Source organism: Myodes glareolus, chromosome 4 (genome assembly GCF_982192425.1).
Source record: "Myodes glareolus chromosome 4, mMyoGla1.1, whole genome shotgun sequence".
In the NCBI taxonomy this organism is placed as follows: domain Eukaryota; kingdom Metazoa; phylum Chordata; class Mammalia; order Rodentia; family Cricetidae; genus Myodes; species Myodes glareolus.
The window spans coordinates 237604-381782 of NC_142029.1; the positions used below are offsets into that span (position 1 = coordinate 237604).

At 39.4% G+C, this 144179-nt stretch overlaps 4 protein-coding genes and 1 long non-coding RNA gene across 10 annotated transcripts; 2 read left to right on the forward strand and 3 right to left on the reverse strand.

The window, feature by feature from the left end:
- Positions 1–1255: 1255 nt before the first annotated feature.
- LOC146894546 (uncharacterized) lies at positions 1256–7262 on the forward strand. Its single transcript, XR_015001720.2, has 3 exons — positions 1256–1595; positions 5518–5649; positions 7038–7262. It is a non-coding gene; the product is annotated as an uncharacterized LOC146894546 (long non-coding RNA).
- Positions 6331–12710, reverse strand: LOC125393306 (C-C chemokine receptor type 5). Of its 3 annotated transcripts, XM_048423703.3 has the most exons (3): positions 12631–12710; positions 12209–12259; positions 6331–10747 (listed from the first exon to the last, which is right to left on the reverse strand). In XM_048423703.3, the coding sequence occupies exon 3, from the start codon at positions 10734–10736 to the stop codon at positions 9675–9677; it is 1062 nt and encodes a 353-aa protein (XP_048279660.3). In that variant the 5' UTR covers positions 10737–10747; positions 12209–12259; positions 12631–12710; the 3' UTR covers positions 6331–9674. The 3 variants fall into 3 exon arrangements, with proteins under 3 accessions (XP_048279660.3, XP_048279659.3, XP_048279661.3); XM_048423702.3 differs by lacking the exon at positions 12631–12710 and having other exon boundaries at positions 12209–12368; XM_048423704.3 differs by lacking the exons at positions 12209–12259; positions 12631–12710 and adding an exon at positions 12062–12197.
- A 5551-nt stretch (positions 12711–18261) lies between these two features.
- On the reverse strand, positions 18262–50718 carry Ccr2 (C-C motif chemokine receptor 2). 2 transcript variants are annotated; one of them, XM_048423883.3, is made up of 3 exons: positions 50577–50718; positions 25175–25278; positions 18262–21703 (listed from the first exon to the last, which is right to left on the reverse strand). In XM_048423883.3, the coding sequence occupies exons 1-3, from the start codon at positions 50711–50713 to the stop codon at positions 20556–20558; spliced, it is 1389 nt and encodes a 462-aa protein (XP_048279840.3). In that variant the 5' UTR covers positions 50714–50718; the 3' UTR covers positions 18262–20555. The 2 variants fall into 2 exon arrangements, with proteins under 2 accessions (XP_048279840.3, XP_048279841.1); XM_048423884.3 differs by lacking the exon at positions 50577–50718 and having other exon boundaries at positions 18262–21729; positions 25175–25410.
- Positions 50719–82511: 31793 nt separating this feature from the next.
- LOC125393405 (putative C-C chemokine receptor type 3) lies at positions 82512–93476 on the reverse strand. Of its 3 annotated transcripts, none has more exons than XM_048423873.3 (2): positions 93189–93476; positions 82512–85546 (listed from the first exon to the last, which is right to left on the reverse strand). In XM_048423873.3, the coding sequence occupies exon 2, from the start codon at positions 85534–85536 to the stop codon at positions 84457–84459; it is 1080 nt and encodes a 359-aa protein (XP_048279830.1). In that variant the 5' UTR covers positions 85537–85546; positions 93189–93476; the 3' UTR covers positions 82512–84456. The 3 variants fall into 3 exon arrangements, with proteins under 3 accessions (XP_048279830.1, XP_048279831.1, XP_048279832.1); XM_048423874.3 differs by having other exon boundaries at positions 93064–93203; XM_048423875.3 differs by lacking the exon at positions 93189–93476 and adding an exon at positions 93018–93162.
- A 30321-nt stretch (positions 93477–123797) lies between these two features.
- On the forward strand, positions 123798–134127 carry LOC125393380 (C-C chemokine receptor 1-like protein 1). Its single transcript, XM_048423828.3, has 3 exons — positions 123798–124435; positions 126705–126788; positions 131306–134127. The coding sequence occupies exon 3, from the start codon at positions 131373–131375 to the stop codon at positions 132441–132443; it is 1071 nt and encodes a 356-aa protein (XP_048279785.3). The 5' UTR covers positions 123798–124435; positions 126705–126788; positions 131306–131372; the 3' UTR covers positions 132444–134127.
- Positions 134128–144179: the final 10052 nt, after the last annotated feature.

Here is a 144179-nt window from a genome sequence, read left to right on the forward strand (position 1 = left end):
AATTACATGCCATTTCTTCCAAGAAGATAGGTTCTAGATAGAGATAGGTTGCATGTACTAGCTTAAGAGCCTAAGGAAAGAACTGGCATGGTCTCAATCGTACAGCTAGTGTGTAGAGGTTATTTGGTATATTAGACACTTCTGTTCCTGGTTGTGGGAGCTTGATATGGCTTGACCCTACAGATAAAGATCACCAGGATATTAATCACTTCCAATTCCCAATCTTCTGAATGGAAAAACAAATTATATATACTTTTGAAAAGACAATGCTGTGTGCTTAATATTCCTGGTTTTCCTGGTGATCTGAGGGCACAAGGAACTTTGTGCTCCCAACACCCCATACTTTTCATTCTTAATGAGTCCACTTAGCATTCAGAGGTTGATTCCACATTTATACACAATTTCCATGGGAAATCCATTTGTTTTTCTATAGATATACGTTTACTTGCACTTTTTCTGTATAAGAGATTCAACCCACCTCATATACATACACAAACTAAGAAAGATACCTAGAACTACCACGAACTAAGGACACCTTCCCAGTTAATATGCACATCAGATTCACTGATGCCACTGAGGAAGCTGAGAAGAGGAGAAATCCAGGCCCTGGTGGGATTTGTGAAGAAAGGCAATGGATATAGCAGAGTTCCACTTGTGTAGATTAAAAAAGGAATGTTTAGAGAAAGTCTAGAAAGTCAAGTAAAGAATCCAGGACATTCTATGAGCCAAGAGTCAGCTGCAGAAATCAGCCAAAGGTCTGTACAAATCTCTTCTTTTTGGAGAGTCCTCTTTCATGAGGCTAAAGTTTGCTGAAAACACTATAACAGGTTTCTCAACCATGTTTCTATGAATTCTCTGGGTTTAATAAGATTTTATAGTGGGGTACTGTGATTAATCTTGTCTGTCAACTTGATTGGCTCAAGAAGTGCCTAGAAGATCACACTAAAAACCATCCTCTAGGTAAGTCTGTGAGAGATTCATCCAAAGGGGGAAGATTTATCCTAAAAGTAGTTAGCACCATCCTACAGGTTAATAGCCTATAGTAAGCTATCTTTGGGCTACCAACCAGCTCCCAAATAGGGACTTATTAGTTATGAATGTTTGACCTTGTTTCATACTTGTCACACAAGCTCTTATAACTTATTTTAACCTTGATTTGGGATTCCTCTCTGCATGCTGTGAATGTTTTATTGCCATTGGTTAATAAAGAAGCTGCTTTCAGGCAATGGCTTAACAGAGTGAAGCTAGGCAGGAAAATTAAACTGAAAGCTGGGTGAAAGAGGACAGAGTCTGGAAAAGCCATGTGGCCACCACTGGAGACAGATGCCTCCACCAAAGCCTGCTGAAACTTTGCTGTTAGACCACGACCTCATGATGATGAACAGCTTAATGGAGATGGGTTAGTTTAGGATATAAGAGCTAGCTAGCAATACGCTCAAGCTATTGACCAAATAGAATTGCAAATAAAATAGTTTCTGTATGATTATTTCGACTCTGGGAAGCCAGGAATGAACAAACAGCCTCCAACTACATAACCTGTTTCTCTTCATCTACATTTTTCCCGGTGACTATTTTTTTTAACCTCTCTTTCATTGGTAAGTCCTAATTTTCCTGCTTCTTCCTTGTCTGTCTGTCTGGCAGCTGCCTGGCTGTCTGGCCCAGGGAATCTCCCCTTTTTTCCCCTCATTCTTTCTTTTCTCTTAAGCCTAGATTCATCCTCCTACTTATTCCCTCTACCTGCCAGCTCCACCTATCCCTCTACTGCCTAGCTATTGGATATTCAGCTTTTTATTAGACCATTCTGATGTGTTACATAGGCAAAGCTACACATCTTTACTTAGTTAAACATCTAGAACAGATTCAAGATGCTGCCTGAGATGATTAGGCCTCACAGGATACTCCAGTCAGGAAATGATCATAATCCTAAATTTTCTTCAAGTCCCCATAAGATTATCAGCACCCCCAACCAGCAGGAAGTAGCCTGGAAAACTATGCCCACATTCTCAAAAATTGGACTATGGATGTTCTTGTGGGTTTTTTAAATTTTTTATTATTTTTTTAAAGAGGGGGAAGTGGTGTGGAACTATGGTCTGTATTCTGTCAACTTTATTTTAAATAAACGTTGATTGGCCAGTAGCCAGGCAGGAAGTATAGGTAGGACAACCAGAAAGGAAGTAGAGATGGGTCAAGGAAAACAGGAGAATTTTGGGAAGAGGAGGCAGTCCCAGCCCAGACACAGAAGAAGCAAGATGAGACTGCCTCGCTGAAAAAGGTATTGAGCCATGTGACTAACATATACTAGAATAATGGGCTAAAATAGGTTCTAAGAGTTAATAAGAAGCCCAAGCTAATGGGCCAGTTTATAATTAATGTAGTCTGTGTGAATTCTTTGGGATTTAACGACTGTGGGAACGGGGCAGGACAGAAACCCCGACAACACATGGAACATGCATCATTGCATTGTGACTGTGTTTAGCTCTTTAGCTCCTGGATTTAGATGCTTGCATCCTTCCAAAATAGGTATTTGTATATATTATAGCCCTTGCACCAGTATAATAGCTTCTCAATAAGTCTTTTGTTAAAGAATAAATAATTTTAAATGTGAATTCTCTGAATAGTGATGCTTTCCATTGTAATCTTTTATTTATTCCTTAGTAGAAGGAACTTAATTTTCTAAAAAAGAATACTCTTTGATCCTTTGAAGTATGGCAGTTACTTTGTAGGAGGAGGATAATATTTTTTTGTAAGTAATGTAAGTTCCATAAGGAAGCAGGTTCACAAAGTATAGATAAACATCTTGTCATGAACAGTGCTAACAAACAAGTAAATGTTCACTTGTGTTCATTCTATTACAAGAAGCTCTGGGAGAAGAGCCTCTAAAAACTAGATAGAGGTAATTTATGAAAAAAAAATGTGCAAGAAATGGTCACTTTTATCCAAGTGCTAATTAAAGCACTCAAGCTACTGAGACTAGTTTGGGCTTATTTGGCAATAAAGGAAAGACTTGAAGGTTGGAAAAGCAGGTCAGAGCACAGAATGAACAGCTGAGAATCTGGATTTAGAAATACCAGACTCAGGTCAGTTCTGTGTGGGACATCTACCCTGGTGGCCATGGGTCTTTTCTTCAGGAATGTGTCTTTTGGCTGCCTCTGTAGGACCCAGTTATGTTAATCATTTCTAGAAGTTAGACTATAACTGATCCATTTTAGATGGCACAGACTTAAAAATTGTGATAGGAAATCAGTTTCTGTGACTTGTGTAAACTGTAATGTCCCTTAAAAGGTTATTTTTTCTCTCCTATCCTCTTCTCTTCTCATGTTACCCTTCCTTCCATTTTTTCTCCTCCTTTTTCCCTCTCCACCTCTTAATTCTCCTTCCCTTCCCATGCCTATGTCCACACAGTGTCTATCTGTTCATCCACCCACACACCCATCCAGCATCTATCCTTCCATCTACCAATCATCCACGCATGTCTGTCTCTATCTATGTATTTAAATATCTATAATCCATCTATCAATTCATCTAATTTTTTTGCCACTTTAGGTTAACGGACCACATCTTGCTCTATTTTACCTCTGCACATTTGCAGAGAATTTCTACTTGTGAGCCAACTCATTCTGGGTTACAATAGGGCTTTCCCCAGAGCCCCTTTCACTAGGTTTCTGTTCTTAGACTGTGTAGCTCACCTTCCTTTGGCTCAAAGTCTGTCATTCTCAAACACTAAAGTGACTTTGTCTATTTTCCTACATTTTTCCTAAATAGTGAATCTCATAGAGTTGGAGCTATTTTGTGCATAGATTAACAACTTGCATATGGCAGACATCCATAAATATCTGTTGAATGGTTATGAGAATGCTGAATGTTGTTATGAACGGTTATGAACCTCTTACATATTACCTTCTCTTAATGTTTCTGCATCTGCTTCAGGAAGGGTGAAAGTTCTCTCCATGTTCCCTCATCCTCTTGAAGGAAGACTGAAGAAAGCAATGCCCCTCCCTATCCTAGCCATGATACTTTTTATCTTCCATGGGGGAAGGGCAGGCTTAGGGTTGACTAATTAAATTTTCTCCTTACAGGAACATCTGAGAGTGAGGCTCTAGATGTAGATGAAGGAAGAGGTCCTAAGTAAACATATTCCCATATGTTCTTGCCAGGGTTTTTCACTGTGTATTGCTCCCTTAGTTCTTGATAAGTTAATTTTTATGTACTTCTCTTGGTATTGAAATCCATAATGGAGGTAAAAAACTACACCTGCTTTCCTAGTTTTCCCTGAGTTAAAGAATCTATATCTAGTGTAGAAGGTCCTTCTGTTTATGTGTTGCTTTCATTGGTTAATGAATAAAGAAACTGCCTTGGTTTTTTGATAGGGCAGAACTTAGGTAGGCAGGGAAGACAGAACTGAATGCTGGGAGAAAGAAAGCAGAGTCAGAGAGAAGCCATGGATCTGCGGCCAGAGGTAGACGTGATGAAACTTTTCTGATAGGCCACGACCTCATTGTGACATACAGATTGATATAAATGGGTTAAATAAAGATGTAGGAGTTAGCCAATAAAAAGATAAAGCTAATGGGCCAAGCAGTATTTCAATTAATACAGTTTCTGTGTGGCTATTTCGGGGCTTAGCTAGCTGGGCAGCCGGGACAAACAAGCGGGCCCTCCTCCTACGTATATCTGACTAGAATTATTGATGTCCTGCTAGCTCAAAAAAAAAATGTTTCAGAAATAGCAGTATATGAAATATATGGAACACAATGACAAAATTTCCAGGCACATTACACTGATTACTGTAGTGTGGTATTGATTGGTTAATACAAAATGATATTGATTTCACAGGCAAGGAGCACGCATGTAGAATTCAGTTTTCTGGAACTTCTGTCTCATGGCAGAATTTGATTTGAATTTCTGGACATGGGTAAGAGTATTATAAGAGTTCTTCAACCTAAAGAAGAACTAGATATGCTTAGCAAATTTTTATAATAACAAATATCTACAAGAATATCTGTGAGCTGGGTGACACTATTCTAAGGTCTTACCATGCAATATCCTATTTATCCTCTAATCAAAGCTATGATGCAGATATTATTATATTCATTTATAGAGAAGAAAGCTGAGGCTTAAAATGATAAATTTTGCATAGTAACTCGATACCTGATGCCAAAATCCAAGTCATGCTGATACTTATTTATATGCAACTAGACTAGAAATGTTCAATATAATAACCCTGGTCACATTAAAATTAAATAAAATTTACAACCCACATTAGCTATAGAATATAGCCTCCATGAATTGTAGGTACAGCTCCTGAATTTATCCAGGCCTTATTAAAAGGGGTAGCTGAACCACTACCCCGCTGAATGACTTATCACTGACTGCCCTCTGAGATTGGGAAACACTATCATAGCATGCTGATACTAGGTCCTCTGAAGCCCTCTCTAGGACTTGGTATTGACTCCGTTCTTCACCTATGCAGAGAAGCACCTGCACTGAGTGGTTCTCAATGACTTTTCCATTTTCAAGGTATATAGTTTTGTAAGAGAGTTGCATCCAAGAGGAGTGATAACAGTAATGGAGAAAAGAGAAGACAAAAATCAAAGAAAACTACCTGCGTCTCAACTATATTTGATCATTTCAAACCCTTGGAATGTTCAGGTAAGAGGGAAACAAACCCTTGGAATGTGCAGGTTAGAGGGAAATAAAGGAGGAGTTTGGGGCATTTCACATATGTGAAAAATACCTAGTTAGAAATCATTTCCTGACCTTATTCTAGGTCTGGGCTCCAGCATTCTACAGATCCACCTCAAACATTTATTTCATTTAAAGTGTTAACTTGTGTCCTACACTGATGCTCTTCCTGTTCTTCAGAAGTAGTGAGAAAGAACTATGTGTCATCTACCCCGAGCTTCTCTGGATATGCCTTTGTCCACATTGGAATGAAAGAAATAAACAGTAAACAACTGGGTGAAACCATGTTCCTGTTTGTCTGCTGTGTCAAGGCTGGTTGCCAGGCATTCTTGGTAGTTTGCTAGTTGGCCACTGGTGGGCAGTATGGAAGCAATATAGCCCAGGTTATTTGCAGTTTTGATAGCCTTCCTACTGACTCAAGCAGGAAAGGGTTCATATGCTTTTGAGGTGGTGGCAGGCCTTTAATCCCAGCACATGGGAGGCAGAGGCAGTGAGTGAGTTCCAGTACAGGGCTACAAAGAGAACCCCTGTCTCACAAAACAAACAAATGAAAAACTATCTTTTGAAACAAAAATAGACTCCTGAAGTATATTAGAATTATAACACAGAATTTATAATCCAATGAAGTCATAACAACATAAAGCCAAATGAAACATTAAAATATTTATAAAATTGTGAAAGAAATATATACATAGTCATTTGACACTTAAAACATCTTTTTGTCATGGATTCATCTAACATATGGAAAGGTAAGTAAGACTGTATACATCAGCTATAAAAAAAACCTGACTCTTTCTGTGATGGGTGGTATTGATAGCTTGACTGGAATTACCAGAAAACACATTTCTGGTTGTATCTATGAGGATGTTTCTAGAAAGAATTAACTCAGAAGGGAAGACCTACCCTGAATGTGGGCACCACCATTCTATAGACTGGGGACTTGGACTGAATGAAAAGGAGAAAGGGACCTGAAACCAGCATTCAGCTCTCTCCTCCCTGGATGCAAATGTAATGTAACCAACAACCTCACATTCCTCACACACCATGGTAGGCTGCATTCCTTCAAACTATCAACAAAAACAAACCCTTCTTTAAGTTGCCTTTGTCAGATTTTGTCACAGCAACAAGAAAAGCTACTAGCACACATTTCCATATTCCCACAACAGCTGGCTTTATCATAGCAGATAGGGCTCCCGTCCCCGATTCTTTTCTCTTTTAACCCCAGCTGCCTCTCACTCTTCTTTGATACATCCCACCTTTGGATTTAAGGAATGAAAAGCAACCCTTTGAATCTGATAATAGTTACTGTACTAGCCCTGTCTTGCTTACTACTCATTTTGTGTTCCTTCTTTTAGGAGCATGACCAACTCTAACATCTTCACACACCCTGCTTTGGAAACTAAGGCTGTAGCAGACTGAAAACCAGCATGTTCTAAACTCTCCTTGAAGCATCTCTCCTCTCTCTGACCAAGAACTATGTGGACAGAAGTTCCAGTGTTACATAGTTGCCATTACTGAAATTACTAACACACTTTGGAAAAGAATTTTAAATAAAGGAAAAGCAATGCTCATCCTCCCTACCATGTGCCTCCCCTTAGACAACAGACCACGAAGTTGCATGTCTTTATTCTCAAATTCTTGACTTCTGACATCAATTTGTAAATATATTAAAACTCTTTTGGTTGAGGGTAAACACAATTTGAAATTTACGATCTCTCAAGGCAACTCTGCTCAGGAACTACGCGCTTAGAAGTAACACCTTTTTTGTTTTGTTTTGTTTTGAGACAGGGTTTCTCTATGTTGCTCTGGAACCTGTTCTGGAACTATTCTCGTAGAGCAGGCTGACCTTGAACTCACAGAGATCTGCCTGCCTCTGCCTCCCAAGTGCTGGGATTAAAGGTGTGTGCCACCACCGCCCAGCAGAAGTAACACCTTTAACTATAATTATTATAACAGTCTGTCTTAGGAAGAAAGTTGACTGTTAAAAATATTTTAAAGGAAATATAATCACCATCATCATCCATTTAAGCTTAGGACTATATTTAAATAAGTACTATTTGGGGATGTTCTCCAAAATAACTATTTATAAAATACTCTCATAATTTTGTGTACTGTTCACTAAATGTTCACTTGATTGAAAGAACAAAAATGAAATTATTTTTAAAGGCATTTTTTATAAGTCTCATATTATCTTCAAAGAATTTACAACTTTCTATATGCTTAAGAATATAAAAATATGGAGCTGGGTGTGTTCATATACACCTGTAATCTCAGTGCTTGAGATGTAGGAAGGAGGAGTATAAATTTGAGTCTAGTCTCAGCTACATATTGGAGGAGAAAATGTGGATCTCAGGAAAGAAAAAAGCAAATGCTCACTTCCTGCTGACAGCCACAAGCCTCTGGTTTCACACTCAGAGCTTCAGAAAAACAAGTAGCATCTTTTGTTAGCCAGACACTTTAATCCTTTGAATGATTCTCATCCTTTTGTTTCTCCCCTTAGTCTTCACTGTGAAGATCTTAACTGCTCCAAAATTCAAAACAATATCATAAATAACAACTGCAAAAACAACAGAAAAATCCCAAACCTCTCTGCAATGGATAAATTCAGCATTGTGTGGAGAAGCCATCTGTAAAGAGTAACTGAAACCTTCACTCTTAGCCTGGAACACAGAGGGTGGTAATTACACTTTCTTGACTTCTGAAGCTCACCGCAAATTGTTTCTCTCAGTTTTGCTGATTGCTAGGTAAATAGAGAAAACTGATGCTCTCCCCTCATATCTTAGGGCCTCTGCTTAAAGTTGTAAAGCTCTGGGTTCAAATTATATAAGCAATCCTTAGCTGAATCCATAAGGAATCTGTATTATTTCTAGACTTTAGGCTCATGATTCATAAGTCCCCTGGTTACACCCTAAGATTCAAAATTGGTATGGCAAAATTTGGGTCTGAAGGGCAGGTACAAAATACCAGCTGAGGCTACAGGCTTTAAAATGAGACTACCCTCGTAGGCCAGACTCTTTACTGTACTCTCTTATTTGTTGTTTATTCTATGGTTATTCCAAACTGCTTGAGTCTGGAGGTTCTCGTTCACTTCTACCTCCAATTTACCCAAAATTCTGCTGACTCTAGGTCCTATATGCCGAAGTGATGCTTCCCCACTGTTTAGCCAAGGTGTCCAAATCTCACTCTGAACTTATTGCTGCTGATCTACTTTCCCTGAAAGCTCACCAAAGCCATGAAATAACCTTTGTACAAACCTGTCCATGTGCTTCCACTCTACTCATAACTTTGAAAGAGCAATGCTGACATAGTGCGTTGTTGTCCAGCCTTGACTCTCTCTCCATGGCCTTTCCAAATAGCCACAGGTCTACCTTTGTTTTGCTAGTGTAGTTTTGCCACCCAAAGAATGACTTGCCTCTGTCTCATTTATTAACATGATCCAGTTCAAATTCCTTCTTATAAAAAGATTTGTTCGCACCCCTCCCAGGCCACAGAGCATTTATCTGATCATACAAGTCTATGGAACTAATTCATAGAACTTAGTTATTTATTTTCTAACTAATCACACTCTCATCTTTTCTTCTTAGGACAAGACAAAGATCTATTTTAAGTTATACTTATAGCCTGAATTTTTGCCTTGTATAGGAAAAAAACTGTATAAGGCTTTCTTCTTGATTGATGTTATTTCTGTTCAGATAGTCAAGCTTAAAAATCTCCCAATTCATGGGATTTTTTTTATAGTGAATTTTTGTGGCTCAAAAAGAGTTTGCCATATCTGGAGGTGAGTGAAAATGAGGCCAGGGATCACTATCTCACTGATACATTCTCATTTGGCTTTCTAAAACCAATGGGCTTTAAAAGACCCCATCTATCTAAAATAAATATCCAAAACATGCATGCATTTTAGGCCCTCTATGATATTATCTTCTTTCTTAAAAAATATTTCTACTCTCAAGATACATAGAAAATTAAAAATATACAAAACTCAGCCCAGATCATAAACCAGTAGAAACTTCCTGCTCCCCTGTGGACCGGGTATGGACTGAATTTATACGATCAAAATTGTCTTGCTGGAAGATTGGACAGTGCTTGCAAAAACGTTTGACAATGTGTTTTTGAAAGAGCACCGAGAGATAATTCCGGAACTTCTCTCCAACAAAGGCATAGATGACAGGATTGATGCAGCAGTGTGTCATCCCAAGAGTCTCTGTCACCTGCATGGCCTGGTCTAGTCTATTAGAACTACTGCAATTATTCAGTCCAAAGAATTCCTGGAAGGTGTGCAGAAGAAGGACAATGTTGTAGGGTGTCCAGAAAATAAAGTAGATAATCATAATGGCAAAGATGAGCCTCACAGCCTTGTGCCTCTTCTTCTCATTTCTACAGTGAAACAGGGTTTGGAGGATTCCTGAGTAGCAGATGACCATGACAAGTAGGGGCAGGACCAGACTCAAGATGACCATCTTTAATGTTTGGAAACTCTTCCAGAAATGATATCGGCTGTGTGGAAAATGAGGACTACATGTATAATGAAGACCTTCTTTTTGAGATTTGATAAAGATGATTTCTGGGAGTGAAGTAAGCACAGCCAGCACCCAAGTGATTCCACTTGTCATCACCCCAAAGGTGACTGTCCTGGCTTTCAGAGCAAACACAGCATGGACAATAGCCAAGTACCGATCAATTGTCAGGAGGATAATGAAGAAGATTCCACCAAAATAACCAATGTGATAGAGTCCTGTGAGGAATTTACACATTATATTCCCAAAGACCCACTCATTTGCAGCATAGTGAGCCCAGAATGGGAGAGTGAGCAGGAAGAGCAGGTCAGAGATGGCCAGGTTGAACAGGTAGATGTCAGTCATGCTCTTCAGCTTTTTGAAGTTTATCAGGATGAGGAAGACCAACATGTTCCCCACAAAACCAAAGATGAATACCAGAGAGTAGAGTGGGGGCAGGAGCTGGGCTGCAACTTGTTTCACATTTGTTTTTTGGCAGGGTGCTGATCCACCATAATCATCATAGAGATCGCTTGGAGTTGATACTTGCAAATCCATTCTGCAAGAATCTATGAACACAGAAAAGACAATGCTTAATAAAGTTAAAAGCTGTTATTGGTCTACCACAATTACAAATGGTTTTATAACTTAGTAGGTCTTTGAGGCATAGATTTCTACATTTAATTTTACCCTTGTTGTATGAGATAAAATTCATAAAACATGCATTTCATCAAATAAAATATTGCTTTATCTATCAGTGTGGGGCGAATTAATCTGTGAAACTGAGCCAGGCACTGTGCACAGGTTTAAGACCTCTATTGAAGATTCTGTTTCTAGGCATTTGCCCACAAACAGTAGGTGCCACATAAATTCCAGCAAGAATGAACACTGAGTACTAATCACTATTCTAAGTGTCTTACCTATTCATTCATTAAATACTTAAGGTAACTGTTTGAGGCAGGTAATATTGCTCAAATTTTTCTAGATAAAATGGCCCCGAGTACAGAGAGAATTAATAAGTCAACACAAAGCCACACTACACTGATTTTGAATTCAGGGATTATGAATCCTTAACTGACATGTTGCCTGTTGCTTCTTGGTAATTAACACACGTTTAGTAACATGTTGCCTCTCTGTAGTCAGGATAAAATGGGCTGATGTACTCCAACAGTACTCCAACAGTGTCACAGAATCTTTCATTAGTTATTAAAGTGGGCCATCTTCATCTCTTCTATGAAGTTATTTCTGCTTCCTAAGTTGCTGCCACCAAAAGTTCTCATATAAGCAGAAGAAATGGTCAGGTATAAAATGTTCCATCCATCTCCATGCATGAATATCTTACAGGCTAAAGAGTCCTGTGTTCAGCCTCTATAACTAACTGACTTGTCCTGTCTGAGTTCTGCTGCTTCACTTGAGAATTCTCTCTACTTGATCCTCAGACCTCCAAAGCTCTTCATACCCCCTACTTAGACAGTTGAGAGAAACACCCAGAAAATCTCACCTTTAAGTGCTGAGCCAGAACAAAAATCCTCTGTAAGTAACTTAGATATTTGTAATTTGATATGAACTTAGACAATTTTTAGTTTCCCCCTCTTTTCTGAGAGACAGGTGGGTAGGGGGAGAAAGAGAGCACAAGAGACTTAGAGCTTCTGACACACCCATGCTCCAGAAGACCACAGAGAGGTTTCATCTCTTCTCAGCTGAAGATAATGATTATCAAACCAGTTTTCAGCCAGTATCGTTGCTGTCAAAGCTATTTTAAAAGGTAAAAACTCTGCTTTTTTTTTTTTTTTAAAAAAAACTATTGTCTCTTTTAAATACTTCACAATTATGTTTTATATACTGGATGACATCACATACGGAAACATATCCTAAATTCTTACCCTTTCTGTGTCTTAAAGATTATATTTTCAGATAATCCAGTGAGCACCTGGTGTTGACAGATGTCCGCTCAGGATTTCCTGTTGAAGTTTTTACTCATCATAGAGGCTGAGCTAAACTAACCTCCCAGGGGTTAAGAGTTGACTTACCAGAGTTTCTTGTCGGGGGAACGGATGTCTCAGCTCCTCTGGCTATGAGTGCTGTACAAATCAAACATATAGACAGTATAAAGTAAGAAACAAGAATTCTTTCAAGGGGGGGTGGAGTTTTATGAGAACGGGTATTACGTAGTGTCTCAGGGTGGAGGAGTGTTGGATCAGTTCTTCTTTTTTTTTCATTAAAGTTGCATTTAAAGCAGAAAATAGAAGGCAGCTCTGGTCTGAAATTTTATTGAGTAGTTTCCCTCTTCACATTATTTTATTTATGTTCTCTGTTCAATCGACTCCACCCCACAGCCTATTAGAAATTAGAAAGAAATTTTAAAGATAGGAGAATACTTGTATCCATTACTCAAAGCCCACATTTGAATCAAGAGAATCACTGTTTAAGAGACAAATAATGTACACAATACCTCAGTGTCTCACTGGTAAAGCCAAAGGGCAAGAAGATGTGCTCTCCTCACAGTTGCTCTTGGTTAAAGTAAACTCCAGCCAATCAGATTAAAATTAAAATCAGATAGAAGGTTCATTACAGAACAGAACTTTGTTCCTCCTTTTACCCATCCTCCACTCGCTTTCCTACATTTACCATCCAGTATGACTCTTCTGTGTAAACTTAAGCAACTGGCAAAAGAGGGTTTGCATTTTCCTGGGAACCAAGCATATTTCCTGGTTCTCTCCTATATCTGGTAACTGGTGAGACACATAATTACATATTTTAAGTAGAAATTTGTGAGTACTTACTCTACATCAGATTTAAAGGTAACAAAGTGCTTCACTCCAAGAACATAATTTATCTGGAGACATGGAGGGTTTTTCATGCAGCAGTGAAAAAAAGTGCATGATAAAATTCAGGACAACATGATAATGCTATATGTGGCCATATCAGGTCTCCTCGGTGGTGGATGAATTTTTAAAAACATCAAGGAATGACAGCAGAGATGAAAACACAGCAAAGAGCTACCAATGAGACACAAGGACCCCTCAGCTGTAGAAACAGCAGCTTTGACTTATGACCTATAGGAAGGTAAGAAAACTTCAAACAGCAAAATCACTTGTTCCTATATCAGCAAGAGGCAGCCTAGTCCATGCACCCTAGCAAGGCTTCCGCAGCTAGACTGCCACACTTGACTCCCATCAACTGCCTCATATGTATGTTAGGCTGAAAAACAGTAGTCATGTCATGAGCTGTTATAACAGGCTGTTGCCTTCAGTGACTCCATTTTGCTTTATTCTTATTCCTCATTTCCAAGATTATCTAACTCAAGTTCCTGGGGATGCTGACTCTACACATAAATTTTAATCTTGTTCTAACATAAATATTCCCACTTCCCCCATAGACTTGGAACAGGGGAGTGTTCTTTCCTCCAAGTGACTGGCATCCTCAATAAATTCAGCTTTATTTTTTTTCCAATTATTGTTTCCTGGGGACTAATTTTCTATGTGGTAAGTGCCCAGATCTAAGTTTGGTAGCAATAAGAAAAACTAACAACAAATATATGGACAAACTACACACAAAGTAAACAGCAATCTCTTAGTTACTCAGTAGCCTTTTCAAAATAAACACAATTTAAAATCTGCATTTCTTCAGCATTCTCTGAGGTAGGCCTCTCCAGGGCTGCTGGACAAATTTTATAATTCTGTTTGTGAATACTATTGATTAATATTGTTAGGGCTTAGGCTGTGTTGAGATAGTTTCTGGGTAGTGGAAGATAGGACAGCTCACCTCCAGAGGGCAGTGTGGAGAAGCTATGTGGCTCAAAAGTCACTCAGACAGTGTGGTCTTGGCAAGCTACTTTACCTCTGAAATTTCATTGTCTCTCCTGCTAGTGATGTGCTAGATGTGTGAAAGAATGAATGTTATCAGAGACCATGCAGTTTAAGAAGTATGCCTTGGAACAGAGGCAGGGCCAAGATCACAGTTTGCAACAAGAAGCCCAGCTGAGCAAGGTTTTTACCATTTATTGAATGCCAGGTCCAGAGATGCATTCCAGTCAATTCCCAGGTAGAAGTTTATCTCAAGGACACACAAGGAAATGAGGACCTATGAACTCATAGAGAAGTCTTTACTCACAAGTAAACTTTGTTCTGGACATTACAACAATATTGAGCTACAACTTGGATTTTGGTCTCTTCTTCACGTAATGCTTTGCCCATCCCAGTTTGCGTTACTTTGTTCTCATATAAGTTGTACTTAGACTACCACACAGAAACAATCTTATGATTAGTTTGTCCCTCTAGACTCCATGTCCATGTGGAGTATCTCAAGCCAGCTCTTCTTCTGGGACACCAGTAAGTCTTTAAGCAACTCCTCCATCACTAGTCATTGTATCAGTTTCCCTCTCCTGGCTTTGCTCTCATTGCCCACAACATCCCAGAACCAATATTTAGGGCATCCTCAATAAATAGGGAGATACTGACCTTTCCTTTTGAGTTTGAGGGACCACTTACATGAACACAAGAACGCAGCAACTTCCTCTCAAATCCAAATGAATCTTTTAAGAAAACAAATATCTAGGACTCAGGAGATTGCTCAGTGGATAATGTGCTTGCTGTGATAGTATGAGGACTTGTGTTTAGATCCCCAGTACCCAGATTAAAAAAAATAAGTCAGATGCAGCAGTACTACCTTTAATTCCAGTCCTGAGGGACAGAGGCAAGTGGACTTCTTTGAGTATGAGGTTAGTCTGGTCTACGTTGAGTCCCAGGTCAGCTAGAACTAAATAGTGAGACCTTGTCTAAAAAAGTTTTTCTTATTATGAGTATATTTCTTTAACTGCAGTTTTAATTGAGGTCTTATATATTAGTTGTATAACTTTGCCAGTTTTGAATTACATAGTTACAAAACTCCATTGAGATCTGGTAATAAGGAATATATCTTCCCTGTGGCCTAGGAAGGTGTCTTTGGGTCATTGACCTTATTTATATAGATCAGATAGTTTTTAACTTCATAAAAAGGAAATTCCAGATACTGCCTTCCTCTGGCCTGGTGTCTTTGCTCCACATCACAGCATTAGATATGTTTTACAGAGGAGATAGGATCCCTTCTGTAATTTACCAACAGGAACAATGTTATACTAATTGTCATTGTCAATTTTTTTGTCCTGTCAAGGAGGAAGTCTACCTTTATCAGGGTAGCCAGAGACTCCTTCCAGGTTTTACAGAAACAAGAAGCCTCTGCTCACCACTTCTCAATGTCACACATTCGTCTCTGTGCCTCAGCAATGATGCTTGGGTTCAATGACTCCCAGATTCTTTACTTCCTGCTTCATACTCCTGTCATGAAAACTGGAAATGGGAGACACTATTCTATTTTTCCATTTTTTGTCTTTGTCCTCTAGACATTAGTAATGACAGCATAACCCCCTCCTCAGCCTAACCATTTTGTAAACTCCATGAAAAATATCAAATCATGTAAATCTCAGAGGCTGTCTGTTATATACTTTTATTAGATATGTCTGGGACATGACATAAACCACTTAGCTCAATTTGGAATTCTGCCGTATGTATTTGGAATCTTTACTTTAGAACAGTGCCAAGACATGGATCTAAGGCAATCTTGGGAATGGTAACAGAATCTATGTACCAATTAAGGCTTATAACACACCACTGTCATCTCTAGTGGGTCAGATCACATCTACAGCTCTGTGTGTAACAGGATATTATGTAAGGTTATTCTGATCACTCTGGAACCGACAACTACAATCTAAGGCTGAGGGCAAGAAGTGTTAAGTGCTTCGCCATTATAGAGGAAACCACTGACACTTGGGGTTAGACACCTTTCCTGGGCTTACTAAGAAGTGACAGAACCATCCCTGTGCTGTCTCATCAACTCTTTCTAATGTCCGTAGAAGCAGTCAATTAGTGGGAGGGCAAGATTAATTCATGTTCTTCCTCTCAGAGCCAGGTGGGACTCCAAGAGAGTCACATTAGAAATTGGGGTTTATAAGAGGAAAGGGCAGCCAGTCGGGTGAAAAGGGGTCTAAGGGGTGGAATTTGAAGTGTGTGTGTGTGTGAAGGGGTAGAGACAGGGTATGTATGAGGAAACAAAGAAATCTCAATACTTCATGTATACTAGGTTGCATGGCTACCAAACAAGGTGGCCAGGCTACAGTTGTATTATGGAGTCCACTATCAGAGACAGACAATATCATCACCCAAGAAATGGTGAGTTGGAAAAAGCCCAGTTTGAAGGAGATTTTGTGTATCTAATAGGTAGTCATGGGTGTCCTTACTAGCTCTGGGTCCTCTGAAGGAAGAACACAACAGTGTTCATCTTTCTGGGCATCTTTGCTAATACAGAAGGGCCTGTGGTAGGAACCAGCTCTGTAAAGAAATGTGTGTCCTTCTGGCCATATCCGCTTTCCTCATGGCTAGCCTATCCCTAGAAAGGATATGCACTGGAGGTCATCTTGAGGCAGACCTCAAACAGGGCTGAGGGTGGGGCTGGAGTTGGGACAGGAAAGGCAGAGCCCATACCTGCTTTAAGCACAGCCTTTCAGAATCTAATTGACTCTGAGGACCAATTGAACTTTATTCTAGAGAAAGAAAATAATTTCATATTGCAAATATTTTGTATTAGGAGGTTTAATAGTCACTGTCAATGAGCCAAAACTTTACTCAGTTACCCGATGTGTGCTTATGAATTGCTGAGCTGATGTGGCACAAACTTTATGCTGGGGACAACAGCAGGGATACAACTCTTGATTTATATATCCCCAACACACACACACACACACACACACACACACACACATTCACCACACACATTCACCACACACCACACCACACCAGAACCTTCTCAAAGTTACAGATATTATGTGTGGTGGTTTGAATAAGGATAGGCTCATATATTTGAATGCTTGATCACCAAGGAGTTGCACTATTTGAAAGAATTAGAAGGTGTGACCTTGTTGGAGTAGGTGTGGCCTAGTGACACACCTAGTGGTGTTGTGTGTGCTGAATGTGTGTGGTGAATGTGTGTGTGTGTGTGCTGTTTCTGTAGAGGTACCTGCGTAGTCAACCTTGCTGGATAACCTCATTTGAGGTAATTTCATTTATCAGAGAAGTTTAAATAATGGGTAAAAGCAAATGTAAAAGTTTACTGGAGTCCTTTCAGGCAGCTGCAGAGTCCTCTGCACATACGCAGCCTCCCCAGCTGCTTTGACAGCACAGACAAAAGGCCATTTAGGAACAGTGTCAAGCCCACTAATCCACCAAAACTGTTCAAATGCCCATCCCTTGGTATGGTAGTCTTTCCTCTCCCTCATTCTCCCTTTCCTCCGACTTTGCACTCAAAAGTTCTCCCTAGATGACTTTAGAGCTCACTTCTGGAAACTCTTAACAGACAACCCCTACAAGGTAGTTTCTTCTGTGGCTACCAAATCCTACTGTGTGTGTCTATACCATGCTGCATGACCACCACTGAGTTAGTCCCTGCCCTCTGGATTCTCAAAAGAGTCCTATATATGCCTTTTCCCCTGTGTTCACGTGATCATATATGAGCCCTCTGCAGCTCATGCCACTCTCCGGGGCCCTGGTCTGCAAGGTCTAAAGGACGTAAGGACATGACAATGGATATTCGTTTTCACCTTACCCACCCAATCTGTGGACACTCAGGTTGCTTTTCACACTGCACCTCACAGTAAAAAATATTATAAAAAAAACTCTCCCATATGTATTAGTCAGCGTTGTCTGTAACAAATAACCCCCTGATCCAGTGGCTTGTCACAATGGATATGGACCTCTTGTTCCTTTTCTTCATGGCTGTGATCCTGGCTTCATTTCTCTTATCTTCTCACTCACTGAGATGCTTGGCTTTAGTTTGCTAAAAAGAGGCTCACACCACCCATGCTGAGACCATAACTGGAAAAGACAGAGATCCTCGGTGTTTGTCTTCTAGTGGAATAGCTGCAGGATTGTGTATAGCCTGGAAGGCAGGCTGTAAGTCATTCCCCTCTATGAGGTACCAGGTATGTGTAAGTGCAGAGTGGTACAGAGGAAGATGTGCGTAGTTGTGAACAAAACAGTCAACCACACTGGTGTAACAAAACATATGCTTGTTTCTTTTTAATATTTCTAGCAATATAGACAGAACATTTTTATTTATTTCTCAAATCATAGGATTTTAAAAATATTTACATATCATCACTAAAAGGAAACTATTAAGATATCTGAAGGTGATACTCGAATCCTCCCCTTCTTCCAGAAACCTTTTTTCATCATGCGATAACAAAGCCAAACCACAAAGACTTCCGGTTCCCAGGTTGTCTGTTTCTTTCTTTGCTTCTTCTGTCGGCTGAGAAAAACAATATGGGATAGGGAAAAGCATTCTTGGTTCATTCAAGGGAGATATTTTTTCATATGAGAAGGAGTTTGTCTAACTCTTCTCCTTTGTAAATTAAATTGTTAAAGCTTTGATTAGAAGCTGACTTCACTTGGGGGCTCCTACTCACCAGAAGGACAATCTATCATCATTAGCACATCCAGGAAGAACAATACAAAGGAGTTTGGGGAAAACAAGGCTGAGAAAACAAGTGCCCTGCTGACAGCCTCTGTGTAGTATGTGCTGGGTTCCCGATGGCTTAGACTCTGTATGACCGTAACTGGGTAAGCCCACAGATCACAGACTCAAGGCCCTGCCAATCTAGAATTTTTATGTCAGCTCTTATACTCAGAGCCAGAATTTTCTCTGTAACTAATGCAATACATTCAAGGCTAGCAAGGTAAGAATAGAGGTATTTTGCCACATTTAAAAGTTAAAGTTTTCGGTCTTGATTTTATTTTTTCTATTTTTGATTTTTTTTAAATCTCTGAATTATATTTGTATCCAAAAATAAGGCAGTAGAAGTTAGTCTGTGACACCCTTCTTCTCACTCCATCTGTAATCTCTTTTTATATAGGCTTATCCTGCCTGTAATTAAGATATGTTCCTAGGGTAGGAATATAAATACAAAATAAGTACTTCTGTTCCATCCCTTTCTTTACCCACAAAACATACCCAGTGCTTTTTCTCTCCTGGGACTATGCAGGAGCTCACGCTTGGCTGTTTCAAACACACTTTTCTCTGGCCCACTGATGTTTGAAGTATGGAAGTTAGAAAATAAACACCATGGGGAAAGAAGGCAGGTGCAAAGGTTACGGGGCAGCAGGAAATAAGAGCAATGAAATAACACCAATTTACAACCAGACAGCAACCTTTCCTCAGTACTGAGGTTCTATGTGGTTCTAAACATATCCTCGCTGCTGACCCACATCTCCCCTGCCTTTCTGCTGCAGCCCCCTGTGTCTGATGGAGGGATTGGCTTTTCTCCACACTCTTGGTCACTCACTACCTCCAATCTTTGTTCTTCCTGAAAATATCAAACAAGAGTCTTTATTATTTTGGGATTAACCAGTGATGAGGCATATTTTATAACCTATAATTTTATAAATATTATGTAAAGAGTTGTGGCTTGAGAAACATGTAAACAATTGAGTGTGATATTGAAAAGATTTTCCATGTTGTCATCATAAAAATAACAAAGTAAAAATGTGCAAGGCAGTTATGTATAAAAGGATCAGGGGGCTCAAATAAAGTTCCCAATAAACTATTACAGTTCCCAGATTTTCCTAACCTAATAACGCCTTCATCATTAAATACAGGTGGGAGATGGAGCCAAAGACCAGGACATTTCTTTCCAAATGAAAAGGGCTCCTGCTCTCTTTCATCTTCATCTTCATCCAGAATCAACAATGCTTGTCTCATCCCCTTTCTCACTCAGTCCTGAAATCCTCACACCCTTCTTCATATTCATTCCAAGCTCATCTTGTTAGAAACAGGGAGAAACAGAGTGACGCTTGGCAAAATAGTATTACCACAAGAAAATAAGGCTCTTCCTAGAGGCAGAGAAGAGTTCACTGGAAAGCTGAAGAGTCTACCAGCATTTATTCTAGATGTTTCCTGAGCAAGTATTGTATGTACAAGAAGTGATGTAGTTCTGTCTTGGCATAATCGTAAGGTTCCTGGACACCTATTCGTCAATGTATCTTTGAGCAGTGGTTCTCAACTTTGGTAATCCTGGGACTCTTTAATACAGTTCCTCATGTTGTGGTGATCCCCAACCATAATTTCTTTTTGCTACTTCATAACTGTCATTTTGTTAGTTATAAATTGTAATATAAATATCTGCATTTTTTGATGGTCTTAGGCAACCCCTCTGAAAGGGCCTTCCAGGCCCCCAAGGGATTGAGACCCAAAGGTGTGAAATTCACTGGCTTTGAAGCTTGTTACCATATACAAACTGTTCCTTGTACCCTGATTAGAAAAAAAAAAAAATAAAGCAAACCACCCTTTGCTTTACAACCCAACTGAGACTTCTTGTTCCCCAGTGGAAGGGGTGTATGTTGAGCTCACTCGATCCGCTGTCTCTCTGTAGAAAACTGGGCACTGTTTGCAGAGACGTTTAGCAATGTGCTTTCTGAAGAATATGGAGAGATACCTTCGGAACTTCTCCCCAACAAAGGCATAGATGACAGGGTTGATGCAGCAGTGTGTCATTCCAAGAGTCTCTGTCACCTGCATGGCCTGGTCTAAGTGATTGGTAATCATACAGGTACTCAGTCCCAAGAATTCCTGGAAGGTATTCAGGAAGACAACAATGTTGTAGGGTGTCCAGAAGATAAAGTAGACAATCATGATGGCAAAGATGAGCCTCACAGCCCTGTGCCTCTTCTTCTCATTTCTACAACGAAACAGGGTGTGGAGGATTCCTGAGTAGCAGATGACCATGACAAGTAGGGGCAAGACCAGACTCAAGATATTCCTCATTATTGCATGAAAATTCTTCCATATTAATGGAAAATGAGGACCACAGGTGTAATGATCTTGACCTTGATGATCTTGATCTATTCTGAATTTAGTAAATATGATTCCTGGGAGAGAGGCCAGCATAGCCACCACCCAAGTAACTCCACTTGTCATCACCCCAAAGGTGACTGTCCTGGCTTTCAGAGCAAACACAGCATGGACAATAGCCAAGTACCGATCAATTGTCAAGAGGATAATGAAGAAGATTCCACCAAAATAACCAATGTGATAGAGGCCCGTGAGGAATTTACACATTATATTCCCAAAGACCCACTCATTTGCAGCATAGTGAGCCCAGAATGGGAGAGTGAGCAGGAAGAGCAGGTCAGAGATGGCCAGGTTGAACAGGTAGATGTCAGTCATGCTCTTCAGTTTCTTGCAGCTTATCAGAATGAGAATGACCAACATGTTCCCCACAAAACCAAAGATGAATACCAGAGAGTAGAGTGGGGGCAGGATCCTGGCACCCATCTGCTTCACGTTGTATTTATTACATGGCTCACCATTATCATAGTCATAAGGTGTGGTGACATCTTCATCAAGTCCTTGGAGACTTCTTGTAAACCGAGAATGAGATGTTGATAGTATGCTATGGATGATCTGAGGTAACATATCACTGTCTTCCATTTCCCTTGTTTCTGGAGACAGAGAACAAAATGATTACCTGTAACACAAATGTCAAATTCCATAATCCAAATAGGCTTGCCCTACTCAAAAAGCATCCCAGTCTTTAGTTTCTCCCTTATAGTCATCTCCTTGACACCATGTGCATATCACTTTCCTATTATTCCTCATAGCAGACACACCTTGTCAACTCTGCAACCATTTGCTTAATACCCTTGATATCCCCTAGAGAGCATGTTACTCATTGTAAGGCTACAAATGATGAATGTCTGCATTCACTACCTCCTCTGCATGTGGCAAACAGGAGTATGACGCATCACTGAGTGATAAGATGCAATTAGAGTCTGCTAGGAGGTTTCTATGGAGATTCTTACCCAAAAAAAGAGACACAAAAGAAACACTGCTGACTTTAACTTGTCTAGCAAAAGTGTGGTGCTTAGGTCTATAAACAAAAGACCTAGATATTGTACAGAAACCTTAAAGGGGGCTCACTTTCTGAATTCTTATTTGAGAAAGAAAATAACCCATTGTAAATTGCATCATCTATTCCTTGCAGCAGAAAGCATTCTAACAACTCTCTCAGCTCCTGCCTCCACATCCTCCCACACTTCATTTGACAAGGTGCAATGGCAGCCCAATGCTCAAATGCTTTATCTAATTCTCATTGAGCATTAATTTCTCTATTCAAAACCCCTTTGAAGTCTGGAGATGACTTAGCACTCCCTGCTCTTGTAGAGAACTCAATTTGGTTTCCTGCACCCTCAACAGAGAGTTGATAAAAACCTGTGATTCCAGTTCTAGGAGATCTATCACCTTCTGACATCCATGGGTACCTCTACATACTTAATTCACATAAACTGAAGTACACTCACATGCTTACACAAAATAAATAGACAGATAAATCTTTAAAAAAGGAAAAGAAAAGAAAAATTTCTTTTTAAGCTTCTAGGACGATATTCCTAACTGACTACTCATTAACATTTTTTGGGACATCTCATTGCCTACTCCATGAAAGTTCTCAGGACACTATATTTACTTGGCTTTTGCTCCCTTTTACCATTTGTCTCTTTATTCTTGCTCAAAAATTCTTCAATTCATATTGGCTAAATTAAGTCAGCTAATCTCAGGATTTTGATTTTCCTTCATGCTAAAGTTTTTCAAGGCTCTGTGTTTAAGTTCCACCTTTTCCAAAACTTCAGTTTAATTTTTCACTATCTATGGTATCTTTTGATGAATTTGTCCACACATTTGTTTAGCATCTACTATAACTTATACATGAGGGGACACACACATACACTGCTATACATGTTTGGAGGCCAGAGGACATTCTGTACTTTCCCTCCTGTAAGAACTGCAGGGATTTGAATTCAGGTTATTAGGTTTGTACAGCAAGTACTTTGACACAATAAATATCTAGCTGACTAAATTGTGAGGTCTTTATCTTAGTTATTATCATTTATTACATCGTGTAAGAAGCAAACTCTGGTATTACTCCAAATCATTCCTCTTAAGAAAATTAAGAGTTGTCCTTCAGAACCAAATAGATTGGGTTCAGATCTGATAGATGACTCAGCAGGTAAGAGCACCTACTGTTCTTGCAGATGATTTGAGTTCAGTCCCTAACACCCATGACAGATCCAATGCCCTCCTCTGGTCACGGCAGGTTGCTGAATTCATATAGCTCTCACGAACACACACACACACACACACACACACACACACACAAATTGATCTCAAAAATTAAAAAAATCCTGCCTCTAACATAAAAGCTGTATAATTTAAAGTCAAGTATCTGTTTTCCTGTATAGAAACTAAGTGGATGTGAAGTCCACTAGAGATGAGGACTTGGCACAGCTTGTGCTACAGACAAATGTTCCATGTTAGTATTATAGCATATGAATTCTATCCTATATACTTGTCAAATTCATCCTCTCTGCCCTTTATAAACTGTGGGTTTCTTGTATCATCCACCACTCACTTCATATTGACCTTTCCTTCACTTGTATATAGGTCACCACTCTCATTCTGTGTGCACCACAATTAACATTGCATATGCACCCCTCAGCCTGAAACCCCAGTAGCCACATGACTTGGATGTGGTGGGACTTCATAGTTGTGGATCTGCTCACTAGGGAAACTTGTGTCTCAGTTTCATCTCCAGTCATTTGTCACATTCCCAGTCCTGTGAACAGCTACAATCAACTTCTCTCAATGTCCTCCAAACTCACCATTTCCTTCATGCCTTGGTGAGTCATATATGTGTCCCTAAAATGGCTTCTTTTCATCCTACCTCCTACTCAAATGCCCCTTCTCTTGTGAAGCCTAATTTGCACCTACTGACAAATCACTCTAGTCTTGTGAAATCTAAGTAAGCACTTATGCTGTCTCTTGTATACTGTGCATCCTTCTGGGGTTAAGGAGTGGCAATGTTTTTAATCTTCAACTCTTATAATCTCATCTGGCTAAAAGAGTTACCAGTAAATGCTCAATGAATGAGTGCACAAAGGTCTATGATAGTTATAAAATTAAAAGATGTAATACCATTAAATCTTGATTGTTAAGAATACATTTTCCTGATATTGATAATAAATATGTTTTTACCTACCTATATAGCACAGCATTTTCCCATCCCTTCATTGATTGCCACATTTTACAAGCTTGCATTTCACATCACCGAGCCATATCACTAGACTACAAAAACTAAATGAGATCTCTGATGAAAGTCAAGAAAAAAATGTGCGTGCCTGAATAATCACAGTGCAGTAAGTCCTGGTCTGTTCCTGAAGTTCCAGCTGTTATGGAAAATTCTAGGCAGTTCATATAACCCCATGACATGTAGCCAGCACCTAGTTCCTACTTTATCAAACAACCAACAAAGTAACTGAAAGGTGCTCCTGTTTATCACTTTGGGCCTCAAAACCTAGCACCCAGGGCTGTAGGGAAGCTGCCTCTCAGAAGAGAGAGAGAGAGGGAGGGAGGGAGGAAGGGAGAGAGAGAAATATAGAGAGAAATTTACTTTTCAGCCTGTGTGACCCTCATGAGATGAGATAAAAGGCATATTTAAAAGTTTAAAAGGAATATTTTGGTTCTGAACTTGAACTATTCCATATATGGGCTAGAGGAAAAAGATTTCATGATAGAAAGTTCTAGAAGTGCAACCTTCCGCATGCTAAGAGGGACAGAGTATGCCCGTGGGTGCCTAGAAGATGACCAGGCAGAGTGCTTTTCCTCCCTGTGTCTCCTTTTCATCACCTGATCCCAAAAGGATGGTCTCATCCAGCAACACCCTCATTTCCTCACTACTACCAGGATCATTCTAGCATTTCTTAACGTATGTTACAGCCTCTCTTCTACCTGAATCTTGGTCATTGTCTCCACATGCATAGGCTGTACAGCCTCTCAGGCTTCTCTCTGGCACCCAGCACCTCAAGCTTGCAGGTGCCTGAGCTTAACATTCATAAAGTCATGGAAAAATAACAACTCACCAGGGATGACTTCTTGGTAGTACTGGTATCTCAGGCTTCTCAGCAACGAAAACCTCAGATCTAGAGGTAGAAACTTGGTGTGCAGAAGTAGGAAATAAAGTTTCCTGCAGAGAGAGAAGGCGGAGATAGAAGGGAAAGTGATGGTGAAGATTTAAAGAAAAAAACATCAAAGATTCACAGTTCTTCTTTTCCAGCTAGGAGCATTGTATACTGGGCTGAGGTCTCCACAGGATTAATTTTGAAATCTTGCTTATGCAATTTTGAGTGTGAGTCAGCCACTCCCTGTCCCCCTGCTTCAGTGTGTTTCAACTCTAGGCTTCTTTGTCTCACACACCTTTCATAACTTATTCACTCTTCGTTCTCCTCTCTCTGAAAACTAGCATGACCCAATAGCAATAAAACCTTTTACTCCCAGGGAATAAATGTTAATGAGGCCATTGATCATAATGGAGGGAATGCAATGAGATTTCACTGAGACTTGTGTGTTGCTTTCAGAGTATTTTGAATTAGAATCTGGTTATAAATTTTACTTAAATGAATCTTTTTAATAAAGGAGATTGCTTATTAATCTTTTGTGTTAAGGATCTTCTTAGCAAGAGGATTGCTAATTATTATTGTAGGTCATCTTCCTCTGAAAGAGGCTTTGTCTAAAACAAAATCTGCATTGGAAGCACCTACTTAGAATGTTCCTAATGTTCTGCAAGCATGGACAGTTACCTGAGCTGGCCACTGGAATTCTGCAGAATCAACAGACGTGGCAATCAGGATCTCCTAAGCATTGATTTCCCTAACAGTCAAACTTGAATTATAAGAGATCTGAGGTTTTGGATGGGTAAATGAATCCAAAATAGTTCATGGATCATCTGGTTACAGTGGATGTTCAGCAAGTGACAAGCAAAAGCACCAATGCCCTATTGAGAGTAGTGTATTGATGGGTGCCACCACTGTAAGAGGGAAGCTTTGTGCAGACCAAGAGTCCTCTCCAGATTTCAGGAAGTTGGCAATCATGTGCATAAGATATAGGGTTTTTTTTTTTTAAACAAAAAAGTCTTCAGTTTTTCTTAGAAAACTTTCTTTTCTTGTTCTACAATCAAGACCCTTGTTTAGGACCATTTTTTACTTCCTTCATCATACTATATAGATCAATGATTCTAGTCATGGCATTTTGAAAACAAGGAAAACCACAGTGTTAGATAGACAAAAATGATCTGACTGTAGTGACTAGAAAGACAAGTAGGATCAGAAGAACCAAAACCCAAAAAGGCCACAATGAAAGCTACTACCCCTGTGTTTTTCAGAAGGCTCATGTTTACCCCAGGTCATGATTCTGCCATATTTGTTGGCACATTGTGGGTGGTGAATAGCAGCAGATTCAGAAAGCTCTCTGCCCTACCTCTATTTGTCTTAAAGCAGAACGTACAATTTTTAAAGGCAAAAGGTACCCACCTACTCTAGAGAGAAATGGCTAACCACTGAAGACAACTTTAGATCTTTATCAACCTGGAAATTATACTAGCAGAATCAACACTCACAGACTTTACTGACTAGTCTTTTGCTACCATTTTCAACTGTCCCACGGGTTTCCATCCACAGAGATGCAAATTCCTCTTTTCTTTGTTTTACTACTTCTTTAAACTTTTACTATACATTGTTGAAGATTCTATATAAGTAGAAATCCAAAGCCACAAGTTTGAGAAGTACTCATTCCCTCCAAATATTACATATATTTCTTTTTTCACCGTTGTTAATTTGTCATTTGATACACAAGTATATTCCTACTTAGAAATTTCCAGGGTTGAGGAAAGAATTCTGCTTTCCTCCTTAGAGCGTGGAGAATCAAAAACAAAGCAAAATAAAACCACGACCTGAGCTCTAACATTCAGAGCTAAAAACCAGTGCTAGAATTTGGTAAAATAGGATAGAAGAAAGACCTCAACTGCCTGCTCCCACTTTTTGATCCTCTACCTGCCTCCCACTGCGTAGATTCTACAAGACAAAAGAGTAGTGGGAAGTAAATATGTCCACTGAAAGACCAAAGTGGAACTTGGGGAACCACAAAACTGTTCTTGCCACCTTTACCTTATTTATGCCATGTAAATAATTAGAAATTTGAAAATCTGTATTTTAAAATCTTTATGTGGATAAGAAAAACAGAAAGGATGTTTTTGTGTGAGTTTGAGAACTCTATAACTATCTGCCAGCAATGAGTTCCTGTTTTTCAGGATTTTCAGTGAGGAAAATGAATGTTGTGTGACCTTTGAGGTACATCACCAGCTGCATAGCTGTGGTGTACCTGCTAGCTAAGCAGGATCCCAGTGAAGACAGTGTGCTGCTTCAGACTGCCTGGAGAAGGATGGGAGTCATCTCAACTCTTCTGCAAACCAATAAAATGAAAATCATTTGTGTTCCCCAAATGCTGTAAGAAGACTAACACTGGATATGAGATGCTTAAAATCATTTCATCACTCTGAAGTTTATGCTCTCTCAAGAGATTTTACAAGATTCATTTGAACAGCAGTGGGGATTAAACAACTCAAACTGCAAGTTAAGTTGATATCAAAACCTATCTCTGTGCCATTTATGTATAACAAGACACAACCAAATGAAAATGTGGGAATAGCATGTCTGAAGTGGTGATGGCAGAACAAGAAAGGTTTATTAATGGTCTGAAGACATTCTGATGGTGTGTCCTTTGTAACTTCCTAACTCTTCTGTGATGGGTTTGTTCAGTTGCTACTTTAAAAGTACACTCTTGCCTCTTCTCATCACAGATGCTTTGGGTTCACTGTGGTTTCTATGGTTTATATACTTCCTCTGTTCTACTAAAATAAACTAGTGAGTTTTAGGATTTTACACCTTCACTTTAGTCACACATGATCTGAACAAATACAATACATACAAATAAAGCAGTCACATTGCCATTTTCTTTGGTCTTATCTTCATAACAAAATACCCATGATTTCCACTGCTTCTGTGCCAAATAATAATGTAAGACAACAAGGCTTAGAATGTCACAACAAGAAAGACCAGCAATTCCTGATTTGTGTAAAGGATATATCAAGGATTAGAGATCAGGTATGAATTTCTCTCCCCTTTTCTAAGATCATGAAAAGTATTCAGATGATTAAAGAACAGACAAAACTATAGAATCAAAAATAGAAATAAGGGGTTGGGAAGATTGTTCAGCAGGTGAGAACATATGCTAAGTAAGTGTAAGGCTCTGGATTTGAATTTCCAGCCCATAAGCCAGTCATAGTCATGCAAGCCTAGCACAATGGGGCTTGGTGACTAAAGGATTGCTAGGGATTGCTGGCTGCCATCCTAGCTCCAGGTTCAGTGCAAGACCCTGTCCCAAGGGAATAATGTAGATGGGGGAGACACCTTATATCTTCCTTTGGCTTCCATGTGCAGACACACACACACACAGTAATAAACATCCACATCCACATGCATGCATGTACCAAACATGCACACACACACACACACACACACACACAGCAGAAAAAATAAAAAGATCATCCAAGTAATAATTAAATTTTAATAAAAGGTAGCAAATTGGATGTTTCTATTTCTTTTTTTTTTTTGGATGTTTCTATTTCTTTCATTCAAATAAACTTTGAGAAAAAAAGATGTAAAGTCAGAAACTTTACTTTTTACTTTCAAATGAAAACACAACTCAGTCAAGTTACTTAAGAAGACTTGAGCACACCAGTGTTAAGGAGTTAATCCCTTGTCCCTCTGTAGATCAGATGCTCTATGCTGTCTGGAGCTCAGTATAGATATGTTAGTGGTAACCTGCCATTAGGAAAAAGACCTGGTGGTAATATGGCATAGCATACTCTTTGGTAGACATTTATCAAAATAACTCTAACCTGGCAACAGCCGGTTGGAAGGGAAAGGATAACATTTATATATCCTGATGAGTAGAAGTGTCATGAAAGTGAATACCATTAGGGTCTGGTTTTATGCTCCAAACTGTAGCTTATGGCATGCCGTGGAAGGGCCATGATAGCAAGCATCAAAAAATCCAGAATGCATTCTTTGTGGGCACAGTTGCACAAGAAAAAAAAAAAAAAACCCTCAGACCTGGATGTGGCAGAGATTCTGATTCAGGGTAGGCAGCAGGTAATGGAAATAAGAAATAGACTCTGGCTAACCACAGCTAGTTGAAGTCCTACCCAAATAATATTGGTTTTGCAGGAACCATAAACATGTGGTAGGGAGAGGAACAAGAATGTGGACTACAACTCATTTGTAGTGCAGCTCGGGCATGTATCACTATTTCAGAAGCAATACATTTTGAAAACAAAAGTTTATCTTAAAACATCAACGAAATGAAAAACCTTTATCTGTATCACTAAGAGAGAAGAGAAGATAGAGAAGATGCACATAAGTAAAATCAGATGAAGGTGGAGTCAACTTTAAGAATGAAAAAACTGTGGCTCATGCCTTTAATACTAGCACTTGAGAGGCAAAGGAAGGCAGATCTCTGTGATTTCAAGCCCAGCCTGGGTACAGGATAGCCAGGGCTGCTACAGAGACAACCCTGTCTCAGAGAGAGAGACAGAAAGAGAGAGAGAGAGAGAGAGAGAGAGAGAGAGAGAGAGAGAGAGAAGGGGTGGGGAGCAAAACAACAAAACCAGAAGGATATAAAAATGCATTCAAATAATGTTAGTATTTTGGGCTACTTCCATCTGCCCTATTTCCTCTCAGCTCAAAGGCTTTATTTTGCTAGTATTGTTTAGATGGTAAGACTGTGTGTGTGTGTGTGTGTGTGTGTGTGTGTGTGTGTGTGTGCATGCATACATACTTTAGTACTCTCTGTCTTTTCTACTAAGAGAGCTAACGTTTTTCCTATGTTATAAATTATTCAAAAACATAATTTTGGTGGCTATCTATTGGTCATTATCCTCAGAATATTGTGGCAGACAGACACAAAAGCATCTCAGACTTTTTTTTTTTTTGTCAGATCTGGCTTCACTGTCAAGAAATTTTTTCTATTCATAGAATATTGCCACCAGTTCTCACTTTATTACCCAAGACATTGGGAAATGTGGCAGTACCTGAGAGCTTTTTATAAAAAATTATTTTCTTCTTTGGTCAGCAACTTGGTCAATATCTATTTACCTGATTTTAAAGTCTGGTTGATTAAGATTTTTCATTAAATTACCTCTCCTGTTTGTAGTAGCTTTGTGCTTACCTTTGCTATCTGATAATATGATGAAAGATTTACAGTTCACTGAAATTATTAACAAATATTCCTGGGAACAGCATGTGTGAATTCATTCATCAAACACAGGGAAAACCTAAAGTGTTTCGAGACTCTGCCAATGAAATACAAAGATGCATGACATGATATATATGTCCTGAAGGGAATGACATGGTGAATGTCTGGAGAAGTGTTAACATAAAGCAACGTAAGACAATGTCCACAAATGTAGACACCTGTGCTTTGTGCTCAGAGGAAGGAGAACTCCTAATGATGTTTTTTATTAAATCCTTGATAAAAGAAAGAAGATTTGATGTGAGCTTTGATAGATTTAAATCTGAGGAGATGATCAAGGAAAAGAAATGGCCAACACAAAAGTAAAGAGGGAAACGGAGGGAGGAGATAATTCATGAGTTCACCCAAGCCTCCAGAGCCAGAGACTCTTGGGATGAAGCAATCTGTGTCTTAACAAAACACAAATTCTTCTCAGGTGATTCTGATGTACGCTGAGACTTGAAAACCACTGGTCTGGAAAAGCAAAGCTTCTCAAAAAAAAAAAAAAAAAAAGATGTCCTGTGTAGTCAAAAGCATCAGGTAGTTCAGAACTGCCTCCTGTTGCCATGGATGACCAAATGTAATGTATGTGGGCTTGGTAGGCAGAGCCTCAAACCAAACAGGACACATTATGATTCAGCTCTGTTAGATCCAGTTGATTATGGTCCTAGGAAAAAAACACCATCTCTTTGAGATTCAGTTTCCTAACCAACACGATCATATATAAATACCTAAACAGTAGGAATACTTAATATTATTTCTTCATCTGTACAATTAATTATACATTTGACTTAGCATCATGTGCTTCTAAAAATTACTCTGGGAAGATACACTAGTTGCACTGTTTTATAGGGGAGGTTAGTTTGTTTGCTTTTTTCCTAGAAATTATGTGCCTTGGGGTAATTATGACAGAAGCAGTTGCAATTCTGGTCCTGTTGTCTTTAGTTCTGCCTTCCCAGTAATGTTACTTTCCTGGAACCTCATTTTGGAGCCCTTAAAAAGCATACCAAAGCCTAATTTTTTATTCTGAAAGATTTTGTGTGGGCTATTTGCCAAAATTATATATAATTTTTGTAAATTGTGAAATACATTTATCATACATGCTATATGTAATGAATAAAATATCACAGTGCACAAAAATCCTCAAGTGAGCTTTTTAAGACTGACCAATAACTTCAGAGTTTCTGATTTCAAAGGTTTGGAATGTGGCTGAAAATGAGCAATCTTGATAAGCTGTCAGTCAAGTCTTCTGCTTTGGTACCTTCTCTGAGAATCACAGGCTTAGATGTAAACCTGATACTAAGCACAGTTCGCAGTGTGCCGGGAACTTAACCAGGTCCTCTGGAGGAGCAGCAAGTTCAATATAAATAATCAATCATCTCGATAGAAGACTCCATCAAAAAGTGCATAAGACAGTTATTAGACAAGGATATTTCCAGTCTTATCTCTAACCCAGGGAAGGCTTCAGAGGTCATCAAACCCAATGTCAGTCTCTGAGATGGAAGGCAGGGAGGCAAAAACAAAGATTCATTTCTGCTCTTATACAAAATTTCTACTTTTAAAAGTTCTTTTAATAGAGAAATTATACTACTCTCCCATGAAGGATACTTGAATTCTCTTTTGGAAAATTGTAGAGAATTATTTTTCTCTGAGCTGCTACTCGTGGACCTTTTCCACCTTGTTTCTTGGTGGGATACTCAGGGAAGAGGGATAGACATTTGTAAAACAATTCAATTTCTATTCCTCTTTTTCTATAACATTGTCTTCCTCTTTTGGTTTCTCACTCTTGAGCCCTGTGTTCTGTGAAATGTTTCAGTTCCCTCTCTGTATTTTTGGACCAATTTTCTCTCTTTCAACAGATGTGTCTTGGGCCCTTTTTACTTGACTCCTTAAGATCAAGACTCCAGGGGAAGATTTTATGAGAAGATACACAAAATAGGGCCTTTATTTTAAAACCTCTGATTTAAGGTGCTACTTTATGCTTTATATATTTGTTTGGAGTTTTTGTTTAACTTATAATCAAGGCTGGGGTTTGTTGGGAAGTTATTCATTGGCATAAAGACAAAGTCATTTCCTTTTGTTTTGCTCAATTTTGATTATTTTTTGCCTATTCTATACCACTGTTCATTTTGATTCATTATTTTGTCATTTTAATAGCTATCAAAATTTTAAACTATGTGCTGCATGCATATCTACACAATGTACCTGCCACAATTTTTATCCTCCTTTTTTTTCTTTCTGTTCTCTTAACAGTGTTTCTAGTTAATAAAAAATCTTGTTTTTTTCCAAACTTCTGAAATTCTTCTACTTTAATAATGTAAAAAACATAGCTAAATGTGGTGGTTCATCTGTATAAAATGTAGAATCCCACCTTTAATTCTAGCATGCAGGAGGCAGATGCAGGTGGATCTCTGTGAGTTCCAGGTTAGCTTCCTCTACCTAGCAGTTTCAGACCAGTCATGGTTATAAAGTGAAATTCTATCTTAAAAAAATGTAAATATTTAAAAAATTCTTTTCAGACGACAGAAAAGACTGGGAATAAGGTAAGAATGTACATTTTTACCAACACTACTTAATATAGTACTGAAAGTTCCCATCAGAGAAATAAGACTAGAAAAATTTACTTAAAGAGGTCTGAATAAATTGTTCCATTAAGTGCTTGCAACACAATCACGAGGACCTAAGTTTAGTCCCCAGAGCCAACAGAAGAGGAAAATGGCTAGGCATGATCGTCTTTGCTTATAATCCCAGTTCTAGGTAGGTAGATATCAGCAGATTCTTGCAACTCACTGGCCAACCAACCTAGCCAAATTGGTGACTTCTAGACCAGTGAGATACCCTGATTGTAAAACCAGGGTGCACATTGTCTATGAAGTAACAACTGAAGTTGACCTCTGGCCTCCGTATGCACTGTATACCTATGCATTTGAATTGATACCCACACACATGTACATACACATAAAAAAGAAATGCATAAAAGGCACTGAAGTTAGAAGAAAGTAAGATAATCTCTGCTTATGGATTGTATGATCTTTCATGTAGAGTCCATAGCAAAAAGAAAAGTCTCTTAGAGATGATAAATTAATTTGACAGTGTTACAAAACACACAGTCATGCAAAATGACTTGCAATATATGTATAAACAATACAAAGTCAAAAAAGAAAACTTAAATATAATACAACTTATAATCATACCACAAAGAGTAAAATACTTAGAAATAAATGTAATCAAGGAAGATAAAAAGTCATATACTACATACTCCCAAAGTTGTTGAAAGAAATTAAAAGACACTATCCAAAATGAAAATATCCTGTTTGTGGATTGCAAGACTTAATACTATTAATACTATTTATGAGATGTTGCTCTGGCCTTGCCTCAGCTCTCCAGTCCTTGTGATTGGCTTTAAGAGGAAATGATTTCTTAGATATGATACCAAGAGAACAAGTAACAAATAAAAAAGACAAACTGACTAACTCTCAATTTAAGCCTTTTTGCATCATATTACACTATCACATACAATTGGTAAGGAAGTAAAATATAAAATATATTTAAGAATTCCTACAACTCAACAAGAACAATAAGTATTGTTGAAAATAAATATTATACAGTATATTGTATTCACAATTTCCCTTCCTTCATCCCTAGGTCCTTCATATATCCACACCCATCAAACACCATGACTTCTTTCTCTCTATTTAGAAAACAAATAGGCAAAAAATAAAAAAACAAAAAGCAACAATAAAACAGACTTTTTAAAAAGAAAGGAAAATATTTTTAAATTAAATAATGAAAAGCATATGTGAGCACACACGTGTGTGTGTGTGTGTGATACGTGCACACACACACTGTAAAAACATAATAACACAAAATGAAATCATAATATATGAGCAAAAACCAGTAAGATAAAAAAAAATACATAAGCAAGGCAACACGAGACAAAAAGTCTACAATGCTACCTATTTTTGATTTGGTCACTACTACTGGCCTTACATGTGACTTATATACCCTGGGAGACTCCATTGGAGATGACTAATTTCTTCTTTGCAAGTGGTTGCAAATTAAAGTTAGCTTCTTGGTTAAGGAGGTGAACTTGTGTCTACTTCATTCTCTCAGTGCTGGCTTAGACTTGTCCATGCTGTCAGTCTCTGTGAGTTCACATGGGCATCAGTCCTACTATGTCTTGAAGACTCTGTTTACTGGTGTCTCCATCCCGCTGGCTCTTAGAATCTTTCTGCTTCCCCTTCTGCGTAGTTTCCTAAACCCTGGTATCTTTGTCAAAAATCAGATGTCGATAGATGTGTGAACTCATGTCTAGGTCTTCAATTATTTCCATTCATCAATTTGTCTATTTTTGTGCTTGTACTATAATGTTTTACTACTATAAGTCTGTAGTACAACTTGAAATCAGGGGTAGTGATATCTTCAGCAGTTCTTTTATTATTAAGGATTGTTTTAACTATCCAGTTTTTTCAAGTGTGTGTGTTACCATAAACAGTCTTTCAATTTATGTGAGGAATTTTGTTATCATTTTGATGGGCGTTTCATTGAATCTGTAGATTGATGTCTTAGTCACTGTTCTCCAAAGTACCAAAACTTATAGAATGAGTCTCTATATGTAAGTATAGAAAGGGGAATTATTAGAATGATTATAGGCTGTGGTTCAGTTAGTCCAAAAATGACTGCCTATATATGGAAGGTCCAAGAATCCAGTAACTGTTCAGTCCTTGAGGCTGGATGTCTTCAGTATATACCAAAATCCCAAGGTAAATTCTAACATCAGTGCAGGAATGTTGCTGGAGAGGTAAGAGCAAGAGCAAAAGTGTCCTTCTTTCTTGTACTATATAGTGGAATAATCACACAGAAACTAGAGCAGTCTGGAAACTAGAGAGCAGTCTCCGGCTACAATATTCTCTTGGTGATGTTTTTCTCTTTAATGGATATGTAGTGTTCTGTCCATCTCTTCTGATAGATTTGGTTTGAAGTTTATTTTGTCAGGTATTAAAACATCTACACCTGTTTTCATCTTTGGGCCATTTGGTTGAAATACCTTTTCTATGCTTTTACCCTCAAATTATATCTATCTATTCTTCAGGGTAAGGTGTGTTTTTTGCATGCAGCAGAAAGATGGATCCTGTCTTCTGTACATAATCTGTGTCTTCTTATTGGAGAAGCGAGACCATTAATATTAAGAGTTATCAATGTTAGTATTTAATGAATCTTGTTATTTTGCTCTTATATTATGGGCTTTCTCCCACTCTTTTGGTTTACTATTCTGAGATTACTTATTCCTTGTGCTTTTTTTTTTTGGGTGTGTCTAACCTCTTCAGACTGCTGCTTATTTTTTCTAGCGCCTTCTGTAAAGCTGGATTTGGAGATAAATAATGCTTACATTTGGCTTTATCATGGCATATTTTTCTTTCTCCATATATTGTGATAGTTGTGCTGGGTATAGTAGCCTGGGCTGGCATCAGTGGTCTTTTAGGGTTTATAGAACATTTGTCCAGGCCCTTCCGGCTTTTATAATTTCCATTGAGAAGCCAGGTGTTATTCCAACAGGTCTGCATATATGTGGTACTTGATCTGTCCCCTTTGCAGCTCTTAATGATTTTTCTCATGTTCTGCGCCTTTAATGTTTTGATTATAGGTCATGAGAAATAAGAATAAAATAAGAATAGTACTTTAAAAACTCGTATATAAAATGGGTAAAGACCATTGCCTTTTCTATTTCTCTGAACGAGAAAATGACCAAGAAGCACATGACAAAATGTCCCCTATTGGGGCTGGAGAGATGACTCAACAGTTAAGAGCATTGACTGTTCTTCCAAAGGACCTGGATTCAATTCCCAGCACCCAAATGAAAGTTCATAATTGCCTGTAGCTCCAGTTTCAGGGGATTCAACACTTTCACATAGACATGCATGCAAACAAAACACAAACACACATAAAATAAAAATATGCAAATAATAAATTAAAAGATGTGTTTTAAAAAATGTCCCATATTACTTACTTCATTAGTGAAATGTAAATAAAAATCACAAGATACTTCGCATTCACCAGGATATATATATATCCTATAAAGACTATATATATATGCTGGTAGAGATATAGAAAAACTATAACATTTGTTCATCACTGGTAGGAATGCAAATGCTGTATAAAATTTTCTTTTACAAAAAAAAACTTTTACAAAGGTTTCTAAAAAAAATCAAAATTAAGATGCAATCTCCTTGATCAATGAATTGAAAGCAGCACTCAAGCAGATATCTTATATCTGAACTCATAGCAGTTTTAAACAATAGTCCAAATGTTGAAGAAATCTGAACATTAATCAATGGACAGATAAAAAAGAAGATATTCTTTTATAGATGGTTCTCGGTATAAAATGGTTTATTATTTTTCACCTTATAATGTGGTGGCTATAATATGGATTCAGTAGAAGTCATACTTGAAATTTTGAGTTCTGATAATTTCCTAAGCTAGTGACATGTAGTAAGTACTATACTCTCTTATGGTATTGGGCAATGTTGGGGAGTCATATCTTCCTGTCAACCATAGGGTTACAACGGGAAGAAACTGTGATTCTGTGACAATTTTCAGTTGGAAAAGTATAACTAATATATTTTTGACATGATAGTTTCAACTTAAAGCAATTTTTGCACGTAGCCCATCATAAGTCAAGTAGCATCTGTGCACACGATGGAGGACTAGCCAGCCTTTAAAATGAAGGTTATGGGCTGGAGAGATGTCTCAGTGGTTAAGAGCACTGATTGCTCTCTTCCAGAGGTCCTGAGTTCAATTCCCAGCAACCACCATGGTGGCTCACAACCATCTGCAATGAGACCTGGCGCCCTCTTCTGGCATGCAAACATGGAGGCAGAATGTTGTATACATAATAAATAAATAAATCTTAAAAAAATAAAAACATTAAAATAAATAAATAAATAAAATGAAAGTTATTCAGTGTTACCACATGGATCAACCTTGATGACATCAGGTTAAACAAGATAATTCGTCACAAAGGGGCAAATTTTCTATAATTACATTCATATCAAATATGTAATCAGATTCATAGGAACCAAAAGTAGAATGGTGATTGTCAGGGTCATGAGCTTGAAGGAAGGATGAGGACCTAGCATCATTGTTTAACTCCTACAGTTTCAGTTTTCAGTATGCCGAGTTCTGGAGATAAATGGTAGAGTGGTTAGTGAATGTACTTTAAATATCATGTAATTGTTCACTTTAAAATGAATAAAACCGTAAATTTTATATCACATATATTTTACCACATTTCACTGCTTCATGGGAACATACAGCTAAAAGAGGTCTTTCTGACTAGATATTTGAACTCCCTACATTTGGAAGACTAAAGTCCAAAGAAATGTCATATCTTGAGTGAGATGAGGTTTATAATAATTAGTAGAGGAGCCAAGACACACATACAAAACCTCAAGTGTAAACAGGAGTGGGGATAGCTGAGCTCAGCAGATTTCAGCCTCACTTCCCTTGCTTCTCTGAGTCAACTGCATTAAAGTCAAGCTTTATCCTGTATGCACAAAAGTTATGGTAATATCAGAGAGGATATATAGAGTTTTAAGGTTGGGATTGTTAAAGCCAAAGCTTCTCAGTCTTCATCTGCATAAGGATTCCCAAGACATCGCCATAGAAAGTTAATTAGTTCATTTATTTTGCAGTGTCAGAGATCAAACCCATTGTCTTACACATAGTAGGCAAATTATCTGCCACTGAGTTCTATTTCCAGCCTGAGATTTGCATTTTTTTTTTAAATGAGCTCTTGACTAATGCTGGAACTGCTGGTTTTGAATACAACACTGAGCTTTTACAGGACCATCTTGTCTTCCCAGGGAGTAGAGGCTTTTATCCTACAAGTAACTTTGTGTTATTTATATCGGTATACTTAGAAGTACTATTTTTTTCATGACGGAATGACATGAAAAAGGCTGAGATCCACACCAAAGAGTTCTTTAATTTGGGTGGCTATAAGAATCACCTGAGGAATCCAGAGGCCAAGGCCCTGTCTATTTCAAAGGGCGTGAATACATAGTCCTCCATTGTAATCAGCTTGGAAGGAACAAATAGATTTTGAAAAGACACTTGTGCCCATTATTTGACTGTCAGACTTTTAAAACAAAGGACTGCCTGGTGGTGGTGGCACATGCCTTTAATCCGAGCACTCGGGAGGCAGAGGTAAGTGAATCTCTGTGAGTCTGAGGCCAACCTGGTCTACAGAGCAAGTTCCAGGACAGCCAACAGTCAAGGTTGCACTTAAAACCCTGTCTCAAAACAAAGCAAAACAAAACAACCCTCCCACAAAAAAAAAAAAACCAAAAAAGGAGCATGCGCTCACACACAAATACACACACACACACACACACACACACACACGCACAAACAACAACAACAAAAATACCCCAAATGCTTAAAACTTGGTGTCAGGCAGATGCAGGATGCACTTGCCTTTCAAAAAAGAGATTACACAGGGTTATAATCTCGTAAATTTGTCAGACCACATTGCTAGAGATTGGAGGTCAGCACTGGTGAGCAGGACTGCTTAGATATGAACATCCCTGGCCCTCAATTTAAACTTTAATCTTTCTTTAGGACCTTGACAATGAATTTCATTGGAGGTCACTGAATCTCTTTGTCCTGCTTCTCAGTATGGCCATATATCTTTTTCTGGTTTTGCTATTAATTGGGTTGTTGTGATGGATTTATTGAAGATTGGTGGTCTTCCTGGCTTCTTGGAGAACAGACCATGACTTCAAATTCAATAAAACCATTACTCTGATCCATATTAAAGTCTGAGAACCACTGCACAAATTGGGTGATTTTAAATGCCTTCGCAATTAGGCAGTAGCCTTCAAGAATGTGGCAAAGCCCTTTATCAACTGTGAAAGGTAATGAGGGTGATTTTCCTCCACTCACTTAGAAAACAGGATTTACCACGTGTGATGTGTGGTTTTGAAAACTAGTGACATGAGTTCACAGAGCGAAGTCAACCATGGATTCTGCTCAAGAAAAACTCATGACTTTATGCAAGAGATAACAAGTGGATAATTGGAATAAATTACCTAAAGTGCACACTCTCACGGAAACAATAAAGTAATATTTTTATAATCTTGTGCTCCGGGAATAGTTGCTGTGAGTCAGGTGCTGAGGTTTCAATAATGACTAAGATAGTTTCTATCCCTCTGAAACTTGTGGATAAAAAAATAGTGTGAATGAGTAGGTTAGCAAGCCAATGTTGCTGGGAGTCTACTCTTGAATGTCCACTCAAAAAAAACATGGACTTTTGTCACTAAACGAACGATTCATATAAAAGATTCATTCAGATCAATATCCGTTAAATCACCATAGAAAATAGGATAGGTCTTCATTCAAAATAGTTTTCATAAAATACTTTGAAGTCCATGGTAGATATTTTCCCCCATCCGTCTTTTATGCTCTATGATGATAATTCACAGCTCAACAAAAGGTTTAAGTTTTTATATATAATCTTTCTTTAATTTTTTGCCTTTGAGACAGGGTCTAACTATGTAGCCTAGATTGGTCTCAAACTCATGATCTTCCTGCCTTATCCTCAAAAGTAGTAAGATTGCAGGTATGCAAACCACACCCATGTGATGTTTAATCTAAAGAGAATTTCATCTTCCTTTGATCTTCCATCAGTAGAATTACCAACTGTTGAGGTAAAAACAAACATTTAGAAGAAGTTTTTTTCCATTGCTGCTCAGCTCAGTCTGCCTTCCACTCTGGGAGTGTGCTTTGTTTTTGCTTTCTTAGTTGCCAAAATAACTTTGATTACCTTCTTGCTCTACTAGTGGCCCTTGGGAATTCTTCAGGGGCACAAAAACCAAGGCTGCTGTTGCAATTGGTATGGGAGGGTGTTTTGGTAGGAGCCATAGCTTTCCCTATTCATTGCCGGAAGCAAAGACCTGTATTTTGAGATCTGCATTTTGTTTACAGACATCTTAAGCTCACAGGTTAAGAAAAATATTTACCATCTCCCTCTGCAGGGTCTAGGAAATCAACCTGGCATCTAATCTCCTAGCAGAGACCTGCAGGAACCAGGCTCTGGGAATTCATTAGCATTTTCCTTTGTTAGTCAATAATCACAGACCCTCAGTATTTACCTATCAGCTGGGGACGTCTCCGGACCTGAATTCCAGCAGACCTGAGCTTCCTGACACCTTTCCCTTCCCTGCTTAGCCCGTTTGCTATATAACAGCTTCTGAGGAAATAATAAACTAGACGGCTTGATCAGAAATCCTGTCTTGCCATCATTTCTCGTGTCTCTTGTCTCCTTTCATTCCTCTCCACTTAGGTATATCAGGAACTCCTGTTCATATCCCGCTGGCTGGGATAATTCATAACACAAACCTTTCCCTCTTTAGTTCCATTGTATTCCAACGTTTGTGAGTTCTATGTCCTCAAATCCATACTTCTTATATACCACAGAAGGGAGGTGTCCATTCTGCCCTTCCTTACTAGAAGCCACAACTTGCTTTGAGCAGAAATGACTCATTTCCTCTGACCTCTAACTCCTTTCATGTCAAGATCTGAAACTATACTGTCAGAATCAGGGTTATGAGAACATTTTGCTGTAGGATTCTGGTATTTTGAGCTATAAACACTCTTGTGTTAAGGCTTGTAGTAAAGTCACCCACCTGAAGCAGAATATTTAGATATCAGTCTTTGATTTCTTTCACCAAGAATAGTCAAACAAAAAAGGAAGTTGCTACTCCAATGCCAAGAATAAGGAACTAGTTTGTAACATACATTTAGCAATACTCCCACCATGTATTGGAAATTTGCCATTTCAAGTTTTTGAAAGTGTAATAGAGTTTGTGAGCACCAAACATATTATATCTCGTTCTTTGATTTCCAAAATTTTACAAATTCAAAAATCTGTGGCTTTTTACTATGTTCTATAAAACCTCCAATCCAACATCCATTTTTTTTCTTGTTCTAAAAATCATAAAATGACTCAGTTTGTATCTCTTTCAGTAATGGATTAGTACACAATGGGAACTGAGAGAAACACTGCCATAAAAGAGTAGTTAAGTCTACCTATTTCAAAAAATATGCTTTTCAGTGAAAAAGAGTAGGCTTACCATGTGAAGGGACAGACAACGGTGCTACATTACATTCCTTGTAAAATAATGAAGTTGCAATTTATGCACATTACACACAGTTGCATTCAGAAAGGCTATCGATCCTCTGTTTTTCTATACCATGCTTATGTGATTTTTATCTATCAGGTAAATCACATAGTCTCATAGAATGAGGTAGAAGTACTATATACTACTGAATTGTATGAAGACTTTGTGAAACCTAGTGCTTTCTTTTAAAAAAATTTGCCAATATATCTTGTTCACAGAAGGGTTTTAAATAATATTTCAAGAGGCTGCAGAGATGGCTGAGTGGTTAAGAGCACTGACTGCTCTTCCAGAGGACCTGGGCTCAATTCCCAGCACCCATATGGCAGCTTTCAACTCTCTGTAACTCTGGTTCCATAGGACAGGACTCCTATGGTAAAACACAAATGCACACAAAATAAATATATATTTAAAAAGTTACGTTAATAACATTTTGATTTCTTTTATAGATATGGAACTATTTAGTGCATTTATTTGATTCTTTTTTGTGAGCTTTGGGTTTTGTGTCTTTCAAGAACTTACCTTATCACTAAGATATCTAATTTGTTCTGAAGTTACTCACAGCAATTTACTAGTAAGCCTTTATATTGAAGGATCTAAAGTGATGCTTATTCTTAATTCTTGTACTTTCTGTTTTTATGTAGTTTCTTGATCAATCTGGAAAATATACTGTCAGTTTCATTGATTATCTCAGAAAATCAACCTTTTGTTTAACCAGCTTCTGTTTTGGAGTTCGTTTTCCAGCACATTGATTTCAGATCTTTATCATTTCCTTTCTTCTGCTTATATTGGGTTTGGTTTGACTTAATTCTGTAATTTGAGGTGGAAGCTGGAATAATTTGGGACCATTTTCTTTCATAATATAGAATTTGATACTATTAATTTCCCTCTAAATACTGTTTTACATTGTCCACAAAAGAGATTTCAGTTTGAAGTAAAGTAAAACAAAAGAAAAGAATACTACTCTAGGAAATCTTTAGAATGACAAACATCTGTCAACTAATACATACCCTTACAGGACCTTTGAGAGTAGTTGTGTGGCAGGAGTGCCAGAAGAGACTGGGTACAGTCCTAACTCTGGCTGCCAAGTACAGAGCCAACTGTGGCTTTCTAGAGAGGGCACATTACATAATTTGCTGAAAGCATTCTATAATTGTTTTCTCTTCAATGTTAGGAAAAGATTTTTAAGCTCAAGAAGAGTGAGCTTCTGTTGAAAAATTGTGTGAAACAAAAGAAATATTTTTGTTTTGAAGGTATTTGTAAGACTTAATAATGGTAAATATTTATTTCACGTTTTTCTTATTGTCACTTTACCATGTCTGATTGTTCCCATTTATTACATTTGTGTTTTGCTTGATAGGGTCTTTCTTATCTCATAGTAATAAAAATATCATTCTGGAACTGGATAGAGAGCTTAGTTGATAAAGTGTTTGTTGCACGAGCAAGAAAACTTAAGTTTTGATCCTCAACACTCATGTAAAATGGAACATGGCTGTATAGGCCTTTGTCCCAGCTCTGGTGGGTTCAGGGAGAGGAGGAATACTCAGGCTTGCTGGCTAGTCAGTGTAGACAAAGCAATGGTTCTAGATTTGGTGAGAGAACTTGTTAAAAGTAAAATAGAGAGATCTAAAAGAAAACACCTCTGTATGCATCTGGCCTCTGTACACACCTACCAGAGGGGACACAGACACAGACACACACACACAAACACACACACACACACACACACACACCCCACTGATGTGGGATTCCCCTCTGTATGCTGTGATTACCATTGATTAATAAAGAACTGCTTTGAGCCTATAGCAGGACAGAACAGAACTAGGCAGGGAAAACTAAACTGAATGCTGGGAGAAAGAAAGCAGGGTCAGGGAGAAGTCATGTAGCCCTGTTGGAGACAGATGCTGGAAATTTACCCGGTAAGCCACAGCCTCCTAGCGATACACAGATTAATGGAGATGGTTTAATTTAAGATATGAGTTAACCAAAAATATGGCTAAGCTATTGGCAAAACAATATTGCAAATAAGCCTTCCAGAAGGGTGAGTGAGTGCCCGACCAGTGGCCGGCCTGATGCTCTGGAAAGGGGAGCTCAGGCATCCCCCACCCCCCTAAACTTTCTGGCCATTCAGCAGGGGCTTCCCCACCAGCTGCTGCCTTACTCTTCTTTCCCTATCCCAGCTTCCCCTCCCAAGCACCCCTCTCCATCTGCAGGGTCATAGAATTCCCCAACTCAGCCTGTTTTGGGGATATTAACCCACAAATCTATGAACACCTGATTTTTGACAAGGGAGCTAAAAGTATACAATGGAAGAAAAAAAGCATCTTCAACAAATGGTGCTGGCATAACTGGATGTCAACTTGTAGAAGAATGAAAATAGATCTGTATTTATCACCATCTACAAAACTCAAGTCCAAATGGATTAAAGACCTCAATATAAATCCAACCACACTGAACCTGATAGTAAAGAAAGTGGGAAGAAGACTGCAACACTTGAGCACAGGAGACCACTTCCTACATATAACCCCAGTAGCACAGACAACAAGAGCAACAGTGAATAAATGGGACCTCCTGAAACTGAGAAGCTTCTGTAAAGCAAAGGATACTGTCATTAAGACAAAAAGGCATTCTACTGAATGGGAGAAGATCTTCACCAACCCTGCATCAGACAAAGGTCTGATCTCCAAAATATATAAAGAACTCAAGAAACTGGACATGAAAATTCTAATTAACCCAATTAAAAAATGGGGTACTCAACTGAAAAGAGAATTCTCAGCAGACGAAGTTCAAATGGCCAAAAAACACTTAAGGTCATGTTCAACCTCCTTAGCCATCAGGGAAATGCAAATCAAAACAACTTTGAGATACCATCTTACACCTGTCAGAAGGCTAAAATCAAAAACACCAATGGTAGCCTATGCTGAAAAGGATGTGGAGTAACGGGAACACTCATCCATTGCTGGTGGGAATGCAAACTTGTGCAACCACTTTGGAAATCAGTGTGGTGGTTTCTCAGAAAATTGGGAATCAATCTACCTCAGGATCCAGCAATACCACTCTTGGAAATATACCCAAGAGATGCCCAATCATACTACAAAAGCATTTGTTCAGCTATGTTCATAGCAGCATTATTTGTAATTGTCAGATCCTGGAAACAACCTAGATGTTTGTTGTTCCTCAATTGTCTTCCTCAATGGAAGAATGGATAAAGAAATTGTGGAATATATACACATTAGAGTACTTTTCAGTGGTAAAAAATAATGACATTTTGAATTTTGCATGCAAATGGATGGAAATAGAAAACACTATCCTGAGTGAGGTAACCCAGACCCAAAAAGATGAATATGGTATGTACTCACTCGTTAGTGGACTCAAGCCATAAACAAAGGACATTAAGCCTAGAGAAGCCAAATAATAAGGTGAACCCAAAGAAAAACATATATAGATCCTCTTGGGAATTGGAAGCAAACAAGATTGCCAGGCAAAAGTTGTGAGTATGGGGATGGGGGTAGGGGTGGGTGTGGGCTTGGAGGAAGGGGAGAGGGGGAGAGAGAAGGAAGAAGGGAAAGACTGGAGAGAGCTTGGGGGAGTGGGAGGGTGGAGATGAAGGAAGAGCAGATATAGGAGCAGGGAAGAAGTTATCTACATTAAGGGAGTCATTTTAGGGTTAGCAAGAGACTTGGCTCTAGAGAGGATCCCAGGTGTCCATGGGGATGTCCCCAGCTAGGTCCTTGAGCAGCAGAATAGAGGAACTATCTCTTGTAGACCAGGCTGGCCTCATACAGAGATCCACCTGCCTCTGTCTCATGAGTGCTGGGATTAAAGGCATTTACCAACATACCTTTGAAAGACCTGGATAAATCCAGATCCCCCTAGCAGGAAAACAGAGCCAAAAATCTAGCAGGAAGAGAAGAATCAGAAATCTAGGATTAGCCAGTTCCAGGGTTTCAGGAACTAGCTGAAGATAAAGGTAGATTGTAATCTTGAGAGTAATCTTGAGAGACAAAGAGATTCCCCCTAGTAATTATCACACCCTAGTAATTATCACTGGAACAGGAACTAGCTGATTAATGATCTTGAGAGGCAGGGAGTTGCCCCTTTGTAATCATCACTGGACACCCTCCCTGCCCCCCTTTTCGGATTACTGGGCTGTGTGGTTTCTTCCTATAAAAACTACTTCTCCCCGGCACTCGAGGTCGAACTCTTCCCCTGTGTGGGTTATGAGTCTTGGCCCCAGTGCACTGGTCCCCATCTTGTCGTCTTGCCATTAAACCTCGTGTGATTGCAGCAAGGATGGTCTCTGTGAGTTACTGGGGGGGGTTCGCGTCATCCCGAGGCTCGAGTGAGAGTCTCCCCAAATCGGGGGTCTTTCACCTTGTTCAATTTTTTTAACAAAAAAAGAAAAACCATAAAAATTAAAAACACATCCTAGAATTGGTAAGAAAAAAATCAGATATTAGTTGACTTTCTGCTGCTATGACAAAATGCCTAGGATGATCTGCTTAAAAAGAAGAAAGATTTATTTTGGTTAATAGTATCTTGGTTTTATTCTGGTTTCTTGGCCTCATATTAAGCTATAGTTTTAGTCTAGAAGTGGCAAGGACAAACATCCCATAAAACAAACTCACATGGAGATTTTATTAGGGAAGAGGAAAGGTATAGAGACTAACCACCAGAGAGGATTGACAGGAAGACAGCAAGGAAAGGGCGGAGCTCACTTTTTAAAAAAAATTGATTATTAAATTTGTTTTTTTTTTTAACATCTTTTCGCATTTTACATACCTATCCCAGTTCCCACTCCCTTCCCTCCTCTGGCTCCCCTACCTTTCCCAATCCCAGCTCTCTGAGCTTCCCAATGGGAGCCAATAAGTCTGACATACCACTATGAGGTAAGATTGAGGCCCTCCCTGCTATATCTAGGCTGAGCAAGATATCCCTCCAGAAAGAATGGGCTTCAAAATGTCAATTCAAGCACTAGGGATAAATACCAAATAATCCAACCAAAAAATGGAACACAGATCTAAAGTGAGAATTCTCTAAAGAATTGCAAATGGTTAAAAGACACTTAGGAAATACTCAACATCCTTAGCCATTAGGGAAATGCAAATAAAAACGACTCTGAGATACCATCTTACATCTGTCAGAATGACTAATATCAAAAACACCGATGATAGCTTATGCTGGAGATGATGCAGAATAAGGGGAACTCTTCTTCATTGTTGGTGGGAGTACAAAATTTGTGTAGCCACTTTGGAAATCAGTATGGAGGTTTCTCAGAAAATTGGGAATCACTCTACCTTAAGATCCAGTAATACCACTCTTGGATGTATACCCAAAAGATGCACTCATACAACAAGAACATTTGCTCAACTGTGCTCATAGCAATATTATTTGTACTAGCCAGAACCTGGAAACAACCTAGGTGACCCTCAACTGAAGAATGGATAAAGAAAATGTGGTACATTTACACAATACTACTCAGTAGTTTAAAAAAAAAATGACATCTTGAAATTTGCATGCAAGTAGCTGGCACTTGAAAAAAACATCCTGAGTGAGGTAACCCAGACCCAGAAAGACATACATGATATGTACTCACTCATTAGTGGATATTAGACATAAAGCAAAGGACAACCAACCTATAAGTGCACGACTCCAGAAAAGGTAGGTAACAAGAAGAACCCTAAGAGAGACATACATGGATCCTGCTGGGAAGGGGAATTAGACAAGATCTCCGGATCTACTTAGCAACAAAAAGAAAAATGTTGACCACAATATAGACGAATTTCAAAAGAATTATACTGAGTAAAAATGCAATTTCAAGGGATTATATGCTATGTGATTTCATTCATGTATTCTTGAAACTATAACATTTTAGGAATGGAAATTAAACTAGCAGGTGGTAAAGATGAGTACTGTGGGAAAGGTGGGATCATAGAGGAAGTGGGTGTGCACACATGACTCTGTTATGTGTCCCAATTTTATCGAGCTTGTGTCCTCGATACTGTACACTTTGTCAGTAGGTTACTGTGAAAGAAATTAAGTCAAAGGTATTTATGATCTCTAGATTTATTTGTATCATTCCTTACAACTGTAAGTGAACTAAAATTATATCAAAATAAAAGTTAAACGAATAAACTAGACATGGGTCTAGGGAAATGTCTCAGTTAATAACATGTTTGTCATGAAAGCATGAAGACTTGAGTTCAATCCTCCAGACCCAGATAAAAATTCTTACGATCCCACAGTCGAGGAGAAAGAGATAGGAAGATCCCTGAAACTTGCTTACCAGCCAGTCTAGCCAAATAGACAAACTCTAGCTTTAATGATATACCTTGTCTCAAAAAACTAAAGTGAAGATCAATTAAGAAAGACACCTGACATCAACCGCTGGCCTTTACATGTATGTGTGTATACATATACAGTCACACACATCCCCTAAAAGAAAAGAAACATTTAAGTTGAGTGTGTTGACTCACACTTATAATCACAACATTCAGGAGGCTACATAAGCTCCAGACCAGCCTGGCCTGAAGAAAAAAAAATGAAGGAAACAAGAGAAGGAGGGAAGGGAGGGAGGGGATAAAAAAACCCATAATTAAAGCATGTGATTCAAGTTATGAACATTAAAATTTGTGCTTTATTATAATAACAATTGAACAAAGTTGGAAGAAATGACTGATAATTTCATGACAGGATCAGAATTCACAACTATATTACTATCTGGAATAATAAAGATAAGATACAATAATTTTCATGTAATTTTCATTTTTATATACATAGTAACTTTCTACTTAAAAATTTAAGTAGTGAAATTTCTGTTCTTCAACATAAATTAGATCATTTAAGTTATCAATTCTAATGAAAATGTCTTCTGAGATTAATACCCAGGGAAGTTCCACAATGTCCGCACTATCACTTTCAATTTTCCCAGTATGTGGACCTTTAAAGACAGACTACCTATATCCTACCCACAGTGATAAGATATAACACTCACTATAGTAAAAAATATTAAATACTGACCTTTTAGAAACTTTATACATAAAATAGTTTCCAATTTTTAAACTGGAGAAGTTTCTCCCATAGACATAAACCTTTATCCTATTTTATACCTTAATTGTTATGCACAATCCCCATCAAGATTTTTAATGACAATTTTAATTTCTTGATAATCATGATCAATGAGGAATTTTATTTGCATAAGTAGTAAAATTAAAATTTAATATTTATAAACACTCAAAAATTTCTAACTTTTAAAATATATAAAATATTTACTGTTTCTTTATCTTTAATTAACAAATGTAATACTTTTGTAACATGAAAATACAAATTAGTATCAAAAAGCAAAATGCTTTAAATTATGATGTTCAACCTAATACAACACTGACAAATTACACACAAATTCTTAGAATGGTCACCTGCAGCTGGCTTAAAAACTGCAGAAAGGGCAAATCAGACACAAATTGATAGAAAAATCCTAAATATATAAAAGCAAAATTTGTGTTGCTGTCTGTCTGTTCACAGACTCTCAACTAAGCTGGAGGCCTTTGGCATACCCCATGTTCTTGGGCACAGGGAACAAGAGCACAGTCCCCTAAGAGTCCACTGGGCCTTGTCCTTTGTGAGCAGCTGGAAATCTACAGCCAGCTAGGTAGACAGCGTCTATCTCCACCTAGAGAGCCTATGGACCTAACATGCCACCATGGAACAGCAATGGTTGAGTAAGCACTTGTGCTTACTGCTCAGGGCTTTTGACAAGCTTCCCAAGCACACAATGTGGTGCTTGTGTTGAGTTACTCATTGCAAGATGCCAACTAGATGTTCTTAGGACAGAGGACAATGACATGTCACAACATGCCACAATCCACTTATGTATTCCCAGCTGAGAAGTTCTAACATAGAGAATATAATTGGAACTCTTGTAATAGTTGACTGTGTATGAGTTCATCATAGAATTACAGTCTAATTTGAAAAAAAAATGTTACCATATAGATCATAGTCTCTGACTACAGTTTATTAAGTTACAAAACAAAAGAACCTGTTTGGAAACTAAAAACTAAATTTCTAAATGTTTCATGAGTTAAAATGAAAGCAGAACAAAAACTACAAAATATTTAGAATAGAATAAACATAAAAGCATAGATCTATAAAACAGTCCTGAATTCTAAAGTATTTTGAATATTTTTGTTTTTTACTACAATTCATTTGGTGAATTTTAATAATGTGACTTCTATCAAAGATGACAAAGAAAAACTGAGAAAATGCACACATGAGCAATATTGCCTTAGAAGCAAAAACAATAAAACAACACATGATTAAATAGAATAGAATACATAAAAACCAAGAGAACACCACAGCATCTCTGTGCCAATGCATGTGCAAATAAGGACAATAGGTAGCTTTCTGTATTTACCTTCTAATTGGTAGAAAAGTAAAATCAACTTGTTAAGAAATTTACTTATCTGTATCTTCCAGAAGATTTCCAACAAAAGAAATACACACGACCAATAAAGAATGAAAATATACTAAACTTCCCTTAAAATCAAGAAAATGTTCTGGACAGATGGCAGGTATAATTCAGGGCTAACAGATGTGAGCATGTACAATAAAGTTGTGAAAAATTCACCTTGTTCTGTCATAGGGGTTGGACATTAGTTTGGAAAGCTCCTTTGCAGAAATGTAGCAATATCTAAAAAAAAAAAAAAAAAAAAAAAAAAAAAGCCACAGAGCTGCCCTGATCCAACACTTTGTATTTAAATCAGCCTAGAGAAATTTGAACACCTGTGCCCAAACAATCAACAAAAGACCAATAAAACTGGTGCAGGAGGAGTGTGCTGAGACTCACAGCAGACAAAAGAATGGACGACAGGTATTTTCAGCAGCATCCCTCAGGTCTTTCTCTGAGCATGGGCTGTTAAGAGAAGAGCAGAAACAGAGAGACCAGTTGACCCAAAAGGCCACCTACCATGGTGGTTTGGTAAAGGCAGGAGTGTCCACAGAGTATGTGGCCAGATGGAGGACACAGCTCCAGGCACGCTCTGATACTAAGCACAGGTGTTTCCAGCCACATTGATATGCACCATTCACACAGGTGGGTTTCATGGTTCCAAATAGCAGCCAAGTAGTCTCCATCAATGTGAACTTGCTTAAAGCTAGCCTCTTTCCTAGTCAGCAGCCAGTCTTTCCTGCTCCGTGTCAATAAGAGGAAGCTACAGAGATTGTGTTTACTGGCTCAATTTTGTTTGGTTTTGTTTTTTGAGACAAGGTCTCACACTGTGGCATAGCTGGCCTTTAAGTCATGATTCTCTGGACTCATCTTTCTGAGTACTGGGGTTACATGTGTATACCTTCACGTCTGACTGTGTTTTCATTATTTTGAGCATTTGAAGCATGGATATTGGAGAAGGACTCTAGAGCAAAAGGGTCTGACCAATGCTTTATATCAAGTACAAAGATAACAGGGAATGGAGTAAGCAAGGCATGCCACTGAACTCTCTGATGCTTTTAAGACAAGTAGTTTCAAAACCAAACAAGTAGATCTGAGTATGATAGTGCACATCTCTACTCCAAGAACTTGGAAAGCTGAGGCAGAACAGCCACAAGTTTGAGGGCACCTTGGCACCACATGGTGAGGGTATAAACTGTAAGATTACAGTAATAATATTGGGGGTTTATTTATAAGACTGGCTCCAGAAGTAGCATAGCTGCTACCTGTTTGAGGGGGATACCTGCCTCTGTGTCCTTCTGTGAAGGCAGATTCCCACTGTGTCCTAGTTGAGTATAGACGCATTGACATTGACTGACTGGATCTCCACAACTTGAGACTTTATTAAGAATATAAATACTTATATTTAAGTATATATATATAGTATATATATAATATATATATATATAAATATAAATAACAACTTGAGGGGGCTGGAGAGATGGCTCAGTGGTTAAGAGCATTGCTTGCTCTTCCAAAGGTCCTGAGTTCAATTCCCAGCAACCACATGGTGGCTCACAACCATCTGTAATGAGGTCTGGTGCCCTCTTCTGGCCTGCAGACATACACACAGACAGAATATTGTATGCATAATAAATAAATAAATTAATTAAAAAAAATAACAACTTGAAAAAAAATCAAATCATTCTGCAAAAAGTACTGGCTGTCAACTGATGTGGGATGTCCTTCTGTATATGTGTTGCTCTTAGTGGTTAATGAATAAAGCTGCTTTGGCCTGTGGCAGGGCAGAATAGAGCCAGGCTGGAAGAGATATATAGAGAGAGTAGGCTGAGTCAGGGAGATGCCATGTAGCTGCCAAAGGAGAAGGACACACTGGAAATTTACTGGTAGGTCACAGCCTCGGGACAATACACAGATTAATAGAAATGGGTTAATTTAAGGTGCAAGAATTAGTTAATAAGAAGCCTGAGCTAATAGGCCAAATAGCGCTGTAATTAATAAAATTAATAAAATTTGGGTCTGGCCATCTGGGAAATGAACAAGCAATTTGTTTACAGACAATAGTTAGTATGAATGTATGTGTACTCATTCATCCCAGTAGTATGACTGGTATTCAGAGTCCTGCTAGGGTCCTGTTAGGTGGAGAACATTCACAACTCTTGCCAGGTAGCAATGGCCCATTGACAGGGGTAGTGTTGCCTCATTTAAGGCTTAATCTGTTCAACTGTTCTTAGCAATTCACCCCTCTGCTCCACATCTTGGCAAAATTCGGAGCGGAAAACAATCAGACAAATCTATATTTTGGTTTAGACTTGTTCCTCTTTTGGATCCTTGTTGACTGCTAACCTCTCTACTTCCCACACTTACCCAGGCTGACCCAACCCATCACTTCCCTTTATCAAAGCACACACATTCCCTGTCCAGAGCATCTCTTTGTTTGCAGTTTACAGAGCTGACACTTGAGAGTAGATCATTTTCACTTCTAAGTGTCATGTCTAAGGTTTTAGCTGGTTTTACCCTGCTAAACACTTCATAAATCTCCTGTAACTTAAGAACTAATGAGCTAACATTTTCTAGTGCAGCATTTCTACAAAATGTCTGCTTCCTCTCTGCCTCCTTCCCTTTCTTGTTAAAGTCTGCAATACTCCAGTATTGACGTGGCTGTGGTTTTAGAGCTACCTTGTTTGTGGTAAGTGAAGCACTCTCTATAATGGTGGAATTTGAGGCTTGATCATGGTTCTTCAAGTAGGCAATTTTGGTTTGTGATTCCAAAAAAAGACACTGGAGAGGCAATTAATGTGGCTGGCTCATATCACTGGTTCTTAAATTTTCACACTGGTCTCATCTGACTACAGGTTAATCTACTCTCTTCATTACTTTTTTCTTTGACCTAAAAAGTTCTACTTTTTTTTTTTATCATGATGGATTGGAGCATGAGCTTTGTGCTAGTGTTTCTATGTTAAAGAGACATTGCCTCCAGAACCTGAATTTCCCTAAGAAGAAGAGAAAGGGGGGCTATATTCTATCTTAGAAGATCTGTGGATGTCAGGAAGTTGCTTCTAACTCTGCACACTGTGATATATATATATATAGATAGATAGATAGATAGATAGATAGATAGATAGATAGATAGATAGATAGATAAACAAAGGTAGCCACCACCCAGATGCTTGTAGTTTTGGTATCTCTTTCACATATCTCATTATGATTCTAAGGAAGTAGTAATAAAGATAAGTGAGAATACAGAAATTATCTATCTCAAACCCAGAGAAATTTTTACGTTCTACCTGGTTTTTGAGTTCTACCTGGCTCCTCAGACTTGCTCTGACATTCAGAGAGTTTCTGTATCAGAAGGTATGGAGGAAGGGCAAGACTACTTTTCTAACAGTATATTGGTTTAGGGAATCTAATTTTGACTAGCACTGTATCTTGGACCTGAACCTAAAGCCAGCAAACTCCTTAATGCCAAGCTTTGTACTTGATGTCTTTCCCAAGCTCCTGACTGATGTTACACATGAGAAAAGTCTCACTTCCATACCCATGATTCAGGAAAGGGCATCTAGGTTGGAACAACTGTCTCAGCCTTCACAAGCATCAGCCCAACCGTGGATCCCTGACTACAGCCAGTAGATGAGCAGTTTCCAGGGTAACAAAGAGAAGACACAGGATTTTAGACTCCTTGTCTGGTATCCTTCAGATGTTTGAAGTAGGTGACAGAAAGCTACATGCAGTCATTGAGAGAGACTCAAACTAATAGAGAAGTCAGGAGGAGAAAGGGGCCTCCTGATTCCCAAGGGTTCCTCCCATCTGTCCTTGACACTTCTGTCACAAAGTATCTTTGTATCCTTCAAATACACTCTTCTTAATTTGTTGTCCTAAGTTGTCTCTCAAGTCTCAAGGCCCCTCATGGACCTTGGTGTAAGAGTCTGCGCTTTCCAATGGATACCCATGCCCGACCCAGGCTGCGCGCTTCCTGAACTCAGGCCCACGAGAAGGGACGATTGTCCTGAGGGTTGAAAAAGAGACACAGACAAAAGAGACTTGGCTCATCTACAAGAGTAAATGGCAACTTTATTAAACTCAAGACAGGTATTTATATCAGTGGGCAAGAAGTATCAAAAATGCAAGGCCTCCTCCCATCCAGGAGCAGGAGGAAGATTAAAGCCTTCCCGGCCTCTCGGACAGGGTCAGCTAGGGGAGGCAGGCTATCGGCCCACTGCTAAGACCTTGAATACAAGTGGAATCACCATAACAAAGAGAACCAGGTTCTAGCTAGGTTATCCCCTCAAGCCAGAGCTAATGCAGAGACTCCAGAAAGCCAAAAGTCACACGGCCCTGCGAATCGCCAGAGAGATTCAGAGAAGGAAAAAAACTTTGGTAGCTTCACCTTGGTACATCCAGCCTATGTTTTTGTTCATATTGGTCATCCCTGACTGCCTCTCTGCCAATACACTTTGCCCAAGCTTTCAGAGGCCACACCCAGATTTGCCTTTCCTGTGAAGCCCACAGATTTCCTAAGCTCTCCGTAATTTTTTGTCCAAACTTTACAACAGCTTTCTCCTTTGAGCAGCTATAACACTTTGTATTTGTCTTACTGTATTTTATATTTTGGGATCACTTGCCTTCATCGTTTCATTGCAAAAGTTACCAGGTCCCTAAAGTTGGAGACTGATGTTTGCCTGTGGTAGTTTTTTTTTCACTTGGCTCCTTTACTCCCAGAATTTAGTACAGTGCCTCAGACACAGCTGGCACTATGCAGATGCTTGTGCAGTTACAAAATTTCAAAATTAGGGGTTACAAAACAAGGAGGTAGAAAGTGGCTCATATTTTAGACAGGCAGTGGTGGCTCTTGCCTTTAATCCCAGGCAGAGGCAGGCTGATGTCTGTGAATTCGAGGCCAGCCTGGTTTACAAGAGCTAATTCCAGGACAAGCACCAAAGCTACAGAGAAACCCTGTCTCAAAAAACAAAACAAAACAAAAAAAAAACCCCAAACAAACAAAAAACAAAAAAAAAAAAAAGGAAAGAAGGAAAGAGAAAGAGAAAGAAAGAGAACGAGGTTCATATCTTGACATTTGGAGGGATACCCTGCAGATGGGGGGCAGGGTCAGTCCTCCTGCTCTCATGCTCTCCCTGCCCACTCACCTACACCCTGCCAACAGGGTCAGCTCTATTGTGCGGCCCAGATGAAATGCAAGGCCTACTCTCCCTAGCTCTGCTGCAGGTGGGGGACACTGCCAATTCTCCCATTCTCATGGTCTTGGGACTAGTTCTCCCACCCACCACAGGTAGCAAGGGCTGGGGTAGAGGATATGGGGTACATTATCTCTCCCTTACTCGCTCCACCATGTGGCAGATGAAGGGTGGGGCCAGATCTCTCTTGCACATTCAGGGCACTGGATTACCTGCACCTCCATCAGTGGGGTCAACTCTACTATGCTGCCTGGGTTAGGTGCAGGGTCCATTCTCCTGAGTGCTGTAGCCTGTGAGGAGCAGGATCAGCTCTCCCACTCTTGTGACCCAAGGGCTAGTTTTTCCGGTCTGAAGTAGGTAGCAAGGGGCAAGGAGCAAAGGGGTTGTCTCTCCTATTGTGGGATATTTGTACACAGTGAAGAGGTATTCTTTGATTAGTGTAATAAAAAGCTAACTGGCCAATAGTGAGGCAGGAGAGATAGGTAGGACTTCCAGACACACAGAGAGAGAGGATAATCGAGGCTTGTGGGAGATGCCATGGAGACACTAAATTGAGTTGAACACACAGAATGGGGGAGGGGTAAAAGCCATGTGGTATAACATAGATTTTAAAATATGGGTTGATTTAAGTTATAAAAGCTAGTGGGATAAACCTAAGCTAAGGGCAAACTTTTATAATTAATAATAACTCTCCATGTTGTTATTTGAGAACTGCCAGCCCAAAGAAAAGTCCTATTTCATTCTTCATTGCCCATACTACCACATGACAGGTCATGGGGTTTGCTGTCCCACTCTTGTGTATTCAAGGCTGCACACCAGCACTCTAACCAGAAGGGACAGCTCTACCATGACGCCCTAGGGAGGTACAGGGTCTGCTTTCCAGAATGGAGCAGCTGTTGAGGGGCAGGGCCAACTCTGTGTAGCTCTATCCTCACTGATTTTGGTGATAACAGGTGCCACGGACATCAACACAGACTGTGGTTGAGGCAGGGCCATGGACCCAGACATGTGCCCTGACAGCAGCCCAGGCACAGATGAAACCATAGCCCTGAGTAGGAGCGCAGGTCACTTTGATGTGGGATTCTCCACTGTATGCTGTGAATACCATCGGTTAATAAAGGAACTGCTTTTGGCCTATAGCAGAGCTATAGGGGAACAGAGCTAGGTGGATAAAACTAAGCTAAATGCTGGGAGAAAGGAGTTGGAGTCCGGGAGAAACCATGGAGCTGATGCTGGAGACAACTGTGCTGAAACTTTTCTGGTAAGCCATGACCTCGTGGTGATGCACAGATTAATGGAGATGTGTTATATTAATATGTAAGAGTTAGCCAAGAAGAAGCCAGAACTAATGGGCCAAGCAGTGTTTTAAATAATATTGTTTCTGTGTGATTACTTCAGGGCTAAGCAGTCGGGAACCAATAAGCAGCCTCCCCCAACATCACTTAGATTGGCATTGACCCAATGTTAGTGTGCACCTTGAACCCCCACGTGTGGGTGTCGGCCCAGATCCCAGACACCCGCACTGCTTTTGACAGGGACAGAAGTCTCGAACATCAGTGCAAATCCTGTGTGTGACAAAGACACGGACTCAGACATGGCCCCAGCTGCAGCTCAGGCCCATACCATGCCTGGCACCAGGTGGCAGCACATGTTACTCAGATCTGTATGGGCCCATCAGCAGCACAGCCCTAGGGCACTAAGAAATCTGCGTGTGGAGGCCCAGATCCTGGGAATCGCTGTGGCCTTTGGTGGCAACACAGGTTGTAGAAATCAGCCCAGAAACTGTGGTAGGACCACAGGCCCAGACATGTCCTTGGCAACAGTCTAGGCCTGGATGTCATCATGGCCCTAGCAGGCATTGTAGATCTCCCAGATCAGCATGGCCCAAGTGGCAGCATGTCCCCAAACACAAACATGCCCCCAGGTGGCAGCCCAGACCCCAGGAATCCACTCAGCCTTATATGGTAACAGGAGCCAACTATACCGACACGGACCCTGGCTATGGTAGGGTCACAGATTCTCTGCTGTTTTTAAAGGGAGTGTTACAAATCTCTTGGCAACAACAAAGACAAATTAATGACAGTCTTTCACAAGTCTTATGAAGTATAAACAGCAGTGTACTTAATGGACAGTTCTGAAATAAAATAGTCCTAAATGTAAATTAATGGTGATCAGTCACATCATAGATGTTCTATAGAGTGCTTGTGTTTGAAGAGAGGTAGCTGAGACGGCATATGGTGCAATTTAGGTATTCTATAAATGCACATAAGGGAATCTCCTCTTATGGATGCAAAGACCATCTCCTTGCTGAGAGTACAAGCCCATTTTTAACTTGTGAGGTCTTCCTTTATTTCCTGATTATATGACTTGAAATTGTTCTTTTATGGTGTTTCTGAGACAAAAGTAATTTCTCTGAACCCTATAGGAAGCAGATGATTTGCAACTGAACATATAAATTTCTTGTCCCACAGAAAGGTCGTGTGTAGAAAAAGGAAAAGCTCAGAATTCTGTCCTAGATCTAACTTCTCCATGAAGCCTTCTGTAGCAATCTCAGCTCCAGCCTCTTCACTCTGTCACACTACCCACAGGAACAGTCCTCAGATTTCAACCACCTACCATCTGCCGAGGTCTTATGCCAGCCTGGACCATAAATTATTTCTCTGTACCAGAGGGGAGACATGGGATAATTGAGACAACTCACATCATTTCATTAGGAGGGAGCTTTTCAGTGATCCCTCATGAAATCCTGAGTTCACATCCTGAAAATTTCCCCCATGTGTATTCTCCATACAACTTTTATACCAAAACTTAAACTGAGGGGGAAATTCATTAGCATTCTGCTTCCTAGGTAACCAGGAGAATGAATGTGTTCACGTCCAACTTTCTATCTATGCCCATTTTGTCATGTCTTCCTATCTTCCTGCTCTGTATGCCAGCTCTGTCATGTAGGCTGAATTAACATCTCTATTCCAAGCATCCTCTAAATTACAAAGAAGGAGCAGAACAACATAGCATATCCTGACCCATTTGTCTGGAAAGGCTAGGTGACAGCCTTTTGTGAGGCCGGATGCAAACTATGGCCTGAGAGTCTGGCTGCCATATAGTCTAAAGATATGAGCCGGTATGATATATGGTCCTACAACCATCCTCTGCAGAATTCAGTGAAGACGCCGAGTCTAATTCAGTAGGTCTGGATGAGGTTGGAGGTTGAATCTTAATAATAGGCACAAGATGATATTGCCCTGGTTAGTCCATAAGACCTCAGTGCAAGTACTGAAGTTCCACAGAATCCCCTTGGCACAGTGTTGCAAGAAAGCCACTTGTTGGTTCCCAGCTGCTCAGCCCTGAAATAATCACACAGAAGCTGTATTAATTAAGTCACTGCTTGGCCCATTAGCTCTAGTTTCTTATTGGCTAACTCTTACTTATTAATTTAACCCATTTCAATTAATCTGTGCATCACCTTAAGGTCGTGGCCTACCAGTAAAGTTTCAGCATGTCTGTACCAAAGGGTACTCAAAGGAATAAAATCTGCCAGATGAATGTGTTACATTTTGCAGAATTTGGAAAATTAAAATATGTAGACCACACCATTGACACTTATTCTGGTTTTCGATGGGCAATGGCTTTGAGTTCAGAAAAGGCTTATTCAGTAATCACACATCTATTAGAAGTTATGGCCCTCATGGATATACCTGCACAAATAAAGACAGATAATGGTCCAGCATATGTCTCTAAGAAAATGAAACAGTTTTTTGCTTATTATAATATAAAGCATATTACAGGTATAGCACATAATCCTACAAGTCAGACAGTTATAGAAAGATCAAATCAAACTATAAAGGACACATTCAACAGACAGAAAGGGATGGAAAATACCCCCAGAAATAGATTACATGATGCTTTATTAATCTTAACTTGTCTTAAGACTAATGAGAAAGGGACAACAGCAGCAGAGAGACATTGGATAATAAAAACGCCTTCTGAATTAAATCAGCTGATGTATTTTAAGGATGTGTTGACCTCACAATGGAAAACAGGAGAGGTTCTATGTTGGGGAAGGGGTTTTGATCTTGTTTCCACAGGAGAAGAAAAGTTATGGATACTATCAAAATTAATAAAGATTCAGTTTGAAAAAGAGAAATCTCTTGAGAAATGATGGTTCCATACACAGAGGTGATAACCAATCAGGTGATAAGGAAACCTCATAAGGGTTGGGACAAGGTTCTGTTATTGTCTTTGCAGGAAAATACTCATCTTCAGAAAGTCAAAAAACCCTGGATATCTAGATGCCTAAGGAGGAAAAGATAATTATCCAGATAGGATCACCAAGCAAAGAGAATTATCACTTGTGAGGACATGCAATCTGATGGTAAGAATCTCTGAATACCAAATAAAATAGTAATCATGACTCAGTTAAAAATCTAAGCTGGCTTTGGAGTTGAACACTGGCTCTGTCCTTCTGTAAATCCAAGCATATTGTTAAAATAAAAATTTGGAGTTTCTGTCTCATGTCAGGAGCCATGATATGGGACAGAAAGAAAAAGGAATTTAGAAAAAAAAATTTACTCTTCTTGATACCTATTTTTGTCTCTATTGTACCTTTCATTGTATATATATGTCTGTATAAATAGTGTTTAAGTTTTCCACAATGAACAATGAACTTTCCTGCAGTAATCTTTGAAGTTTCCAGGAAGAAGATGGGGCCCCACAACAACAACTCCACTACGTTAATATAACATCATGATTCTGATAACATTACTACAAGACATATTTTGGGTACTAGCTACCCAAGATGGTTCAAACTTGGTTAGATGAAATGGTGTAGTTTTTTACAACATTCTGGCCAGAACTCCAAATAGAACCTCAGAAAAACCCTACCAAATACTCAAAAACTATTTGCAATTATACCAGACAGTAATTTTGAAACTTAACCATCATTTTAATTTCATAATCCCATAGAAAGAACATTGCACCCATGACAGTTGGAAGTAATTCTAGAATATGATGTCCATCTCCCAACAAAATTTGTCCTCAGGGTTAGGGACACCATTTAGGGGCTGATTATAACTGTTATAGGGTTGGGGGTTGGGGAAAAATTATGAAAGTTCAGGGATCTCTTTGAAAAAAAAAGAGAAAATTAGATGGTCTAATAGATTAGTGTGAGCTTACTCAATAATAGTGATTTATAAGCAATTTACATTGGTATAGATTTTTGTATATTGATACAAACTTAAATTATATGAATATGTTCCTATCTTCATCTACAATATTTGTATACCTAGGCAAAGTTATTTTGTCATATTGTATGCATGCATGCTTCTATGTCAGCTTAAGACATTTTGTATAGTATACATTTCTACCTCTGATCAAGATACTTATACATTGTTTACATTTTGAGATCATTGTCCTCATTTGTTTCACAATTGTTTAAAGATTATTTAATATTCTAATATGAAGTCCTAGTCTTAAAGTTATGTAGGTCTTAAGATTCATAGGTCAATAGTAATTCATGTTTGTCATACTTATAGTTAGATTAATCAGGTTCTTTAGATACATAGAGATTATATTCTGCATATATAAGTAATCTTCAACCATTTCAAAGAGCTATTGAATATGGCATTTAAATAACTTAGGGTTCTGTTGACATGACACATGATTGCTCCTGGCAGCACCAATCTATTCCTGAGAGAATGTTGAGCACCAAAGACACTCCTCTTGGAACTTGTTTTCTTCCTGTCAAAACGGGCCTTTGGGCAAGAAACTGCCCACACATCAACCACTAACAAAATGCAGGATGTCCGGATAGAACAAGCAGAATACAAGAAAAAAGACTGTCAAATCTTACCAAGACAGGGTAAGATAGTTTTAAAAATTTTCCTGCCTCTGAAAATGGTCTGTCAGATACTCTAGGCCTTAGCCAAAGTTGGTTGCTTCAATGGTACAGAAGAACTTTGGGTGACTATCCAGACAGTGAGATGTCTCTTTCAATTCTAGAGTTTTGGAAGTTGCTTACAATGCACCTCTTGTTTACTTAAGCAATATTATATCCTTCTGGAATCTTTGATGGAGTTGAAGAATAGATAGAAAGTAAATATAAATATTGAAACTGTAATTCTTGCATAATATTTGTTTTGTTACATCTCATTTTATTATGTTAAAGTTAAAACCTTCTTTTTTATTTAAACAGAAAAGGGGAGGTGATGTGGGATTCCCCTCTGTATGCTATGAATACCATTGGTTATTAAAGAAACTGTCTTGGGCCTGCATAGGGAATAGAGGTAGGCAGAGAAAACTAAACAGAATGCTAGGAGAAGAAAGGCAGAGTCAGAGAGAAGCCATGTAGTCCCTCCAGAGCCAGACAGAACTTTAGCCAGTAAGTCACAGCCTCGTGGCTGGCTGCTCAGCCCTGAAGTAATCACACAGAAACTGTGTTAATTATATCACTGCTTGACCCATTAGTTCTAGCTTCTTATTGGCTAACTCTTACATTTTAATTTTTTTTTGTCTTTTTGTTTTTTTGTTTTTGTTTTTGTTTTTCGAGACAGAGTTTTTCTATAGTTTTGGAGTCTGTCCTGGAACTAGCTCTTGTAGCCCAGACTGGCCTGAACTCACAGAGATCCACCTACCTCTGCCTCCTTCGTACTGGGATTAAAGGTGTGCACCACCACTTCCCAGCCTTACATCTTAATTTAACCCATCTTCTTTAGTCTGTGCATCACCACAAGGTCATAGCCTACCAGCAAAGTTTCAGTGTGTCTGTCTCCAACAGAGGCTCCATGGCTTCTCCTGACTCTGCTTCCTTTCTCCCAGAATTCAGTTTAGTTTTTCCTGCCTACCTAAGTTCTGCCCTATCAATAGGCCAAGGCAGTTTTCTTTATTAGTTAACCAATTGTATTCACAGCATACAGAGGGGAATTCCACATCATCATAGCTGTTCATTGCCTTCCAATTGCTTCATGATAGAACAAATGGTAACACCATTTGTTACAGGTTCTTTATTTATCCATACTTGATCCTTGAACTGCTTTCTTAAAAACTCTCAGAAAAATCACAAATCCAGCTTGCTTCCTCAGAGCTTCATGGGTTGAATCCATAGTTGTGTATTTTGGGAGGGATAGAGAATGAGGAGGCAGGAGAGAGGAAGAGAGAGAGAGAAGGAAGAAGTGGAAGAAGAGAAAGAAACTGCCCTCTTGATCTCAGGCTGCACCAGTTTCAATTTCTGAGCTAAACTCCTCTTCTCACCTATTATGTTCACACCTTCATCTTGGCATATTTAGAAAGGTTGAAACTAACACCTTTGAGTTTAAATTCTGAGAGTAATTTCCTTCTATTAGGTCATTATTACTTGTTCATCTCTCAGGCTTTTGAAAGTCTCTCTCTCTCTGTTTTCAGTGGACTGCCAAGCCTACTTCCTAGTAAGATGTCTCAAGTTGATTTATCAGTCTCCCCAGGAGACTCTCCTCCTTGTTAGTACATCAGCCTTCTCTCTGAGGCAGAGAAACTGTGGGTGCTATCTCATTCACACACCACTTACTCTCTTATAATTTCTGCACACCACCTTGGTGGTTGCTCTGTCACTGTGCCTTCTGAAATATACCCATTCAGGTTCAAAGGAACAGACTGTTTAATGATTTATTGAAGATATGAACATGGGGTAGGATGTACCCTGATGTGGGATTTCCCTCTGTATGCTGTGAATACTATTGGTTAATAAAGAAGCTGCTTTGGACCTATTGCAGCACAGAATAGGGCAAGGCAGGAATTCCAAGCAGATAAAGGAGGAGAGATGAGGCAGAGCCAAAGAGAAGCCATGTAGGTGCCACAGAAGACAGGTACTGTACCTTACCAGTAGGCCACAATCATATGGTGATACACAGATGAATAGAAATGGGTTAATTTGATATGTAAGAGCTAGCTAGAAATACAATTAAGATATTGGCCAAATGGTATTGCAAATAATATAGTTTCTGTGTGATTATTTTGGGTCTGGGCAGCAGGGAAAGAACAAGAAGCCTCTGCCTACAAAATGGTGTCCAACACTGTCTGGGGAATGGATTCACAAAAGACCTAAAAATGCTTTTAAAAAAAGAGGGCTTCCAAACCCACAAAAATGGGAGCCAAGTGCAACTTCTTGGTAGCCACATTTTTTTTTTTCAGATAGACTCTGTTTGCTGGCAGCAAGCAGAGCCACTGCTCCTTTAAGAGAGGTATGGTGGCTTCCTAGTTCCTGATGGAAGCATGTTATTTGGCTCTTTCAGGAGGCTGAGCACTTGAAAGGGGTTGGTGGGAAGCTTACTGCAAGTTACTTGGTGATAGCATGGGCCAACTGCTCACCACAAGTGAGGTGAGCCAGTATCCATGGCTGCGGCAACCGTACTGTTTACCATTTTTTGCATTCTGTCAGAAAAGGATTTCAGATACACAATAGGACAAATTCAGACATAAAAGTCCTCTAAACAAAACACAGTGTGTTTTAAAATGTACATAGGCTTGAGAGAGAGAAGGAAAAGAACATAGAAGAAATAAAACAAAGTCTTTAAAGAGACAGAGTACAGACAGTCATAGATAAAAGGAGTAAATAAAAATAAACCATGTAAAGATGAATTATACATAGAGAGTCTGGATTATGTATATTATTGTGTTTTCTTTGAATTTTTTGACTGTTTCTGAGCTAAGTACAGAGAGACATTTTATTGTACAGGCTACTAAGCTAAACCAATATAAATGGTATCTTGACTTCAAAGTTTGGGTCTAAAGATATGTTGCTTTGAAAAAGAGATTCTGCTTTTGTTACATTTTTTTTCTTTCTTTCGTTCTTTCTTTCTTTCTTTACTAAAAATTTATACCTCCTCCTCACCTCCCTTTTCCCTCCCCCTCCCCACCTCCCCCTCCCTCTCTAGTCCTAAGAGCAGTCAGGGTTCCCTGCACTGTGGGAAGTTCAAGGTCCTCTCCCCTGCATCCAGGTCTATAGACTGACTGAGAAGCCAAGGACAATGGCACTGGGTTTTGATTCTACTGCATGGACTGACTGTGGGAGCCTGGTTTGTTTGGATGCTCACCTTTATATCTCTGCTTTTGTTTCCACAGAGGATGAGAACCTTTGGCTTCCTTCCAGACTAATGTGGTTTGATGAAACAAAATCCCCAGAAGGGTCACCGTTAACACCCCCAAAATTACTTTACCCAACAAAAATCAGGAAACAGTTTAGAGAGAACTATGCCCAAATTCCCAAATGTTGTTTATAAATGTTTGTTTACATTTAAAGGGGGATATGCTATAGAGATGAATACTCTGTGTTGGTATGGATCTCGGTTTGTTGATACAAATTTAAGATCAATTTTGTTATAGGTTTATTTCTGCTCTTGATTAAGGTATTGTGTTTATGCAGCTCATTTAAAAATATAATGTCTAATTAAAACATACAGATTAATATATAGTCATCTATAATATGCAAGCTTTTAGTCATGTTAGTTAGGTTTTCTAGATGTATAGAGACATATTTCAGATGGATAGTTATTCTTTAAATCTTTCAAAGACTAACATAATATGGCATTTAGAATGTTTAAGAACTTAATACTTTTCATGACAATGAGACACATCTGCTCCTGGCAGCACTAATCTACTTCAAGAGGATTATGAGCATCAAAGAGGCCCTTTATGGAGTTTGCTGGCCATTTGGGCAGGGGACTGCTCTTACCTCAACTACTTGATGTTATGTTGTATGAAGTGGACATGCAGGACCCACAGAAAAATGACTGCTGAATTTGGCTAAAAATGAAACAATCCTTAGGGGTTCCTGCTTCATGAAAGAGTCTGCCAGATATTCTTTAGGACACAAGAGAAAGTGACTGACAAACTGCCAATATAGGTGTAACTGTATTTGAAATTTCCTGATTCATGAAAAAGTCTGCCAGATACTATGGGCCTATAGGCAGAAGATTGGATGCCCCAATGTTAGAGAAGAACTTTGAATTACTGTCCAGGCAACAAGATATCTCTGTTGATTTTAGAGTTTTGAAATTTGCTTGCAATGTACTTCCTGTTAACTTAGGTAATATTATATCCTTCTGGGGCTGTTGATGGAGTTGAAGAAGTGATAGTTATAATTATATTTTTCCTTAGTTATAATAAAAGGTAAAATAGATATAAATATTGTAATTATAATTCTTACTTGATACCTGTTTTCTTATATGTAATCTTGCTATGTTAAAGTTAAAACCTTCCTTTTCATTGAGATAGAAAAGGGGAGATGATGTGGGATTCCCTTTTGTATGCTGTGAATACCATTGGTTAATAAAGAATCTGTTTTGGGCAGAATAGAGCAAGGTGGGAATTGCAAGCAGATAGAGGAGGGTAGGGTGGGTGGAGTCAAAGAAAAGCCATGAAACTGCTGCAGGAGACAGATGCTGAATGCTGGGTGGAACCTTACCAGTAGGCCACAACCATTGACAATACATTGAGTAATATAAATGGGTTAATTTAAGATGTAAGAGTTAGCTAGAAAGATGCGTAAGCTATTGGCCAAACAGTATTGCAAATAATATAGTTTCTGTGTGGTTATTTAAGGTCAGGGCAACTGGGAATGAACGCGCCATCTCCAACTACAGTACCCCATGTTTTCATTACAACTCTCCTTACTCAAGCCACTGGGTAATGTTCAAATTGTAAATATGGGAAGATAAGGAAACAAGGACTAGGCCAGACCAAGGTAGCCGAAGTGGTACCTCAAAAACTAGCTTTCAGCATGATTGAGCATCCTTTGGATAGATACTCAAAAGTGGTATTGCTGGATCTTGAGGAAGGTTGTTTCCTAACTTTCTGAGAAATCATCATACTGATATCCAAAGGAGCTGTACCAGCTTGCACTCCCACCAACAATGTAGGAGTATTCTCTTTACCCCACAACCTCTCCGGCATAAGTTATCATCAGTGTTTTTGATCTTGGCCATTCTTACAGGTGTAAAATAGAATCTCAGAGTTGTTTTGATTTACATTTCTCTGATGACTAAAGATGTTGATCATTTCCTTAAGTGACTTTCAGCCAGCATTTCCTTAAGTGTCTTTCAGCCATTTTAGATTCCTCTGTTGAGAGTTCTCTGTTTAGGTCTGTACTCCATTTTTTATTGGATTATTTATTCTTTTGATGACCAATTTCTTGGGTTCTTTGAATATTTTGGAGATCAGACCTCTGTCTGATGTGGGGTTGGTAAAGATCTTTTCCCATTCTGCAGGAAGTGCTCAACTGTGTTCATAGCAGCATTGTTTGTCATAACCAGAACCTGAAAACAACCTAAATGCCCTTCAACTGAAGAATGGATAAAGAAAATGTGGTACATTTACACAGTGGAGTACTACACAGTAGAAAAAAACCGACATCTTGAAATTTGCAGGCAAATAGATGGAGCTAGAAAACATCTTTTTGAGTGAGGTAACCCAGACCTAGAAAGACAATTATCACATGTACTCACTCATAAGTGGTTTTTAAACATAAAGCAAAGAAAACCAGCCTACAAATCACAATCCTAGAAAACCTAGACAACAATGAGTACCCTAAGAGAGACATACATGGATCTAAACTACATAAGAAGTAGAAAAAGGCAAGATCTCCTTAGTAAACTGGGAGCATGTGGATCATGGGAGAGGGTTGAAGGAGAGGGGAGAGACAGGGAGGGGAGCAAAGAAAAATATATAGCTCAATAAAATCAATTTAAAAAATACAAAAAAAGAACTAGCTTTCATGTAAAACAATCTTGCACAGGACTCAGTGGAGTGTCATGACCTTGGTTCTTGATTCGACCCAAGCAGTTTAGTCCAGTGAGTTTGACTTAGTGGCAAAAGTACAGATATCATCTAAATCTGCATACAAATTTTAAGTAACCTGTCCATTAAGACCACACTACAAACAAAGAGTCTCAAGGAAGCAGAGGCAATCTAGAACCAAGAAAGAATACTCTCCACAGTGAGGAGGCTTTAGCTCTCCTTTCAAACCTTCTCTTACTTGTAGAGAGCTAATCATTACAGTTTCTCTTTCCTCTGCCACAAAGACAGCCATGCAAGTATAATACTGAAATAGGTTGCCTATCAGTGTAGATATTGATGGGCTTTAAAAGAAAGCACGTTTTTTTTGATATTTTAAAAAGTGTGCTGGAGCTAAGTTATAACCTAATTTTTAATCGCTTGCAGTTTTCCTTACAAAAGGTTCCTTTCTAAAGGATGCCAGCAGGAAACCTGGTTTTTTATTGCACAAGTGTGATTTTCAGTAACAACCCATGGGCTACTTTTCTCCAAAATTGTAAGAACTCTATAATGTTATGGGATAACCTTTTTGTACACTGTGAAGTGTGTTTGCCCAGGCATCTTCTAGTTTGTTGAATGATCAATTGCTAGTCAGGAGAAAATAGATAGTATTTCCATGGAGAAAGAGGAAGAGTAGACGAATCTAGGCATACAGAGATATGGATCAAGTCAGACATACAGAATGGAGGAGAGGTTAAAAAGCCACATGGCAGAATATGGATTAATAAAGGCAGGTTAATTTATGCTGCCAAATGTGAGGATTTGAGTTCCAACTTCAGGATCCACATGGAAGTTAAAGAGGATCTTCTACCATTCTCTGACCCACACATGTGCATTTCAAATGGTTAAATAGCTAGAAATAAGTTGAACGTTCATGTAGAGAATACATAGTAGAGTCCTTGCCTGGCATATTTAAGCCCCAGCTTGATCGCCAGAAAAATAAATGTGTAGGAATATAAAAACTCAGTATAATAATAATAATAGTATTTATAAAGAATAAAAGTGTCAAAGAAAAGGAAACTCTCAAATATATTTTATGTCCAGACACAGTCCTTGCTTTCAGAAGAGAACTGAGAACATAGATGCGAAAATTCCAGTGAAAATTGTGCCAAAAGCATTGACAGAGTTGTCAATAACTTCTGGAAGTTTGATTCTGAGATGTGTCCATGCTATGAATTATAGGTTCAAAGATCCATATAGAAAACATCTGATTCTGAGTCCTGATGCACACTGTGATTACTAGAAATGTTGAGTGTGCCAGCTTTTTGTCATGTGCCTGACATTTAGATATTCAAAGACAACTGGGCATCTCCTTGTGCTTTTTGTATAACAGTGTGCTGGAATAACACCAGTTCTACCATGCTCTGGCTTCTCTGATGGTGGAAAGATATATGGGTCTCAAATATAGAGCAATCGCCACAGTGGGCCTACAGAAGAAATTGTCACTAAAGAAAAACAACCAAAGAAAATATTCTGCAGCCCTGATCTCTATTAGCAAACCCACGGTGAAACTGTGAGTAACCCAGCGGTCTCAAAGGTGCAATGCTTTGTTCTCATCTTTCTTCTGTGTTGTCAGAAGTTGGGAACAATCTGGCAGAATGTGGCAGAATCTTTAGTTGTAAGCAACAAAGTGGGCTTTGTGTTCTTGATTATTCTTTCTTTCTAACTTCTATTGTAACATTTTCAAAGCTTATTGTTTCACATGGATATTTAAAATTTTTATCAATCTACTTCATGAATTTTTATTTGAAACCATCATAAATAATCTATGAACTATGGTTTGTTTTTGTAAATACAGCACTTAGGAGGTTGAAGCAGGAAGACCGAGAGTTTGAGGCCACCCTGGTCAAGAGCTAGTTCCAGGACAGCCAGGGCTAACACAGGAAAACTCTGTCCCAAAAAAACAGACAAAAAACAATTTTTCTGTTTATGAAAAAGCATTCTTATATATGATAAGTGATATATTTCTTATTTATACTTTATATTATATAAAACATATTCTAGTATATAATATATATTCTTATATGTAATAAATATATTTCCTCACCCTTTTTTCCTGGTTAATATATTAATTGTACATCTCATATACCTCATTGTTTTATAGCCCAAAGTAAATGATATATGTGGCATGAGGAAAATAGTAAAACCTCTTAATGTACATTTATTCAGAACACTCAGAAACTATTATAGCATCTATGATGTTAGGAAGGTCATTAAATCAAAACAAATAATGAAATGGTACTGGCTCTCCCTGTATAGCTGAAGAGAGTCACAGGCCTACCTGGGTCCTCACAGCCCCATGCTGGCTGAAGACACCCACAGGCCTGCCTGGTGCCTTGTGGCACTAAGTGGGTAAGCACCATTATAATGAACACATATATGGTGGAGAAATGAGAGAGAAAGAGAAGCAAACTAGGTCATGTGTTGTAGGAAGGAGAGGAACTGAAGAAGTGTAGGTGGTGAGGAACAGGCTGATGTGGGTGGCCTGCTCACCATCCAGGGCCACAGTGACATTTGGGTCTGGGCTGCAGCCAAGGGTCAGGTCCGGGTCCATGGTCCTGTCCCAGCCAGGGTCTAGTGTTGATGTCCATGCCCCATTTTTCCACCAAAGGCACGTGAATGCTCGGGGTCTGGGTCACCGCCTGTAGCCATGTTGATGTCCAAGGGCTGTGCTACTGCAGGAGCCAGGCTAATCTGAATGACCTGTGCTGCCATCTGGTACCATGCAACCCTATTGTTGATGTCTGTGTTGATGCCCGTTGCTCCTGTTACCACCAAAGGCCATGCAGATACCCAGAGTCTGACCCACTACATGAGGCCATGTGGTGTCTGACAGTCAGGATACAGCTATGCCAAACTGATTTGAATGGCCTATGCTGCATTCTGGGGCCATAATGATGCCTGGGGTTGGGCTGCTGCCAAAGGCTATGTCTGGCTCTGTGGTCCTACCGCAGCTGGGGTCTGTGTTGATGTCCATGGTCCATGTTACCACCAAAGACCACCATACCCGTCTGAATCTGGGCTGCCACCTGTGGCCATGTTGATTTCTAAGGGTAGTGCCGCCACCAGGGCCATGCTGAACTGAGTGGCCTAAGCTGCTGCCCAGGGCAGTGATGGTATCCAAGCCTGAACTGCTGCAAATGGCCATCTCTAGGTCTGTGACCCTACTGCAGTCAGGGTCTGTGTTGGTGTCCATGGCTCCTATTACTACCGAAGGCTGTGCAGATGCCAGGAGTCTAGACTGCCACCTGAGGCAGGCCATGTTGGTATCTTAGGGCCATGCTGCCACCTGGGCCATACTGACATAGGTGGCATGTGCTGACATGGGGACCATGGTGACATCCAGGCCTGAGTTGCTGCAGAGGACCACATCTAGGTTCATATTCCTGCTGCAGCTGGGGATGTTTTGATATCCATGGCCCTTGCTACCACGGGGGGAGGGGGAAATATGAACCATCTGTGTTGAAATTCAGGGATTGTGTTGAGCTGGCACTGCCCTTTGCCAGTCCTAGAAGAGATGACCCTGCCCCTACCACTGTACACTGTAGCCAAAGAACTGGTCCCGCCCCTCACCACAGGCATGGGAGAACTGGCCCTGATGGCTTGGGTAGAAGAGCTGGCTCTGACCCTCACTTGAGGAGTGTCATCCCCAGTGGCCTAGACTGATCAAATCAGCTACCACCCAGACCCACATCCAGAGTTTTGAGTTGGCCCACCCCAACATCTACCCCATTTATGACCTGCCAAATCATATGAAGGGACTGGTCCTACAGAAACATAGCCACAGGATCTCCATGACTCTGGGCAACAGTGGGGTATCTGGGAGGAGTTTCAGAGAGGGTCCAGCACTGATGGTGTCCCAGAAGTCAGAGGCCTTGAACCAGACCAACAATGCATTTCAATGAACATTTGCAAAAAAACGAAAACCAAAAAATGAACATCAAGCCTAAGAGGACAAAAAGGTATCCTTTATGACACACTGCCCCTCCAAATGCCACTAAGGAGAGGTGGGAAAGATGGGGGAGCAAAGTGACTTTGTTTGTTTGTTTGTTTTGTTTTTAATTAATATTTTTTGAAAATTTCATTTGGGTAGGACACTACTGGTGATAAGGGCAGATATGGAGGGAGTGGGAAATGAGCAGGATTAGGTACATGAAGTGAAATTCCCAAAGAATAAATTAAAAATTATTTTAATAAAAAAGAAGGAAATAAAATGGTCTGGCATAAGATCATTTTGACAGTCTATGGAGACTCCACCATTTTCCCTGTGCAGACACATACATGAAAGGAAAGTTTAAAAGGCACATAGAATTTGAGATCTTTTGCTAAAAATAATAGTAGTAATAATAATGTCAACCACATTGCTGCCTGATCCATTATTAGATTCAAGGTTTGAGTACAAACTTTACTCAGAGATGTCTTTGGAATCTCAAGTACATGGAAATGTATTAGAAACAACTTGGATTCCTAAGAAGGCATAGACCCAGTAGAGTTTTATGCCCCAAATCCATCAGGATGTACGATATCAGGTAGCAAAGGTGAAGGTCAGCAAAAGAAATCAAGAAAGGAGAAAAGGAACATTGTGAGATCTCTCCAGACTTGCTAACAAGTATTTCATAAAGTACTTCTCCATATCCAGAGAGTGGATGGTCGGGGAACTCATTTTTCCATCATCTCTTGTCCCTCCCAGGAAAGCTTTGCCCCTCTGAGCAGCAAGACCCCTTCAAAGTCATCTCTGTGGGTGAGAAGTGTTGTGGAGGGGTCCTGGTACAGGCAGTGAGGGGCAGGAACCAGGCCTAGCATGGGAACTTCTGGGCCTCATCTGTGTTGCCAACAGTTGGACATGGTGCCACAACATGTCTAGAAAGCTTCGAAAAAATACTCTGAAATGTTCTTCAAACAGTACCCAATGAGGTTATCTCATCACAAGTGATGCTATCTCTAATTCCAGGAGCTGAAGAACAGAGACGCTGCTACCTTAGCTGATTATCACGAGAGATAAAGTGCAATAACTTGGTGACAACATTGCTATATCCCTGAGATGAAATAGCAAACACCAAACCTAACTCCCAACCAACCTCAGTGGGAAACAAAAAATTCCTTAACACATTTTACTTGCCAAAAAAGTGGCCACAGGAACTGTTGAACATTGACAGAGAAGAGCAGTGATTGTATTTTAACTGTGACATGAAATGTAAAACTCAGAGCAGTCGTTGTCAGTGATATATTTGCAACTTAACAGCTCATTTTAAAATAAAACCTCAGAGTATCCTTATATCCAGGCAATTTTTCTCTGTAATGAGGGCAACTCTATGCTGTGACTAGGTGATTTGTTTGAGTTTTTAGCTAACATTGGACCATTCAGCATTTGTCTAACCCATGTAGTAAACTGTCCTCTAATTTAATATTGTTTTAATAACCTAATAGTACTTTGGTGACTGCAATGAATGGGGCTTGTTCTTTGCTCTGGTTTGCCCATCTCTTTTAACTTCCAGGGTGTTCTATGCAGTAAAGAATTTTACTTGTAATACCATCATTCTCTCCTACTTTTATTTTCCTTTTGCTTTTACTCCCTGACCTGGTAACATAACATTTTAAAGTTATTGTTTATAAAAATGATAATACTGCTTAAGAAAGAAATTAGAAACAGCTATTCTCCACCTGCCCACTCCCCCAGGCAGCCTCTCTGCTATCTGTCCACTGCTAGTCTGGTGCTTGCCTTCATGTGGTAAGTGATAGGTGAGTCTCACTTTAACCAGCACGTATTGACTTCCTGTCCTTATAGTGTTAAGCTCATCACACTTCCTACCCATCCCCACATCCTCTCAACACCGTTATTTGACAGTTTCTGGTTAATCACTAAGTTTTGTTCACGCTATTGCAACCGTGTAAGTATCAAGCTCCTTGACTTGCTGTTTCATGTTCTTAAAGTTAATGGGGGACTCCCCCCCACACACACAATTTAATTAGCTTCTATATTCATATTTGCCAAAACTTTTCTACATTTCTCCAGTTTAATCTGTTATGGACTCAACAATAGTCTTCCAAAATCCTCAAAATTCCCAGTTCCTTGTTTCCTCTGACTGGCTGCTCAGGGTCCTTGGATCTCTCTTTTCCATGCTTCTGTGCAGAAAAACAGAACAATAACAACAGCAACAAAAAGCGTGACTTTTGTTTTGCTGAACAGTGTATTTTGTCTCTTCCTGAGAAAATATAAATTGGAGGTAAAAATTTTTAAATCCTTCCATCTCTAAGAAAGTTCATATTCCGCCTGTAACATATCTAATAATTTGGCTCTCACAGTAACACTACCCAGCCATCATCCTTTATCATCCAAAGTGCTGCTGAGAACTCAACATTACGTTTCTATGTCTCCTATTGTCTGACTTTTTTTTTTTTTAATAACTCATCAGTCCCAAGGGATCTGGCTGTATGCTCCTTTATCTTACCAGGAATCTGGAGCCTGTTCTTTACAAAGACCCTTGACTCTGTCCTGTTCTGGAACTTCCCTGAATCACTCCTTCTACTGCCTTGTGATAACATCCTTGCCAAAAAAAAATTTTTCAATATTTTTAAATTTCCTAGTCAAAAATTTTAAACTATCTAATTTTATGACCACTAAGTTTTCTCTTATTTTCCCATGGACATTCTTCTAAAAGTAACAATATTAAACAATGGTTAAAGCATGAGCTCTTATGCCAGATGCTAGCTTCAAATCCCATTTCATGCCCACAGATGGAATAATGTTATGCTCTCTTCTACAAGAAAGAATTCGGAGGCTGTTATGGACTCCAGGGGAGACGGTTTGACTATGTATGGGCCACCAGGTTGCCATAACACTCAGTTGTTTACTCTGAACTGACAACCTTCTGACCTACTTTACAAAAAAAAAAAAAAAAATGGAGCAGTCAAATAAATCCATGTCTATCCCCAGGCAAAAAACTCAAGTCCAAATGGATCAATGACCTCAATATAAATTCAGCTACACTGAACTTGATAGAAGAGAAAGTGGGAAATAACCTAGAACACATGGGCACAGGAGACCACTTCCTCATTGTATCACCAGGAGTATAGACACTGAGAGTAACAAGGAATAAATGGGACCTCCTGAAACTGAGAAGCTTCTGTAAGGCAAAAGACACAGTCAATAAGATTACACAGCAGACTACAGAATGGGAAAAGATCTTAACCAACCCCACATTGGACAAAGGATTGATCTCCAAAATATATAAAGAACTCAAGAAATTAGACATCAAAATACTAAATAATCTAATTTAAAAATGGAGTACAGATTTAAACAGAGAAGTCTCAATAGAATTTCCTCTAACTTTCCAAAATCTAAGAAAATAAAAATTTATTCCTCGTTGACGAGGAAGAGCTGTGCATATTTTAAAGGTGGGTACTGACACCCCAGGAACAAGTAAAAGAACAAGGGACCTTGCGGGATAATCTTGAGGGATATAGCGTCCTTATGGATTCCTCCCCCAAAACCCTCACAAAGAGATTTTGACAAAGTAATCACCTCAGTGGATGTGTGACAGTAACAGCACTTTAGAGGGTTACCATGCTCAGTCTAGATATAGATAGGGAGGGAGGGCTTGGTCCTGCTCAAAGTGATGTGCCAGTCTTTGCTTTTACTCCCCACTGGAAGCCTTACCCTCTCTGAGGAGAGGATGTGGATAGGGTAGGGGGAAGGCGGGAGGAGAAGTGGGAAGAACTGGGATCGGTATATAAAATGAGAAAAGATTTGTTTGTTTGTTTTTAAAAAATGACTTATACCTGGCATCCAGTCAGTCCCCAAATTTGTGGTATATCATTTTTAATGTTAATTTTTAGTTAAAATACAAAATAATAGGTTTCATTGTTAGACTATCATACATTTATAACAATTCATCTTGATCTTGTCCCTCTTCAACTGTCCTTTTCTGTCCCTCCTCACCTCTTCTTTCTTTTCCTAGTTTCTGCCCTCCTTTTTTCTCCCTCCAGTCAATAATACTTCTGTTAAACACACACACACACACACACACACACACAGTATGTATATGTGTGCTAAATCAAGATTTTGTATAAGAGAAAACATGCAATAGTTTGTCTTTCTTTATCTCATTACCTTCTCTTGTTCCCCCTTCCTCCGTCCTCTAGAGCCCCTTCTTCCCTGTCATAGTTTCCAAACTACTTTCATGTCCTATGTTTGTAAATATTTATATAATATATTATATTGGAATCTGGATTCTTCAGAGAGAAAACATGGAATTTTTGTCTACCTTAACCATATTTTCCTTAGCATGGTGACCCATCCATTTTCCTGCATATAATAAAACTCTGTTCTACTTTATATCTGAATAAAACTCCATTGTGCACTTAAACTACATTTTCTTTATCTGTTCAACGGTCAAAATATATCTAAGTTGGTTCCATGTTTTGGCTATAATATACAGCACAACAGGAATCATGGATACACAGTTATGTCTGTTGTATACTGATTAAATTCCTTTGAGTATATACCCAAGAGTGGTATACCTGGATCATATGGTAGTTCTAATTTTAGGGTTTTTTTTAAACCTCTGTACTTATTTTCATAGTAAATAAAACTGTTCGTTCACTTTCCAACCATATCCTAACTAGTATTTGCTGTTATTCATTGCCAGTAGCCAAGGCAGAGGAGCATCAGGAGGCAACTGATGTCTTCCTGGGTTTGTCCCTGCAGGATACAAGGCACTGATGAGTAAATCGCAAACAGGCAAAGCCCCAGGAGCCTAAGCCCCAGATTGTCTCTTGTTATTGCTGTGCATTTACATGTTTGCCACTGCCATTTTCCTCTGGTATCTAGCATGGTGTGAACTAACTGGTATGGGGAGATCCCCATTGACTCTAATATGGTATGATTATCTCATGGAAATATCTTGTTCTAGTGGGCATTTTACCTGTGGATTATTATAAAGATGATTTCCTTCTAAGCTGTACTGTTTAATTAAAGCAATGATTTTATATACTAATAGTGTTAGTTTAAATAGAACTTTGATGATTGAGGGTCTTTAGTAACCATAGTAAGGGTTTATGATAGAGGTTACCTTAGTGGGAAAATTAATATAGGTAGAAGCAAGATATGGTGTTGTCCCCACCTCTGATAAAGCAGGGGCTGCAGAAAATAGAAAATAAGAATGAGAAAATGTTACACAGGTAGTTTCTCTTTGAGGAACCACATAGATTGTGGCTTAGGTTAATGATTAAGAAAAACAGTTGAGAACAGTTTCTGCAAAGCAAAGGACACAGTCAAGATAAAACGGCAGCCTACAGAATGGGAAAAGATCTTCACCAACCCCATATCAGGCAGAGGACTGACCTCCAAAATATACAAAGAACTCAAGGAATTGGTTGTCAAAAGAACAAATAATCCAATAAAAATGGAGTACAGATATTTGCATTATAATTCATAACAGTAGCAAAATTACAGTTATGAAGTAGCAAGGAAAATAAGTTTTGGTTGGGAGTCACCACAACATGAGGAATTATATTAAGGGGTCGCAGAATTAGGAAACTTGAGAATCATTGTTCTGTAGTATCCCCAAAATGTTCTACTAGCTGGAGAAGCCTTTAAATATATGAAGGATTTTTAACATGCAAACTATAATACATGGTCACAGAAAGGTTCCAGCTGCTAGATGCCTTCAAGGGAAGCCATTACGCTCTCTGGTTCTGATGGTCTGTATCTTCCTTAGATTGGAAAACTTCTTTCTCTACTCATCATCATTCCTAAATAGGGAAACAAAGTTGAAGGTGAAACCTGACACTTTGTTTCATCTGTTGGTTTTATGCCTTGTCATTTTCCCATCCTGGAATTAAAAGAAAAATCTCACTTTTTACCAACTAATTCACATACTTGTCCATTCTCTAGAAGTTCAATGTCAACAATCTGCTTTCTGGCACTCATTCACATATCCCTTCCTCTCCTTTTAAACTTTAACCTAACTTTAACCAAGAATGGCTATAAAGAAAGACGTGGATGTGTCTTTACAGAATGGAAGAATGAAGAAGCACCGATTCTCAGATGATTTTCAGCTCCAACGGTTCGCACAGTTCCCCTCTAAGCCACAGACTGCCATCCTACCTCTCTCTTCATTTTCTATGCCAATTGGCCTAGCTCAGAGCAAGGTGGGATCACGACTCTTGGATCAAACAAATCCAGGAAATCTAGGAGGCCTAGTGATATCACAGCATTCATGATGAGCCAATGCCATGCCCCATGGGCCATAGGGTGTTTACACTCTTCCCTCTTATGATTCTTTTTTTTTTTCCTCAAAGTTTATTAAAATACAAAAGTCTCCATTTCCGCCCCTCCTCCCAACACCCTCCCACTCCCCTCACTCCCTCCCCTCCTCCCTCTCCATCCTCAATAGCAGTCAGGGTCTCCCGCCCTGCAGGCAGTCCAAGCTCCTCCCCCCCTCCCTCCAGGTCCAGGAAGGTGAGCATCCAAACAGACTGGATCCCAAAAATCCCGTATATGCAGAGGAAACAAGTCCCCGTGTCATTGTCGATGGCTTTTCAGAAAGACTCCGGGCCAGCCACATTCAGAGAATCCGACCTCAATCAGAGAATCTGGCTGGATTACGTGCTCGCTCAGTCCCAGACAACTGGCCTTGGTGAACTCTCATTAGATCAGTTCCCTTGTATCAGTGGGTGATCGCACCCCTCGCGGTCCTGATCTCCTTCCCCATGTTCTTCCTCCTTCTGCTCCTCGTTTGGACCTTGGGGGACTCCGTCCGGTGCTCCAATGTGGGTCTCCGTCTGTATCGCCATCCATCGTCGGATGAAGGTTCCCTCTGATCTTGCCTTTCTTGCTCACGTTCTCTTTCCTTCTGCTTCTCCTTTGGACCGCCCGTCCTGGCCGCGGTGCCCACCCAGGCTGAGTTGGAGGACCCTCTTATGATTCTTAATTCAGACAGTCAGAAAGTGTCCTTGCCTCTAGACCTCTTCCACAACTACTAGCTCATCTGCTCTGTTCCATGCTTACCATCCCTCTCTAAATATCCTCTATCTGCTCCTATCTGTGCCTCTGTTTAATCCACACCTCTGCTCTTCACAAAGGTATAGCATCTTGCCTTTAAGATCTTTCTCTCCCTCTAGCAGTGGGACAAGGACCTGTCCCTGATGCATGAGCAGTTCTTTGGAACCTATTCCCTATGGTGGGATGCCTTGTTCAGCCTTGATGCAAGGATGAGAAGAGGAGCTTAGTCCTGCCTCAACTTGATATGCCATGCCTTATTAATTCCCATGGGGAGCCTTACCCCATCTGAATGGAGACAGAGGAGTGGATGAAGGGAGTAGAAGGGAGGTGGGGAGAGGGCACAGGAGGAGAGGAGGTAGGAGAAACTGTGGTTGGTATGTAAAATAAATTTTAAAAATAATAAATAAATTAAGTAAAAACTTAAAAAGAAAAGAAGACTTCCCTTCAGGAAGTCTTCTCTGAACATTTCACATCTACCATATTTTCTCTTTTATGACCAATTTCCTTCCTATGCTGAATGTTGTCTCCTTGAGCCACTCAGTTTTTCAGCAAGAAACAAATGACATGCTCAAATCAGGCAATTTAAGGAACATTTACAAGAAGATAGCAGGAAATGGGAGAATATATTTCTTTTAGATACTGGATTGAATGTCAGTTCTGAGTCAAAAGGAGCTCTGAACCCAGGAAGTACGAAATATAGGGTTGACTAATAAACAGAATCTTCTTTACCTCCGTATCCACTTTCAGTTCTTCCAGTCCAAGAAGCTGTTGGTTGCAGTGTCAGATTTCAGAGTATGAATTGAACCATGCTTCTTAAAGGCTACAGCCCATGCATATTAAAACTTCCCATGCATATGCTGGCAAGTCTAGGCTCCATCCACCCTCAAACAGCAGAATGAGGGTGGGCTTCATAGATACCAGTGTCTTTTTCTTTGATATACTTTATTCACACATTTTCTGCATATTTATTATTTTGACCTCCCATAAGACTTCTTCAAAGAAAATACAAATTTAGGTTTAAGTTGAGGTAGTAGACTTTCATAAGTCTTTAGTATAACCAGCCTTACCAAAGTCCTTAGAGGAGGGTAGAAACTGGCCCAGATAATAAACAAGAATTTCCTTTCTTCTTTCACTCTTTCCTGCTGTCACTGCATCACCCAATTCCTGGGGATACTAATAGCACCTCCTAGAGTTTTGCAGAGCAGGTGGACAAGACAGATAGAGGTATTCTAAAGTTTCTTGTAATACCATCAAAAGCCCACCTTTCCTGGCACATGAGCACACTCTCTGCATGGGGTTGGGTGTGGCCGATGTACTGTCGTTGGTTGGTGCCCTCTAGTGTTATATTCTATTTCAACTGTAGTAAAAAGGGATGCTGGCAAGGAAAGAACTTGATCTGAGGAAGGTTGAAGACCATTTGTCAGCACCTTTAATTGAGCTTCTGAATTGCTGTGTCTTTTCCATATGAGACCCCAGACCATCTGGCCCCAGCTTTTCTGTACTGATATCTATCTACCTATCTATCTATCTATCTATCTATCTATCTATCTATCTATCTATCTATCTATCTATCATCTATCTATCTATCTTTTGTTTGTTCCCTTGCCACCCCAGTAAGGTCAGTTCCTGGAACCGTGCTGGACATAGCACTCAAGTCTGTGTTTTATATGCATATTTAAATCATGGAATTTTTTTCTTTGTCCCATTTCTCAACCAGGTCTTGGGTCTCTACTACCTATTTACATCCAACTGATTGTTTTATCTGGACTTCGGAGAGCTGGAGTTTGGAGTCTATAATTTGAATCAATAGAACTCAGAGTATAAACTTTACATTGATGTTTCACTCTCCCTTTAACTTCAACGAGAGGCTGTCATTCTTCTAGACTTAAAGAAAACTTAGGCTGTGTAGTGGTGGATGCCCTTAATCCCAGTACTTGGGAGGCAGAGACAGGTGGGCCTCTGTGAATTCAAGTCCACTGCTGTCTAAAAGAGCTAGTTCCAGGACACAGAGAAACCTTGTCTCAGAGGAGGGGGGGAGAGAGAGAGAGAGAGAGAGAGAGAGAGAGAGAGAGAGAGAGAGAGAGAGAGAGAACACTTAGCCAATTCTATAACTTTTTGTCATCACACTGAGGTACAAAAGTACCAGCTTCTGAGAAAGGGTCCAGGGTGTGCAATTTTGTCTCCTTGGGATTTGGCTGAGAATGTGATAAGAATTAAGTTAATATCTGCCGAACAATAGATGGTAAGTGAATAAATGAATGTAAAGGCAATGGCACCCTCAATGCACCTTACCAAACAATGAGGATCACACCTGGCCCACTGCTGATTAATGTGATACAACTCTACCATTTCTTTTTCTCTTTCTGTGGTCTAGTTTGCAGAACTTGAACTTTCAGTTCTTCCTTCTCTCTAATTATTTAACAAAGTCCGAGTCTACTTGGGATATAAGGAGCCTAAAGATGATCTCCCCAATTTCTACATTATCCAGCAAAGGATTAAAAGAAGTGAAATAACTGTTCCAGGTCAGAGGGTGAATTTATGCCAGGAAACCTCTAATGTCCTTAAGGCTGCTAGGATAGAAGTTTGCATCACAATATTCAAACCAATGCATAACTTTTTATCTCTTAATGCAATTCTTTTTGAAAAATTATTAGATTTTTTTAAATACTAATTCAAGTTCTCACTCCCTCCCCTCCTCCCATTCCCTCCACAAACCCTCCCACCCCACCCCCATTTAATCCTCAGAGAGGGTAAGACACATTGCTTTGTGGAAGGTCCAAGGCCCTTCCTACTATATCTAGGCTGAGAAAGGTATACATCCAAAAAGAATAGGATCCCCAAAAGTTACTACATGCAATAGGAATAAATCCTGGTGTCACTGCCAGTGGCCTTCCAATCTGCCCCAGCAATGCAACTGTCAACCACATTCATAAGGACTAGTTTGGTCCTATGTTTGTTCCTTCCCAGTCCGGTTACAGTTGGTGAGCTCCCATTAGCTCAGGCAAACTGTTTCAGTGGGTGAACCCATCATGGTCTTGACCTCTTTGCTCATATTCTCATTTCTTTCACTTTTCAACTGAAATTTGGGAGCTCAGTACAGTGCTCTGATGTGGGTCAAGACTTTATTTTTAATAAGAAACAGGTTCTCATGACTCAAAAATCCAAATATACAAAAGGCCACCTCACTCTTCCTATCTTTAGACAACTATATTCCTCTTAAACACAGTCAGTGGCAATGATTTCATAAGTCTCCTATAGGAGATGGCATGGCATGTACATCTAAAAGTAATTGTGTGCGTGTGTGTGTGTGTGTGTGTGTATGTGTGTGTGTGTGTGTGTGTGTGTGTCCAGAACATCACTATTGAAATCAGACCTGTAGGAAGTTAGGTCTAGTAGGATACTTTTTTTGTCTTTCTAAGTGTACCACCAAAAGAAATTGTGGGACCCAGTAATCTTCTTGGCTTATAGTACAGTACAAGTAATTCTCTCCAACACATGCTCTCCACTCTTACCAAAGATCTGAAATTTAGAGATCATACATCTGGAGATCCCAGGCATGAGCTCAATTTTCCTCTTATGTTTATAAATTACTGCAGATATTTCACTGTAGCAATGCAAAGTTGAACAGTATAGTGTTTTTTTTCTCACATAGATTTCACCTAATATTTTGATTCTTCATTCTATCTGTTGGTCAGATTCTCCTCAGGGCGTTTCTCACACTTATTACCATGTGGTATTCTTACCTTTCCTCCGTATTTGACTCACTTCCTAACATCTCTTTGGGTAGTTTTGGGGCTTCTGACCCATCTTTTATGTATTGTCATATCTTCTTAACAAAGAATTAAGTGTTTTATCCCCATCAGACACACTATTGGCCTTTTTTACCTTCTTAATAAAGCTTGAGATCCTTTGACTAAAATTAATGGCCCATCCTGATCTCCTCATTCCATATTTCTGTCCATTTATAATGTGTCCTTACCCTCTTCCCATTGAATTGAGTGAGCATTCTACAAATCCTTGTTTAAATCTTTCCAAATCCTTTTTGCTCTGCAAGACATGTTCAGAAGTTCCTTCTTCCATGAAGTTATTCTTTACTCAAGTTACAATCAAAAGTGACTGTCCCTTTCTCACCTAGGCATAGCACCAAGTGTCTACCCCTTTTCATAGATTACTTTGTTCCTATCTTATTTATCCTACTTGACTGAGGTCTGCTGAGGTCCGGGTTGATGCTTTTTCATACACACTGGATCCCTTACTTAATCCAAAGCATTTTTTAAAAAACATCCCATCCCTGTAACTTAATATAGAGGTGCTACATGAACAACTAACAGGTTTAAGTCATATTGTATACATCTTCTTTAGAAAATAACATACTGTTGCACTAATTTTCCTTGACTAAACATGTAGTTACCCCAGATAGGGAACAAACTATAGAGCAAAGAAATGATTCCACCAAACTTCAAATTTGCAAACCAATGAGTTTATTGAGCATACTTATAGAGCATTATTGAGAGTACACTTTAAAGAGTGAGGGTTATTCCAAACAGCTGCATCACCACAAAGTTTCCTCTCATCATGAATGATGACCTCATGGAACTCCATAATTATATATATATATATATATATATATATATATATCATCTCCCAAGACCATGTGCAAGTTGGAGCAAGAGAGAGTAATGGTTGAAATCCAAGAGGAGTGCCTTGTGACTGTAGATACCTTCCTACTATGGAGTATCAGTAGCTCCAATAGCATTACTATTGAGCAATCTACTTCAAAATAATTTTGAAATTACACCCAGTAGAAAAGTGTCATATTACAAGTACAAGTTAAGAAAAACCATAAAACTTACTTTCCCAAAATGCTATAAACAGGGGGAAAAGGAATGAGAGAAAGGAACTTGAGGCATATCCACTCTGTTTTTTTTTCCTCACTCATTTTTGTGTCTCTAACTGTTTCTAGTTCAGGGTGCTAAATACAGACACTTAAGCAAAGCTCAACTGAATAAAACTAATAGGCTAGAAGTTCCTACTACACTAACGGGTTTTAGATGGACTAGCGTATTATATAGGCTGATCATTACGGCAGATAACCATGTAAAGGGCCCATATATCCCTCCCACAGCACTTGTGAAATCCTCAGGAAAGTTGTCACATCTCTGAAAGCATCATAGTTACAATAATTCTAAAAATGTAGTCATGTGACAAGTATCATGACCATCACCTGGGAACCTGTTGTTGATGCTCAGGTCTCTCTTCAAACATGAATCATAAGCTCTGGGGTGGTGTTATGAGTGCACATATGAATCCAGAGAGCACCTCCTGAGATTTCTAGTGTCTTTTGTGTAGAATACTGAATCTGTCCAGGAACATATAGATAATGATAGTAATAGAGGCAGTTTATTAAGAAAGATAAAAAGATATTCCTGATATCTGTAGAAGAGGACTAATGATCTGGAAAGAGACAGACATTCAAAAGCACTGTACCATTTGAATTCTGATCATCCATAGGTTATTTGCATAGCACCAACTTTCCCCTGTGTAATATCATGAACTTTTCTGTATTTGATCTTTTTGGTATGTGAGGCCAGGTGAAAAAGGATTTTTCTTCCAACTTAATTTATCTGTTATTCTTGATGCCTATCTCCAAATCTCTACTCTTCTTCTACAGTTAGAATTATCTATCCATGGGTTAATATACCCTCTGGGTACTTATGATGTCAAGTTTAGAGGAATTGAACTAGAGTACCACACCTGGACTCCTCAATACATATGGCACCAATGTGAAATTGGCATTTAGGAGGACAAGGTGTTCCTTCCAGAATGCTCTCAGTCATTAATGGAAAATATGATCACTTGACATGAATAAGAATTCATTTGACTTTTAAGAATAATTAAACAAGATATGACATCCAGTATCCTGCAAAAGTAATTGTCCACACACAAATAATAATAATAATAATAATAACTAAGAGGAAAATCAATCAAGAGATAAAGGAACTACTTACATCAGGGAATTAAGTAAATGCATTTTGTGAAACATTTCACTGATGTCAAAAGATGGGTGAAGTAGAAGTTTAAATTTTTTAAAAACCTTCCTACTGGTGCTGAATAGAGTATTAACACTTATGTGAATCAGGATATAGGCAAATCTTCAAAGACTCAAGAATAGCTATTGTTTTCATGTTTGATGAATTGTCAACTGGCTAGCACATGACCTCTGGTAATGACCACAGGGTACATGAAGATATACTGAAGTCACTATGTGTGTTTTAAGGTCTTTGAGATCATCAGGGCTACATGGACAATACAAATGACTGAATTAGAGATCATTATGATTGACTTCATATGTGTTTGCTTCATTCCCCAGTTCATATAATCTGGGCAAGTTTTCTCTGCCCAACTAAAACACCACAGAGACTTCTTGCTCCCCAGTTGATGGGGAGACAGAACTGGTTCTTTCCAGTTTCTCACCAGGAAGGAATGGAATATATTTCCCCAGGTAGATTGTCACGTGTCGGTGGAAAAAAAGCCGAAGGTGTTTCCGGAACCTCTCACCAACAAAGGCATAGATGATTGGGTTGATACAGCAGTGGGTGTAGGCAATCACCTCAGTCACCTGCCTGGCCAGGTCCAGGTGTTTGCTCTGTTGACAGCTGTTCTCCAAAAATGTGCTGTGAAAAGCAGAGAGAAGAAGAACCAGGTTGTACGGGGTCCAAAAAATAAAAAAGACTATCATGACAACAAAAATAAGCCGGATGGCCTTGTGCTTTTTTTTATTGGGGCATTTCAGCAGAGTTTTAATGATTCCTGAGTAGCAGATAACCATAATGAGGAGAGGGAGAGCTAGACCAAAGATATTCATTCTCAGAGCATGGAAACGCTTCCAGCTGTCTTCTTCACCTTCTGGGTAATGAGGACCGCAGAAATGCTCTTCAATGTTGTCTTGGGACTCATAGAAGATAAATTCAGGGAATGCGGCCAGCCCTGCCAGAGCCCAGGTGATGATGCTGGTGATGGTAGCAAAAGTCACAGTCCGGGTTCTAAGGGCAAACACAGCATGGACAATGGCCAGGTACCTATCAATTGTCAGTAGGATGATGAAAAAGATCTCACTGTACAAGGCAAGGTAATAAAACCCAGAGATCACTTTACACATGTGATGGCCAAAACCCCATTCATTCCACATAACATAGTGAATCCAGAATGGAACGGTGAAGAGAAAGAGCAGGTCAGAAATTGCCAAGTTGAGCAGGTAGATATTAGCCATAATTTGGAGCTTCCTGTACTTTATGAGGATCAGCACAACCACCATGTTGCCCAGGAGGCCAATGATGAATACCAGGGAGTACAGTGGAGGTAGGAGCCATGACCCCAGCTCTTTGATGCTGACTTTTTCACAGGGCGTTGCCCACTCATATTCATAGGTTGTGGTCTCAACGCTTTCAGCCATGTTCTTGCTTTCATTTATGTGGAATGCCATTCACTGGTCTCTGTAATAGAAAAAAATGTAAAAAATAACTGTGTGAAACATACCAGTTGATTATTCAATGAAGAAACTCATGTTAAAACTTGTTTAGTATGTATTTTAAAAGATATATCTGAAATGCTCTGAGTAAGTATCAAGAGGAGAAATTCTGCAGTTCCCAAAGTCATCATGATTCATGATAGAAAAGGAAACAGAGATACTGTGGCTGGTGGTAAAGAATGGGAATACTAATTTCTGAAAGTAATTGAAGAAGGAGATTCAAAGTTTTGAACTAAGGAATGAAAAGAATATTAATGATATGACCCATTCATACATGTAATTATTATTACTACTAAATATTTTAACACATATTAGAATTTTTATTTTAAATATTATGACTTTCAAAATCACTATCTTCATATAAATTATAAAATGTTTATGGTATTACTAATGATAACCACTTTTCTTGGGTCCTTTGATTAACATGCCCAAAACACTTAATGGGGAAACTGATGCTTACTGAAACAGTTGTTATTTATCTGAAATTTTCTAATGAGAAAGTATAAAAGTTTGATAGAGTTTTAGTTTCTATCCATATTACATAATATATATTACATATGCAATCCTCTTGTCAGTAATTTAATATAGTCATTTTAAATTTAGCTATTGATGATTTAGCTATTCTTATTATGGTTATTTGAGTATTGAAATAAGTATAATTTTAAGCAGCATTTTCCTCAGTGGCTCTCTTTTCTCTGTCTCCTGGTGGTATTAAGGTAAGCAATGACATTCCAAGTTCTTCCCCTTCACTAAAGAGATGGCTAGCTCGTGAGTATAGGAAAGGGATTGTCTAAAACAACTTATCTCCATCCGTCGCCAGACGAAGATCCTATGGTGATAGTCAAGGTAGTCATCAGTCTGACTATGGGACAAGGCCAGTTCAGGCACCTTCTCCTCCACTGTCCAGGGTCATCCTTGTGGACTCCTGGGAACCCCTCCAGAGCCAAGCCTCTTGCCAACCCTAAAATGTCTCCCTTAATTAAGATATCTTCTTCCCTGCTCCCATACCCGCCCTTCCTTCATATCAACCATCCCACTCCCCCAAGCTCTCCCCTATCTTCCCTTTTCCCTTCTCTCTCCCCCTCTTCCTTTCCCCACCCTACCCCCACCCCAGGCTCCCAACTTTTTCTTGTCTGCTTCCAATTTCCAGGAGGATCTATATATATTTTCCTTTGGATTCACTTTATTACTTAGCTTCTCTGGGATAACGAACTATAGGCTCAATGTCCTTTGTTTATGGCTAGAATCCACTAATGAGTGAATACATACCATATTCATATTTTGGGGTCTGAGTTATCTCACTCAGAATAATGTTTTCTATTTCCATCTATTTGCATGCAAAATTTAAGATGTCAATTTTTTTTTTAACCGCTAAGTAGTACTCTAATGTGTAGATGTGCCACACTTTCTACAGAGACCCACATCAGAGCACAGGACTGAGCTCCCAAAGTCCAAGGGGATGTTCCCAGCTAGGTCCTTGGGCAGCAGAGGAGAGAGTGCCTGAACTGTCCTTCTCCCATAGCCACACTGATGAATATCTTGCATATCACCATAGAACCTTCATCTGGCGATGGATGGAGAAAGAGACAGAGACCCACACTGAGTCCAGAGACTCAGAGCACTGGACTGAGCTCCCAAGGTCCTGTTGACGAGCAGAAGGAGGGAGAACATGAGCAAGGAAGTCAGGACCACGAGGGGTGTGTCCACCCACTGAGACAGTATGCCTGAGCTAATGGGAGTTCACTAAATCCAGTTGACTGGGACTGAACGAGCATGGGATCAAACTGGACCATCTAAATGTGGCTGATAATGGGGGCAGACTGAGAACAATGGGGGCAGACTGAGAAGCCAATGATAATGGCACTGGGATTTGTCTCTACTGCATTTACTGACTTTTTGGGACCCTAGACTATTTGGATGCACACCTTCCTAGACCTGGATGTAGGGGGGAGGGCCTTGGACTTCCCAAAGGGCAGGGTACCCTGCCCTCTTTTAGGACTGGAGGGGGAGGGGGAGAGCTGGAGGGAAGTGGGAGGAGGGGAGGAAGTGGAAATTTTGAATGATATTATTTATAAAGTAATAAAAAATTATTAAAAATAAAAAAACTAAAAAAGTTTTTTTAAGACCAGGAGCTGGAGGACCAGTGCTTGCCTTCCTATAGACTCCAGCAGAAAAGAAAAAAAAAAGCAGACAAGCAGAAATCTCATGAATGACAATAAATCCATGCTGCGTTTACTCCCAAAGAGTCCCACTAACCTTCTCCTGGCTAAGAGGAAGGAAAAACTGTGAAGGCATGAATAAGTTGGGATGGTCACCTAACTTACTTCTCTGAGGATGGTTTGGACGGTTGTCTTCCAATAAACCTGCTTGCTAGGTGAACAATGATATGGCCCCAGATTTACTGATAACTAATGGGTCTCACACTGGGAAACAAAAACTCTCACTAGGAAAGGCCTCTTCCTTATTTAAGTATTACCTGGAAACCGCCGCAAAATCAACTTGCTTTTTTATTTTTCCCTGTCCAATCATATCTGCGTCGAAAGCCTCAAAGATGGGTTCTTTTAGTTGAGAAGTGACAATATCTGAACAAAGTAAGTTTGGAATATCTCCAGACACCAGGGACACAACGAGAAATTCTAGGGCCTACAAATTACAATCTTTTGAAGACACTGCTTAGTTTTTTGAACCCATGGTTTTGTCATAAGTTCTTTTAAATTATTTTTTAGAGCAAACTATTATCTTAAAATTAATTTATGTAATTTTTGTACTTTGCAAAGAAATATTCTCATCTAAAATATATTCTCTCTCTCGTGCATTAATTTTTGTATTTTCTTATTTATTGATTCTTCTCTGAATTGTTTTCTTTCCCTAATTTTAAGTTTTGAAGTAATGCTTTAATAGACAAAATTAACTCTCAATAAAAGAACATATTTCATAACCATTAAAAACTGCTTTTCCATTAAAGTCACATTTTTTAATTTTTGCATGTGGAAATGCTTATATTAAGATGAATTTTAAGTTTTTAATAATCCCAATTTATAATAAAGGTACAGGAAGAAAGTAATTTTAAATTGTGTGCCATATATCAATAATTTATAAACATCCATATTTATTAATAGACACATATATATATGTTCTTTTGGTAGAATTTATAATTCATATTTAGGAATGATGACTTTGTATCTTAACTTACTTAAAAATAACTCATGTTTCATAACTTTTTATCTTAAATTACATGAAAACTACATTTAAAAACCTTTACATTTAAATTTATCTAGTTTATTTATTTTTAACAACTATTTTAGACTTTTCATGTAAATAAAGTATGCAAATATAGCCAGTACTTTAACTTATTTCTTCAGCAAAGGAGAACTCCAAAAGTTGATATACTTGATATATGGAAAATAATACACATTTTAAGTTAAATATCTAATAGGTAAATTCATTCAATCCAGACTGTCCTATTAGCCTAGGCAAAATATATGCTAATAATTTAAGAATATCTTTAGTTTTTTTCTTACCTGCAAATTTATTGTTCAAATGTATTTTTTTATTTAAGTCACATGAATTATAAAGTGTTTGAGCTCATTTGCCAGCTTTAGTTTATGTGCACATCACTCACCTACGTCTGCCACATAAACAACATGAAGTGTAAACATGCCTCAGGTGTAACAATCATGTGCACATGCATATGAAAATTCACAAGATACATTTTTATTTTTCATACAAACTTATGTGTTATCATTTTATGTATGTGTGTGCACTTTCATGAGTTTATGTGTACTGTTTATGTACAAGAACCTGAGGAGGTCAGAAAAGGACATGAGGTTCCCAGGAACTACAGTTACAGGTAGTGGTGACCTGCCACAAGGATGCTGGAAACCAAACACAGATCTTCTGCAAGAGCAACAAGCACTATTAAATGCTGAGCCATATCTCCAGTCACATAAAATATGCTGGAACCTCAAAGATTTTAAGGATTTTAATGGATTTATCATCTGTCAGTTCTTTTGACTATTTATCTGATTATTTGCTCCATAGATCTAAGCAAATCTTTAATTGTGTTCTTCTAAAGGTCTGGTTTTCAGCTGAAACAAAGTATAAAATGTATCTCACAAGTTGAGCTTACAATCTAAGGATAATTTTTAAATGCCTACTCTAAAATAACAATTAAAACATAGTACAGAAACTATATAAACTACTCACCTAGAGATCTACTTCATTATCAAATACTGTGGATTTCAACGTGATTGTTATATTTTTTTAAAAAATAAGCTTGTAATTTGTTTGCTTACTTATGTAGTTCTGGAGACTGAATCCAAGACATTCAGTTTTAGGCAAATACCAAGACACAGAGCTACATCCTTAGCCTTATGCTAGGCTTCTACAGGACTGGCAACACAATAGGCTTCTTTGCACAGCATCTCTGTCCATACTGGCAGTACACTGTGCTATGGTGTTGTAAAAGCTATGGAATCACTAAATGAAAGGAATTTTTGGGTCCCTCATGATCCTATGGGACCACAGTTGTACATTCTGTCATCACCGATTAAAAAAAAAATCAACGTGCCAGGCATGACTACATAGTGTGTGAGGTTTTAAAAAATATTTTGATTATTTGCTTATTTTATTGGTATTTTGCCTGCATGTATGTCTGTGTGAGATTGACAGATCCCCTGGAACTGGAGTTACAGACAGTTGTGAACTGCTATATGGTTGCCAGGAATTGAACCCAGGTCCTCTAGAAAAGCAGCTGATGCTGTCAAGTGCTGAGCCACCTCTCTAGCCCCGACTACATAGTTTCTTAAAGATCCTTGAAAACCATCCACTCCAAACAAACTTATCTTCCTCCAAGAAAAGAGTAACTCTTCCGTCCCTCTTATTTCTTAAAAACAAGATGTAAACCATCCATGTGGAAAGAATATTATATACCTAAAGACTTTTTAATATTTTTGTATTCAAGAATGTAATGTTAAGGAGCGCTACACAAATTTTTGAGCTCTGTGATCATTTAAAAAAGTGTGATCAGTTAGAGATAAAATTTTGTTCCCATACAGATAGATGTTTGTATATATCTACAAACATGCTGCGTGTCATATTAAGAATTAGAATCATAAGAACTATATGCAGTAGTGAGTTTCCTCATTTTTCTGGAAATTAAAGTTACTAAGGGTCAAGAATTTTTGTTCAGTGTTGGGAATGGAATTCAGGGCATAGAACATGATAAGAACTCTACCACTGAGCTATATCCTTTGCCGAGATGAAGAATTATAGTTCATATTTCTAACTAAAACTTCAAAAAAGTAATGGAAACAGGTTTGTACATGTGTCAGGAAGATAAGTTACATTGTGGGTAAGGTAAATGGTGCAGTTTGAGGATGTGGAGAAAATGAACCATTTTGTTCTGTCTTGGGGATTATTTTGAAAATTATTTCAAAATAATGAGTAAAGAAGAATAAAAACTATAAATGGGTGTGGGGAGGGAATGGGAGAGTGAGAAAGAGACAAGATGAAGACACCTGCCAAGGACTTTTACCAACCTCATTCCTTAAAGATTAAAGTTGGCCATTGTCTTTTAATAGCAGGGGTTTTAAATATAGCTGATAGCTTTGATACAGACTGATGTTATTTAGGTGAACAAGATGGTTGTAAAGAATTTATTCTTATAGGAAAAAGATATCTGTGCTGCCAAAGTAATGAGATCAGTATGACCAAACATTGCCAGTATATTTTGCTTGCTAAGCCCAGGTGTTTCTAGTAAGCATACTAAGAAACACTCTATGTGCCATGCACATTATAATTGACAGCACAATTATATTGCCTTGTGCAATTATATTGTACAAGATATTGTCTTCTGTTACTTTAATTCAACATGCTGATCTCTTGTGGTTTAAAATGTTTTAAAATATAATTTTTAGTGGTGTCAACATAGTGGGTAAATATTCATGATTAATTAATCAAAATCTCTTTTTCTTTTTTTTTGTTTGTTTGTTTTTGTTTTTCTCAAGACAGGGTTTTGTAACTTTGGAGCCTGTCCTGGAACTAGCTCTATTGCTGAAAGAAGTTGTTTCCAGTTTGCCCTTTTATAAACAATACAGCAACAAACATCTCTGTTTTAAAACTTATTTTCCTAAGCTATATATCCGAGGCACATTTTCAAACTCTAATATTAATGTTTCCAAAACTCTTGATGTATTTTGCCAAATTGCTTCCAGGAAACATAGCAATTATAAATTCATAGCAGTGTAGATGGTGGTTCCAGTTTTAAAAAGCATCTACTAACATGGAAAAGAACTAAAATAAATTACTGAGCCAACTAAGTAGATATAGAGTTGCTTAGTGTTGTAGTTACCATTTCATTAATTACTGAGGGATTTTTAAACTGTAATTATTAATAACTATATTTCCTTTTTCTGTGCATTGACTGTTCTTAATATATTCTACTGAGCATATTTTCTCCTTTCTTATTGAGTCATAGAGTACCCACATTTCTTATGCCAGGAGAAATTACTCAGTGACAGGTTTCAGTGTAACCATTATCATCTTCTGAAAGGGGTGAGATGATCCGCTAGCCCAGTGGTTCTCAACCTTGCTATTTGCTGTCACCCTTTAATACACTCCCTCATGTTGAGACTCTAACCATAAGATTATTTTGTTGCTACTTCATAACTGTAATTTTCTACTATTATGAACATAAATATCTTTAAATATCTACAACTACTGTTGTAATATAAATATGTGATACACAATTCCCAAAGGGGTCGCGACCTACAGGTTGAGAACCACTGCTCTAGTCCCACTCTACTTGTGTACTGAAAGTCATTACCCTCTCTCAAAGCACTCACCAAAGCCATTTAACTTCTAACCTCAGCCAAATTAGGGTTTTTCAGAAGGTTAAATGAGATTGTTTTTTGTCTCTATCCTCTTACAAACATCTACAAACAACAGCCAGTCAACCTGATCCACACAGCAAGAAGACACTGAGGCAATCATCAACCAGTCCATCTAGCAGCCTGACTTAGAGTGAATTTTCAATGAAAACTTTAACTATGAATTTAAATATAAAATTACTTTCTATGCACACAAATACATGAATATATTACATGCTAATACACATGCATGCACACAATAGATTACATTCTTATGATGATCTTATAAGTCAGTATCAATAAACACCAACTACTAGGTGTAACACTTTGGGAATGAGGCCATTCTCCATGGTTTATAATTTATAAAAAGTACAGGCTGGTAACAAAGAATGTAGCATGAGTGGTCAGAAAGTTCATGTTCAGATGAACACGACGGATAAGGATGTCATAGTATAGGTGGGAGATTGAAGGATAGGAAAGGAGGAAGCAAGAAGAAAATGGAAATATATTACAAAATCATTTTTCACTCTACCTCACATTACCTTTAAACTACTTTACACCACCCACCTTCTTGAAAGCAAGAGAACTTCTGGAACCCATTTCTTCCACCTACCTGGACTAATACATTCGTTTTTCCTTCTAGAGCTCTGACAACCTACATGAAAACATCTTCTAATGAAACGGTTATTGAATTTCAGTATTTCTTGTTCAGAAGAGAACAAAGAGCAGAAGCGATACCTGATGATTTTTGCTAAGCCTTTTATGAGTCCAGTAGCAGCTTAGGTCTCACTGATGATAAAACGGAGATAACGTTCGATCACATACACCAGTCAGGTAGTAAACAACACAGCTTCCTGTTTTAAACAGGCTAGCTTCTCAGGTTTTGCAAGTTTTCAGAAAGATATCAACTTGTTACAGTTCTTCCCTTTTGTTATTTACTACGCATACTCAGTTCTCAGTCGAGTTATCTGGGGATGGATACTGCTGACATTCAGCAGCTATCCTGCAGGCTCTTTACCCATTTGGCATTGCTCATTTTTGATGTGAGGTGGGGGTGACAACTTCCCATTAATTATTGCGTTGACCCATGGTCAGGCTGGCAGAAAAATGATATGGGAATTTCCCCTTAAGGAAAAGATGAGAACAGCAAATTTGCCCAACTGAAGATGGTGAACACAAGCACATCAGCAAAGGTTTCGACAATTCATGAAGACAGGAGCTTACATTTCAGCTGTGGTTGCATAGTTGCATGATCTCAGGGCAATCACTGAGTCAGCCTCGCTGGACCCTAGTTTTCTCCTCTACAATTGCAACAGACATTTCTTTCCTAAAACTGCCATGAAGTCAATTAAGAAAAACCTGGGTAGTTTCTATGTAAAGTGCAGAGTTCAACCAATGTAAAGTTTAGGTTGAATTCCACTCTGACATAGTTTCCCAGGACTGGGAATATATCTTCCCTATGTTTTGACATCCCTAGGGACCTAGTGTGATGCTAGACACTAGACACACTCATCTAATATTGATGGAAATAGTTCCAACTGTATGGTACAATTTCTGATACTGACTGATTGGACAGGTCAATGATTCGCCAAGGGATTATTAGATATGCATAAGGGGAGGGTAAAGAAGGATGAACAAAGAGGAAGAAAGAGACTAGAAATAAGAGAAGAAATTAATTTTTACTATAAGGTACCTATTGAGTTGTTGGGTGTTTTAGACTTTTCTTATCTGTGTGATAAAATACCTGATAGAAACCTCTTAAGAGATGAAGGATTTCTCCTGTCTCATAGCGGAGAAGGCATGGCAGAATTTACATTACCAATCAGGAGACAAAGCTGGACCTGGAGCGAGAGGGAGATGTGACCTTCCAGATCTACCCCTCGCCATCCACTGGTGCCACCTAGTCCCAAAAGGCTCCACAACCTCCTAAATCAGCACCACTAACTAAAGACCAAGTGCTCAGGGAAATAAGCCTGTGAGGGACATTTCAGATTTAAACCATAACTCGGGTACCAACATCTAATAAAATACCAAGAGTATACAAGTAGTATCAAATAATAGCTAGACAGATATTTAACTATTTGTGATAGTTTCTTTTAACATAAACTTTCCAGAAACTAGAATCACAGAGTAGGGTGCATCAGTTGAAAAAAGTGTTCTTATTTCCTTAATTGGTGTGGAAAGACCAACCCGAAGTGTGCTGAAACCTCCTTGTAGCAGCTCAGATATGTTAAAAGACCATGGAAGAAACCATATCATTTGCCTTTGTTTTTTTGGCTTTCCTTTCTTCCTGCTGAAGTAATTTACCCTGTTGCTGCTGCTCATATGACGACCAGTTTTTCCAGGCTTCCCTCATGGACCAAGGTCCAGTGGCTCTCCAGGAACCTTCCAGGTTTTGGTGCCAGAGTGAGACTTGTGGACTGAGCAGCTAACGGGTTGATGACCTCTCCAGCATTGAGACAGCACTGTTGAACTACTCTAACCGCTGTGGATTCTTTCACTGATATCAGAATCAGCATCCCCAGGCTTCCATTGTTGACTAAGGACCAACAGCTCTCCAGGACCTGCTTAAAGCCTCACAGACTGAGAAGCTACAAGGTTCAAAGCACTCTCAGTTGGGACAACTGTTACTATCTTAACATAGGCTGATTCAATCCTAAGAGTCTGCTTCTCTAAAGAACTCTGACTAATAATACACTGTTTTCATCTGTAGTGTATTTGATACAGCTTATTCACACTGGCTAAATGACTTTCCCTTTGTGACTACTTCAATGTAAAGCACAATTCTCATCTCTAAGGGACTTGTCTATAATTTATTCTGCAGACAAATATGAGTGACCATGGCACAGGTTCGTGGGTTCAGATCTTCATAAATAACGTGTTTCCAGAGAGCAAATGATTTAATGAGGCTTTTATAGTTAGAGAACAAAATTAAGTCACAAGTGGAATATATTGATGGGAATGTCACAGAGGCAGCTTAGAGTAAAGTGGGGAAAACTCCACTATAGGTCTCAGGTGTTTATAGGCTGGTGGATCTAGTGATCTGTTAATAAAGTCCAAAATGTTTCTCACCCGATAGTCACAAGAATATTATGTCAGACACAGAGATGGGCAGTTAATTAATATTAAAGGTACTAAAGATGTGTCAAGGTGATATGACTCTAGATCTGGAACATTCTAACTCTCTACAATTATGAAATTCTAATCAATCAGTCTTGTAGAAAGAACCTTTAACATAAGTATGGCTTCTTTTCTGGGAACTTCAGTTTATAGCAATAAGAGCTTATACTTTATTACTGGATGACTGGACTCAGAACCCAACATCTTTGTGTGTGTGTGTGTGTGTGTGTGTGTGTGTGTGTGTGTGGTGTGTACGCACACATGATGTAGGGGGTGATTATGCACGTGTGTGTATATGTATGAAGGGCAGAGACTGATGCCGCATGTCTTCTTCAATTGCTCTCCACCTCACTTTTTCCGACAGGGCTTTTGCTGGGCCTGGAGTTCACATGTTTGACTAGATTGACTGTCCAGTGAGCTCAAGGGCTCTGCCTATTTCTTCCTCCTTGATGCTGGGGTTATAGGTTTATGCCACCATGCTTGGCTTTTTATGTTAGTGATGAAGATCCAAACTCAGGTCTTTGCATTTACATGACAAACACTTTTCCAGCTGAGCCATCTCACCAGCTGCTGTGGGAATTCCTTCAGCCAATAGCCTTCAAGATACTGGCCCACTTTGGGCATGGTCACATGTACTATAACTGCAGATGCCAAGGGTGCGTGGACCTCTTGGCTGCTGGATTCAGTTCCAGTTACCAGAACACACAGAGGACTGTGGGTTGTTACTCTTTTTGTGAGTTTATCCCCCAAGTAAATAAACCTTTGCTATACTCCATTCTGGGATATTGTGGAACTCTTTTGTATGCCAACACCCAGCCTCTCAGTCTCTCACTCCACCACTGAATAATGGCATGGACTTAGAACTATGAAACCTCTTTGTTAGAATGAAATGTATGTTTTGTAGCCATGATTTATATTTCTCATTATTCATGAGAAATAAATGAGTTGGTACTATATGCTAACCTGTGTGTATCAAGTGACTCATGCCATATGTTTAAATACTAGTATAATGTACTATATTCTGAATGAACGTATGGAATACCAAATGCAAGCTCTGAGGAATTCAGACAACATGCCCATCTGGGCCAATAGAATGAAAAGTTTTCACAGCAAAGCAAGGGCCTCTAACACACATAGAACTTCATGTAGTAGAAAGAGGGAGAGTTTCCAGAAAAGGGTTAATAGATTCCCAGTCAGGAGCTAATAGCATTTATTCTTGTATAAGGTAATCATGCAAATTACATTAGGGGACAGGTAAACATGGGTCCTGGGACAGGTACTCAAAAATCAAACACAATGTATTCATATGTCTATCTGTCTATACATCATTAATCTATCCACTCATTTGTAAGATGTGTATTCAGAAGCTCTATCTATCCAACAAATTCAGAACCACCAGAAGGTCTGTTCTGTGGCAGATGGAATTATGTGGTACAACAGTTACTACTTCACTCCTCACACTTCAGAGAAGGTTTTATCCCTAGATTCAGTGAGACGTAAACAAATGGTTGATGATGTCTCAAAATAGCCCTGCCAGAAGTAGAAGGCCTTGAGATGGGGTACAGAGAGATAAAATTGAACATCGACCTTAACTGGATTATAAAGAGCTAAAGCAAATGCAATACCTTCATAGTGACTGGGAAGCTACTTGTTTGGTTGTGTCACCCCAGTCCCAGGCATACCCCCAAAGAGCCTGGAATGTTTGAGTGGAAGTTCCATCCCAAGCCCCCTCCCCTGAGAGTTGCCTCAGTCCAGACTCCACCTCTGAGAAAATCCACCAGAGAATGACCCAATGTCCCCAGAGATGCTTAAGACCATTCCCACAGGGAATTTAAATTGTTATCCCAGAGAACAAACACGTAGTTTTCTAGTCTTTCTTCCCCATCTCCTCTCTTGGGGGATGGAGGGCGACCCATAAGCACTGGTATACAGTAAACCTGTTGGTTTGTTTTTTCTAATTTGGTTTGATTTGGTCTGATTTGGATTATTGCATCAGTGGAGAGGCTTATTGGGTTGTTGCAGAAACTTTTCACTACTACAGGTTTTGAGAAACATAATTTCCATGTTACTTTAGTCACTTGATACACACAGGTTGGCCTATAGTCCCAACTCATTTATTTCTCATGAATAGCGAGAAATATGAATTATGGCTGCAAAGCACACAGGTATCATTCTAACAAAGAGAGCTGAAGCACACAGAGGTTTCATAGTTCTGAGTGCATGCGATTCTTGAGTGAGAGGCTGGGGAGATGACTCAGCTGGCATCTTATCTAGATCTGTGTAGAGAATTTTCAAAGCATTTCTGCAGATGTTTTATGACTACAAAACCATACCAACTTTTGTCATACTGAGGTTATTATCTGCCCATGGGTGCCTCCATGGACCGCACTATAGTGTACACAAACATTTCTTCCTAGAACTGTGCAAAACACCAAAAGGAGAAGTAAAGTCTGGTATTCTAACTGCAAGTAAGGGAACCCACTACCATACATCACTAAATAGTGAGGACGAAATTCAGACTGCTTTCTCACTGTTGATGTGACAAGATGTGACAGGCTTAAGACTAGTCAAACTAGACATGTGTGTTCACCTCAGCCTCACCAAAGTCCCAGCATGAGATACTCAGTGCAGTGGAAATTGGAGTTGAAACGAAACACAGGGCAGAGACTTAACAAGGAACTCCAGCTACCAAATGACCACTCTGCAGAGAAGAAACTAAGAAAGTGAAATCATCAAACTGTAGTATCTCCTAGGAAGTTGTGAAGATTTTAGAAATATTGGGAGATTTCTGTAGAGACACTACTGAACAAGATTTTTGAAAGGTAATTTTAAAAACTGCTTTAAAAAGTGTCTCCACTTAGATTTCTAGACCCTGTAGAAAAACAAAGGGAGAAAAGGGAAGCATTTTCTGGCCCTTGAAAACAAAGTTGTTTTTAATACCCCTACTTCCCAACAGTTCTTCAGTTAGCCATGTTTCAATGTTTTTATTTTTTTATTTGTACCCATTTTGGTGTATAAATCAATAAATGTGATGACAACTTCATAGTCCCTTGCAACACTGCTATAATTAAATATAGCACTCCCAGTCCTCTGTGCTCTTGGATTCCGCCATCCTCACTGGAGCTCTCATGCCAGGTTAGCAAGAGTGCAAACTGGTGGAACTGATTTAAAAATAAGGCAGGTCCCTTCCTTCCCAGCCCACTTTTTTTTTTTTTTTTAGTTTTAAATGGTCTTTACTTTTTTTTTTTCATTTGTTTTTAATTGATTCTTAGTTTCTTCTCCCTGGCTCTTCCCAGACTTTTACCACCTTTCTCTTTCTTTAGAAAACAAGCAAACAGGCAAACAAAACAGATTTTTTTTAAAATTAAAAACACAAGAAACACACATGGACAACAAAACCCATAAAAACATGAGATTGGAAGCAATAATACATAGACAAAAGACCAATAAAACTAAAAATGCCCAAACAAAGCAATATGAAATTTTTTAAAAAATCTACAAAAATACCATTGAATTCATTTTGTGTTGGCCATCTTCTGATGAATTCTGACTCTGCCCTAAAATGTGACTAATATACTTAGTGAAAGTTCTTTGGATAACACTAGGTTTTCCTTTGCAAACAGGTGTCAATTGCAGATAACTTCTTGGTTAGGGTTGGGAGACTGTGTCTACATTTCCTTCTCAGTGGTAGAACCCCAATCTGGCTTGAACCTGTGAAGTCCTGAGGATACTACCACAGACTATAAGCTAATATCTGCATCAATCCTGTTGTGTGAAAGACATTGTTTCCTTGGAGTCATCTACCCCCTCTGGCTCTTAAAATCTTTCCCTTTCCTCTCCCAAATAGCTCCCTGGGCCCTGAGGAAAGGGGTTTGATGAAGAAATTCCATTTAGGGCTAAATATTTTAAGATCTTTCCGTGCATTGCCTAGTTGGATCTTTTCCTTAGTTCTTATCTACTGTAAGAAGCAGAGTCTCTGATGGCTGAGTGAGGCACTGATCTATGGGTACAGCAGAATGTCATTAGTCGTTTTATTGCTATGTTCCTTAGGCAGAACAATACTTTGTTTTACCTTAGGTAGGCCTATGGCATATCCAGTCTAAGGCTTATTGCCACCTGAGCAGTATCAGGTATGGGTTCCATCTCATGAAATGTGCCTTAAATCCAATCAGAGAGAGGTTAATTACTCACATAATGTCTATGCCACCATTGCACCAGTATAACGAGAGATTTTTAAAATGTAATATCTTGAGGCAGGAAAATAGTTCAGTAAGTAAAGTGCCTGCTGCAAAACACAAGGACCTGTATTTAATCCCCTGAACCCACATAAAAAGTCACACATGGCAGCATACACTTATAATCCAAGTGCTAGCGATGTAGAGAAAGGAGGATCCCTGAGATTTGGTGAGTCAGCCAGCATAGCAAAATTGGTAAGCTTCAGGTCAATGAGAAATCTGGTCTCAAAGAAAGTGCACAGTGTTACTGATGATTACACCCAAGGTTGTCCTTTAGCCTCTACATGCATGCACACATGCCATAAAAAATAATAAACATACACAGGAGTGAAAACAATAAAAAATACATTACGTAAATGTGTGAAAGTGTTAAAATGAAACTCATTATGTGTAATTAACACATATGTCTTAGTTACTGCTCTAATGCTGTGAAGAAACACCATGACCAAGGCAGTTTATAAAAGAAAAACGGGAGCTTGCTAATCCTTCTCAAGTAGTGAGTGCTATCCCTGATGTCTAAGCATTCAAATATATAGGCCTATGGGCGCGCTTTCTTATGCAAGATCTCTTTCTCTATCTCTTTCTTTCTTATTTTCTCTCTTCTGTCCTTTCTTTCCTTCCTTTCATTCTTCTTTTAATTTTTTGTGATTTCTTTTCAAACTGGGTCTCTTTACAAATGCTAGGCTATCCTTGAGCTCCTGATCCTCTTTTATTTTTATTTAAGATTTTTATTTTAGAAATAAAAATAGAGGAAGAATGGAATCAGCAGTAATCCAGGAGTAGACCTACTGCACGTATCGCATATAAAACAAGGAAAATTCAAATAAAACCCGGTTGTTAAGCACAGTAAAGGCAATGGTTGACCATCAGCTGAAAGATTAAGTCTCTGAGAAAGTGGAAGTTGGGGTTAGTTTGTATGAGGATAAGCATCTACACATGGTTCTTGATGAAAATGTGTCAATGCTGGAGCCAGAATGTAATTCTGAGTAGTAGGTCATAGCCCTGGGAGATCTTGCGTCAGTCCCACAGATGACAAGAAGTCTCTACATCTTTGAGAATGTAGCGTCTCCAATGATTAAGCCAAGGATCCATTCTCATGTTTACTCATTTAAAATACAAACATTACCTTCAAAGCCGGCACCAAATCAAATAGTTGTGTCCTCCATCCAAGAACCACAATATTGTCTAAGATGGTCTTTCTAAAAGTGTATGCCACGGACCCATAGAAGAGGAGATTCGTTTATATACTGTTGAGGGAGATTAACCTTGTGGAGATACATGATGCACCTAAAGTTCTTAAGGAGGCTTGTAGTGATAAACCTGTTTAAAACTTGGAGGGAAAATACATTCATCTCAAACAGCTTCTAACACCCCTCAAGACCAGGCTCCCTAGGAGCCCTTGAGTGGTAATGGTTTGGTAATTAGTTGGATAGTTCCCATAGCCCATACAAATTGCTTTGGTCTTATAACTTCACTTGGTTAGAAATCTCCCTAGAAGTTCCTGGGTTAATAGCAAAGATCTTGCTGATTCTATCAGGATGAGGGAAATGTGATCCAGAGACTCAGAGTAACTGTCATGGAAAAAGAAGGACTGTTTCTCTTTTCTGTGTTGTTTTATTATAGTCAGGTGGTGTCTGCCATCCTTCAGCTAAAGATAGCACCAAACACAAAGGGAAGTAGAACCCAACATTTTTGAAACTGAGAGTGGTTTGTACTCTCTATGCTCTTTCTAAACTGGGCAAAGTATTTGGGGCATTTATTTTGGAGTTGTATGCTTAAGCTTAGATCACAAGGAAAAGTGACGAAAATGGGAAATCCTGAACAAAATCTTTCTACTCTCCAACCTTCCAATTGTCTGTGTCACTTTACACTAAAGCAGAAACATCTCTGGAGAAAAAGAAATCCCAAATCACAACACCATAAAAGGCAGATTACATTTATAGGGGAATATAAAGAGAAAGCAAACCTTTACATCGGTTCTAGTGGTGTATACATGTACCTGCAGCATTCATGATGGGTTTGAGGCTAACCTAGGCTATATTGAGACCCTGTCTCTAAACACCCTTCAGAACTATGGAAAAGTCAGAACTCTCTTGCAGGAGAACCCAGTCCAAGCTGCAAACTTGAGCATGTGAAAGGAAATAATTGCTAAGGCAGCAGGAAGAGAAATAGAGGAGAGAGAAGTACAGAGCTTCCTTTGCTTACATCCGTTTCTGTCACACAGCCCCACAGTGGGGTGTCTTGTTCCACTTGAGACAGAAATGTTAGACTCCAGTTAAGATTTCTGCTTATTATCATATCCCCAAGATAAACAGTGGAAACTTTATGCAGATACTCATGCTTCCCCAAGTGATCGAATATATTTCTGTGTTACCCCCCGTGCAAAGCTCTTCAGTCTCTATGAAGCCTGAACAACAACATTAAGTCTAAAACAAACAAACAAGAAACCCAAAACTTTCCCACAGTAGGCCACTCTGAAAGGAAGACTAAGAATGCGGAAGTTACGCTATTATTTAGGGAAGCTGTGAACTGCTTATGAGCTTATGCTTTAGTGATAGCCTTATACCTGTGCCTCCCAATACCATAGCATGGAGGGGACACTCAGTAGTACTGTTTGGACAGACAGTATTCATCAAATAAGTTACATGTTAAAAGCTGGATCTACAATACAACGTTTAGAGGTAGGGCTTTATAAGGAGGTAGAGAGATGATTAGATCATGGGGGCACTGACATAATCAATGGTTTAATCTATTAATAGGAGGATCACAGCGTAGGGAGTTCAGGGAGTTCATTTCATTTGGAGTGATGTTTTGCACCCACCCCCAAGACTAGGAGCTTCAGAAACACATCAGAGCTTCTGCTCTGAGCAAATAGTGCATGGATTTTAAAAGGTACTAAGGTGACTTCTTTGAAAAGACAAAAGAAAAGAGCCACTGTGAAAGCTGATGGATAGGGGTATCAGTTTTGAACCCCAGGGGTGTTAATGGATTCAAGCTAAGGAACTACACAGTGACCAGAATAATGAGGGCCTGAAGAAGGGGCAAATTTACTACTGTTTTATAAGATATGCTATTCAGTAAGCCTGTGAGGTAAGTGCATTTGTTTTTTACAACTTATCAGAAGAGGAACTGAGGCAAGCTGTTAAGTAATAAGCCAGCAATGACACACCAAGAAAGGACTGGGGCTCAACTTGAAACAGTTCTAACTATCAGCTTTTAACTGCCATATCTGCCCCCTCAATGCAGCATGTGCCAGGTGGAGGGTTGAATATGCAAGTGGCATGTGGTTGTGTATGAGAGAGTGTTCTCCCAGATTTCCAGTGTTCCAAGACCAAGTCCCAGATAACTGCTTTTAAGTCAGAGCATCTTGTCTTAATTCTGCACTTGTCTTTTTAAAAATAAAATTTTCATGTGGTGACTATTATAACAAAGTCCTCTTCAGAGGAGTATGAGCATTGGCAATTCTCTCCTGCATTCTCTCATCTTTCTGTTGATTTCTGGTTGCTTTGGTCTCTGGATTACTGGGATTCTAGCTAAAATATGGAGCCTGCTATGTTATTTTTAAAGTTATTAAAATACAATGAATGCATACTAAATCATATCATTTAATCTCTATGATTCAAAAAGTCTTGACAGCTTCTCTTAGTTTAAGTTTCTACTGCTCTAACAAAATTCTTTGACCAAAAGCAACTTGGGGACAGAAAGGTTTATTTCATCAGGGCAAAAATGTAAGGCAGGATCTAATTCAAATGTCGTGGAAAAGTGGTGCTTGCTACTGGCTTGTTCTTTATCACTTGCTCAGCCTGTTTTTTGTTTTATGATTTGGTTTTGTTTTGTCTTTGTTTGTTTGTTTTGTTTTTAAGACAGGATCTTTTTGTGTGGAGCTGGCTGTCCTGAAACTCATTAGGTAGACCAGGCTGGCCTTGAACTCGTGAGATCCCCTTGCCTCTGGCTCCTAAATGCTAAGATTAAAGAAGATACGTACTACCATGCCAAGCCAAGCTCAGCTTGTTTTCTAATAATATCTAGAACCACTCAGTGTTGCCATGAGGAGCAGCCTTCAGCAGCTCAGGGACTGGCAAGGATCCACGGAGCTGGTGAAGTAAACACTCAACTTGACTTTTCTATCTGAAGGAGTAAAACTTAATTCTCTGGGGCCAGCAAGGGAGCCAGAACTTAACTCTCTGAGGCTAATGGTATAAAAGAGAACCGCAAGCGCACACACGCGCGCGCGCGCGCACACACACACACACACACACACACACACACACACACACACCTCCAATATGTCAGGATTTTAACCTAAGATGCTGATAAATGGCAAGCCTCACTAGGTCAGAGAAACTGAAGAGGAGATGTAGAACAGGCAAATTACTGGACAGAAAAGCAGACACATGAGGAATTTCTGAGGGCCAAAACTTAGTTCTTTATTTTATTTTTTTTTCTGTTGCTTGTTCTGCTCTATCCTTTTTCTGTTCTGTTCTCTACCCTGATGTTTCCCTTTTCTCTTTTTAATTTTTTATTCTAATTAACTTTATTTTTTCCCTTACAACTTATATACCCTGGAACAATCTTCCAAGCATATAAAAATTACAGTGTGGTCACAGTCCTATGTTTTAAGTGAATACAAGTAAAAAGCAACATGTTTTTCATATCTCTTCCATGCTTAAACATTTTATATATTACAGGTGAAAAATAGATTTTCCCAAGAATCCACATATGTTCATGTCCAAGTAACTTCTTATAGATTAACGGAGAGTAAACAAGCAAGCAAGATAGTTTTTTCAGCAAGTTCTTTTACTGAAAGACTGCATTTTGCTGTTACAAAGAAAGGACCAATTATTTTATCGTCTTAAAGAAATCACAAAGTTAAACTTTTATATATGAAGAACAATCAGTTTGCTCTACTTTAAATCCTCAGGGTACATATCTACTTATCAACAGTTTTTATGTCAAGAAGCCTGGGACAGAAATGGGTATAAAGATGTAATCATCACCCTTGAACATCAACCACCTTAGCAGGAAAGGTACATCAAGAAGCCTGGGACAGAAATGGGTATAAGGATGTAATCATCACCCTTGAACACCAACCCACCTTAGCAAGAAAGGTACATCACTCAACAGTAGCCAGGTTACCATGGTCCTGCTCTCTGAACTCAAGAAGTCCTTCACTCAACTATTAAAAGCGTGTCCTCCTAAATTTTAAATTTTTCAAAATTTTTCTACCTCAAAGCCATTAACAAAAACACCTAACCTAATCTTAAGTCATTGTTTAAAGCTTTATTTTAGTTGTGATTCACACCAAAACCTGGGAATGTACCTCCCAACATTAAGATAAAAAGAACTTGAGCTAATTGGGCTTCTGGGACTCAATTCTTTTTTCTTTATCATTAACATAAGCCACATTCTACATAGCTCCTCAAGTGAAATTAGCTCTGTGACATGCCCTTGTTCTTATTTTCTATTCCTCTGCAGCCCCTGCTTTACCAAGGGAGGAAGCAACACTATATCCCACTTTCCCCTGCATTAATGTTCTCACTAAACTAACCTCTATTGATAATCCTTTACTATACTTGTTAGAAACCCTTAATCATTGAAATTTTATTTAAACTAACACTATTATTATACAAAATCATTGCTTCAATTAAACAGTGTACAGCTTAAGAAGAAATCATCTTCATACTATTCCACAGGCAAAAATGCCCAGTAGAAAGAGATCTATCCATGAGATAATCACACCACATTAAAGGCAGTGGAAGCTCCCTGCACACCTAGTCACAGCATGCCAGACACCAGAGGAAAAACAGCAGTGACACAGCAATAGCAAGGGACATTCTGGAGCCAAAGCCCTTGGGGCCTTGTCTATCCAAGATTGCTTCTTGGTGGGCTGACCTCCTGAACTTCAGTTGCCAGCTGCTGCTTTTCTGACATGGCCTCTGGCAGCCCACCTAGTATCAGGACTGCCATCTGTGGGATTGAGCCTACCCACATTAGTTAGCAATCAAGAAAATGTTTCACAAATGATGTGGGATGTCCTTGTAAACTGCCAATATATGTTACTTTTATTAGTTGATGAATAAAACTGCTTTGACTTATGGTAGGTCAGAATATAGTTAAGTGGAAAAGCCAAACTAAATGCAGGGAGAAAGAAGGAAGGGTTGAGAGAGATACCAGCAGCCTGTATGCCACAGGCCATGTGGTGATACACAGATTAACAGAAATGGGTAAATTTATATGTAAGAGCTAGGTAGTAATAAGCCCGAGCCATCATTCATCCAGGCAATTACAATTAATATTAAGCTTCTGAGTGGTTATTTTAAAAGCAATTATGCTCCTTCTATCCCCAGCTCCCACGATCCCAATTTTGTCTGGTGATCTTATCTGTTTCCAATTTCCAGGTGGGTCTATATATGTTTTTCTTTGGGTTCACCTTATTACTTAGCTTCTCTAGGATCATAAACTACAGGCTCTATGTCCCTTGTTTATGGCTAGTATACACTTATGAGTATTCATATACCATATTCATTTTTTGGGTCTGGGTTACCTCATTCAGGATAGTGATTTTTTAATTCCATCCATTTGCATGCAAAATTCAAGTTGTCATTGTTTTTTACCACTGAGTAGTACTCTAATGCGTAAATGTGCCACACTTTCTTTATCCATTCTTCCATTTTGAGAGGAATCTAGGTTGCTTCCAGGTTCTGGCTATTACAAATAATGCTGCTATGAATATAGTTGAACAAATGCTTTTGTAGTATGATTGAGCATCTTTTGGGTATATTCCCAAGAGTGGTATTGCTGGATCCTGAGGTAGCTTGATTCCCAATTTTCTGAGAAACCACCATACTGATTTCCAAAGTGGTTGCACAAGTTTGCATTCACACCAGCAATGGATGAGTGTTCCCTTACTCTACATCCTCTCCAGCATAAGCTATCATTAGTCATTCTGACAGGTATAAGATGGTACCTCAGAGTTGTTTTGATTTGCATTTCCCTGATAGCTAAGGAAGTTGAACTTATCCTTAAGTATCTTTTGGTCATTTGGAGGGTTGAGGAGAACTTGGGGGAATGGGATAGTTGAGATGGAGGAAGGACAGGTATGAGAGCAAGGAAAGAGATATCTTGATTTAGGGAGCCATTATGGGGTTAGCAAGAAATCTAGCTCTAGAAAAATTCCCAGGAATCCACAAGGATGACCCCAGCTAAAACCTTAAGCAGTAGAGGAGAGGGTGCCTGAACTGGCCTTGCCCTGTAGTCAGACTGATGATTATCTTAAATATCACCATAGAACCTTCGTCCAACAACAGATAGAAACAGAGGCAAAGACCCATATCAGAGCTCTAGATTGAGCTCCCAAGGTCCAGTTGAAGAGTGGGAGGAGTGAGAGTATGAGCAAGGAAGTGAAGACCATGAGGGGTTCACCCACTGAGACAGTTTGCTGAGCTAATGGGAGCTCACCATCTCCAACTGGACTGGGAGCATGGGATCAAACTAGTCCCTCTGAATGTGGTTGACAGTCAGGGCAGACTGAGGGGCCACTCACAGTGGCACTGGGATTTGTCTCTACTGCATGTACTGGCTTTTTGGGATCCTATTCTCTTTAGATGTATACCTTGTTCAACCTAGATGTAGTAGTGAAGGCCTTGGACTTTCCACAGGGCAGGGTGCCTTGCCCTCTCTTAAGATTGAAGGGGGTGGAGTAGGAGGGTGTGTGGAGGGAGTAGGAGGCGGGAAGAGAGTGGGAATTAGGATTGGTATTTTTTAAAGTAATAAAATAAAATAAAACGATAAATAAAAATAAATAAATAAAAGCAACTATGTGACTGGGCATGATGAAGAGCCTCTGTTTGCATACAGGTTTGCCCACAGGCCAATCTAATGGGGGCATTTTCTCAGTTGTGGCTCCATTTCCCCAAATGACTCTCTCGTATCAAGTTAACACAAAAACTAGCAAGCACACAGCTATTTATAACTGTAATGATCCCTACTATAAATAAATAATCTGTTCATCACACTAGGATATCCCTTATGTTTCTTCGTAAAATATTCTCTTTTCCACCTCAAACTCTAGATTAAACTACTGCTTTCAGTACTGAATATAAGATTCCTTAACATCTAGTGAATGTTGCTTGTTTCAGTTTTACATGGCAACCTCCACCTTCAAAGTTCTAGTTTTTGTATTAGTCAAGAAAATTCTAGGCACTATAGCAAATAAATTCCAAAATGTAAAATAGATTCAATGCATGAGTTTATATATTGCTCATGTAACACTAATGAGGGTTTCTAATTGGTCAGCAATTTCCTCTAAACATTAATTCAGAGATCAAAACACCTTTCATGCTGCTATTCTGTTATCATATAAGTCAGCATGCAAGACCACGTTTTACATAGCTACCCTAGGAGAAGAGGAAGATGTAAAAGAATGTTAATGATAATATTAATCAAAGAACTAATAAAATATATATTTAAAAAATAATGTTCTTGGAAGGGTTTTACAGACCACTTTATGTTATGGAACAATCCTTCTGTACACTGTGAAAATGTATTGCTCTCATTGTTAATAACAAGCTGATTGGCCAATAGCTAGGCAGGATTTTGGGTTCAGAGAGAATGCTGGGAAGAATAAGGATGGAGTCTCGGGAGTTTCAAGTAGACACAGAGGGAAGTAAGATGAGCATGCTGTGCTGAATAAAGATACCACCATGTGGTAGAGCATAGATAAGAAATAATGGATTAACTTAAGTAAGAGCTAGTTAGTAATAAACCTAAGCTATTGGCCAAGCATTTATAATTAATAATAGAATTCTGTGTGATTATTTGTGAGTGACTGCTAGGACACAGAGAAACTCCACCTAAAATTCTAGAAATTGCTCATTAATTTTTATGTGTTCCATTGGCTCATTCAGTGAAACAGTTACATACCAAGGTTAGACAAGCTAGAAATGTAGCCACCTACAAGTCTAGGCACCATGCACACATGCTCTCATTTAGCATATAGCTATATGACCAACAAAGATAAAGGTAGAAAAGAAAAGAAGAAAGATTCTAACATCACCATCATTGATAACACATCACAACAAGAAAACAATCAGACATAAATAAGAATAACTATATTCAGTGCAAGTGTGGTGGCACACACTTGTAATCCTAGTGCCCAGAAGACAAAGACAGGGATGTGAGTTAGATTTCAGCTTGAGTTACATAGCCAGACCCTGTCATAGAACAGCAATAATAAAAGCCAACAAAAAGAAGAAATACTGTCTGTTGAAAGTTATGTGTCAATTTTTTTATCATGCAATATAATATTTATGTTTCAAACTCTATGACTTTCCTACTTGTAGATGAGGATTGAAACAGTATGGAATCATAAGGCTGCAATCTACCATGCGTGTAAAGCTATCAGCTGAGCAAGAATAGATTTGTGCCTTGGTCTTTACCCCTTCCTCATTCTGTGATGATAACATCAAGCAAAACAAGTCCGTTGCAGAGAGAATAAAACACCAAAAACAGAGGTCAACAGAATGTCAAGATTATGCCATGTTGTTCAAAAACTCGAGAGAGACTAGAGAAAATACTTCCCATGACTTAATCCTCAGAACAGATGGCCAAGCAGACACTCATACCACAGATAAAAGAGAGGGTTTTCATGTGTCACAAATAAAGTCTTTTTTAAGTGGTAGACGAAAACGCAAGTTTTAAAATCAGGAAAAAAAATCTATATGGAACAAAAGGAATAGAGAGGTGGGATTAGGGTATGAACATTGTGTAAGTCCTGAGGAGAAAGACAAGACTGAAGCCAGCGATACTTGAAAAGCTGGGGGCACTAAAAAAACGAGACTCAGAAACTGGGCAGCAAGTGAGAAAACATTTGGTCATCAGTGATACAAATGATAGGGGGAAAAAGAGACTTTCAGGAAGTTTGGTCCATGTCACCTCCCTATTGATCAGAGTTTAGTCATGAAATTTTTTCTCTGGATATGTTAAGCAGGAAAGGATCTCTATATATAACTCAAGTCATATATGACTTCACAGTCAGTAAGTTGCTTTTAAATATCCTTGGTATTCACCAAAATAAATAAAATTAAATCATACAGAGGGTATTCTCAAGTAAAATTTAACAGCAGAAAAATGATAAATGCTCCATGAATGGGTGTGTCCTTGCATCTATATGTGTGTATTGTGTTTTTTCTTTGTCTCTTTTTCTTTGTTTGTTTTGTCCTATTTCAATTTGTTTGTTTTTGTTTTATCCCATTTTATTATTGTTTTTAGATGCCCATTTGTTTTCTAACTAAAGGGGAGCAACTCAGAGGAGTTGTTGGAAGAGGAACCACTGTAGCACAAATTCTAATGGTATTAACAAAAACCCAGAGTGAGATATAGGGGTTAACGCTGAAGATCAGAGAAGCAATGCAGTTACTAGAGAGTTCTTTTACCTCTACCGATGCTCAGACTGAAGGGGCAATCCTGTCCTCAAACTACAGTGCTCCTCAGACTGCTTCAGATTGCATCTGTCTCCAGCAAACCTCAGAGGGCACTGTTTCTGTCTTCTCCTGCCTTATATTCCTTTCTCTGCCCAGCTGTTATCACTCCTGTCTCCACCTTCCTGGGATTAAAGGAGTGGGATTCCAAGTGTTGGGACCACCTTTGTGTGAGCTCTGTTTCTCTTTTAGATAGATTCAATCTTGTGTGACCCAGGGTGGCCTTGAGCTAACAACAGAGATCCTCTGCCTCTCCCGAGTCTTGGGATTAAAGGTGTGTGCCACCACTCCCTGGCCTCTAGTGACTTAGCTCTGAACTCTGATCTTCAGGTAGAAATCACATCACAGTATATTGCATGAAAAAAAATCTATTAACAATGGAAAAATTTTCTGGAAACTTCAAAAATGTCTTTCTAAGTAACCTATGAGTCAAAAAGAAACTCCTGGTGCTTGCCTTTAGTCACAACACTCAGGAAGCAGAGGCAAGTGGATCCCTGAGTTTGAGGCCAGCCTGGTCTACAGAATGAGTTCCAGGACAACCAGAGCTACACAGAGAAATCCTGTCTCAGAAAACAAACAAACAAACAAGACCCCAACAACAATAAAGGAAAGCCTCTAAGAAAATAAACATACATAGAACTAGGGGGTTAGAGAGAGGGCTCAGTGGTTTAAAGCACTCACTGCTCTTCCACAGGACCTGGTTTCAAGTCCCAGCACCCACATGGAGGCAGATCACAGATGCCTGAAACTTCAGTTCCAGGGGATCTGACACTCTTCTGGCCTCCACAGGTATGGAACATGCATGCACTTGGTGCATAGTCATAATATGCAGACAAAACACTCATATACATAAAATAAGATAATTATAAGTACATAGTACTCTATTAAAATAAAACTGACAATGTTTTCAAGATATGTTAGGTATAGCTAAAACAGAGGGGAGTATGCAGACTTATTTAATTCTTATGCTGAAGAAGAGCAGCTTAGTCAAAAGCTCACTCGTAAGCAGATATTAGACATAAAGCAAAGGATAACCAGCCTATAGCCCACAATCCCAGAGAAGGAAGGTAGCAAGGAGAACCCTACGAGAGACATATATGGATCCCCCTGGGAAGGGGAAACAGACAAGACCTCCTGAAAAAAATAGGAAAAAGAAGAAGGGAGGGTGGAAAGGAGGGTGAGGGGAGAAGGGGAGGGAGAATGAGAACATGAGGGAATGGGATGTTCAAGAAGGGGGAAGGACAGTGAAGGAGAAAAAGGAAAGAGATATCTTGATTAAGGGAGCCATTAAAGGACTAGTGAGAAACATGGCACTAGGGAAACTCCCAGGAATCCACAGGGATGACCCCAGCTAAGACTCTAAGTAACAGTGGAGAAAGGGCACCTAAACTGGCTTTCCTCTGTAATCAGAATGATGACTATCTTAATTGTCATTAAAGAACCTTCAACCAGCAACTGATTGAAGTAGATACAGAGATCTACAGTAAATCACTGGACTGAGCCACCTAAGACCAGTCCAAGAGAGGGAGGAGCAATAGCCTGAGCAAAGACCATGATAGTGATACCCACAGAAACAGCTGACCTGAGCCAGTGGGAGCTCACTACTCTGGACTGATAGCAAAGGAACCTGCATAGGACCAAACTAGGCCCACTGAATGTGAGGGACAGTTGTGAGGCTTGGGCAGTCTGTGGGGCCACTGGCAGGGGGACCAGGATTTATCCCTAGTGCTTGAACTGATATCTAGGAGCACATTCTCTTTAAAAGGATACCTTGCTCCGCCTAGATATAAAGGGAAGTGCCTTGGTCTTGCCTCAAAGTGAAGTGTCAGACATTTTTGACTCCCCATGGGAATCCTTACTCTTTCTGAGGAATGAATGGGGGGATGGGGTGGAGGGAAGGATAGAGTAGGAGGAGGGAAGGGAGTGTGAACAGGGATAGCTATGTAAAATGAGAAAAGATTGTATTTAACAAGAAAAAAAACCACTCTTAATAAAAAAAGAAAAGCAGGAAAAATCAACCCAAAGTCAGCAGAAAGAGCAGGGGGAGAAAGAGGAAAATAAAAGCAATCATCTTTTTTTAATTATTAAATTATATATTGACTCTAATTTGTGCTGGCCATATACTACTTGATATAAGGTCAAATAGTGGCACATGGTCAGTCTACCAGAAGACACACTGTTAAAGAAAACTGACTATTCCACCCCACAAAAGCTATCAACTGACCATAGCTGTTGAGTTAGGGATAGAGATTCACGAACCCCTTTCACTCCATGACATAATGCTTTCTTGATCTTGTGCAGGTTATATGTAAGTAACCATACCTGATATGAGCCCATGAAGACAGTGACCCTGTTATGTCTAGAAGGTACAGTCTTGCTCCAGCCCTCCCCACTTCTGACTCCTACAATCTTTCACCTCCCCTTCTGTGACGCTTCCTGAGCCATGTGGAAAGGGACTGTGATACAGATGTCCCGTTTGTGACTGAGCACTTCCCTGACATCTACTTCCTCAACTTGACCAGCTTGAGTGTCTGTGTTCACTATTATTCACTATACAAAACATTTTTCTAATGAGGTCTGAGAGATGTAATAATCTGTGGATAAAGATGTGCAAATTTGCCACGGACCGGCTCAGGTGAGCCACTCAGACCATGGGAGAACAGGGCGAAGGCTCAGGAGAATTCAGAAATCTGGCGAGGAATTGACAGACAGTCATTCTCAACATAGTTGAAAATGCTGCAGCAATTTTACTTCAATCAGTGCAAGATTTATATATTTTTTCAAACAAAGAACTTGGCAAAGGCATACATCATCAGATTATAAAATAGAAAAGATCAGCATAAAACAGTTTTATAAAGAGAATCTTTGAAGATGCTTTGGCATGGGTACAAGGACTTTTGCTCTTTCATATTTTGTTAATTAAAGTCCTTTTTCTTGCCTTCAGAGAGGCCACTGCCCTTGAGCCAGGCCATCTTTATCAGCTTGCACCAGGTGACTGGCTGGTTTGAGCTAAGTGACCTTGTGCTCCTGGGTGGGAAAGAAGAAGGCTACTATCTCCCTGGGAAAACTTTCTGCTAGGAAATTTCAAAGACATAGTCTCGAACCTCTCTGAAACTCACTCCATATCACTGACCTCAACTCTCCTCCCTTCACAATTCTCAGGCTCAGATGTTGTCAGCTTAGGTTAGGTCTTTTTCTGCCCATAAGAAAGGTTTCATAGGCCTTCTGTTTGCAAGTGCACATACTTCCCAGGCAAATGCCTAATACTGTTTTCCTGCAGAAGGCTTCTAAGGTTTTTCCTAGTAAAATTAACTCTTTTGTTCCACATCATCAAGGAATTATCCTAATGATGACCCTGCCAATTCCCAGAACTGACTACTTCTTTTCAGGCTTTAATGAATGGTGGGGCAGAGCTCAAAATGTCCTCAGCAGTCTTGTTTGTATCCGCAACTGCCTGGAATAGTCTGATCTGTTAGCAATATGCAAGAATTACAAAGAACACAAAGACAAGGAAAAAGACAGATATATGGCACCAAGGACAGGAGGTCGAGTCAGTGCAGGTAGCAACTTCAGGTGGCATCATGACCACAGCTGATTGCCAAGGGACAGCCAGGGACGTAGCTCCGTGAAGCGCAAATCCCAATCCTACGGCAACAGTCCGTCCAGTCAGCATTTCTGCTACACTGGCGTGACAGCCATGGATGTAGCACAAATTCAGAGGCCGGTTTGACACAATGTCCTTTCAGTTGAATAATAAATAGTATTTGGTTCACCTTTGGAACCTGTGAGCTCTCCAACCTTGAGGTTTGGGCCAGATATACAGTACCAGAAAACCAGAAATGTGCTTCTTCTGTTGAGCAGCTCTGAAATCCAATCACGTTATTCCCATAATATTAATACTTCTTTTGGAACAAATGGGCATATCTTGCCACGCTGGTCATTATTGCACTTCACAAAGTTCGCAGCTAGCCGGGCAGTGGTGGCGCACGCCTTTAATCCCAGCGCTCAGTAGGCAGAGGCAGGTGAATCTCTGTGAGTTCGAGACCAGCCTGGTCTACAAGAGCTAGTTCCAGGATAGGCCTCAAAGCCACAGAGAAACCCTGTCTTGAAAAAAACAAACAAACAAACAAAAAAACAAAACAAAAAAATAGTTCGCAGCTGGGTAAGACTGTTGCTGGCTTTTTTCTCTTGTCAGTTATGCATAGTACCTTCCAGGAGTATGAAAGTTACCCAGCAGGGAAGAAACTTCCTGATCAGAACCAGTTTAATTTCTCTATTCCTGTGACAAATGTGCATGATGTCTTTCACAATAGGGTCATATAGTAAAGTTCTGGTGAACAACAATGAGAAAAAGAAAAGTTTCACAATCAACTTAAAACAAAATGAATACAGGAAATCAAAAAGCTGTTTTTAAAAAATTATAAAAATAATAGCCCTCTAGACTATTGAGAGTGAAAACAGAGAGGGGAGGGGAAGGTATAGAGAAATATAAAGAGGAAAAGGAGAAGGTAGAAAAGAAAGAAGAAGGAGGAGGGAGAGGAAACTAGAATCCCCAATGTCAATGTGATTGTTAACTTCAATTGTGAACTTGATGAGACATACAGTTACTTGAGAGAAGGGCTTTGAGTCTTTCTCACTGTGCGTGGAACTATTTCCTGGACTGGGATTCTGATCTGTGTATAAAAGAACTGAGCAGATATTCATTGTTCTCTGCTCCTGCTTCCTTGACTTCCATATCTTCATGGACTGGACCCTGAAACTGTGCACCATAACAAACCCTTCCTTCCTTAAGTTGCTTCTGTTAGGATATGTTATCACAGGCACTAAGACAGTAGCTAAGATAGTCAAGGATAAAACAAGAAATATCACTACAGAAAGAGAATCCTATGAACAAGTTAATGCCCATAAATTCAATACATATTTGTTTAGAATGAACACATGGCTTCAGCAAAGTTGTATGGATAAAACTGACAAATGTAAATGCTATCCCTCGGTCAGCAGGATTGCTCAATGAGTAGGGAAGCATTGGGCATGGGCATAACCACCTAAGTTTTCTCCCCAGATCCTGTGAAGGGGCAGGAGAGAACTGATTCTGACATGCTTGTACATGTCTGTGATCTGAGTAAAAGCAGAAAGAGTGTTGAAAGTTTGAAGTCAGTGAGTTCCAAAACTCCCAGAGTTACTAACTAAGACTATTTCAAAAAACATTCTCTGTTTTTGCTTCTTAAAAAGCTTTACTTAAAGCAGATAAAAATAGTGGTAGACCCAGAGAAAATACTTGAAAATAGTATTTCTAACAAAATGTTTAGCTTAGGACATAAAGCACTTTTAAGCCTTAAAAACGGAAGTAATAAAATCCATTTTAAAATGAGTTATAAAAATGCTTGCCACCAGGTTAGAGACCTGAATTTGATCTCCAGGACCCACATGGTAAAAGTAGAAACCAGACTCCCACAGGTTGTCCTCTGACCTCCATGAGTACACCATGACACCATGGCTTTTGTATGTAGAGATATTCACTATCATTAGCCATTTTTAAAATATCAATTAAAGCTACCATGACATAGTACCACATCATCAAAGCTATTAAGATGACCAACCTAAAAAAAATAGGAAAAATAATATTCTGGCAAAGATGCTGTGAAACTAATTTGTACAGAACTAAGAACATGCTTGCAGTGTGCATGGATGAGCTTTCATTGTCACCTTGACACAACCGACAATCACCTGAGAAGAAGAAACCTCAGTTGAAGAACTGCACAGATCAGATTGACCTATGACCAATAAGGAATTGTCTTGATTGTTGGTTGATTTGGGGGAGCACACTGTGGGCTATGCCATTGCTGAGCAGGTGGCCGCAAGTTGTATAAGGAAGCAGACTGAGCATGAGCCAGTGAGTGAGCCAGTAAGCAGTGTTCCTCTGTTATTTCTGCTTCAAACATTTGCCTTAGCGCCTGCTCGTCTTTCAATGATGGATTGTGATCTGAAAGCATAAGCTGAAATAAATCTTTTTCTTCCCTAAATTGCTTTGGGTAATGGTTTTATCACAACAACAGAACGAAAACTAGGGCACAATGTAGCCCAGAAATTTTATTCCTGGGAAATTGATTTTTTTATATGTATGTATGTGTGTATCATAGGTGGATGGCATTTGACAGTCAGAGGTAGACATCAGATAACTTCCTTGGTAGCTCTCTGTTAGTTTTGTTTTGTCTTTTTTGCTTCTTTATTTTATTTTTTAACACAATTCTTTAATTCTTTGGGAATTCCACATCATGCACCCTAATCCTACTCACCTCCCAGTCCCTCCTCACCCTTGCAGGATCCCTCCAAAATTAATTAAAAACAAAATAAAACAAATAAACAAATAAAAAACACACCACACTCCTCCATCTTTCCAACACCTCTGTTTTCATCCTAGTGGCTTTGGGAGCTACAGTGTGTCAAGCAGTATGCCCTTTTGTCCAACCAGTCCCACCTGCAAAATGTTCATTGCACTGAGTCATTGGTCTCTTGACAGAGACAAGGCCTCTGTCACATCATCATCACGGAGCCTTCATCCAAACTCCTCTTAGATATTCTGTTGGTGCCCTGAGTAATGGAGATCCTGCAGTTATTGTTCAGTAGAACCAGTTCCTTTGCACATTTCCATAGATCATAGATGGGCACACATTAGGGTGGGTCAACCCAAGGTCCAGGATGTGGGTCTAGGTGTAGCTGAACTGGTCAGTCTGAGCCACTGGGACCACCCCCTCAGGCAAGTGGCAGAGCCAACTCTCCTAGGCCCATCCCATTCATGGGCAAGCTCTTCCAAGCCTGTGGTGAGCAGTGGGGCCAAATCTCCTGAGTGCCGGGGGAGGTCAGCTCTCCCATGGGGCTGGGGGCAGGACCAGTTCTCCTGCTGCAGTGTCAGGGCCAGCTATCCCAGGGACAGTGAGAGCAGAGCTGGCTCAGCATGGCCCTTGGATTTCAACACACATAGTTCCTATGACCCCCTGTAGCAACATGAGCCATGGACATCATCTCATACTCTGTCTGCTGTTGAATCACAGACACAGACATTACTCATGGTAACAGCTCAGGCCTTCCTTCGTGAGGCTACACAGGTCACTCATATTGGCAAGGACCCTGTAGCAGCAAGGCCCTCGGACACCAAAATGGCCCCAGATGGCAGCCCAGACCCCTAGTATCGGCATTGCCTTCAATGGTACCAAGAGCCAAGGACATCAACACAGACCCTGAGTTAGGGCCACGGACCGAGACATGGCTCTTGGCAGCATCCCTGACCCAGACAACACTTACTTTGTTTTTTGAAACAGCATCTCTAAATGAACATGGAGCTCACCAACTGAGCGAGGCCAGTGAGGTCCAGGAACCCTCCTATCTCAAACTCCCCAGCACTGGAACTACAGACACATGCTACTGTGCCCCCCAAATTTTTATGTGGGTGATGGGGGTCTGAACTCAGGTACTGATGCTTGCTTGGCAAGTACTTACCCAAATGAACCATCTCCCCAGTCCTAAGATTTTTATATTGTAATGTAGCATTCCTATAATAAAAGAACTAATTTTACTAATGCACTTTACTAATTTTAAAATTTTACATATGCTTATACCTATATAAGCACCAGTCAGGATATTGCTGGAACCTCATAGCATCCCTTAGTGTTTCTTCTCTACCAGTACATATAGTACACTGCTATTCTATTTCTATCACCATAGATAAGCTTTGGAAAATATAAAGAAGTTCATAGAATGTATGTGATTGCAGTGTTTCTTTTTCCTACACAGTATTCCATCACATAAATAAAGCACAATCTGTTTTATTATTAATAATCTTTTCTTGCTCAGGAAGTGCAAAGATGGTACAAGGCCCCACATTGCAAGAAGTTGAGAGCACTTTCGCATCTTTGTCTCTTCTGGACTTTCTTCCTCTTACTAAGCCACTAGGATTCAATTATTAGGTCTTCTTAATTTTTTTAAACTATTCTTAATAACCACTCAATGACCCCCTACCATAAGACTGACTTGTAGGCAAGTCTGTGGGGCATAGTCTTGATTAATGATTGATGTGGGAAGGCCCAGCTCACTGTGGGCTCTTGTGCTTCTGGGCAGATAATCTTGTGTTGTATAAGAAAACAGACTGAGTAAGACATAGGAAATAAACTAGTTAGCAGAATTCCCTCTTGACTTCTACCTCAGAGATAGACGTTTCTGCCCTCTTCTCTCTCTCTCTCTCTCTCTCTCTCTCTCTCTCTCTCTCTATCTATCTATCTCTATCTCTCTTATCCTCTCTCTACCCCTCTCTCCTGCTTTATCTTCCTTTCTCTCTCTCTCTCATACACACATGTAGCTTCATGCTAGGAATTACAGAAAACATATTATTGGTATATGATATTTTGTTTGAGTTCTGACAAATAAAACTTGCCTGGAGATTAGAGGGTGGAGCTAACCACTAGTTAACCAGAGAAGCAGGATGGTGGTGGCTCGTGCTTTTAATCCAAGCACTCAGTGGGTGGAGACAGGAAGCGATAAGGTGGGATGGAGACAGGATCTTGGCCCTTTGGGGCAAAGGAAGGAAACAGGTAGGAAGCAACTGGTGACTGCGCCCAGTTTTCTGATCTTCCGGCTTTTTACCCTGATATCTGACTCCAGGGCAGATTCATTGATTAAGGTTAATTAGATTAACGCTTCACATATAAAGAATTAGAAACGGACCCAGCTGGAATCAAGAGTTTGAATGCTTGACATGCAGCACCAATAAGTGTTAAATTGAGCTGAGCCAAGAGGAGAAGTTTCTAGAACACTTCCTTGAGATACTGTCCTTCCTCTTTTCAGCATGGGGGGGGGTTTCTTGGCAGCTTTCTTGAACATAGAAGGCGTTTAACATACCTACAGGTTTGACTGAGACTTGCGGTGAGGAAACAAACAGATGCATAGTTTCCATTCAATGAGCACCTTTTGACTGTAAGACATACATATTAAACCACGTTTAACTCCTGCAACAACTCTGAGGAGGAACTATTTTGGGGCCCTGAGGGTCAAAAAATGTGGTAAAGGAGACTGCCCACAATCATATGACTGGCAGCTGGGGAAACCATGTGTAAGCCACAGGCTTGGACACTGAGTGCATGCAAACTGCTGCAAGATACCACCTTTGCTCTCTGCTTTCACAAAGGGCCATGGAAGAGGCATGGATACTCACGGTATAAGGTGATAGACAGCTAGTGCAAGACCCAAAAGGAGTAGGGGTCTTGAAGACTTTTTCCTGAACTCCCTGGAAGCTTCATGACACTCGTCATGAGTCAATCTAAATCTGCCTGGTTTGCTTCAAAAGTCAAGGTGGCAATAATAAGGAGGCAAATCTAAGGAGATGGAGTGATATACCCAGGTTTTTGGTCAGCCCCAAGGTATAATACAGAATTTATCATATGCCCAGTGCGGCTGAATATTCATCTATTTAGAAAATTCTCATCTGTCTATTTCCACAGTGCCCCCAGAAATGCTCTCAGCAAGCCTAACTTTGAGCCCTGGCAGAGAAGAGGTTACATGTTTATGTAAACTAGCAGTATTAGCATGGCCCCTTGTCCTTCTATTTCACTGACCCTTCAACTTGGAGAGTTCTAATCTCCATTATTCTTGGGAGTCTACAGACTAGGAAGCCTGCTAATGTGACTGAGAAGTCAAAGGGAATTTTTGATATTACACTATGTGTAGAAAGCCATTACTTTCTCTGGGTTGAGGAGAAGGGTTGTCATGATGGGCACTGGTAATCATAGTCTTTTCAATATTCCTCTCATTTTTGTATCACAAGAGGACTGTCCACTGGCTCTATTTCTCCTACAATCTGTGGTCATTATTTCAGTGGTCAGAGTCTCAGTGAGCTATTCTAGCAGCTCTCCCACCCTATGCCCCTGGATGAAAGACTTGTTCTCTTTGTCCCTTTTCCACTGCTCAAAAAGGAAATACCCAGAGCAAGAATGTCCCAGCAATCTCAGAGCTACCCAACTTGAAAAACACTTCTCCAACCAAAACCTTTGTAAAGACTCTGAGACCCTGTACAGAACACACAAAAGATGTGTACCTTAAAGCTCCTGGATGCAGGAAGGAACAAACCATGGGAATTAGTATAATAAAAAGAGGGGCATGAAAGAGATGTCTTGTTGCCGAATATTTGTTTACACTGTGTGAAAGTGAGTCACTATGATTAGTTTAATAAAGAGCTGAACGGCAAAAGTTAGGCAGGAGAGATTAGGTGGGACTTCCAAGAAGAGAGAGGAACTTGGGATGAATTTAGGTACACAAGAGACACCAGTGAGTCACTGAAGGAGTTGGACATATGTCCTCTGTAGAGGAGAGGTAACTGAGCCATGTAACAGAACAGAGATTTTAAAATATGGGTTAATTTAAGTTATAAGAGCTAACCGAGAAAAAGCCTAAGCTAAGGCCAAGCTTTCATAATTAATAGTAAATGTCTGTGTTGTTACTTGTGAGCTGGTAGAACAAAGGAAAGTCAGACCATGAATGGTGTCCAACGTGGTACATGTAAATCCACATAGGACCTGAGAAAGCTAGGGGGAAAATTCTGAACACAGAGGATACAGCTTCCTGGTGCTATGGTCTCTTAAACGAGCTCTATGATGACCACATACAGAGGAACTGTGGGACAATGGTCTATACCCTGTCACTTGTATTCTAAATAAATACTGATTGGTCAGTAGCCAGGCAGGAAGTATAGGTGGGGTTACCAGGCAGGAAGTAGAGGCAGGGCAAGGAGAACAGGAGAATTCAGGGAAGAGAAAAAAGCTCAGTCTGCAGTCATCACCCAGACACTGAGGAAGCCAGACACAGAGCAAGCAAGGTACCAAGCCATGAAGCTAACATTGTCAAAAATAATGGGCTAATATAAGATGTAAGAAAGAACTAATAAGAAGCCTGAGCTAATAGGTCATTCCGTTTATAATTAATGTAGACCTTTGTGTGATTCTTTGGGACTTAATGACTGTAGCACTGGACAGGACAGAAATTTCTGTCAACACAGAGGCACAGCTACTTGCTGGATCCAAAAGGGGCAGAGTCAGATGACTGTGCCTTATGCTAAGCAAAGTCGTGTGGTGGGTAACCTAGCTGCTGCCTAGCAGTTTAAAATTTGGCTCACACAGTCAAAGAAGGTTGCAGACATGCAAAAATTTAGGTGCAGACCTAGAAAATCTCTAAACAGGTGCAGTATGTTTGAAAATATGCTTAGGTACTGAAGAAATAAAAGAAAATGAGTGCAGATGATCCTAGAAAAAATAGCTTAAAATAATAAACTGAAGTCTTTAAGGAAAGATCAAAGTAATATAAAAAGAATAAGCCACAGACGGATGGGAAATCCATAGGGCATCTGGACCCTATATGATGCTTTGTTGACTTTAACTTTTTTGAGTCCTGATGAGCAAAGGGAAAAATGCTGCCGAGAGACATTGAATTATAGAAAAATCTGCTAAATTAAATCATTCTATACATTTTACCTTCTCAAACATAGAACAGAGACATTGTTAGCTTATTTGTGTATACCACACATTCATACAGATATGCAGATAGGTATGTAGGTATGTTACCTTTAAAAGAATAAAAGGACCAGACACCAATAAACACAGGTAGTCCAGATTATCCAGCCTCACAGAAAGTCTCTGTTGCTGTTTCCACAAAAATCTGCATCCAGAACAACTTCAAAACTGCTAGTTGAGATAAACCAGCCTTGCAGGCTACTCGGCCAGGACTTCATATAAGCCCTGCACTTTCCTATTACACAGAGACTGGACAATAAATGATACAGTTAGCTCTCCTAGGACTTAATCATTATCTCAATTTTCCCAGGGTCTCCTAAAGATGCCATTGCCCCCAGACAACAGGAGGTAATTTTAGGAACATGATGCCCACATTTCCAAGAGATGAGGTGAATGGTTTTTAGTCATATGGTGGATTATGGATATTTGTTATGGTTTAGAGTGGTTGGTTTCCAATTATTACTTAGGAAACTAAATAAGGGAGAGTAGATTCAAGGATCTCTTTATGAAAAGAGAAAAGAGAGACACAGGAATGACAAGATAAAAGGGAAGATTATTGAATCTACTTGAACAAAAAGGCTGGGAAGCCAACAGAGACTGCTGACCTGAGCTCATGGGAACTCATGGACTCTGTACCAACAGTTAGGGAGTCTCCATCAGACTGGCCTAGGCTGTCTTCATGTGGTGTGACAGTCTTTTAGCTTGGTCTCTTTGTAGGACTCCTAGCAGTGAGATTAGGACCTGTCCCTGGAACTTAGCTGTCTTTTGGGAATCTGTTCTGCATGCTGGATTACCTTACCTTGCCTTGTCATAAGAGGAGGAGTTCAGTCCTGCCTCAACCTAATGTGCCATGGTTTGCTCAAGCCCATGGGAAGTCTGTCCCTTTCTCAGTGGAGACAGAGAAGTGGAAGGGAGGGGTGTAGATAAGAAATGAGGGAGGAGTAGGGACTAGGAGGAAAGGAGGAAGGGGAAGCTGCAGTCAGTATGCAAAATAAATTTTTAAATGTTATTTAAACAAAAGAAAATTAAAATGTGATAATAATTATGTCTTCCAAAATGAACATAATGGCATTGTTCTCCATTTTTGCAAACTATCTACTGCCTGGCATAGTAGAAGTCACCTAACTACTCGTTGCTCTTCTTCAGATCTGGTCGAAGTTTATGAAGAAAAGCCAACTTTATACAGATAAATAATTGGAATAGTAAGATAATTGGTACCCCTTGCATTGATTTTTGAGAACCCACGAGCTCTTTTGAACACATTTTGAGAACTGTAGTTTAATAATAGTTATACCTGATTCCAAAGTCAAATAGTACAAAAAAATGAATAAGTCTTTCTCTCTTTCCCAGGTTCCACGAGTGTTAGCACTTTATTGGGTTTTCTTCCAGAGATACCAGAGACATCTCAAAGTGGAAACCTGAACAGGAACCATTGAATAATCACAATACACTTGCTCACTTTTCTGGTCTTCTATCTTCTTTTAAGTCTGAATATAAGGTTGTATATGGTTGCAAGTAAAACTAATCAATACTTACACACCCCCAGCAAAATCCTTTCCTCATAACCTGTAATTTGTAAGATAAATTCCTAAAAATGTAATTTTTGGAACAAAATATATACCCACTACATCGTAGATATAACCAAACAATCCCTGTGGCAGAAAACTTGATTTCCACTTTCAGCAGCAAAAGGAAGACATGACATTTCCTGCACACATGTGCATACTCACACATACTCACACATACTCACACATACACACACTCACATACACACACACACACACACACACACACACACACACACACTACCACCACCACCACCACCACTCCAAAGTTAGAACTGACTCCAGAACTCCAGTGGCCCTCAGTAAGCCTCAGAATCAGAATAGGACCTAGTTTCTATCTATATAGAAACAGAGATTGTAGTTTTCTATCTATACAGCTTAGTGGATCTGTCCTTAGGTCCCATACCCAAAAATAAATTATTAATAAAAATCCATATCTGGTTATGCCTGACTATTCAGATTCTGTGGCCACCTCCATGCCCATATCATCTGACTGACCCCAACATGTCTTACTAGACCCTGAGTGAGTGCATCTTTACAATGTGCTTTTTCACTCCAACCACCTCTCTCCTAGGTGTCTCTTGAACTCTATGCAGACTTATATCTCACTAGACCATGATACAGTCACATAGCAACTTGTAAACAGTTGCCCCAGGGATCAGATGAAAGTTCAGACTTCCATTCAGTAGTCTGTGGGACAGTCTGTGTTTCTGATTGGCCCTCAAGTCTTTCCATCACTGAACAGCAAAGGTCTGAGAAGGATTCTCAAAGTCTAGCATAAATAAGAAGCACTCTGAGCTTATTAAGACAGCTCCTCCCCCCGAGAGGGGATGGACCCAGAAGCTTGGTGTCCAGCTAGATGCTAATGATACTGTTGCACCACGTCACCTGGAGGGACATTGGTTCCTGGCTTTGTCTGATTCACACTCCCGAGGACTCCAGGAAAGACACATGCACTTCAGAAACATGACATGCTTGGTATAAAAGGGAGCAGACATCAGATACAGCGGGATCCGGCTATATCGCAGCTTTCAGGTATGTGCACTAGATTGTCTGAGGCTTGCGCTTGGGGTACAAAGGACGTGTATCATTTTCTCAGGCTCTTCTTTCCTGACAAACCCCTCCCTAGGCTCAGAACACAATGTGCTGCTGTTCTGGGAAGCATCCTCCTTGCAGCTTTGTGGTCCTACTCTGTGGCATTTACCAGTAGAAACAGTGACCCTCAGTAAGCCTCAGAGTCAGAATAGGACCTAGAAGTAGGTATCTACACAAAGCATGTAGGACACAGGAAAGGATAGAAGCAGGAAGCCAGAACTGTGTTCATAAGCTCTCAAATCCTGCCCCCCTGTGTCTGATTTGTGCATCTTGCTGTGACTGAAGGCTTGAAAGGAGGAATTGTCTTACTTCACACTGCCATGCAGTGGGCATGGCCAGGACAGATGCAGCTTAACATATATAAACATTGGAGGGGGGTCTACTAGATGAGAGAGAAACCTGTAATGAGCAACGTTTACTCGTCTATTTTCGTTGTTAGGTAAGTAATCGTAGAGCTTAGGCTACACCCTGGCCTAAGTTATTCCGAGGGACTAAAAGCTACAAAAATCATTGACAGGCAGACAGCTAAGGAAAAGACTCACAAAGAGACAACAAACAAGGCAAATTCCCAGGTTCTTCCTAGCCCTTTATTCCAATCTAATTCCCTGCTTGCATTTTGTACAGGTCCCCAGACTATTTCATTCACTCAGGACCACAGTCTACCTTTTTTTTTTTTCCTATCTTGCTATTCTTTAAAATGCTCTAATGCAGTGGTTCTCAACCTTCCTAATGCTGAAACCCTTTAATTCAGTTCCTGTGTTGTAGTGATCCCCAAGCATAAAATTACTTTTGTTGCTACCTCATAACTGTAACTTTGCTACTGTTGTGATGTAAATATCTGATATGCAAGATATTTAATATGCAACCCCTGCAAAAGGGTCATTCGACCCTCAAAGGAGTCGCGACCCACATGTTGAGAATCGCTGTTCTAATGGATTATTCCTATGAGTATGCATGCATATACTTCTGTCTTACGTACATCCTAGGAAATTCCCTTCAAAGTGACTGTTTTCTCACAGTGTCTGTCCACGATTCCTCATGTCTACCAACTAGTAATAGAAGTCTTTTCTCTGGTGGGTTTCATCACACCTGGGTTTGAATGGCACTAGCAGTCATATGGCTACCCCGAGTGAAGCTGGTCTGAACAGGGCAAGGCAGAAAGACTGTCTAGGGAAAAAAGACCCTATAGGGAAAAGACCGTATAGGGAGTCTCAGGAGGAGCTGCACAGCTGCTCAGTTAATCAGCCGCCTTGTAGTCAAACCTCCAACTTGGGATTTTTCATCATTTAAATGTGCTCATTGAATACATATCATCTGAGTTATAACTATGAACACAAGAGATCTCACAGTAAGAATGTAACTTATTGGAGAACAGTAAGCAAGTAACTAAATTATGTCTTTTGTATGTTAGGTAGTGATAAATAAAGCAAGGAAAGGACCACAAATTCTTTTTTAAGTGAGATGGTTAAAGATGACCTTACTGAGACAAAGGCATAGAAATAAAGGAAGTAAAAGAGCATAGGCTCAAGGACTGTGCCTGGAGCACACAAGGCCTCAAGGTAAGACATTCAACAGGAACCAGGAGCAGAAACTCAGTTGCAGAAAGAACGGGAATGAGCAAATATAAAGACAACTCTTTCAAGTAACTGTTGTAATGAAGAGTGAAGAAACAGAGTGCCTGGAGATGGAAGTAGCTTCAAGAATTTTTCTTTGATGCTTGTTTGCTTTCTTACTTAATACAGAAGTGTGTGTGTGTGTGTGTGTGTGTGTGTGTGTGTGTGTGTGTGTGTGTGTGTGTGTGCAGAGACATAATACATTAGGGCCTTGTAAAAAGCTAACAAGACAAAAAATATTAGATTGTGGTCATGAATAGGTGAAATAGGCTGGGATCCTGCACAAAATTAGAGTGAGCTACATAAATGAGAATTTATCTATGAAACAGGACTGAAGGCAGAGTTGAAGGACACAATAAAGAGGAATATACAAAGAAGAAGCTGAAAGTTTAGATTCTATTTCCTCAGTGAAATAGAAAGCAAGAGTGTCAGAGAGGATGTTGAGGAATTAAAAAAAAAAGACAGAAGAATCTAAATATTGACCTGTGGACAGAAACACAGCTGACAGATGTTAAATATAATTTTAATAGAGCCTTTTAATATGCCTCATCTGTAGAGCGACACCAGTCCTTATGGTTGTGTGATTTTCCCCCCAGTAACATCCAATTCCATTGGTGCGGAACGTTGGATCTAATGAAGTCTGAGATTTTGCTAACTGAACATGACAAGATCATAAAAAGGTAAAGAAGTTGAAAATGTATGTGGGGCATTGGTCTTATTGTCTGCTCATGGGTTTTAGAATGATGGGTTAGAAAAACATGGGAAGACTTAAAAATCTGGGGAAATTTTGAGCATCAGAGGCATTCAGGTCCCACAAAAACCTGGACAGTGAAGTGAGTGGTGGTCAGGGGCCAGGATGTCTGCAACGGAGACTGTGAAATGCTGCAGATATTGGAAATAAAAAGATCCAGGAGCTGATCATGAGGATGATTGAGTTCAAGGAATTCCTTGACTAGGGACTTAAAATAAACTTGATCATTGAGATAGAAGGTAAACAATGATCTTGAATCCTTTCATTTTAGTACAGTCTTTAACATGGTAATTCTATGGCTCCTCTTTGAGTGTGGATTGGCTATGTGAGTTTCTCTGGTATTAAAATGCAGAAGAAGGAAGATTGTACCTTAGGAGACTCTTATACTAGCCTGAGGCCGTCATGTAACAAACTCCTAAATGGATTGATTCAGCATCCACTAAGAGTTAAGTTGAGGCACTCTACACACAACAGAGCAGAAAGGAGGATATCTCAAAAAGTGGAAAGAAGATCTAGAGACAAAAAAAATCTGTTTTGCCACTGGATGAATGGGGGTTACAAGCATTTTGGGTGGCTTGGGATGGCCACCCATGTTGGATTAGTCAACTTAGGCAAAAAGGGGAACTGATAGGTTGTTCATGAACAGCTTTATCAAATCTGACCAGTGTGGACCAGTCAGCCAGAAAAAAAGTCCTTGCTAGCCTTTGTCTCAGATCAGAAGGGTGAGGAAGAAGCCAGAAATTCGCCATATTTATTATTTGACTTTGAGTCCTTTCCTTACCTGTTTGCCTGTCAAGGGTCTCTCTAGACTGTAGTCCTTCAGAGTAACTTATGGCAAGTAGACATTGCTCTTTATATGTTCCTCTCTCATCTAATAGACACATCTCCACTATATACATATGTCGTAGCAAAACTAAGGACTGTGTGTGTGAGTATATATATGTAGGATGGGGTTTGTTTTACTCTCTTGAAATGTGATGGGTGATACTTGATGTGGGTTGGGGAAAGAAATGACACTATCCCCAAGCTAAAAACCAATGGACAAAGTCTTCGTGACACTATCTGGAGAGTCTGGGAAAACAGTGCATAAGGCTCTGGGTCAAAGGCTCATAGAAGGTATTGTTGTGATACGAAAATATAGGCATGCCTTGGAAGTTTTTGGAGGGAATGCTACATTTTTTCAACGAAAAAATTTGAAGTTTTTATAGACAACATTTATTGCTTCTTTCGTTTCCACATTAGGGTGCATGAAAGCTATGGGCTATTGAATAAGGAACACCTGGGTAGTGACTTGCTAGAAACCCCACGAAACTTGCCTCTACCTGAAAATGAGAGCCCTGGTTGTCAATGTATGGTGATTTCTATGGTGGACAGTTACAAGCTTCCCCAGTGCTGTATGGAGATGGAACATATGCACACAACTGACACGTATGGGCCACGACAAGCATCCGGCATCACCCTGGGTCTGCGTACTTCTTATCTTTTCCCAGACACTTCACAAATGAGCAAACTACAGGAAATTACTGCTGGAAGATTCCAGACTCTAGGGATATACATGAATACTGGGAAGGGGTCCTGGGGAAGACTTCTACAAGGAGATATTCACAGGCCTGGGAGAGTCAATGACAACATGGGCCTTCTGGGTCTTCTACAAACATAGCCAGGGCCATGCCTCCTTAGCAGAAGTGTGCCCTGGAAGTGTTGCAACCTGACAACTTAGGGAGAGCACATAAAGCTGGAGTCCCTCAGTAGGCAGATGGCTGCTGAACATGGCACCTGACAATGCTGAACTCAACCTGCCTTTATCTTGGCTAGAATGTCCAAAGGTCTGGGCTCCTGAGGACCACCTTGCCTCAGATGATATTATTCCCCAACTTTTGTTGACGCTGCTATAAAGCTGCCAGCCTAGCTAGAAGTCCTGTTTGTCAAGCCAGTGTCTTTCCTCTTCAACACCAACAGGAGTAGCAGAAAGCAGAATTCTCTGCCTCAGTTATCCCTGACTGCCAAAGCCCAGTTTTCCCGGTGAGGGCTCACAGTAAAGACATGAAGGAAGGACCACAGGGACAGAACTGATAGGAAATGAAGGGCCCCTCTTGACACTTCAGCAGAAGAGTTTCTCTCTTCCTGCCGTGTGCCTTAATTTCCAAAGATCACTGTGCTGGTGTGGATTAGGTAGTCAGGAAACATTCACTAAGGACCCTAGAAGGGAGAGAAGTGAAGCCCAGCGAGATCGCAGGACTGAGGGAGAGGGTGCAGTGTGCTTTACTAATAGGTATTTGGGTCAAATCTAGAACTCTGGCCAGTAACAACATACTGAAATTTTCACTTATTTTTCAAATTTTTAGGTATTTCACATGGTCCACTTCACAGGGGACAATTCAATACACGAACAGTGTGTATTGGTCAGCCAGACTAATGGGATGTCTCTGAATACCTCGACAGTCTTCTTTAGCTATTTTGAAATATTCAAGTATGTGTTATCAACCATAGTCACCTGACTGTGCTATAGAGCCTGAGAGTAGTCCTGTCTGGCTTCAGCCCTGTCCTGTTAACTGTCTGTCCTCTCTCCACCTTTCTCCCAAACTCTCCTCAAGCTCCATAACCTCAACTTGGCTTTATATTCTGGGAGACCATCTTTCTAGAGATTTCATAGCATGATTCACATGTAAGAACTGTCATTGACAATCTAGAAAAATCACTTTCTGTGTTACCCATGCAGAAACCTAGTAGGGAGAGAAGGAATACAGACATAATGGTCAGAATGTCTGGTAATGACAAACTTTAGAACCAGATCACTGCTTGACAGCCAAGTCCCTGATATTCACTGTCTGGGGATGAAGGAGCATTTCCCCCACGGTTGCATAGCTTCTTTGCAAGGTATACATTCATTAAACTCCCCGATTCCAGATCAGGAATTTAAACTCAAAGAAACTGGTTAATTCATCCAAGGTCACACAACAATTGTGTTACAACAAAGCACATACTCCCTGTTATGGAGGAGTCTTCTAAAAACTGACTGGAAAGAATTCAAAAGATGTACACTCACGATGTAGAAGAAGTTCTACAGTGGCAAGCTACCTATCGGGTCTTTTGTTTATCCCAAAGCTGAAGAAGGATGCTTAAAAGAAATCCCACAGTAGCTCAGAATTGAGAATAATAGATGGCTATTTATTTAGCGGTAGACTCACAAATCAGAATCCTCTGCTGGAACAGCAACCAAATCCCACAGGCTGAAAAGAGGCCGGACACACGCTTTATATTGGCATAAATAGTATAAAGGCCACGCCCCAGTGGGTGGGTAACTTAAGGGCTACTGACTCTAGGATATCCTATAGCACCAGCAATCCTGGTATAACAATAACGATAATAAATAACTCAGAGCTCATTTAATCAGAATCCCATCTTCCATCTAACTCCTATGAGGTCTCACCTTTTGGATCCAGGCATATCTTCCTACCTGAGTCCATTTTTCCTTTCTGTCTCCAGGTCATATCCTCCTTCTAGCCTTCTCATGGTGCTCACAGGGGGCTTCTGAGTTAACTGTAAAGCTAGGTATACCATATAAAGGTCATATGATATGGGTCATCCTAAGCCAAACGATCAACCTGTTACCTTGAGTATCAACCTATAAAGTGATAGGTTGTTCTACTAAGAATTCACTGTCTCAACTATAATAGTATCAGAGAGGAAGGAGTTTTTCATTACACAGTGTTCATGGCCCTGTCTACCAAATGTCAGTTGTAACCCCAGTTTTTTAGGCAACAATGACGGCAGGGAAGGAGGAAGGAAGCAAGAAAGGACAGAAGGAAGGAAAAAAAAAAACCAAAGGAAGAAAAACCTTTCTAAGTGCTGACAAGGCCATTACCCCCCTTCACGGAGTACCTTCATAGGACAAAATACATGAACTTGTTAGGTTTTTCTCTCTTTTCCATGACTGTCCCTCCTCCTAGAACCTTTGTAGAGACACCAGGAGCACAACCAGCACTTTAATTAGAGGCAGGAAATTGCAATAGTTGCAGGACCGCAACTAAACACCCTGGGTTTCAGCCCAGCTCTCATTCTCCTGTGGTACAGTTCTAAAATTCTGCACCTCTGAGTCATCACCTCTAAAATGAGAATAAATTGGAGCCTCAAGAAGTTTTGCATACTAAGTCAAGTATCTAAGCCCTTGGCCAGGGGGTTACTTAGGAATCCTTAGTTTGCTCAGTGTTTTAAAATGTTCCCATTTGGGTTCTCCTTACATACCCACAGCTGAAATCATTGAGTATATTATTTACACACTTATTTGTTTGTTCTGTGACTCTCTTAGATTACCGGGTTAATGCGGGCAGAAAGAATGTGGGCCCCTTTTCACCTTTTTTACTTCAGGTTTTGATAGACTCTAGGTGCTGGTAAACAGTTCACTTAGTTGAAAAATGTAACCATTTCCTTGTGCTTGTTTTCCAGAGACCAAAGCATTTGAGAACAAAGTAAATATAGAGGCCATTTTCCCTGACCTGTAGAAGAATTCACAATGGAGACTTCAGCCACTACAGAGCCCTACTACAACACAGACACCAAGAATGACTTGTTTCCTGGAATCTTATGTGGGAGCATGGATGTGCGGGAATTTGGAATTACAGTGCTGACGCCCCTGTACTCCCTGGTGTTCATCATTGGTGTGATAGGCAATGTCCTAGTGGTTCTGGTGCTGATACAGCACAGGAGGCTTCGAAGTATGACCAGCATCTACTTATTCAACCTGGCTATCTCTGATCTAGTCTTCCTCTTCGCGTTACCTTTCTGGATTGACAATATAATAAAAGGAGACTGGATTTTTGGTGATGCCATGTGCAAGTTCCTCTCTGCATTTTATTACCTGGGCTTGTACAGTGACATGTTTTTCATCACCCTGCTTACAATTGATAGATATCTAGCCGTCGTCCATGCTGTGTTTGCCCTGCGGGCCCGAACTGTCACTTTTGGCATCATTACCAGCATTATCACCTGGGTCCTGGCCATCTTGGCTTCCATTCCTTGTCTGTGTTTTTTCAAGGTCAAGTTGGAGTTAACTTACAATACCTGCAGAGCAGATTTGCCCAAGGAAAGCCTGAAATATTTTTTGAGGTTTCAGGCTGTAACAATGAACCTCCTTGGACTAATTTTACCTCTCTTGGCCATGATTATCTGCTACACAAAGATTATCAATGTTCTACATAGAAGACCCAATAAGAAGAAGGCCAAAGCTATGCGTCTGATTTTTGTTATCACGCTTCTCTTCTTCCTCCTCTGGACCCCCTACTATCTGGCTGCATTTGCTTCTGCATTTGAAGACTTCCTATTCACTAGTGGGTGTGAGAGAAGCCAACAGTTGGACCTAGCCTTGATGGTAACTGAGGCAATTGCCTACACCCACTGCTGCGTCAACCCATTCATTTATGTCTTTGTGGGTGAGCGGTTCCGGAAGTACCTCCGGCAGCTGTTTCAGAGGCGTACGGCTATTTCCCTGGCAAATTGGCTGTCCTTCCTCTCTGTGGACCAAACACAGAGGACCAATTCCATGTCTCCATCCACAGCAGAGAATGAGCTCTCTGCTGGTATCTAATTCAGATCCCTGGATGCCAACAAAGATCCAGGAGAGAGTGAAAAAATAGTGACTCTCCAAAATAGATACTGACTGAAGACTCATTGTCTTGTAGATCAGCGGAACCTTGCAGGTAGCTTAGATATAAGTCAACTCTTTGATGTTTCTTTAATGATTGCAATTATCTTCTTCCTGTCAGAAAGGAGATGTATGAACAAATTGTGACATTCCAAAGACCAGGTCAATAGGTTTCAGGGAAGGGCTTAGATACAATAAGAGGTAGCATTTGTGGTCATTAGGGCTGTCAAATAAAGTGAACCCTACAATGATTGTGGAACCAGTTAAGTCTACGATTGTTTGAACTCTGAACCTGGAAGTCAATGGCAGACAGATCACAGATGCCTTCTCTGCTGCACCCCCACTGCAGGGCCTGAACTCTTGAAAACCCTTAAATTTAAGATCTATATTAAGGCACTGCTGTATCATTTGGGTAGTAAAGTCACTAGAGAGAGATTTATACTTGTTAAAACCAAAGACTATGGCAAGTCAATAAGAAAGGACATTGACCTTGCCTGTTTATATTCTTCTCCCTAAGGGAAGTGGCCTCTTAGTATATAATATAACGTAATATAATTAATATAATATATGTAGTGTATGTTAACTTCAGAGATGTTAGCCTAATCCTGCTGGTTCTACATATCTAGTCTAGAAAAATAATTCCTAGTGCATTGTCTTTGGTTAACAGCATGACAAATATGTACAGAGTGTAAGAAGCACTCTGGAATAATTTTGCCATGCTTGACCATGGAACTCAGTTCATCTAGTGGTTCCATTTTCAGTGGCTGCCACCTGCTTCCCCCAGGAGAACTTACTTTGGTGTGGGAGAATTGTCTGTATTCTGCCAATCATGTATTTTAATAAAACACTGATTGGCCAGGTAGGAAGTATAGGCAGGTCAACCAGACAGGAAGTAGAGGCGGGGCAGTGAGAGTAGGAGGAGGCTAGGGAGAAGGAAGCTCCCTCCGCCACTCCTGCGCAGACCACCAAAGAGACAGGATGTAACCTGCCCAGCTGAAAAAGGTACCAAGCCATATGGCTAACATAGACAAGAATTATAGGTTACTGTAAGATGTAAGAATTAGTAAATAAGAAGATTGAGCTAATGGGCCAATCAGTTTATAACCTAATGTAGACTTTGTGTGATTGTCTTCGGGATTTGCCGGATGTGGGGTACCAGGCAGGACAGAAACCCCAACAAGCCGGCCCTCATGTTACTTTACTTGGTTTGATAACTCTATTTCCTACTCTTATCTCATGATGGAAAAAAGATAGACTTTTGTTTTGTAATGTTTTTTTCATCACAAATGACTTCTATCAACTTATTACTTCATTGATCTTACACTTTGTTAAATAGAAATCCCTAATTTGGGGGGGGGGTTGTTTTATTGGTTGGTTTTGGGGTTTTGGAGGAAGGTGTTTTCTGTTTGGTTGACTTGTTGGTTAGTTTGGGTTTTCAAGACAGGGTTTCTCTAGGTAGCTTCGGCTGTCCTTAAACATGCTCAGTAGACTATGAGTTTGCTGGCCTCAAACTCATAGAGATCCACTTGCCTCTGTCTCTCAATTGTTGGGATTTAAGGAGTGCACCACCTCTGTCTGGCTAGAAGTTTCTAATTTTGATGTAATAAATTTCATCTTTTTCTCAAAATTTTGCTTCTGCTATTTAAATATTGTTTAAAGTTTTCATGGGCCCATCTTTTCTAATTTGTCCTATACTTTCTTCTGTAACTGCAATATTTCATTTCTTTTTAGATCTTTAATCTGATATGTAACTGTGACATGTTGCTCAACTTTTCAGAGATTGATTCTTCCAATCTTTGAAGTATAGATGATAGAGGACTCTATGGGTTGTCATGAAGAATGAATGACAGTGTACATAAAATTCCAATGTGAGTGTCTGCTACATAGTATCATATAAATGACTGTATAGTTAAAATAAATGCATTTAGTTACAGTATTTCTGAGTCATAGAGTATCTGAAGACATAGCAAAAAACATAAAGATAGTTTCAGAAATACAAACCAACAAAAAATAAATTTTTACTTTTTTCATAATCAGAAAATAGTGGCAGCAAGGGCATTAAAAAGTCCTGATGTAGGCTGATTTTGTTTCCTCTCTGTAGAGTTTCATGGGGTGCGTGGATTTGATCTTTGCAGCTCTGCATTCTCTAAAATTACCAAAAATTTGTTTTTAGTCTTTTCAATTCCCATTCTCACTTTCTAGAGTAAGAACTAACTGTCTTAAAAGAGCTGGTAGACTGTTGTTCTGTGCCACATCTGGATACTATCTTCCTAAAAGCTTTGTTCAGAACATTCCCTGTTCCCTGCCATACCTCCATAAGTGGGAAACCCATCAAGCACCACCTTAGTTAGAGTGAATACCAGTTGTCTTGCCCACCTAGAGCAGCTTGGTCCCACTATTTCTGTGGGCAATATACTTTTCCCTGTGTATTAGTGACTTTTTATCAATACTATGACAGAATACCCAAATAAAGAAACTTAAGGAAGGAAGGGTGCATTTAGTTCACAGCTTAAATTCATGATAAATGTGTGAGTTGGTTGATCATGATGTATTCAAATAAGAAGCGGATAGATGTATGCTATAGAAGTATCCAACTGCCTTCTTCTTTATATTTAGCCCATAACCACAGCCCATGGAACAGTTCAATCCACATTCAGGGTGGGCTTTCCCTCCTCAGGTAACCTCTTTGGAAACGGTCTCTTAAACATGTACAAAACTTTGTATTTAAGGTGACTCTAAATCTCACTGGGGTGGAAAGATTAGACAGCACACATCTATCCCTTATCAAATTGACAACCTTGCGCTCTAAAGCCTCATATTCAACTCATAATACACAGGGTACTTTCCATATCCAGAAGTCTCCAGCATCTTAACTAATACAAAATTGTTCAAAACCGTAAGTGCAGAGTCTCTTAAATGTCTCAGTCAACTTCTTATCTGCAAGTCCCTGTAAAAATTAAGAAGTAAGTTACACCTTTTTTATAAAAAACAATATTTATATTACATATAGAGATATAATTTATATATTAAATTATACTATAATATGTAGGTAGAGTTTTTGTCAGGACCACTGGCTCCCCAAAAGCACACAGAGATTTATTATTAATTATAAATGCTCAACTGATAGCTTAGGCTTATTACTAACTAGCTCTTACAACTTAAACTAACCCATATTTCTTAGCTACACTCTACCATGTAGCAGTACCTTTTTTCAGCACAGCATGATCATCTCTCTTCTCTCCACAACTCACTGCTGACCCATCCTCTTTCTTCCCTAAACTCTTTTTGTATGCAAATCCCATCTAACCTTTTCCTGCCTAGCTACTAACCAGTCAGTTCTTTATTAAACCAATGAGAGTAACAAATATTAACAGTGTATAAAAAGATTGTTCCACAGCAATAATAGAAAAAGCTTGATATGGCTTTGAATAGAAAAAAGGGGGAAATTTTAATTATAAAATCACTCCCCCAGAACATATTTTCTACACTTTTTTGAAATTGTTTGATGCATCTTCCAATCTACAATGGCACACAACAAACATTCCAGTTCCAAAAGTTAGGAATGGAAAATAGTGAGAGAAGACAAGACCAAAACAAGACTGAAACCCGAAAAGGAAAACACCAAATGCTGCAGCTCCGTATCTGACATTTGAGACACATGATAGAACCATCTGATGTCCAACAGTCTTGGGAAGCCCCAGTCCTATAACCTCTGGCGACCTTCATTGTACTTTTATGGTTTTCCTCAGTGCACATGACACAGTCGTGACACGGCCTTCTTCCTGAGGTTTCCAAGGAAACTCAGATTTCACTTGCGTAATTGCCTAGTTTCGTGAATGATTTCTTGAGGCCTCCTTTCAGGAAATCTGATCCTTTTACATATTACCTAGCCTTACAAGCCTATATTCTCTCTTGAAACTGATCCACCAATCAGTTTCTAGAATTATAAGGAGCCAGACACACATACAAACCCTGTTTGATTCTTTGGGCATGAACTGAGTGATGACAGTTTTATAGGTAGGAAGAAGCATGAAGATGAGGTGGGCTAGGAACACAAGGAAATCTAAGGGAATGTGGGCTAAGATTCAGAAAAATTTTACAAACAATATTTTGTACTGTGTTTAGAGCCCAAATGTGTCTTAAGTTCCTTGTGATCTGTGTATAGCAAGAATTTATTTGATGACCTTTTATCTATGTTTTGTCTTATCAGTCTATAAAACTGCACTTTAGAAACCACTTTAGGATTTCATTTACTAAACGAAAGTTCCTGAGTTGGTGATATAGTTTCATGGGTAAAAGCACTTGCTACACAAACCTGAGTTAGATTCTAGAACTCATGGTAGAAGGATAGAGTAAACTCCTGGAAGCTGTTCTCACACATGCTGTGGCATGTACACATCACTTCCACACAAGCACATAACATAAATATACAATAAATATTAATTCTTTAAAAATGTATAAGGAGAGAGTTTCTTAGATAAGGAAAAGTATACTGAAACACTTTGCTTAATATTTTACATCCCCTCAACAATGTAACTCTAAAAACCACCCCAATCCTATAGACAGCTTTTGTCAAAACACTTATATGGCTAAGGGTGTAGCTCATTTGAGTACTTGCCTAGTATGTACAAAGACGTTGGTATGGTCCCTAGCACTATATAATCATGACATGGTATCAAATGCCTGTAATCAGAGAACAGAGGTAGGAAGAAAAGGAGTTCAAAGTCAACCTAAGATATGTGAGAATATGTCTCAAAATAAGAATAAAATGGATCCCTGGGTAAAATGCTTGTTGCACAAGCACAAAGACCTGAGTTCTGATTCTCCAGAACCCATATAAGTCTAGAGGTGGTAATATATGCCTATAATCCCAGATCCTACAGAAGGACGGGAGGCAGAGACAGAATCTCTGGAAGCTTCTGAGTCAGTTAGCTTGGTATATCCAGCAGTGAACAACAAAGAGACACTGTCTCAAGCAAGATGGAAGTCAAGGACCAACACTCAAAATTGTCCCCTGACACACATGTCATGTCGTGGTCATATCCACACTCACACACATGTCTACAAATGTACATGTGTGCTTAAACATGTCCATGTACACAAACAAGCATGCACAGAGAGATTAAAAATTAATAATACCACATTTTACACAATGATTGCTAACTGAACTAAGTATATGGAACATACCTGTGACTCCAAAATCCCAGAAATTGGGAGGATCAGGAATGAATATCATGAGTGTTGAATTGGTCTGATCTATAAAACAAAACCCAATCTCAAAATGCTTCTTTAAAGGACACTTAATGTGATTATTCCCACTCTCGGGCATGTCCTACTGTTCTGTTACATACCTGTCCTCCTCTGTTTAAGTCTGTATTCCATGAACATGCTATGTCAGGAATAGAAGGACATACCTGTGTCTCTCCACAACATCCAAATTTATTGAATAAGCAATAAAGTTGCAAGTCATGTCAGTTTGTTGATTGTAATTTGCCAAGTAATCCCAATATTGCTTTGATAGCTGGTAGTTATCAATAACATAATAATATAACTCCTTTATTCTAATAATGCATGTGTTCATATGTGTACAGTAAACCTGTGTGTTTGCATGTTCACATGTAAATACACAAATGTGGAGGCTAGAAGACATCCTCAACAGCCTCAAATACCATCCACCTTTTTAAAAGTTATTTTTACTTTATGTCTGTGAATATAAGCATTAAGTTGGTTCTTTCATTGTGGCAATTTTCTTAGAACAGGCTCAAGATGACTGACTAGATAATTAGTCAGCATCTTGCCACATATCAACTTTGGGGTGTTCCTTCTTTTATTGTATAAGGTAAGGGATTCCATCTACTGTGGTTGATAAGCTCATGTGCCTGGTGTTTTTGATATGATAATGGTAATTGGTACAAATAAATACTAAGTGATGGGGAAGCTCAACCAATCATATTCTGTTTATGCTGTGTTCCCCTGGGGCCAAAGAAAACAGATAAATATACAAATGCACTTCCCTCTGCCCTTTTTGTTCCCTGCGCTCCTGGATCGCTGGAACCCTGGTTTTGTAAGTTTGCTTTCTTTTGTTTATTAAAGCTAAACATTTTATATTAAGCTAGTCTGGTTAATTCTAACTACCGATCGATCACGCCCATCAACTAAGTTTGTGTCTCCTGGTATGCTGGCAAACAGTGATTACTTACTTATATAAACATGATGTGTAGTCATTCTTTCTTGGTATTTTTTCTCAAAACAGAGTAACTTCAGTCAAGGCTATGCTGTATAAAATAACATCGTTCAAGGCTAAACACTCTGAAAGTTGATATAACATAGAAAAACTAGAGCAGACTCAGCCTGTTCTCGGTATATGAAATGTTTTTTTCTTAAATTCAAACTCTGCTTCAAACCAGCCCATCCTAAAATCTTTTTCTGTAAGTTATTTAAGATCTAGGTTTCATCTGAATAGAAGTCTCTGACAAAACTCCTCAGCCTGTATAACCTACGGTGTGTAATTATAACTTCAAGGACCAGTAGACAGTTTCAAAGCACACTGTCATTTATAATCTCTAAAATGTTGCTTAGTCGTCAGGAAAGTTAGGAGAATTCCCACTTCACAGACACAAAAACACAGTAAGAAAAGAGATGACTGCTGTGCAGATATCACGGGAAGCATTCACCATTGGTCAGATTTTATTATTTGTTAATTGAAAATAGATTTTTCTCATACAATGTATTCTTTTTGCAGTTTCTCCCACACAAACTCCTCCTCACCTCCTCTCCTATCCAGATCCACACTCTTTCTGTCTCTCATTAGTAAACAAATAAACATCTAAGGAATAATAATAAAAGAAAGTAATAGAAAACAAAACCAAACAAGTCAGAATAGGGCAAAACAAATAAATAGAGGAAAAGGGGCCAAAGAAAAAGCACAAGAAGCATATAGATAAAGAAACACAAATGTTACACACAGGAATTCCATAGAAACACAGAACCTGGAGCAATAGTGTCCATCCAAAGCGACTACAAGGCAAATAAATGATTAAATAAATAAATAAATACCCTGGCATTATATTATGAGACACAGAGCCGCCAAAGATGTCACTGAGTCCATTTTGAGTTTCAGCATGGGAGGCTACCTTTAAGGGTTTGTTTTCCCTATGAAACTTCTTTAGAGAAAACTATTTTTTTCCATGTCCAAAGGGTTATCAGTTGGAGAGAGTTTCTGGGTTAGGGATGGGGCCATGCATCCACTTCTCCTTTTGCCTCTAGAACCCCATCTGGTGAAGATCTGTGCAGGCCCTGTACAGGTTACCATAGTCTCTGGAAGTCCATATGCGTGTTAGTCATTCTGTAATTAGAAAACCTTGTTTACTTGGGATCTTCCATACCCTCTGGCTCTTACACTCTTTCTGCTTCCTCTCTCACAGAGTTCCCTGAGCCCCCAGAGGAGGCAGTTGTTGAAAATATTTACTGATGAGTGTTCCAAGATCTCTCACTCTCTGCACATCATCTGGCTGTGGGTCTCTGTATTTGTTCCCAGCTGCTGCAGGATGAAGTTTCTCTGATGATGGATGAGCAAGGCACTGATCTATGAATATAGCAAAATACCATTAGAAGTCATTTACTACATGTTCCTTCAGCACAGTGGTTCTCAACCTCCCTAATGCTGTGACCCTTTTATACAGTTCTTCATGTCGTGGTGACCCCCAACCATAAAATTACTTCTACTTCATAACTGTAATTTTAATATTTAATCACAATGTAAATATCTGATATGGAGAATATCAGATATGCATCCCCTGTGAAAGGGTCATTCGATCCCAAAGGGATTGCAACCTACTTCTTGAGAACCACTGCTTTGGCAAAACAGTAGCATTTGGTTTTCCCCTACATCCCTGGCCTATCTAGTATCAAGTTCTTGGCTACCAGAACAGTGTTGGGTATGGATTACAACTCGTGGAGTAGACCTTAAATCAGATCAGATCTTGGTTGGTTACTCCCACAAGCTTTGTGCCATTATTGCACCAGCGTATCTTGTGGGCAGGTCACTATCGCAGATCAAAGAGCGTGTAGCAGTGCTGGTTTTTACCTCTCTCCTTTGGTAGCATGCAGAGTACCTTCCAGTACTATGAACATTATTAGTCCATAGGGGTGAAGGCTCTAGGTGGACACCAGCCGTGTTCAATGAGGAGTTGTCTTCAGCAATAGGGCCTTACTAGCAGTTTATGGGGAGCAAACAATAGCTTTGACAATATGCTGGGTTGCTTGGGAGTTCCATTGTGACTCTTTTGATCAATAACTCAGTTATATATAAACCTTTCCAGGTACTGGAAGCTTCATTTGTGAGCAAGAGATGGTTCAGCTAAGCTTCTGTTTTCCCTTTGTTTGGAGATTTCATTTAGATCAGATTCATGTGTATATAATTTAGGAAGTTCTACTGTATTAGGTTTCAATATGACTCCTCAAATTGCCCTTAGTTTTTGATATACAACCTTCTATTCACCCCTCAATTCTGTCTTCCCTCCCCCTTCACATTTGATCCTCCCATTCCAGCCCAGTCATTATCCATTCACAACTATCTATTCTACTTCTCCTTCCTAGGGAGATCCATCTCTTCTCCTAGTTCTTTACTCTATACATAACCTCTGTGGTTATATTGAATGTAACTTGTCTATATGCCAGTGGGTATGTCAGAGGAACAGTAGGTGGCAGTTGAGGTTCAGGAAGTCGGCCAACCAGGAAGCAAGGCCCCAATGGGTGAGTCTTGGAAAGACAAGGCCTGGAGAGCCTCAGCCCCAGAATGTCTCTGGCTATTGCTGAGTCTTTTCATGATAGCTGCTGCTATTTTTCTCTGGTATCTGAAATGTTGTAAATGGGTGTGGGAACACCCCCACTACCTTTAATGTGGTGTGATTAGCTCATGAAAATATCCTGTTCTACTGGGCATTTTTACCTGTGGATTATTATAAAGATGATTTTCTCCTAAGGTGTACTGTTAAACTGAAGCAATGATTTTTATACAATAGTAGTTTAAATAGGATGTTAGTAATGGAGGGTCTTTAATAAACAGAGGTTAGCTTATTGGGAAGAATAATATAGGTAAAAAGCAAGGCTTAGGGTTATTTCCCACCCCTGATGAAGCAGGGCTGCAGAGGATAGAAAATAAGAACAAGGAAATGTCACACAGTTTCTCATGAGGAGCCACACAGACTGTGACTTAGGTTAATGACTAAGAAAATAATTGAGTTTCAGAAGCCCAGCTATCTCAAGTTTTTTTAATCTTAATGTTGAGAGATGTGTTCACGGACTTCAGTGTGAATCATAGCTAAAAACAAAGCTTTGAGATAATATAAATTAAGGTTAGATTAAAATGTTTTTGCTAATAACTTTGAAGCTAAAAAAAAAGCCAAAGAAACAATTTAAAGTTTAGAAAGACACATAGTTGAGTAAGAGACTCCTTGAGGTCAAATAACAAGAACAAAGCTGCCCAATTATTATTAGTTGTCGCGACTTTCTTACTAGGATTGGTTAGTGATCAAAGATGATGATTAAATCCTTGTACTCATTTCTGCCATGGGTTTCCTGATGATATAAAAAATAAAACTGTTGATGAGTAGGCATGCAACCTGCAGATTTAAAGTAGAGATGGCATTGTTTTTCATATATAAATTTTAGGGTTGTGATTCTTTTAAGATTCCTTATAAGATTACCTTTTGGGATAAGTAATTAAGTGATGGATCTTTTCTTTGTAACCACAAAATCAGCCTGCCAGTAAAAGAACTGGCCAAGAGAAATACCTTGCTTGCTTTCTCTCTGCTAAACTATAACAAGTGTCTTGTACATGAATGTATGGGTTCTTGGAACAACTTGTTTCATACTTGTAATACATAAAATGTTTAATCATGTAAGGGATATAAAAAATGTTTTCTACCTGTATTCATTATAATCATTCACTTGAAAAATATAAAGTAACCACAATGTAATTTTTACATCACATGAAATATTTTGCTGGGATATATAAATTATAAGGGAAAAAATAAAGTTAGTTACAAGGAAGACATTAAGAGACAGAAGGGGGTACATCTGGATAGAGGTAAGAAAAGAAATAAAGTACAGGAGCAAGAACAGAGAAAGACCCTAAGAGTGTGTGGGTTCCCCTTTTTCACCAGCCTCAGAGAGTTAAGTTTAGGCCCCCTAATTGCCCTAGAGAATTTTTACTCCCTCAGAAGAAAAGTCAACTTGAATGACAGTCCACTAACTCTGTTGGTGTTGGCTCCTCTTCACACCCTGAGTTGCTGGAGGCTGGTTCTCAGGAAAGGGGTACTTATCAATGACATAACAGCTAATTTCACATATAAATAAAAACATACCAAGATTTGTCCTTCTGAACCTGAGTTACCTCACTCAGGATGATTTTTTTCTAGCTCCATCCATTTACCTGCAAATTTCATTTTACTAATGGCTGAATAATACTCAATTATGTAAATGTATCACATGTTCTTTGCTCATTCATCTGTTGATAAGCATCTTGATTGCTTCCAATTTCTAGCTGTTATAAATATAGCAGCAGTGAACATGGTTGAGAAAGTATCTCTGTAGTATAATGTATAGTGCTTTAGGTATATTCCCAAGAGTGATATAGCTGGATATTAAGGTATATTGTTTCCCAGCTTTCTGAGAAATCACCACACTGATTTCCGTAGTGGCTGTACAAGTTTGCACTTCCACCAGCAATAGGTGAGTGCTCCCCTTACTCAACATCCTCACCAGCATTGAGTTGTGAGGCCCTGTCCTCCCTGTTCCTTGAGGCCAAAACACAGGATGCAAGTAATGTTTATGCTAACCAGCTAAGCTTCCTGCTAAGTTCCGTGCTTGCTTCTGCTATAGCCTGGTGCAATAGCCTGAGGGGTCTATTTTACTTTAAAATGGTAATTTCTCAACCTACCTAAAAGAAGCTCAGGTGCCAAGCCCATCTACCCTGTCTGACACTGCCTTGCACCCTCGACCACCTGCCTGAGGCCAGTTTCCCCAGCCCCCTCTGGTTGGGAGGAGTTTTCCTTTACTGGGACCAAAAGTATTTAACCCTGGATTAAGCTGAATAAATTGGGCATTCTCTTCTTGAGGATGACTGGAACTCTGTATCTGTGTGTGTGTGTTTTGTGTTTTAACCCCTAGGACAATATGGAACTCGTGGGAGGTGGGTGGCGTGGAACGGTGACCCTCACATTGAGTTGTTATTTGTTTTATTGATCTTAACCATTCTGACTGGTATAAGATGAAATCTTAAAGTAGTTTTGATTTGGCTTTCCCTGATGGGGAAGGAAGTTGAATATTCCTTTAAGTGCTTTTTGGCCATTTGAGTTTCCCCTTTTAAGAATTCTCTGTTTAGACCTATACCCCATTTTCAAGCTGGGTTATTTGTTTCTTTGATGTCCCATTTCTCAAGCTCTTTATATATTTTGGACAATAACTCTCTGTAGGATGTATAGTTAGTAAAAATCTTTTTCCATTCTGTAGCCTGACACTTTGCACAAATTTTTTCATGAGGTCCCATTCACTAATTGTTGTTCTTCGTGTCTGTGTGTAAGTGCCTGTGCTTGTTTACTGGTCTAAGGTCACCTGATATGGTATCCAGGAATGAAATCAGGCTTGGGTTGGAGGTGCCACAGCATAACTGAGGCT

Bases quoted from the DNA above. Each gene is read 5' to 3' on its own strand.
- LOC125393306 (XM_048423703.3), bottom strand. From the start codon at position 10,736: ATGGATTTGCAAGTATCAACTCCAAGCGATCTCTATGATGATTATGGT.
- Ccr2 (XM_048423883.3), bottom strand. From the start codon at position 50,713: ATGAAACCCACCTGTGTGAATGGTGCATATCAATGTGGCTGGAAACAC. The intron at 25,279-50,576 runs GTAGGTGGCCTT...CTCTCTCTGCAG, and splicing joins GCCTTTACCAAACCACCATG to GAAACTTTATTTCCTACTTC. The intron at 21,704-25,174 runs GTGAGTTGTTAT...CTCTGTCTCCAG, and splicing joins CTACCAAGAAGTCATCCCTG to AAACAAGGGAAATGGAAGAC.
- LOC125393405 (XM_048423873.3), bottom strand. From the start codon at position 85,536: ATGGCATTCCACATAAATGAAAGCAAGAACATGGCTGAAAGCGTTGAG.
- LOC125393380 (XM_048423828.3), top strand. From the start codon at position 131,373: ATGGAGACTTCAGCCACTACAGAGCCCTACTACAACACAGACACCAAG.